This window comes from Notamacropus eugenii, chromosome 2 (genome assembly GCF_028372415.1).
Source record: "Notamacropus eugenii isolate mMacEug1 chromosome 2, mMacEug1.pri_v2, whole genome shotgun sequence".
Classification (NCBI taxonomy): domain Eukaryota; kingdom Metazoa; phylum Chordata; class Mammalia; order Diprotodontia; family Macropodidae; genus Notamacropus; species Notamacropus eugenii.
In genome coordinates this window covers 369,977,834-370,122,012 of record NC_092873.1, presented here as the reverse complement: position 1 = coordinate 370,122,012, position 144,179 = coordinate 369,977,834, and the positions used below count along the sequence as shown (strand labels likewise).

Below are 144,179 nucleotides of genomic sequence, written 5' to 3'. Positions count from 1 at the left end.
AAGAACAAAGAGATGCCAACCCATTTTATTTCTTATTACTTCCCAAAGCAAAATAGCCTGGTCTCACCCAAACTCTAGCCTCTTGACTATCTCACCATCATTCCATGTTCTCTTAGTCAACAGTAACTGACAAGTCCTCCTCAATCTCTTCTGCCTATCCATATCTCCTTCCTCCCTTCAAAGCCTTCTTTCTCCATGAAATTTATAGGAATACTGGGATCCTAGGTTGGTCAGTCTGCGCTGTCCCTGAGTAATCTCTTCTCTGAAGGGACTTGAAAAGTCTGTGATCTCATTGGTGTGGATATTTCCTCTACTGAGAGTTTAAATCCTAGCTTGGACACTTACTAGTCGTGTGACCCTGAGCAAGTCACTTAACTTTCCTGTGCCTCAGTTTCCTCATTTGTATTCGATGCCTGTAAGGTCCTGTGATATAGACCCTAACCTCTGTATACCTTAGGATGCTCTAGTATCATAGATTTAGACCTGGGAGGGGCTTTTAGTGGTCATCTATTTCAACCTTCTCATTTTATGAATGAGAAATTTGACATCCAGAGAGGTTATATAACTTGCTCAAAGTCACACAGCTTGTAAGAAGCAGAGAGATGGTCTTCTGGAATAAAGAAACAAACAAATAAAAGTGAAAACAAACAAACCCATTATCTAATGACCATCTTTCTGGGGATAACTGTGCTTGCACATAGCTAAAGATGCAGAGAGCTGGTCTTTTACAGGGCATAATTCATGCTTAATCAATATGTATTGTGTGTAGTGATATCGTATTGTTTTCTTTCCCAGTGAGTAGGGAAGGGGGTGAGAGGGAAGGAGAGAATTTGGAACTCAAAATTTAAAAAGAAAAGAATGTTAAAAATAAATAAATAACAAATTTAAGAAAAATTTTAAAAGACTATGAGCACATACATGTATATGTGGATTAATTGATTGAATTCTGGCTCAGCTATTATTTCTGGAGCAGTCAAAATTGAACTGGCTTGTAGGAAAGAGACAAAAATCAGAAAACCCCAAGGAAGGCATTTAGTGTGGTCAGATTGTTAAGGCTGAGTGAGCAATGACAGCTATTAATTTGTTTTAGGAAGTCCTTTAATTCAAAAACCTTTTTGTTACTTAGCTTATGTTCTATAGGACTTGTCTAATTATACTGATTATAAGATAATTTTAATTTGACTTTATTGAGTGCTTTGAAATCCTGGAATTAAAGGCACCATTACACTGACACTCACTATACATACAAATGTCATCCAAATCATAATCTTTCCTTTAGGGTGCCTTATACTTTTAGTGTAGGTGTCCCTCCAAACTAATTCCAACACAAGACATCTAAAATCCTGAATCACCCTACTATGGTGCCCCACCTCACTATTGGGTAGGGTGTATTTGTTGATGACCCCCTTAACATGTGGCCTCTGTAATTGGCTATAACACTCCAAGTGTATAAGACTCACGACACCCTCTGTGATCATAAGCCACAGAGATTGGCTCAGCATACACTCTAATTCTGGTTGGAGAGAAACAGAATTAGACCAAAGAGATCCAGTGAAGGGAAGATGGGAAGAGCACACAAATTTGACAGGAAGGAAGTCTAAGAATGGATACTGGGGTAGTGATATTCAGCAACAATCAGTATTTTAGTGCTTCTAGGTGCCAGTCCCTGTCCTAGGTTGTTGTTGTGTTCGTCCTTCGTTTTCAAAGAAGACCATGACATCAGAGAAATGATGACATGACTTGTACTTGACTTTGATTTGAGTGAGGGAGGGCTGTGCAGTCACCAGCCTCACTTTCTCCTTCCGAGCCCACTGTCCTAGATGCTGGAGATACAAAGACAAAACCAAAGTAGCCTATTCCCATCAAGGGACATGCATCCTATTAAGGCAAGCAACATAGAAATAACTATATAGTATATTGTGCATAAAGTAGACAAGAAATAATTCCTGGGGGATAGGGCACTAGCAACTGCAGAGGATCAAGATAGACTTATTGTAGGAGGTGTACTTTGAGCCAAGCTTTGAAAGGAACTAAGGACTCTATGAGGTGAGGTGGGAAAGCATTCCATGCGTGGCGGATGGTCTGTTCAAAGGCATTGAAATGAGAGATGGAATGTTGAGTATGGAGAAGCATAAACAGACCATTAATAAGAGAGAACAGGAGCCAGGAATTATTATTGCTAGGGGACTGAATTTGCATGCCTGGAGTTGTATGACTTAGAGACTGTTCTCTAATCCTGTCCAACATTTACTATAATAGTCCAAACATAGGCTGTCTTTCCCTCTCCCTAGCCCTTGAGCCCCTACTTCCCCACAAATCTCACTTGTATAAAATCTAACTGTGGCTCATAATTGGTGTTATTTTTCTGGGTATGCCTGGATATCATATTTCTTTTCAAAGTGAGCTCTTTTTAGGGATATGGTGTCTATTTCAGGGTAGCCTATATTCAGACCAATATGACATATATCAGTGATTTGGATGCAGCTGTAGAATGAATGTGTGCTAATCTAATTTGTGGATCGTACAAAACTGAGGGGAACTGCTGATATCATGACTGACAACCGAGATTGGAAATAACCTCAATAGGTTGAAACAATGGGCTAAATCCAAGAAAATGGGCATTTAAGAGGCATAGATGTTCAATCCAATTGTACAAGACTAATGATAAGGGTTCCCTGGATTGATAGCAGTTCACATGAAAAATTATTGGTGTTTTTACTCATAAAATCATAATGTAATGAAGAGATTTCCTCCCTTCCCCATCTCAATCCTTTGGCGAACCATTTCAGTTCTACACTATTTCTTATTCTCAAATTCCTTTTCTCCTTATCCTGTTCCCAATTATGCTTTGACATAAAACCTAGATTATCCCTATCAACCACATCCTTTGCTCCCATTCACATGGTACTGAACTAAGCTAGAGGAAGTCATAAAACTGTTCTGATTGAGTTCACTATAAATTTATGTTATTTAATTTCAACTAGGATCTCATAGCAGCAAGGCAATCATTCTATTCTTGTCTTATTCCCTATGACACTCATGACAGAGGTTGTTCCAAACCTTCTCATCTCTCCTCAGGCCTCCCATGACAATCCTTCTTCTCAGCTGAGGAGCTTGTTTTTGCTTCACCAAAAATGTCTATCCACCACAATTTCCCTTTTCTCCTGTTCTCCTCACATCACATCCCTTTGACATCATTCCCTTTTCTCTCTTCCATTTTTCTTCACTTTTTTCTTCTTTCTTCATTTTAATCTCAGATGAAGAGGTAGCCCTTCTTGTTGCCAAGATCAATTTTTATATGTATCCTTAACCCCATCCCTTCCTGATTTCTCCCTCAGATTGACTCCATAGGCATCCCTCTCCCCTCTAGAGAGAGTTTAGAAACTTAAATATCTCCAATTGAGTCCTACTGCCTTACAACATGCTCATACATCATCCTCTCTCCTTAAAAAAACTCTCTCTTGATCCTACCACCCCTGCCAGCTGGCTAAGAAAAATGACAGATTTCTGAGCAGGGATAGAATTGTTGGATCTTATAATCTACTTCCCTTCTCTACCAAACTCCTTGAAAAAGCCATCCATACTCAGTGCCTCCATTTCCTCTCCTTTCCCTCTCATTTAAAACCTCTGAAATCTGGCTCCTGAATCTCATCGTTCCACTAACACTTCTCTCTCCTAACTTACCAGTGATTGCTTAATTGACAAATCCAATGACCTTTTTCCAGACTCATCCTTTTAAACTTCTTATTCTTTTAAACAGTTATCAAATTGATATTTCTAAAACAGAGTTCTGATCTTGTAACCCTCCCCCCACCTTCAACTCCAAAATCTTCAATAACTCCCTATTACCTCTAAGATTAAAAAAATCTTCAGTCTTACATTTAGCATCATCTGCTTCTCACCTGCCTTTTTAGTCTTATTTTATATTACTCTCCACTTTATAGATATTATTTTAAATTACTTCTTTCCAGTCAACTAGCCTGCACACTGTCTCCTGTACATGGTAGTCCTTCTCCCCACCTTGAGGCCTTTGCTTAGATGGGCACTCATATTTGGAATGCCCTCCCTCAATTCTACCTGTTAGAATTTCAACATTGTCAATCACCTTTTGTCCTCATGGATAGATATTCTTTTATCTCTGGGGTTTTTTAGATACTGTTCTCTCCTGGTTTTCCTCTTATCTCTCTTACTTCTCCTTCTCAGTCTCCTTTGCTGGATCTTCATTCTCATCACTATCCTCTACCTCCTTATTATGGGTGTTCCCCAAGGCTCTGCTCAGGGCCTTCTCTTTTCTCTCTATACTTTCTTGCTTTGAGATCACATCAACTCATATAGGTTCAGATATCATCTCTATTCAGATACTTCCCAGATCTATACCTCCAGCCTCTCTTCTGAGCTCTCACACATCTCCAAGTGCCTATTTGAAAATAGGAAATAATGGAGAGCTGAATTGGTTCGCCAAGGGATTGAGATTGGGAAGGGAGGAGACTGCTTCATTACATTATGATTTTATGAGTAAAAACACCAATGATTTTTTCATGTGAACTGTTGTCAGTCCAGGTGACCTTTTTCATTAGTCTTACACAATTGAAGGATTGAACATTTATGCCTCTTAAATGCCCATTTTCTTGGATTTAGCCCATTGTTTCAACTTATTGAAGTTATTTTTAATCTTGCTTGTCAGTCATGATATCAGCAATTCCTTCCAGTTTTGTACCGTCCACAAATTAGATTCATATGCTTTCATTCTACAGCCGCTTCCAAATCACTGATATATATCATATTGGTCTGAATATAGGCTACCCTGAAATAGAGAGACAATTCAAACTAGATGTTCCATAGGTATCTCAAATTCAATATGTCCAAAGCAGGATTCATTATCATTCTCTCCTTTCCTCCCACCAAACTGTCCTCTCTTACAAAATTTCTGATTGTTATTGAGGGTACAATCATCCTCTTAGTCTCCCAGGTTCACAACCTTGCCATCCTCCTTGATTCCTTGGTTTCAATCCTCAGACATATGTAAATCAATTGTCAAATCTACCTTCACAACATCTCTTGTATGTGTCCTCTTCTCTCTGCTCATGCAACCACCAGCCTTCTTTAGCGCTTCATCACCTCTTATTGGAACTATTTCGATAACCTCCTGATTTTTCTCCCTGCCACAAGTCTCTCCCCACTTCTATTTTTTCTTCATTCGGCTGCCAAGGAGATATTCCTAAAGCACAGGTGTGATCATGTCACTTCTCTCCCCCATTTTCTGGCTCAATGAACTTTAGTGGGTCTCTATAACCTCCAGGATAAAATATAAAGTCCTCTGGTTGGCACTTAAGATTCCTAATGACCTGTCTTTTTCCTACCTTTCTAATCTTCTTATGCTACCCCAGTCTTCTTGATTTTTGGTCAAGTAGGACCAAACTTATTTGCTCTTACTTCCAAATGACACTTCTTTCCTTGTCTTTGCATGTGCTATACTGCACACCTGAAAGACTCTGCTTCTTCACTTTCTTCTCTTGATATTCTTGGATTCCCCAACCCCGCAAGATTTAGCTCAAACACATATCCTGCAACAGCCTTTACTCAACCTCTAGTCACTTGACCTTTTCCCTTGAAGTTTTCTTTCCATCTACTCTGGATGTATCTTGTATATACCTATTTATTTAAGAGTGGTCTCTCATTAGAAAGTAAGTTCCCTGAGGGCAGGAGCTGTTCGACATCTCTTTGTATCCTCAGTGTTTATCAGTGCGTGGCCCTTAGGAAGCATTTCATACTTAGGAAACCTGAGTTCAGATTTGGCCTCTGACACTTATTAGCTGTGTGACCCTGGGCAAGTCACTTAACTCTGGTGGCCTCACTTTCCTCATGTGTGAAATCAGTTAGAGAAGGAAATAGCAGACCATTCCAATATTTTTGCCAAGAAAACCACCAAAAGGGGTAATGAAAAGTCAAACACGACTGAAATGACTGAAAAACAACAACACCAACCTTTGTCCCCTCATACAGACTCTACTTCAGCTCAGTCCCATATTACTTCTTATCTGGACTGTTAAGATAGTTCAATAATTAGTCTCCTGCTTTCAGTTTCTCCCTTCTTCAGTCTATCCTTCACACAATTATCAAATTGATTTTTCTAAACTATAGTTCTGATCTTATAACCCTCCCCCCACCCCTAACTCAAAAATCTTCAATAGCTCCCTATTATCTCTAGAATTAAAAAACATTTTCTTCAGCCTTACATTTAGCACCATCTGTTTATCACCTACCTTTTTAGTCTTATATTACTCTCCTATATATATAATTTTATGCTACTTCTTTCCAGTCAACTGGTCTGTTCACTATTTCCTGTACATGATAGTCCTTCTCCCCACCTTGAGGTCTTTGCATAGATGGGCCCTCCTATCTGGAATGCCCTCCAGATTTCCTAGCTTGCTTCAGGATTCAGCTCAGAGACTAGTTCTTATATCAGCCCTTTTCCCCAGATAACTTGGGCTGTTAATGTTCTTTTCCTCTTGAAAATATCTCATATGGGAGAGGGTAGGAGGAGAGGGAAAAAAAATTAAAAAGTGCATAGCAGAAAACAAAAGAAAACTTAAAAGGTAGCAAAGAATAGATGGACAGTTCTCAACACTATGTGTATTATTTGCCATACAGGTTTTCTTGAAATGAAAATTTATTGTTACATGTTTTGAATCCTCTCTTATGTTCTGCTATGCACATGATGTACTTGTTTTTCCTTCTTACTTTGTATTTAAGTTCCAGTATTTAATTTTATGATATTTTTGTTTCTTTTCTCTATTCTGTATTTGTGTTCTGGCTTTTGAGTCTAAAATAAAATTAAAAAAAAGAAAATACCCCATATCAATTTATACCTACTTCCATATTTACTTATCAATATACATACTGTTTTTTTTTCCAGGAGAAGGTAAATCCCTTGAGCGCATAGATCATTTCCTTCTAGGGTTTATGATAGAGCAGAACAACTCTGGTCAGACTCTGACTAACACCTGAGATTTGGGGGAAATCAGATTTAAAGGAGTCCAGAGGCTAGGGTAGGATCCCAAAGTCTAAAATGCTTCAGGAAAAGTCAGCCTACAATCCCAATCGGTAGGAAAAATGGGATTTTCTGAAGTGAACAATGTGACTGCGTAGGGAACCCACTAGTTAAATTAAAAAAAAAAAGAAAAATGTGGAAGATGGAAGCAAAGTTAGGGAACAAAAGATAAGAGTGTGGTCCAGTCCTGTAAAAATCTTGTCAAGAGTGCAAAAGCTCAGAACCAGTTGAAGATGGTGAATAAAGCTAAGAAGTGGAAGGAGAAAGGAATGAACATTTATTAAGCACCTACTATGTACCAGGCACTGTACAACAAGTGCTTTAAAAATATTATCTCATTTGGTCCACACAGCAAACTATTGTTGCTGAAGCTAGGTGGCACAGTGGATAATGCGCTGGACTTGGAATCAGGAAAACCCATGTTCATGAATTCAAATCTGGCCTCAGTAGCTATGTGATCTGGAGCAAGTCACTTAACCCTGTTTGCCTCAGTTTCCTCATCTGTACAATGACCTGGAAAAAGAAATGGCAAACCTACTCCAGTGTCTTTGCCAAGAAAACTCCAAATGGGTCTTATTTGATCCTCAAAACAACCTTATGAAGTAGGGGCCATTATTATGTCATTTTTTTATAGTTGAAGAAACTGAGTCAGATAGAATTTTTTTTTTAGTAACTCAGTGTCACATAGCTAGTAAATATCTGAGGCTGGATTTGAATGCGAGTCTTCTTGACTATCCAGTATGCCCGCTAAGAACAACAATAAAGATTTTTTTAAAAAGCTATATGAGGAGAAAAAAGGGATCAGAGAAGAAACAGAAGCCATGGCAGGGGTAGCTGGCAGAAGTTGGAACTGTTTGATTTCTGTTTTAGTTTAGTTTTATCTTCCAAGGAAACTAGTGACCTTTGTACTGGAAATGTCAGACCAAAAATGACTAACAGGGAGTTGTTACCCAAGATAGGAAGGAGATAAGTTAGAGAGCACCTGGCTGCCCTTGATGAATGCCAGTCACCAGGCTGGGATGAAAGACACTGTTATGTACTTAATGAACTGGCAGACACGATCTGCTGAGCCATTGACAGTGATATTTGAAAGATCATGGAAAATGAGAGAGGTCTCTCAGGTTAAAGAAGGGCAAACATCCCTGTTTTCAATAAAGACAAGACAACAAAGTCTGCAAACCAAAGGCCAGTGAGCTTGATTTCAATTCTGGGAAAATTCTCCAAAGGGTCATTAAAGAGTTCATTGTTGAACTTCTAGAAAGGGAAATGGCAATCACAAAGAGCCAGCATGGCTTCAGCAAGCACAGGTTATGCCAGGCTAACTTCATTTCCTTTCTTGACTGGATTGCTAAAGCAGTAGATGAGGGAAAGGCTATGAACAAAGTTTACCTTGATTTTTGCAAAGCTTATGAAAAAGACCTTCATGCTATTCTTGTGGAAAAGGTGGGGGAAATGTGGACAATTAAAGGGATTCAGCACTGGCTGCATGGCCAGATCCAGAGTAGTTGTTAATGATCCAATGTCAGCAGGTCTCCAGTGGTGTACCTCAGGGATCTGTACTTAGTCCTGAGCTGTTTGTCTATTTTTATTTTTAACATTAGCTGCATAGGAAATTAGGTGGCACAGAAGATAGAGTGCTGGGCCTGAAGTTAGAAAGACTTGAATTCAAATCCAACCTCAGGTACTTATTAGCTATGTGATCCTGGGAAAGTAATTTAACCTCTATTTGCCTCAGTTTCCTCTACTGTAAACTGGAGATAATAATAGCTCTCATTCCACAGGGTTGTTATGAAGATCAAATGTGATAATATTTGTAAAATTCTTAATAAATGCTTGTTTTCCTCTTTCTTTCCCTAACAATGACTTGAATATAGGTAGAGCTGGCATGCTCACCACATCTGCAGATGACACAAAACTGGGAGGGACAGCTAACACACCGGATAACAGAGTAAGGACCCCAAAGATCTTGACAGACCAGAGCATTGGGCTGGATCCAATGAGCTGAAATTTACTATAAATATGCTAAATTATATAGAGAGTAAATATAAATATCTTAACTTGTGTACAAAAAACTTCACGAGATAAAGGCTGTTATGATTGAATGTCAGTTTTTCTGAAAAAGATCTGGGGACTCAGTGGACTGGAAACTCCGTATAAGTCAGTGGTGTGAGGTGGCAGCAGTAAAAGCTTGTGTGATTTTGTGCTACATTAAGAACAATCTAGCTTCCAGAAACAGGAAGCTGATCATTCCACTGCACTCAGACTTCTTTAGGTCTCATCTAAGTATTGGGTCCAGCACTGGGCACCATAGTTTAAGAAGGATATTGACAAGGCAGAGATGTTCAGAAGACGTCAATGAGGATGATCAAGGGTCTTAAGTCCAAGGCATAGGAGAATAAGAAACTGGACATGGTTAGCATGAGAGGGGAAGACTCAGGGGGAACAGGATAGCTATCTCCAAGTATTTGAATGGCTCTCGTGGGGAGAAGAAATTGATTTGTTCTGTCTGGCCCTAGAAGCAAAATTTGGAACAACAAGTGAAAAAGCGACAAATTTAAACTTGACATTAAGATTTCCTAACAGTGAGAGCTGTCTGAGAGTGGAACTGGTTACTTTGAGAGGTGGTGGCTGCCCCTTCCTTTGAAGTCTGAGGCTAGATAATCACTTGTTAGGTGTGTTACTATGAGCACTTTTTTCATGCAAGGGTTGGATGAGATCCAGTCTGTGATTTTGTGACTATCTCACTTTGGTCTTTGTATTTCCAGTACCTGGAACATAGTAGGTGCTTACCAAACCCTTGTCAAATTGATTTGAATTGGTATCAGGAGAAGGAAAGACCATTTCTCTTCCTGTGGGTGAATTAGAATATAGGAGACAGCTCAATTAATAAATGTTTATTGAAATGAATTGAATCGAAACCACTATATTGTTCTCAGAGGGAATTTAAATAGACTAAATTAAGGGGGAAAATTCTGTGGCATTCATCTGGCTGCTCTGTTTCATTATTCCTTTTAAGTCTTTAAAAGACTCTTTTCGTTAAATAAACAATAGCAAAAAAAAAAAAAAAATCCCAGGAGCATCTCAGATTACACTCTGGAATGAAGGCTTCTTGTGGTACATACATAAATCTTCAGCAAATTATTGACTCTCAAGGTTCTTGTTTGATCTCAGTTTTCTCATCTGTCAAATGGAGATAATCATCCTTATCTCATTCAGATGTCTACCTTTATTAATGTTGACCTAGATCTCATTAAATTTTTTGATTGCTATATCACACTCTTGGATCAAATTGGGTTAGCAGTTCACTAAAGCCTTCCAAACTTTTTCATGGAAACAAACCATTGTCTCACTCTGACCTGAATTTATGGAATTGGTTGGTTTTTTTTAATTTAAGGATTTGCACTTTGTATTTTCCTGTTAAATATAAATAAAATATGTTTACATTTTCCTATGAAACTTAATTAGATTCGGCCATCATTTTAGCACATCAGATCTTTTTGGGATCCTTTTCTGCTGTCCACCATGTTAGCTGTCCTTCCCAGTTTTGTGTCCCTGGAAATTTGATAAGCACACCATCTTTGTCTTCTTGAAAGTCATTGATTTAAAAAAAGTGGAATAGAACAGTCATCTGGTATACTCTATGAGACGTGCTTCCAAATTGATTTTGTTCTTTGAGTCTTTCAAACCAGTGCCAAATCTACTTGATTTTATGATCATCTAGTCTACATCTCTCCATAAAAATGACACTGTCAAATACAATGCCAAAATCCTGATATAATTTTGTCAATGGCCTTCCCTTTAGCTTAGCATGACTGTTCTTGATGGACCTTTGTTGGAAATTAGTGATTATTTCTTACCTTAATGATGGTTCAGAAACAATTTCTGTTAAAATATATTTGAGAATTGCGTAAGAAATTGAAGTCAGGTTAACCAGCCTGTAGCTTAAAGAATAGATTTTTTCCTGCCCATCCTCCTCACCACCTTAAGAAAAAATTAAAATGGCATTTTCCCAGCTGTAGTCCTTCAGCACTTCTCCCATTTTCTCCTTCCTCCCTTCCTTTTCTTTCTCTACTTCAGTCTGATACTAATACTCATTGATATAGAAGCTTTAACCTGCTCCGTTTTTCTACCTGGGTCATTTACTCCTCCTTACACCTGGTGTAAGTGACCTGGTGGTCCTTTACTCTTGGGGCTCATATATTAGTGCCAGACTTAGTGAAGACATGCAACAAGTTTTAATCCACTGTCTATCAGAACCCCCAAACTACAACTGATCCACCAGTCTCAGCCTTCCCTAGTAGCAGGAATTTTAAGTGTATTCTAACACATTCAGCAGAGTAAGAGAGACTCAATATTTTCCATGCACCGAGTAAAGATCTGTGTGTGTTCTTGCCATCTCCCCACTAATTTGGTATTTCAAATCCTATTTTAGCCATTTATGTTTTATACTTTCTAGTCTAAATATTGTTCTCCTTGGCAAAGAAGACAGAAATAAAATATGAGTTAAGTCGTTCTACATTTTTCTTCCATCTGTTATCATCATCTCATCCACCCCAGCAGTGGTCTTACTTCTTCTTGAGTCTTCTTCTTGTCTCCAATATGGTTTATTTTTCAAAAGAAAGTGACCACCCCCTTCCTTTTTTTGTTGTCTTTAGGGATTAGAACGAGCTTCAGCTTTTGTTCCTCTTGACCCTATTCTCACAGAACACTCTTGTGCACACTTCACTGTTATTTGTAACTAACAGACACAACACAGTGTCTTTTCTTTGTTGTTGAGTCATTTCAATTATGTCTAACTCTTTGTGACCCTGTTTGGGATTTTCTTGGCAAAGATACTGGATTGGTTTGCCTTTTCCATTTCTAGCTCGTTTTACAGATGAAGATACTGAGTCAAACAGGATTAAGTGCCCAGGATCACACAGCTAAGAAATGTGTGAGGCTGGATTTGAATTTAGGGAGATGAGTCTCCCTAACTCCAAGCTTAGCATCTGTCCACTGTACCACCTAGCTACCACCATTATTCTCTTTAGGTCACTGAAAAAATTCCTTTACCCTCCAGATTTTTTGCAACCAAAATCTTTGATTTTTTTGCTACATCTTATGGCAAACTACTCTGGTAAATTACCTGTTCACTGTGCCTAAGGTTCAGTTGTGTGGGGTCTCCTGAACGAGGTGTGCTTTGTGGTAGTTTTCCTAGAGCTGGAGGAAGGGAAGTCATTATGTATCTGTTCTTGTGATCGGATGCTATTTGTTCAAGTGTGTTGGGTCCATTGTGACCTGGTTCTTGCCAAGGCCCTATTACAGATAAGAGCAGCAAGGTGGTGCAATGGATAGAGTGTTTCTGGGACTGGAGTCAGGAAGACCTGAGTTCAAATTTGGCCTCAGACATTTACCAGTTATGTGACCCTGACCAAGTCACTTAGTTTCCTCCATTGTAAAATAGAGATATTAATAGCATCTAAAGCCCAGTATAGTTGCAAAGATCAAGTGAAATAACATTTGTATGTGCATGGCACACAGTAGGTACTTAATAAATTCTTGTCCCTTCCCCTATGAACATTTTCTCCATCATTTTCTTAAATCTAGATGAGCAACAAAATAAGAAATCAACCCCTGAATGGTGACCAGTGCAGATTTCTGAGGTATAAATGCTCACAGTCAAAATTAACAAGCTGATCTCCAAAGCCAGCCTTTCTTCTTATGTACAGAAGAGGAGATAGGAGAGAAGGGATAGAAGGGCAGCTAGGTGGTGCAGTGGATAGAGCACCAGAGCCAGAGTCAGGAGGATCTGAGTTCAAATCTCCCCTAAGACACTTGACACTCACTAGCTGTGTGACCTTGGGCAAGTCACTTAACCCCAATTGCCTCATCCTGGGGCATCTCCAGTCATCCTGATGAATATCTGGTCACTGGATTCAGACGGCTCTGGAGGTGAAGTGAGGCTGTTGACCTGCACAGCCCTCCCTCACTCAAGACAAAGCCAAGTGCAAGTCATGTCACCATTTCTCTGATGGCATGGTCTTCTTCGGCAATGAAGGACGAACACACAGAAGGGGAGGAAAGTTTAGGATTTAGAAGAGAGATGCTAGGGATACATCTGCTTTCACTCTGAAGAGCTTCCCAAGCAATGGAATGGAAAACAAAAACTTTCTCATGAGATATTAGAGCCGAAGGTCAGTTAGTGGAGAACAGAAAGCCGAGAATTCCTCCTTGACCAATGACAATGACCCAATATGGCGATTTTCAATTAGACCTTTAATGTGAGTCTCTGAGTTTTAAACATTTAAGAGAATTTTTCTTATGACAGCGTCTCTTATTTTATGTCCCTACTCAGATTTAAATTTTAGAAGTCTAGACCTATAAAACAATGGTATTCCCTTTTAACAGTCTTCTGGTTCTCCTTGGAAAATATTATAAAGCAATCTATTCCCTTAGGGTCAGACAACTTGAAAGGTGTCCTGTCCAGGCTCCTCCTTTTACAAATGAGGAAACTGAGGCCCAGAGAGGTTAAATTATTTGCCTATGATCACACATCTAGTAAGTGGCAGTACCAGCATTTGAATCCAGGATTTGACTCCAAATCCACTATTCCGTACTGTAGATCCTTTTGCTTGCTTACTTTTCTCTATCTTTGTTTATTTGATCTAACACAACGTTCATTAAGTAAGCCCAAGGTATGTACTGAATTATGTCTGGGTACAGAGGATAAAGCACTGGACTTAGGAAAACTTGAGTTCAAATCCAGTCTCAGACACTTACCACCTGTGTGACCCTAGGCAAGTCACTTAATCGCTGTTTGCCTCAGTTTTCTCATCTGCAAAATGGGGATAATAATATTGTTTACCTCCCAGGGTTTTTATGAGGATCAAAGGAGATCATATTTGTAAAGTGCTTTGTAAACCTTAAAATGCTATATAAATGCTAACTATTATGATTATTGTTATACTATCATATGGGGCAGCTAGGTGGTGCAGTGGATAGAGCACCAGTGCAGGAATCAGGAGGACCTGAGTTCAAATCTCACCTCAGGCACTTGACACTCACTAGCTGTGTGACCTTGGGCAAGTCACTTAACCCCAATTGCTTCATCCTGGGTCATCTCCAGTCATCCTGATGAATATCTGGTCACTGGATTCAGATGGCTCTAGAGGAGAAGTGAGGCTGGTGACCTGCACAGCCCTCCTTCACTCAAAACAAAGTCAAGTGCAAGTCATGTCATCATTTCTCTGATGGGATGGTCTTCTTTGGCAATGAAGAATGAACACATACTATCATATATAGTATATCAGGAGGATATATATATGCATATATGTATATATATCACATATATACATATATATGTGTGTGTGTGTGTGTATGTATATATATATGATATTGTGCTAGTCAGGGGAATTCCAGAATGAAATAGAATGTGGCTATTGCCCTCAAGGAGTTCATAACCTAGTAGGAGAGGCAAAGCATGTGCACAAAGAGGTATGATACAAGCCAGAGGATGATAGGGGCAAGGGAAAGAACCACATAAAATGCTGTGAGAAAATTTATGAATGGGGAGATTCTTCTGAGCTGGAGGTATCAAGGAAGACTCCACTGAGGAACGGTACCAGAATCAGGTCTTAAAGGAAGAGTGGATTCTTAATGACTAAGTGAGGTATGAGTGTTGAAGGAATCCCTTCTAGGGAGGATGGAAAGCATGATAAAGGTCCAGATATAGAATAGAGATGGGATAGGGCAGGATGATACAGAATGGTTGAGTTTTACTACTATATAGAGCTATAACTTGGGTAAGGCTACTGAGGCTTTGCTTCAGGTATCTGACATCTTTGGGGAGCACATTCCCTCCCTGAGAGTAGCTAGATGGTTCGGTGGATAGAGCACCAAGCCTGAAGTAAGGAAAAATTCATATTCTTGAGTTCAAATCCAGCCTCAGATACTTAGTTGTGTGTCTTTGGGTAAGTCATGTAACCCTGTTTGCCTTAGTTTCCTCATCTGTAAAATGAACTGGAAAAGAAAATGCAAACCACTCCAGTATCTTTGCCAAGAAAACTCCAAATGGGGTCACAAAGGGTCAGACATGACTAAACAATAACAACAACAACAAATTTCCTCCCTGAGAAACATCTCTCCAGGATGGCAGAGGCATTCTTTCTCCCTTAGGTAGGACAGAGCCTAATGGTCCCCCATCATGGTTTGCTATTACCCCACTTAAGGGGCTGCTGGCCTGAGCCGGATCATATCATCCTGTTCTCTGCTCAGGCTTTTCTGTCCACCTGCCCCAGCCCCAGGGTTCCATCACTAGGATGCCCTCCTACTGACCCATTCCTCTCAATACCTGAAAGGGCTGAGGGTCAGAATCTGGGGGATAGACTGTCTTATCTTCAGGAACAACTACCACCAAAGCTGGACCATCCTCCTACTAAGAAGCTACCTCTCAATCTTCCTTTCCTCCCTTCCCAACCATTTTGAATTCTAAGTTCTGGTTCTGCTGAAACATAAATCAGTGAAGTTTAGTAATAGTTTGGAGGATGACCAAAGAGCCTACAATGCCATTTGCATCACTTTCCCTAAGGCCAACATTGGAACCCTCTCATCTCCTTAGAGCTTTATTGCTTCTGAGGGACAACTTCCACAAGTAACCTTCTGAGGAAAGGAGAGAGAACCCAGGACAATGTATGGAAAATGGGACAAGCACTAAGTCTTACCTGTCTTTCATATAACTTATCCTGAGTAGAGCTGGTAGGGAGTAAGGACAGAAAGCCCAGTCTTTCTCCTGTATATCAGGTGGGGCTGGAAGGCATCAGTCCGTGATGTGGTTGATCTTTAGAGACAAGAAGATGAAAGTTTCTGGAAGTATTAGGATTGTGGCTGAAAGGGAATGGGATTGTGGGCACCACACCTGACCTTTGTTACCAGTGAGTTGGCCAACAAGCATTTATTAAGTGCCTACTATGTGCCAGGCATTGTGCCCTGTGATGGAGATGACAAGAAAGGCAAAAAATTGTTCTGTCACTCAAGGAGTTCACAGTCTGCTAGAGCACTTCCTTTCTCCTGTGTGTCTCCTGGCTAAAGATACATGGGAGGCTCTCTTACCTAGAGAAAAGGACAAGATTTTGAGTACAGAAACCCATGGAGCACCACAAGATTGTGATGTACTCAAAGGGCTACAATCTCAGCACCAGGATTAAAACTGACAACATGACAGGAAGGAAAAGGACCCCCCCTCCCCACTCCCATCCCCTACTAGATTCAAGTCATAGCCCTATCAGTCACTAGCTGTGTGACCTTGGACAAGTCACCTCTCTCTGTGTCTCAGTTTCCCCCTTAGTGAAATTAGAGGATTGGACTAGAGGACCTTGAAGGTCACTTCCAGTTCTAACATTCCACATCCTGGCTGTGTGTGACTTTGGGCAAGTCACTTCCCCTTTCTGGGACTCATTTTTCTCCTCTGTAAAATGAAGGGTGTGGGCTAGGGAACCTCTGAGTTTCCTTCCAGCCTGACAGTATGTGAAAGGTATATCACAATCCCATTGTCTTCAAAGGGACCACACAGGACCAAATCTTCAGAGTTTCGTAGCAATAGTAAATCCCCTTTACAAAGGTATTATTTTTGTAGATTTGCTTTTGAATTTTTGAGTCATTCCCTTAAAATATACTGTGATATAAAGTAGACTGTTATATTTGGTGCTAATAGGCTTTGTTTTTCAGGGAGACCTGTGTGTAATGTATTGGGACAGAGCTGGAAGCAAGGAGGAAGAAACTTACTCAGAGCAACAGGTAGCCAGCTGGTGAGAGGGACGGTTGGAAGCCTAGTTCCAAAGGGGGATTTTGTGAAGGGACCCTCACCTCTGACTGAGTCCCAAGGCAACAATCACCCCACTGCTTCAGCAATCCAGAACCTTGGTCCCAAACTAGAAACTGTCCTTTCCCCATTCCAATCTGCAACTTTGATATGTATTGCCTTTATGTGGGATTGTGGTCCCTTTAAATTCTATTGAGAGTTGGAAGGTTAGCACATTTGTGGTCAGGGCCTAATTTGCCATTCAAATCCTGTGTCAGAGTAAGTGTATGACCGTGGGAGTCACATAACGTTTCAGAGTCTCAGTTTCCTCATCTGAAAAATGGGAATAATACTGGAACTAACCTTATAGGTAGGATGGGATCAAATGTCGTAAAATATATGAAGTGCTTTGTAAACTTTAAAGCAACATAAAAGTGCTAGCATTATTATTATTGCCATCTTTTTAAAAAATTTCTGTGAGGCTAAGACTGTTCTCAACTCCAACAGGAAGAAAGGAAAATCCCTTCCAGAAACCTCTTCTTCATTCTTGTGATTTAAGGGAAGAAATAAAGAGATAGATTAAAATAGTTACATGAGTCTGACTGTTTGCCTTCCCATCCTGGAAGACGCATAGTAGTGGAAAGCAGACAAACATCTGAAAGTGTTTAGGGGTGGAAAAGGAACAATTATGTTTCAACTAGAGTCTGTCCAGGCATTGGTGGGATCCAGAACGACCGGGCTTCCGTCCTATTGATACTGCTAGATTCTGCTGCAGCTGCAAAAGGAAGTGAGTGGCGCTTTGGTTCCTTGATGTTGATCCAGCTCTCTTTGATATTGAGTGAAAGGTATGTGGCAAAAGGATAGAGAAAAGCCTTTGGGGAATTCTTGGCCCGTCTTGGACCAGGGTAAATGAACAGTAATTATGCTGTAGATGCGGGAATGGGTAGCCAATGTTTAAGAAGAAACGTGGGCCCAGGGATAAGGTCCTGCAGATGGGAAGAGGAGTGGCGGAGTAGGTGATCTCTCAGGAAAAGAGATCAAGAGCCCAATGATGGTGCTGCTGCTATGACTGAGATGTGAAATCAACTGGGAAAGACAACTTTGAGGTTGATTAAAAAAAAAGGTGAGGAAGAAGCTACCAGGGTAGGATGACTGACTCAGAGAGCAATTGAGTTCTGAACTAGAGGACCAATGACATTGCAGGATGATGTCTTGACTCATGTGTGAACTGGATTTAAGTGAAGCAGAGTTGCACCAAGTCATCAGCCTTATTTTCTCTTCCAGAGTCATTGGATTCCAGTGACAAAACAAAAGTGAAGATGGCAATTAATGGCCTGGGATTCAGTGGATGATGATGACCTTGTCTGATCAAGCTCTAAGTGCTCTACAGCACCGGCTTCAGCCGCCTTCATGGCCATTAGAACAAATTGTTCTCATCTGCCCACTCTGCTGGAGGAAGTCTTCTCATGTTTGGGGTGTCCTCCTAAATCACCAATGGGTTTGAGCCCTGTCAGTTACCTCAACCTGGCTTAGCCTATCTGCTAAGACAGTTTACTGGAGTGTAGTCACAGGACATTCTACAGTTTTTTTGGAGCCACAAGTGAGATCTGGGTGAGAGATGTTCACCAAATGTGGATGAGCAGCCTAGAAAAGGGCTCAGTAAGCCCTCACACCAGAGAGCCTAATCCTCCAAGAACACCCCATGTGCATATACTGCTGGAAGGACCTAGACTTCCCAAATTGCTGCTGTCTTTTTCTGCCTTTTCATTTACTTTTCTGAGCACAGATCAGTGATTAACAATCCCAAGAAATGGTCATTTCTAGCTTTTGGCAGCCCCCTTATTTATAGTTCAAGAATTTCTGAGTTTCAGAGTCAAGCAATTTCTGATGAGTAGGAGAAAATCTCCTTAACAGAACACATGTTGAAAGACAAGAATACCACCAGAAGGCTGACTCTTCTTATACCTGAAGGATAACAGGAAGCCGTGCCCTGGATAAGCAATAAAGCTTGATCTCCTTAACCCTCCTTGATAATTGCTGTGAGCTGATCAGACAGTGTGGATTGAAGGAGAATGAAAACTGTCTGTTGAGCATTCACACAAAGGGTCTTTACCTTCAGCAGCTGGGTAGTATAATGCATGTCATGGGGTATATGAGTATCTTGTGTTTTCTGTATTTGTTCATACTGTTTTTCATACTTTGACTCTTACACATTTTTGGTGGGTTGAAATAAAGGCTGTCCCATATTCCCCCCCAAAAACAAACAAAAGAGTGAATAGAATAACTTGAGACTGAACCTTGTAATCAAAAGACATTCCTGATGAATCTGGAGTCAGAGAACCTGGGTCTGAATGTGGTCTAACTACTTGTGTGACTTTCTGAGCCTCACTCTTAAAACGAAGCTATATGGATCCTAATGGCCACTCTGTTACTAGCCTTGCTGTGCGATATTATGTATGTCATTTCCTTTCTTTGGGCTTCAGTTTCATTCTCTGTCAAATAAGGTGGTTGGACTTTTTGGTTATTTAAGTTCTCATTCAGGTCTTCCTGGGGCGACTAGGTGGTTTGGTGAATAGAATACCATGACTCAGGAAGGCCTGAGCTCAAATCCAGCCTCAGATATTTCCTAGTTGTGTGACCCAGGACAAGTCACTTAACTCTGCTGGCCTCTGTTTCCTTATCTGTAAAATGAGTTGGAGAAGGAAATTGCTAACCACTCCAGTATTTTTGCCAAGAAAACTCCAAATGGGGTCCCAAAAAGTTGGGTGCAACTGAACAACATAAACCAGCTGTAACATTCTATGATTTGAGTTGTCTGCTTTCAAATGGGTATCCGGGATGTGTGAGCATATGAACTGCAGTGGATAGAAATGGGGAGGGGTCATAGAAATGTCAATCCTAGTGGTAGGGTCTTTGGAGAACAATTTCCTATGCCCCTTCCCTGCCCCTCCCCTTACTTTTATTTTCTTGGATTTTTTCGGATAACAGCAGTTCAGGTTAGTCAAAAAAGATTGAGACAGAGACAGCCAGATGGGGAAACTTTTGTTTGGGGAGGGGCTGGTGCCTGGTTTCTCAGAAGGCATAATGGATGGAGGAATGAAATGTGCCAATACCTTATGTCTGGCAAATTGATAAACACTCAGTGAGGGAATATTTTATGGAGAGAAGGATTTCCGAGTCATTCCCTCTTCCGTTCCTAATCATTGGTTTTGTTTATGGGCTTGCTAGCAGTAATTTACAATTCTGCAATTAAACCACTGAAGGAGACTGAGGGTAGCTACTACCCCCAAGCTATGAAACTCATAAAAAAAAACAGAATTCCCCTTAGTTTTCCCTGTATATTTCCATGCATCTTTCAAATATCTTTTAGTAAGTTATTCACATTCCTTGGGCCCTGATTTATCTCTTATTTTGCTTTCATTTTGTTTTATTTACTAAAAAGAGCCCAGGACTCCATCTTGGCCCCAGCTGGTATTAGCCTAAACATTCATTTTTCTAAATTGTTTACTACTCCTTGGTACAAGAACGAGACAGATGACTAGTTATCTTGACGATGGCTTGGAATGGATGGCTTCACAGATTCTTCCCCTCACTCTGGCAATTGGCTAAAGTGAAATGGAGAGAGCCAGTACCTGATCTGCACTCCCAAGTGGAAGAATATATTTCCCTCAAAACTTGGAGTCTTCCATAAGCTCATCACACTTAATATCTACCCGACGTGGGGAAGGGAGTGTGACCAACAGACTCAATGCTTAGGGTTGTTTGTCTTGTTCCTGTAAGTATGTGTCTTTCATATTATAGGATTATCAGATTTAAAGTTAGAAGAAACTTTACAGATCACCTCCTCATATAGAATTGGAGATATGGAGTTGGAAGGGACCTAAGAGATAATTTAATCCAGCCCTCTCTTTTTTATGGATGAATAAACAGAAGTCCAAAGAGGTTTCCAATTTGCCCAAGATCATGGAGTTCATAAACAGCAAAGCAAGATTTGTTCTTGGTTGTTCTTATTCCAAGGCCAGGACTCTTTCCACTGATCCTGTTATCACATCCTCCTTTCTGAGGAAGAAAGGTGGTAGAATTAGGAAGACTTAAGGGGAAATCCTTCCCCAGACACTAATTAGTATGACCTTGGGCAAATCATTTAATTTCTTTCAACCTCAGTTTCTTCAACTGTAAAATGGAGATAATTGTGACATTTGAGAGATATAGTTTCTGGATAATTAATCATTTTATTAATAATGCTAACATTTTATTAACAAAAGGAATGGTTATTTAGCCAACTCTCTTGGAGCAAAGAGGAATTATGGTGGTGAGTTTACAGTTTATATACCCTTAGAAGAGTGTTCACTCCTGAGGGTCTGTCTGTGTTTGTCCTTCCTTTTCAAAGAAGACCCTCACATCAGAGAAATGATGAGATGGCTTGCACTTGACTTTGTTTTGAGTGAAGGACGGTTGTGCAAGGTCACCAGCCTCACTTTCTCCTCCTGAACAACCTAGATCCAGTGACCAGATATTCATCAGGATGCCTGGAGATGGCCCAGGATGCAATGGAAGAGAACCTTGGTCTATTCAGGTGCTAACATAGGGTAGCAATCAACTGACTACTTAACAGTTAATGAGGGGAACGAATGTTACAATGAGAAGTGGAATCATTCTAATGAAGGACTGCAGGATGTGCTTCTAAATTGTCCATCCTTGGGCAAGCTAATCAAAGAATTTATCCCCATCCAAACCTGTGTAGAGCAAAATGGTCTTCCCTATCCTAAATTCCTTGTAAAGTTGGGTGGGGTCTGACTAAGATGGAGGAGAGAATTAATTCAATCTCTTTATTGGTAAAGTTCTTCAGAGACTGAACTTTGAAATGAAGACTTTAGAAAAGGGGGTTAGCGGATCTCCCCAGATTATTGGTTATTAATAATCATTTCACTTGTAATAATAGCACTTACCTCACAGGGTTGTTGTGAGGATCAAAAGATCACGCCTACAGAGTGCCTTGCAACCCTTAAATGTAATAAACTATATAAATCTGCCATGTAAATGTAACAGACCATGCAATCACTGTGACCCCAGCCCCAAAGCCCGTTGGCATTGTACCCTCTCCCCACTGATGGAGATCAGCGCCCTGCTCCTTTGTCAGGGATGGGGCAGCGAGCTGGCCAGAGCAGAAGAGTCTCTTCCAGTCTTTGAACTCGCTTAGAGTCTCTCCGGGCTTTGGAAGCTTCTGGAAGGCAGAAGATTCAGAGATCTAGAGGGGAAGCAACATCTTTCTATCCATCCCAGCAGTCAGACACATCTCCATCCTCTGCCCTCCCAAATGATTTCATTGCAGAAGGCAGATATTCCAAATGCTCTCCATCTCCTTAATTGAATAACTCAGCCCTGGATTTTACAGTGCTTACTTTTCCAGGTGTGTATGGATGCACACAAAACCTTCCCATGTGTGTCAGCAGGGGGTGCTGCATCACCAGATACTAGACTGCAAAGGTAGCTAGAACCGCACCACCTCTGAAATGAAAATAAGGAAAGACTTTATTTCAGCTGGGCCTTCTCTCCCGCACTCCCTTCAATCTACTCCCTCCTCCCCCCGCTACCCCCATCAGATCCTGCTGATGTCGCTACGAGTATCAGCACAGCTGCTTCACAGGCTCAGCCCGAGCCTTTCAGAAAGAGCATCTGTGACCCCGGGAGGGAGGGTGGGGGAGCTTCTCCGCTTGACCTTGGGGCTAAACAGGAGAGGGAGAGCCGGAGAACCAAACTGGTGGGAAGGACAAACAGGTCGCAGGCTTTCTTCTAAGATTAAGGCAAATCACTTTCACCTTGATGAGTTTTTCTTGCATAAAAATGAAATTGCACCAGCCCTGTAAGAGGACCTGCGTTTGAATACCAGCTGCGCTTGCTCGCCACCGCAGATGGCCTTGAGCAAGTCACAAGGTCTGGGCCTCAGTTGCCTTACTGTTGAGTTTCTGCTACCTCAATGGAATGGGGATTGGGGCTCTTCTAGTCTTGTTTGGAGTGAATGAATGAATGGAATGAAAGAAGGAAGGATGGGAGGAGGAGGAGGAAGGGAGAGAAGGAGGGAGAGTGGGAAGAGGAAGAAATAAAAAAAGGAAAGATAGAAAATAAAAAAGGAAAGAAGAGAGGAAGGAGGGAAGAAAGGAAAAAAGAAAAAGAAAAAAGAAGAAAGGAAAGAGAAAAGGAAAGAAGGAAGAAAGAGAGAAAGGAATGAAGAAATAAAGAGAAAGGAAAGAAAGGAAAGGAAGAAAGAAAGGAGAAAAGGAAAAAAGAAAAGAAAAAGAAGAAAGGAGAAAGGAAAGAGAGAAAAGGAAAGAAGGAAGAAAGAGAAAGAAAGGAAAGAAGAAATAAAAGAGACAAATGAAAGAAAGAAAAGGAAAGAAGAAAGAGGAGGGAAGAAAGAAAAAGAGAGAAAGAAAGGAGAAAAGGAAAAAAGAAAAGAAAAAAGGAGAAAGGAAAGAGAGAAAAGGAAAGAAGGAAGAGAGAGAAAGGAAAGAAGAAAGAGAGAAAGGAAAGAAAGAAAAGGAGAGGAAGAGGAGGGACAAAGGAAAAGGAGAGAAAGAAAAGGAAAGAAGGAAAAAAGAAATATTTGTTAATATTTATATTAATATATCCATTATATTATATTAATATATTTATTAATATTTATATTATATTTATTAATATTTATTAAGGGGTACTATAATGATACCAAGAGAAAAAACAAAGCAGTCTCTGATCCCAAGGAGCTTACACTCTAGTTGGGGGAGGCAGGTAGGTGTTGCATTGGTTTGGAAAAACTGAGTTCAAATCCTTTCTCAGCCACTTCTATCTTTGTGATCTGGGGTGAGTCACTTAATATCTCTTAAGTTCAATTTCGTCACCTGTAAAGTGGGGCTAGTAATAGTACTTCACTCATGGGGGTGTTAGACAACACATGTAAAGCCAAGCACAGTATAAATGCCGGCCAGCTGAAGCATAGATAGGACTCCAGGAGGCTGGAGTCAAGGAGACCTGAGTTCAAATATGACCTGCTATGTGACACTGGGCAAGTCACTTCACCTCTGTTTGCCTGATTCACTGGAGAAGGAAATGACAAGCCACTCCAGCATCTTTGCCAAGAAATCCCATACAGGGTCACAGTCGAATATCACTAAACAATTGACCAACAACAGACGAAACAAAGTTTGACCACAAGGCAAATAGAAAGGCTCAGAAACTCTAAGGGTGAAGCAGTAGGAAAGAGGGGAAGGCCTAGACCAGGGATGAGGGAACCCGTGACCTCGATGCCACATGTGGCCCTCTAAGTCCTCAAGTGTGGCCCTCTGACTGAATCCAAACTTCACAGAGCAAATCCTTCTATTAAGAAAATCTAGGCAGTAGATTTTCTTAAATTAAAGAAAGGAGAGGGGTCTGATTAGTCCTCTTGGAGTTCGATCCCCAGTCGTTAGCCTTTCCTTACTCAAGAACATGGAGAGACAGTTTTTATTGTAGGGAGATCATACAGTCTAGAAGGTAGGATTCTCTTTTGCAGTTAGGGGGTGCCAGGGAGGTTAGGATGCCCTGGCATGGTGATGGCCGGGGAACAAAGTCTTTGTGCCAGAATAAAAATAAAGCCATGTGATTGGGATGGTTCCTGGGCAGCTGTCTGCTGCATGTGACTGCCCAGGCAGCTTAGAGGAATACCACGTGCTCCAGGGAGAGCTCGGGAGGCTACCCTTACAGTACGGTACCTTAAGAGAAAGACTGGAGGGGATCTTAGATCTTAGGAGGTCATTGAGTCCAACTCCTAACATGATATGTGAACTTCCACTATGATATCCTCCCTCCCACAACCCAGTGGTTATCTGGCATGTGGTTTGTACCCAAGAAAACCCTTTTCTTTTCCCCACTTCCAGCATCCTCAGGTCCTGACTGAATCCTTAACCTAGGAACTGTTCAGAACTGGGGGAGCAACAGACCACATGGATCCCCAAAATGCTCCTTACATTTTCTGTCTCAACTTCTGAAGGACCCAAGTGTCTGGTCCCATCCCTCCTCATTCTAGGACCTCCTTTGTTGGTTATTCTCTATTTATCCTGTATAGATAGGGCTGGACATAAGTGTTTACATGTTTCTCCTCCTTTAGATTGTGAGCTCTTTCAAGAACAAGGATTATGTTTTGCTTTTGTTTGTATCCCTGGTGCTGAGCACAGTGTTTGGCAAATGGTAGGCATTAAAAGATATGTGTTGACTGACTGGCAAATATTAATTTTTAAGTCACATGTTTTCTTCCATGGCAGCCAAGCCAGTTAGAGATGAGAGAGAGAGAGAGAGAGAGAGAGAGAGAGAGAGAGAGAGAGAGAGAGAGAGAGAGAGAGAGAGATATTATTGTGATTTCAGAGAGGGAAGGCACCTCATAATACATCTAATCTAATGACTTCATTTTATAAGCCTGAAGGCCAGGGAGGCCAGGTGATTGATCCAAGATTATACCGATAGTAAGAAAGATAGTAAGAGTTGGAACACAGATCTGCTCACAGCAGAATCTGTGGTTTTTCCCCACTATGCCTCCATTCAATACTATATCAGCCACAAAATCAAACCCGTACCTGTCTCCCATGACACCCAGCACTGTTCTATGCACTGGGGTGGGGGTGGGGGATGGGAGATGAAGCTTCTTCCTCCTAGGCTGAGAGACAAACATATGAAAAGTTAAATAGGGAAATTTTTAAATAACAGTTCAATAGACAATAGAAGAGATGTCATAAGGTGGCACATGATTAATTGCTAAATGAATCGGGCAGACTGTAATTGTACTCACAAAAGGGAGAGATCACTGTAGGCTGGGGTGGTCAGGGAAGAGTGTGGAGAAAGCAGGATGTGTGCTGGGTCCTGAGGGAAGGAGAGGGTTTGGTGGGGGAAGGGCAGGCTTCTCTGCACTAGAGCTAGGATTTCTTTGGTCTAGAGAATTCTGGACTCCTACCAGTGTCGATCTACAACTATTCCACAACCCACAGCCTTAGAGAGGTTCCTGGTGAGCTGAAAGGGGCCCTGAGGGACAAGTTCCTTACCCAGAATCACTGTGGGAGTGAGTCAGAGCTGCTCTCTGAACCTAGGCCTTCCTGACTCACAGGTCAGTTCTCTAGCCACTATGCCAGGGCTTCCTCTCAGTGCAGGAGCATCCTATAATGTGTGCCAGCCCTCTCCCTGTTTGCATGTGTACACATAAATAATGTGTATTTTATATATATGTGTGTGTGTATGTAAGACCACATATATATGTGTGTATATATGTACATGTACATATACACACTTACACAAACAGATGCACATAGGCCTATACTATATATGTATGTATGTGCACAGGCAGCTAGGTGGTTCCGTGGACAGAGAGCCAAGCATGAAGTCAGAAAGATCTGAGTTCAAATCTGACCTTAGACACTTACTAGCTGTGTGATCCTGGGCAAGTCACTTAATCCTGTTTGCCTCAGTTTTCCCATCTGTAAAATGAGCTAGAGAGGGCAAACCACTCCAGTATCTTTGCCAAGAAAACCTCAAATGGGGTCACGAAGAGTTGGACATGACTGAAAAACAACAATGTATATGCATCTGTATATAGGGTGTTCCCAAAGTTTTAGGCCCATTCACTGAATGGATGTCACCTCACTCTTAAGTAAGTACCTGAATAGACCTTAGGAGAAAAAAGTCAAAGTCTCCCAGTGCATCCTGGGTCGTTTCCAGTCATCCTGATGAATATCTGGTCACTGGATCCTGATGGCTCAGGAGGAGAAAGTGAGGCTGGTGACCTGCACAGCCCTCCGTCACTCAAAACAAAGTCAAGTCCAAGTTGTCATCATTTCTCTGATGGCATGGTCTTCTTCGGCAACAAAGGACAAACACACCAACAACAACAGTGCAGACACCCTATATTGTATATATATATACATGTGTGTATATGTATATATATAATATATCTGTGCATATAATTATATAATGTATATGTTTAAATGATAGATATATATGTAACATATGCGTTTATATAATACATGTGTATATATCATATGTAATGCATCTAAATGTAATAGTATAGTATGTAATTTTTGCATATAGATAATATAATATGTATGGATTACCTTAGAGTTAGCAAAGTACTTTACACACATTATCCTAGTTGATCCTCACAACAACCCTGGGGGAGCATAGATCTTATTATTTTATCCCTCATTGTTATAGGTAAGGAGATTGAGGCTGAGAGGAGTTAAGTGACATGTTCAAGGTCATACAAATTGTAAGTATCTGAAGCAAAATCTGAACCCAGGTCTTATTTCCAAGTGCAGCACTATATTCACTGTACCACCTACCTACTTTCTACACATATTATAATAACGTGCATGCATGCTTACACACTTACATGCATGTGTGGCTGTCCTTTACATGCATTCATGTATTCATGCGTATGGATGTGTTGTGTACATAGATGTATAAGGCTTCAGGACTCCAGATGCTTGTGTGATCTGAGCCCTAGTTTTTGCTTCATCGGGGTGACTGCTGCTTCATCTAATGCCTTGCAGAAGGGGTCCAGTCTATGTATCCTAGAAAAGAAAGCTTTTTATTTTTATTTTTGCCCCAGGAAGAGCTTTTTAGTATATGGGTTTCAATGTGTGTTCCCCACCCCTGCCACCCCCCATCCCCCTCAGCCCAATTTTTAGCAAGACTAAGCCTTTTGGTCCCCTCTGCCCATGCAAAATAACCCACTGTTGTGCTGAACCACAGTTATGAGATTTTTTTTTCAGGGAAAAGGCAAACAAATATTTGTTGCTATTAAGATGGGGAAAAAAACCAACGAGTGGGTCTGAAGGATTGAGGAAAGGGCACAAGGTCTGAGTCAGAGGAAAACATTCAGGCAAAAATTTCTCTGACTCACAATTACTCTCCAGAGGAAGCCATTCCCCCAGAGGACTCTGGCTTTGATAAGGAGGCCAGCCCCCTTCTCCTGTATCCTGTACCCCACCGCCCATCTCCTCCCACTGCTCACATGAACAGTGGTGACTGCAGGCGATCTGTCCCGTGAGCTTCCCAAGGTTAAAGCCTTTGGAGGACAAGACAGGAGAGGTGGCCTTCTTCCCTGCCCCCTCCTTCCCTAAACTCCCCTTGTCAGCTGGAGTGCTGTGCGCAGGGTGAAGGCGGCATCTGGCAGAGGCTGCTGAATATTCCCTCTCTGCATTGCTGGCACATCAGCTCCCTGGGTGGGTTCCTCCTTTCCTTATACCTTTAGCTGCTGAGAGTACAGAAATCAAGTGATGAACCCTGCCCACTCTGGTCTCCTAGCACAATTTCTGATTCACTCCAGCCCCCTCGCTGAACTCTCTAATTGTTGTATGTGTGAATATATTTTTATTCATGACATTACCCATATTGTGTCTCTTGCAGTCAATAGCTCCTTCAGAGATCAGAGATCTGGAAGGGAAATCAAGGTTATTGGGCTCAACCTCCTGATTTTACAGAAGAAGAAACTGAGGCTACAGAGGGGAATTGATGGGCCCAAGATCATATAGTCAGTGGCAGGGGTTGGATTCAAACCTAGATCCTTTAACTCTAAACCTTATGAGATTTTTTTTTTTATTACACTACCCAAATCAAATATATCCTTTGATATTTATCCAAACTATCTACTATTAGGTACTGTATTCCATGGATTCTTACTGAGTTGAGGTTAACTAGATATGTAGTATAAAAGAGAAAGGACTGAGCTGGGAATTGGGAGACCTGGATTCTCCTCTCAGTTCTACCACTAACTTCCACGTGATGTTGGGAGAGTCAGCTTCTCTTTGCCACATGTGCAAATGAAAGGTTGGACTGGATCAGGGCTTCCTAAAAGTTTGGCAACAGTAAAAGGTGTCTGAATGCACAATAATCAGAAATTAACTAAAAATCAAATGTGTAATGAATCTGAGGTGTTTCTGGCAATGCTGGTCCGTGTTGCATCATGCAGCTTCACTGTAAGCTTGGTTCTGAACACACAGCAGGTGCACTTTGCCCTGTGCATACCTTCATGCCACACAACAAACACTGCTGAAACTCAAAAAGGGATCGACAGTGGAAAGTTTAAGAAGCCCCAGAGTAGATGAGCGTTCAGGTCCTTTCCAGCTTTAACATGGTGTAATTTCACTGGATGAGATAAGTCACTGGTACCGTGCTCAGCTCATGAGATGCAAGATCTCAATAACAGGAATGGTTTCTCCAAACTCTTGCTCAAACTATAAGGAAAAATGGGAAGGGGAAAGAAAGATGGAAGAACATTTCCTAATGGTGTGTATCAATCTGAGTTAAAAGAAAAAAGAAGACTGTGAGATTTTGAGGTGAGCTGTCCCATGTGCATCTCTTTTGATCACTGAAACCTTAGTAAAGAGAAAGGTGTATTTCTGGGTTCAAATTTCTCTAAAGACATTTAATTGTTTTTTGATTTATGCACTTAACTTTGGAGACTCAGTTTCCTCATCTGTAAAATGAAATAATATATTCATAGTCTTTAACTCACAAGGTTGTTGTGATGATCCCATGAAATAATATTTCAAAAATGCTTTGTAAGTCTCAAAAGGGTTCTTATAAATATCAGTTATTATTGTTGGCCCTATTACTATTATCCTGTTCCTCTTATATTAGATGAAGTTCAGAAAGAAATAGTTCTGGGGCAGTTGTTATTTTATTATTGTTGTTTTATATATCATATTCTGTAGACTATCAGATAGTTGGACAAAGTGGCTGCTTTTACAATTTTGTAAAATGTGTTGAGATGTAAATTCATCTTCTATAGACTCACTTTGGGATAATGCCAGCAACATTTCTTCCCACTGATCTTACCCTCTAACCAATGGGCATCTGAGCTCTAGACTTTTCATTAATTATACTGATAAAATATTTTAAGATTCTTGGTAGGTATGTATTATAGGCCAAAGATATAGTGAAACCAATGTTTGAAAATTAAATCATGTCTCTGGTGTTTGGTACCCTGTAGGAAATCAAACTGAAATCCCTTTCCCCTTTCTCTTTCTTATTTTTCGCCACTTCCTCCTCTCCTTTTTCTTCATCTTCTTCTTCTTTCCTTTCCCTGTCTCTTTCTTCTTTCTCCTCACTCTCCCTTTTTCTTCCTCTTCCTCCCTCTTCACTTCCTCCCCTTTTCTTTCTCCTTTTCTTCTTTATCCCTTTCTCTTCCTCTTCCTTTCTCTGTTCCTGTATTCCTCTTCCCTCTCAATCTTTTCTTCCCTGCCCCCTTCTCCCTTTCCCTGTCCCTCTACTTTTTCTCTCCTCCTTCTCTTTCTTTTCCTTTCCTTCTCTTTTCCTCTCCTCTTCCTCTGAATTAGTGTTCTCCTGATCTTTTCCTTCATTCTTCTCCTCTCCTTTTCCCTTTTCTCTCCTCCCTCTTTTTACCTCAATTAAAGTTGAACACATCCAAACAAAGCCTAACCAATAAGTCTTCAAAGAGGAACTAACTCACCCTGATGAGGTGAAAGATTTCCATGCATTTTTACATTTAATGGATCATGTTTAGAATAGCATCTGTTATCTAGAGTCAATGGTGGTAGTACTCTTCTCAGGTTACTCAGCAACTGTATTTGCATTTCAATACTTCAATAATCCATCACTAAAGCATTGTGGGGTCTCTTTCATCAATCTAGATCAATCCAGCTTTTACTGCAGCTGAAAAAGAAATACTCACTTGAAGGTCAACCTTCTGGTGAAGCTCTTTGAATTTAGAGAGGCTAGTTCTTGGATGACAGACACATAGACCACTGTTGGTCCTCTGCTTAGAGTCTTTTCAGCTTGCCATAGGACCATGGAAGAACTTTTGCTCCAATAGTATAGCTTTTGAGAATGGATGGTCACCTCTCTATCATGATGAGATAGCCAAGTAGGATTTTAGTGTCATATCACCATGTATGAGGTTATAAGCTAACCAGAAGGTATTTCCTGCCATCTATGTACATCTGAGCCAGAATATCTAGAGGGCAAAATGAGACATGGTGGGTAGAAGTTGTAGGAACAAACTGGGGCTTGATATAAGGAAAAAATTTCTTAACAATGACAGCAGTTTGAGATCTGGTACTGCTAGGTTACCTTTCTTCACAGTTTTTCCATTGATTCGCTTGATATTCTTGACCTTTTGCTCTTTCAGTTAAACTTTATTATTTTTCTAGCTCTATAAAATAATTTTTGGTAGTTTGACTGATATGACACTGAATAAGTAAATTAATTTAGGTAGAATTGTCATTTTTATTATATTGGCTCAGCCTACCCATGAGCAATTACTATTTCTCCATTTGTCTAGACTTGACTTCATTTATGTGACAGGCAGGGTAGGGTGCTATTATTATCCTTATTTTACAGCTGAGGAAAATGAGGCAGACAGAAATCAAGTGATGTGCTCAAGGATACACTGCTGGAAAGTGTCAAAGGCTAGATTTCAACTCCAGGAACTACTCAGCACGCTATCCACTGTGCCATATAGCTTCCAAATAAAACAAATACCCACATGGATCATATCCAGAAATGGATGTCTCTCTTTCAGGAAGTAGGTTGCATGGCTCATGGTTGGTCATTGCATTTATCTGAGTTCTTAAATCTTGCAAAGGTGCTTATGGATGACCTCTTGTTGAATATATTTTAGAGAGGATCCTTATCTGGGATTGAGTTGAACTAGATGAACTCTTCTTCAACTCTGCATTTTTTTGTTGTTGATCAGTCATTTATCAATCATGTCTGACTCTTCATGACCTCATGTGGGGTTTTCTTGGCAAAGACACTGGACGAGTTTGTCCTTTCCTCCTCCAGCTCATTTTACTGAGGCAAGCAGTGTGAAGTGACTTGTCCAGGGTCACACAGCTAATAAGTGCAATTCTATGATCCTAATATCCTAGTAGGCATGATAGGTGATGCTCAAACCATGTTAACTATGTTGTGATCTATGATTGTAGAGTAGAAAGAGATTTCAACTGGAGGTCATAACAGGGCATCAGACATAGAAGATGTGGTTTCATTCTCAAACACTGGTTTTTACTGTGCCTTTGAGATACATATTTACCATCAGTCTACTAATGTTGTATTGGCAGAATCTATTAAAAGTCTGGAGCTCAGCTGTGCTTCGGTTTGGGGAAGAGGCAATTGGATGGGGTGTAGTTAGTGGTCAGCTCAAGGCTCAGTGTATGAGAAATGAGCAGAAAATCTAGCTCCTAACTTGATCATAAGGGAAGAATCCTGGAAAAGCTCATTTGGACTAGGAGTGCACTGTATGTTTTAACCTTGAAGCAAAGTACGAAGTTGGGTTTTAATATCTTGCCCTTGTCCTCTGACAATGCTTCCAAGTTTTCCCTCAGATGTCATCCTATCAAGACAATCTGCAGATTTACCACCAGTTGGCATATTGGCTGCAAAGATAATGTAGGTATTTTCAATCAAGCAGGATAAGGAAAGATAAGGAGAAGAGCTGGGAGAGAGCTTGATTGAATGACCAAGATAAATTTACTGTACTACAGGAAATCGAAGTGTAAAAAATAAAAATCTTGAGCAACTGAAATATTTAAAAAGGCAGAGAAGTTCAGGCAGGCAAGGAACAGGAGAGGCTTTGCCCATTCATAACCCAGAGAGCCTGAATATTACAAAAGATAATAGGTGGAGAAAGGACAGGAATAGAAACTAGCCATTAAGTGAAACAGGATGACAGAGCTTTGCTTCTAAATGGGATTATAATTAAGAGAGAAAGAGAACTAAGTGGCCCTTTTTGGTCTGTCTTCTTGGCCTCTGATCTCTGTTAGGGTTGTGGTTCAGAGAGATTCTTTGGTCATGTGGCTTCCCCTGTGTGTTGGCATCTCCTCCAAGGAACTTTTTTCTTATTCTTTCTTTACAAAGAGAGGCACATGAGGGGATGATGCTAGGACTCCTGGTCACAGTGGCTGGTGAACACTGAGAAAGAAGAGGACTTGTGAACGGTTCAGGAAAAGGGATGTATGTGGTAGCTGGGCAGCAGGCACCAGACAGGGTATTATGCCTGAATTGAGTGCCCTCTCCCTCTTGTCATTAGGCTCCTTTCCTATTGACCATGACATTGGAGCTTACCAGTTGGTGGCATTTAGTCTTCTCTTGTTATATAAGGTTTCTTAACCCAGGGCCCATGGATAGATTTTATGAAGTCTGTGAATTTGTCTGGGAAATAAAAATACATCTTTATTTTCACCAGCCTCTAACTGAGAATGAGTGTTTCCTTCAATTATGAATCTAGGCAACAAAATATTATCCAGAGAAGGAATCAATACATAGACTCTCTAAGGAATCCAAAGCACAAGAAAGGCTTAGAACCCCTCCACTGCAATCATAAGATGAGATAGGAGTCATCTCCAAGGTGCAAGGACCCTTTGCCTCCCCCAGCTCCCTCAAAAGTAACAAGCTGGAGCTTGAAGCAGAAAGCACATCCACCACCCCCAGCCTGGCACCCACACAGGCAAGGTGTGACATGATGATCCTTCTTTCCGCTGACTGTGAGTGAAAAATCCCTCTTGTCGGAAAGCATCTACTTTACCCTCCCAAGCCCAGGCTGGTTAAAAATCAGGGTGGGAGGAGGCCAAATGAATCATTCTTTACATACCAACAGCAATTATTTCTCATGAATTGGATATTAAGGCTCAGGAAAGGGAAAGAGAGTTCTAGACAGCATGGATTAAGCCCTTGTCACTAGGCAGCAGAGAGGTACCTCTGTCACGTGTGGGTAAATTCCATCTCCTAAGCTCTAATCAAGTTGGACAAGGCATGATCTATTCCTCAGGGCCATCTGCTACTGCATAGATCAGTCTGCGTTTCATACTGTGCTAATTGCCAGACGTTTGCAAACTCTTCCTCGCCAGTGGTTTTTGTTAGGGTTTTCCAATACCTTTTTCCTAGTGCCATCCTCTGGATAATCAATACAATGCACAGCACCCGGAGCTGGCCACTGGGCAATCCAGAGTCTTCCTCAACCTCCCCTGGACTCCAAATGTAACCTAATTTTCCCCCTATTCTTGTTGCTTTAAAGAGATATCATCTGTGCATAACATATTTGTTTTTCTTTTTCTTGTATCTATTTAGGTTTTTTCCTTTCTGTCTTTCCCCTCTCTCTGTTTCTGTCTCTTTTATCTGCTCTGTCTTTCTCTGTTCCCATCTCTGTCTCTGTCTGTCTGTTTCTCTCTCTCCCACAAAAATAGGTTTGCCATTTGTTCTTAGATCAAGGGCAAGTGAATTTCTAGGATCAGTCTGGATGGCCAGATTCTGGACAGGTCTGTCCTGGCCTCATGGCTGATTGTAGGAATTATAGTATTATAGAGTAGAAAGGTCCCTCATCCCAAGGAGCAGTTCATTCCTAGGTGTGTCTTAACTGTCCTTTAATTAGTGTCTTGTCCTTACAAGTAAGAGGCTGCATGGTATAGTGATGAAGTGGTACTTGACTTGTAGTTAGGAAGGCATGGGTTCAAAATCTGCCACCACTACCCTTTTTGAGCCTCAAGCAGTCCTCTAAGACATCTACGAAGGTATAGATGGGTATTGGTGAAAGGAGTTCCCACATTAGTGAAATCCCAGATATCTGACATGTTGATGTTTCTTTAAGAGGTTAGGGCTTGGTTATTCCCTCCCACCCCTACACACTCCTCCTAAGAAGAAATAGAATGACCTGGGCAAGTCACTTAACCCCATTGCCTACATTAATAAACAGATGAAATAAATTACAAGGAGCAGGGAAAGGTGATATTTGGAAAGGGTGGGAACTTCTGGGCAAGAGAAGGTGAAAGGTCACCTGTCCAAGCTCAGGATTCCAGGACAGAATCAAAGCTCCAGTCTTGGGGAGGGGAAGCATGGAAGATTAGTTATACAGTCAGAAATTCCTCTCACGTGGTTCAAAGGGAATATTGGCCCTGTCTATTTGTGTTGTGAGAATGGATCTGTTTGTGTTTAGTAGAATGTTTTAGGAGGATTAGCACTATTCCTTGATAGTTCTGGAATCATTGAATATTGGAAATGGAATGGATTTTAGAGATTCTCTAGTCTAATTCCACCATTTTAGAGATGAGGAAATGGAGGACCAGAGAAACTAAGTGGACAGACTCAAGATCACACAGCTAATTAGTGGCAAAGCCAGGACCAGACCCCTATATCATAGCATTACACAACACTGGAGTTGGAAGTGACCTTAGAAACCATATAGTCCAACCTGCTCATTCTACAACAGAGAAAACTGAGGCCCAGAGAGTGGGCCTGCTCAAGTGACATTCTCAAGGTCACACAACTAGTTAGTGTCAGAATTAGGACTAGACCACATATCACAAAATCATAGTATGTCAGAGTCAGAAGGAAGGTTAGCAAATATCCAGTCTAATCCTCTCCATTTACAATGGAGGAAGTAGAACTGAAATGTATTCTTTCTTTTTGCTGAAACCAATGCCTTGCAAGAAGGAGCCTTGTGAGAATAATGATATAGCACTTACTATGTGCCAGGCACTTTACAATTATGATCTCATTGGAACTTCATAACCATCTTGGGAAATAGGTACAATTATTTTCCCTATTTTACAGATAAGGAAACTGAGGCAGAGAGAGGTTAAGTGACTTGCCCACGGTCATACACTTACTCAGTAAGTAAGCTAGTAATCACTACAAAAAACAATCATTGCATATATGTGTACTTGTAGCAAAACCAACTTGAGCCTAACCACCCGGTCTACTTGGGCTCTGAGTCTACTGGTTGTGGAAGGTGAAAATGTCAGTTGGAGCTTTGCATCTAGCCTAGGCAACAGTGTAGGTGCTTTTTTATTTTTTAAATTCCACTTCACTCTCTCCCCTCATCTCTTTTTTTTCTGGCTCTCTGTAAAGGTGCAGGTGGTGAAGGAACAAGTTGTCCTTTTAAATGTAGGAAGAAACTTATTTTGTAATAAAGATGAGCCCAGTCTGCCCAGCCATAGTGACAATACTTTCATTAGTTTGGAATCCTGGGGTGATAGATTAAGAGCTAAAAGTGCATTGAGGAATTGATTCCAGCTTCCCTCATGTCAAAGATGGAGAAGCTGAGGCCCAAAACAATTAAGGGATTTGCTCAAGGTTGCACAAGTAGTTGGAAGTAAAATTGATACTTGAATCCAATAAAACATAGACAATGTTAACTTGTGGTTTTCCAAGTCAATTTGCTGTGGCAGAGTGATTTCCATTTTATACTCCTCAATGGCTGGTCATCTAACATTTACTGGTAGACCCTCCATGAGAGGGAAATCATTCTTTCTTCAGACCACTCTCTTCATTTTTCAGATAATTCTAATAATCTATATCCAGCTGAAAGTTGTTTTCCTGTAACTTTCAACTATTCCTTCTAGTTTGGTCTCAGGGGTCCAAGTAGAACAAATTTAATCTCTGGTCACCTGGTTTTCTCCCTAGGCACTCCTGCACACACGTAGAAATTACTGGCAGCAGAGTCGTCTTCAGGCAGGAAAGCCAGGGAGCTAGGTCATGGTATTAGAAGACCCTTGGGATGCAAAGGAGTGACTTGAATTCTTACTGGTAGTTTAATGACTCTACCTTCTTCCACTAAAGAGGAGGGAAACATTTCTTTTCATGAAACTGTGTTGTAATGGCTCTTCCCCAAGACTGGAATGACAGGGGGATTTTTGGAAGATGGAAAAAAGGAAGGAAAGAAGGAAGGAAACACAGATGAAAGGAAAGATGGAAGAAAGGAAGGATGAAAGGAAAGATGGAAGGAAGAAAGGAAAGACGTAAAGAAAGGAAAAGATCCAGAATTCTTCTACCTGCCCCCATTTTAATTTGCATGTTTTGCTAATAATCCATTGTCCATTTGCTATTAAAAATCACAGAAACCCCTCCAGCGAGTGTTTTCCCCCATATAGATCCTGATACCACTATGGACTCAAGGTCATATGATCTAACTGCACCAAGAAGTAGAATCTGGATTTTATTTTAATACAGTTCATGTGCCCAATTCAGGTTTTCCTCTTTATCATCCAAATTATCCAGAGGCCAAGGTGGGGGAGGAGGGGTTAGGAAAAGGAAGGAGGAGGTATAAATAGAGTGAGACAGTTGATGGATAATGGCCTTTAGAATCCAGAGATTGGGTAAACAGAGTCAACACACTGATTCAACAGATTAATTGTTTGTTAACCTTTGCATAACCTTTAGGAAGCCTCAGCATGTGTGAATTCAAGACCCAGAGTACACTTGAGGTATTCCCAAGATGCAACCCACTTTCAGGTAGATGTTAAAACTCATTCATTTTCCACCAGAGCCCAGGCAGGAAGGGGGAGAACAAAGCATACAAGAGAGGAGAGCTAATCAAGCAGATTAATGTATGCAGGAGACAGTCTTAAGCCTTGAAAAAAAAAGATCCATTTGTTACCTGTATAAACTATAATTGCCTAAAATTCCAGGGACCCTGAGACTCAGTGCAATTGGAGAGTTGAAAGTGCCCAAATAACAAGAGGGGAGAGGTCCTAATAACCATCTTCTCGGCTAATGACGCTGGCCCTTTGTTAACACCTGTATTTGTGGAAGCCTAGGCCTGTCAGCTTCATTAATTAATCTTCCTGGCTATAACTGAAAAGGTTGATCTGTAGCATTATTCTCTCTTACCTCAATTGGAGGGTCCAGTGAGCCAGAGAGGCAAATCAACTTGACTTGGAGATGACCATACAAGTGTCAAGTGAAGATTGGACCATCCAACTCAGAGGTCAAGCAGACCCAGTGTGCTGTGAGCATTGTAGAAGGAAGAATCATTAGTCAACCAGCCAGCTGGCCAATCAATCAACAAGCAAACTATATTTGCCCTCATAAGACCTCATTTGGAGTATTGTGTTCAGCTCTAGGAGACATGGTTTAAGAAGAACACCAATCATTTAAGGACAGTGAGGCAGCCAGTTTGCACAATGGATAGAGTGCTGGGCCTGGAGTCAGGAAGTGCTGAGTTCAAATGTGGCCTCAGATACTTACCAGCTGTATGGTCCTGGGCAAATCGCTTAACCTCTGTTTGTCGCAGTTTCTTCATCTGCAAAATGAGCTGGAGAAGGAAATGGCAAACCACTCCAGTAGCTTTGCCAAGAAAACCCCAAATGGGGTCACTAAGAGGCAGACAAGACTGAAAAAACCTAAACAACAACAAACGTGTTTGGTAAACTGTGTTAGATGCTAGGGATACAAAAATCAATCAACAAGTATTTATTAAACGCCTACAGTGTGCCAGACACTGGACTAAGTTATAATTGGATATTTGTTCTTGGATCAAAAGCAAGAATATACATTTCAAAACCTCAAGCTATAGCATTAGAAGGCACCCTGAGAGGCCATCTGCTTGTTAATTTGTTCATCAGGAGGGATAATATTCATTAGCTTTAGAATTGGAAGGAAAACTTGAAGACCATTTTGTCCAATTCCTTCAAGACATGTCAGGGAAATACTTGCTTTTCCTAGTCTTAAATCTCTGGGAAAAGATTCCATTATTTCCTTTGAACATCTGATCGGACATTCCTCAACCATTCTACAGAGAATTTCCTACAAAGTCTGGGGCAAAGTGATCTCAAGCTTAGAGAGAACATCTAGCAAAGAAGTGTTTCAAAGTTCTTGGTTTCTGAAAGTTTTTTTCTTTCTTTCATGGGCTACACAAGAGGTTCCCCTTAGGAATGGTGTGGTTTCTTGGCTGGGTGCTCAGTAAACCCCTGAATTTATATCTTCTCAGTGAAGACTTTGCCATCAGCTGATATGGAGATGTTGGTTTGACACTAACCAAAATCCTTCCTATTACTCATTTCTTCTTCACTCTAGGTACCAAGAGGGTGTCTAAAGCACCTGGAAAGGAAGGGGCGTGAGTTCAGTGTTATACTTCATGTAACATCAACTTTATGAATAGTTGATTCTATGTACATCTAGGGTCCTGTTGTCAGTAAAGTGCGTACTTTGTAATATTAATAGTAACAATAATAGCTAGAATTCATATGATACTTTAAAGTTTGCAAAATGCTTTGCAGATAGCATCTCAATTTTACTCTCACAACAACCCTGGGAGCTATTAGAGTCTCTATTTTACTATATAGAGTATTATATTATATTATATAGAGTATTTTATAGATGAGGAAACTGGGGCGGAAAGAGGTTTAAGTGACTTGCCCATTGTCACACTACTAGTAAGTGGTATTTAGGGTATTTGAGCTAAGATCTTCCTGATTCTATCCACTGCCTAAATGAATGAATATTATATTAATAATAATGTTGTCAGTAATACGATAGTTATATCATTCTGTTTTTAAGTGATCCAGTTTTTTTTTCTACCTTTTGTAAGTGATCTTCAACACAGCAAATTCTCTTGATAAATCTCTATGTTAGGAAGCAGGTAGCATGCTGGACTTGGAGTCACAAACCCCTGAGCTCAAATCTTGAGTCATATACAAGCTGTGTGACCTTGAGAAAGTCATTGAACCTCTCCTAGCCTCAATTTCCTCATCTATAAAATGAGTTGGTTGGATTTTATGGCCTTCAAAATCCTTTATTTCTATAAATCTATGATCCTAAGACATTCTTCTTCCCCAGAGAGGTCTATTTTATAATTCATAATCAAAAGGTTCTTTCTGAAATTCTGACATGGGGACCTTGATCCTCTGACTCTTGGACTGTGAGTAGGTAGACCTGGGGTCTAGTCCTGACTCTGCTCCTAACTTGATCCATCATGATCTTGGACAACTGGCCTCACTTCTCTGGCCTTCAGTTTCCTTTTCTGTGAAATGAGAGACTTGGATCTTCCTTTCTCTAAGTCCAGAATTCTATCTCCTATGCCACCTGACTAGCTTCCCAAGCTCCTCTCTTTCTATAACTGGGACCTCAACTGGACACCTCTAGGACACTTGAAATAAGACTGAATTGGCAAAAGGAAGGCTAGTTTCTAAGTCTGGGGAAGATGGCAGAATGAGAGAACCCAAGGGAGTATCACCTCAAAAATAGCTATGCAAGTACAAGAAAAGCTTGCAAGAAAATTAAAACCAGCCCAAATTTTAAACAAGCTTAAGAAGAGCCTTGACTCTCCAACTTATAGTTAGTAATCTTTTCTGTGCCTCAAATTCCTCCTTAGACAAGAGGGAGAATGGATACAGAGATGATAAGAGGGATTCAATTTGTTTCCCCAACAGGTAGAACCAGGGCCAGCAGGTGAATTGTAATTTGTAATTGTAATGCCTTTGAGGGCAGGGAATATATTTTTCTCTTTTGTCTTTGCATCCTCAGCACCTAGTAAAGTGCCTTGAACACAGTAGATATATAGTAAATGCTTACTGAAATGAAGCAAAAGGGAATAAATTTATTTTATTTTGTAAGTTTAATGGTATTTAATTTTTTCCCCAGTTACATGTCAAGAAAATTTTTAGCATTCACTTTTACAAGATTTTAAGTTCTAAAGTTTTCTCCTTCCCTTCCTTCCCTCCTATCTTCTGAAAATGGTGGGCAGTTTAATATAGTTTATACATGTGCTATCATGTAAAAAAAATTTCCATATTAGTTACAGTTGTGAAAGAAGAAACAGATCAAAAGGAAAAAAAAGCCTATGAGAAAGAATAAAATAAGTGAAAAAAAATGCTTTGATCTGCATTCAGAGTCTGTCAGTGCTTTATCTGGATATGGATAGCATTTTCTTTTGTGAGTCCTTTGTGCTCCTCTTGGATCATTGTGTAGCTAAGAAGAGATGAGTCACTCATAGTTCATTCTTACACAGTATTGCTGATCCTGTGTACAATGTTTTCCTGGTTCTGCTCTTTTCACTTTGCATCAGTTTGTGCAAGTCTTTCTAAGATTTTCTGAAATCCTCCTGCTCATCATTTCTTTTTACACAATAGTATTTCATTAGCTTCATATATCACAGATTGTTCAGCCACTCCCCAATCGATGGGAATCCCTCAGTTTCCAATATTTGGTCACCACAAAAAAGCTGCCATAAATATTTTTGCACATATAGGTTGTTTTCCCTTTTTTATGATCTCTTTAGGATACAGACCGTGTAGTGGTATTGCTTGATCAAAGAGTACACACAGTTTGGTTGTCCTTTAGACATAGTTCCAAATTGCCCTCCAGATTGGTTGGATCAGTACATAACTCACCAACAGTGCATCAGTGTACTGATTTTCCCCCATCTTCTCCAACATTTATCATTTTCCTTTTTTGTCTTATTAGCCAATCTGATAGGTATGAGGTGGTACCTCAGAGTTGTTTTGTGTTTCTATAACATCAAGAACCCTGACATACATCAAGGATGACCTGATGGCACAGGTTCTTAGATCTGCTTTTCTAAAAGGAAAGCAACTTTTGAGGGGTCAACAATCTTCTTTAATCACATATACCAAGAGAGAAAATACAAGCAGAGAAATGAAGACAAACAGACAGGACTTGTAACTATCTGACCACAAGCAAGACATACATCACAGATCAACAGACAGATCCAACTGCCTGACCATTATATACATGCACAGTTACCAGAGAAAGAAGCACCAGCATCTGGATTTTCAAAGGCGGGGGGCTCTTTAACAGCTACTCGTGACCCTTATGACCTAGTGCCTCATTAGAAACTACAAAAGGTGTGGGCCTTCCTACAAAACAAGCCTCCCCTAAGTAAGCTTCCTTTAATGGGCTCCAATTGAGGCCTATTAATGGGCAGGGAAGATCTTTAATTCTTACAGTTTCTCTAATCAAAACTGATTTAAAGCATTTCTTCACATGTTTATTGATAGCTTTTATTTCATCTGAAAATTGCCTGTTCATATCCTTTGACCATTTATCAACTGAGGAATGGTTTGTATTGTCATAAATTTAACTCAGTTCTCTATGTATCTGAGAAAGAGACCTTTATCAGTGATACTTGCTATAAAAATTGTTTCTCAGCCTTTTGCTTTCCTTCTGATCTTCGTTGCTTTGGTTCTGTTTGTACAAAAGCTTTTAAATTAATATAATCAAAATTATTTATGTATTTATGTATTAAAATTATTTAATGTTTTCTGCCTCTTGTTTGGTCATGAATTCTTCCCCTCTCCATAGATCTGATAGGTAGACTATTCCTTGCTCTTTTAATTTGCTTATGGTGTCATCCTTTAAGTCTAAATCATGTACTCATTTTGACCTTATCTTGGTATACGGTATGAGATGTTGGTCTATATCTAGTTTGTGTCCTGTTGTTTCCCAGTTTCCCCAGCAGTTTCTCTCAAATAGTGTGTTCTTATACCAATAACTATTATCTTTGGGTTTATCAAATACTAGGTTACTATGGTCACTGACTACTGAGTCTTGTTTACCTAATCTATTCCACTGAGCCACCACTCTATTTTTTAGCCAGTACCAAATAGTTTTGATGATAACTGCTTTATAATATAGTTTGAGATTTGGTATTGCCCCTTCCTTTGCAATTTTTTCCCATTAATTCCTTTTATATTCTTGCCTTTTTGTTCTTCCATATGAATTGTTATTTTTTTCTAGCTCTATAAAATACATATATTTTTTGATATTTTGATTGGTATGGCATTGAATAAGTAAATTAGTTTAGGTAGAATTAGCATTTTTATTATATTTGCTCAACCTACCCATGAACAATTGATATTTTCCCAGTTGTTTAGATCTATGTGAAAAATGTTTTGTAATTGTGTTCATATAGTTCCTGGGCTTGTCTTGGCAATATTTTATATTGTTTACAATTATTTTAAATGGAATTTCTCTTTCTGTCTCTTGTTGCTGGACTTTATTGGTCATATAAAAATACGTTGATGATTTATGTGAGTTTGTCTTATATAAACGGGGAATAGATTTAAACTTAATGTAAAGACAAACTTCTTAACTTTTAGAGCTGCCCAAGTATGGGATAATAATAATGTGTTACCTTGGGCAACAGAGAGGGAGTACCCCCTCATTGGAAAGCTTCCAGAACAGACTGGATGACTGCTGATAAGGAATGTTATAGAGGAGATGGCTTTATGTAAATGATGCAGTAATAAAGGGTTGGTAAATCCTGATTTAGACACTTATTGGCTATGACACCCTGGGCAAGTCATTTAACCTGTGCCTGCTTTAGTTTCCTCACTGGCAAAATGGGGGTAAAAATAGCACCAGCTTCACACAGTTAGATTGCCATGAGGATTAAATCAATTAATACATGCTAAGCACTTTGCATACCTTAGAGTACTATATAAAAATGCTAGGTATTGTAGAGGGGTTGAACTCGCCAATGTCTGAGTCCCCTTCTGACTCTAAAATGTTTTGAGTCTATGATCTATGTCCCTTCCTACAAGTAGTATAGCAGTTTGGTCATAGGTAAGGTCACAAGGTAAGGCAAATGCTTTAGACTATTTCTTTCTTCCTTAGGATGTAGGCCAATAGAACATCCACAATGCAAATGGTCCTTTTTTGTCAGATTACACACAATCGTCTTGGAAAAGCAACACCATAATTGTGTTGCTTGTCCAAAATCACGCCCTTTCTGGGGAAGGAGAGCTGCTATTTGAATGTGTACCTCATTGATGGTACTGCTAGGATATACTGTTAGTAGGTAAAAATGCTCTCTAAGGAGCCTCTCCATTAAAGGGTGCTCCAAGGGAAGAGTAGGGCACCTTTCTTCCTTCTTCCCCCCATCTATTTTGTAATTCATAGTTAAAGCAAGGGTGGGGAATCTGTGGCCTCAGGGCCACATGTGGCCCTCTAGGTCTTCAAGTGCAACCCTTTGACTGAATCCAGACTTCACATGTGGCCTGAGGCCGAAGGTTCCCCACCCCTGGTCAAAGGGCTCTTTCTAAAATTTGGAAATGGAGGCCCTGAGCAGATTAAACTGTTTCCTCTGCTCCCCTGGTTCCAAAGACAGGTTGGCAAGTAGGGAAGTAACTCCCTCATTGGCAGCATTTAGAGACAGACTAGAAACTGGGGCTGGTAAATAATACCTTTTTGGTTTTCTGGGACTACAGTTCTACCCAATATTTCAGTATTTCTTCTGCCCTCAGGGCCCTTTGGACTTTCTTAGCATCTTTTTCTAGCCCTTCCTAAAATGATCAGGCTGCCTACACCTCAGCTGCAGCAAGAGACAAGGCCAGAGCAGAATCCAGGCAGTCTGGGCCCAACCCAGACAGTGTACAGCCCCAAATCATAGCAGGAATGTGGGTCACACCAGCACCCAGGCAGATCACAGCAGTAAGAAGGGTCATGGTCACACCTGGGAGAGAGAAGAGTCTGGCAGGAGTGAAGGGACAACATCTGGTTTGGGCCTGTCATACTCACAGCAAGGGATGGAATCACCTCTGGGTTTATGACTTTGCAAGGATAAAGACAGAGACAAGAGACAGAGGAAGGACCCTAGTCAAGAGCTAATTGAAGTCATGAGGAAATTGCAATAAGTCCAGGAAATTCTGGCCTAATTTTAGCCACCACATCTAGGACCAAGCAGGGCCTTTACACATCATCCTCAGCATAGGAGGGAGCAGAATTCTACCCAACCCAGTACAGAAACTGAGGCTGGAGATAAGAACAGAACAGAAGAAAAAGCCAAACATAATGAAATACCATGGACTGAGAGAAGCCCAAGAAAGCAGAAGGTATTAATTCCACAAGTCCAAACAGAGAAAAAAGAGAATGTCCTGGTCCAAGTGCTATGAAAGCTCCTGAAAGAGGTAATGTTATATGAAATAAGAGCTAGGGAGGAAAGACTGGCAAGAAGAAACAATAGCTTAGATGAGAAGTTGGTAAAGTCTATTCAAGAACTGGTCTTCCTGGAAATCAAAAGGGGCCAGATAGAAAGCCATGGCTCTCTGTTATGAAAATATATGAAAATAATGAAATAAGATATGAAAATAAAATCCACTTCATAAGAAGTCTTCAAAAGGTGCTTTTAGCCCATTGGTGGCTCAACAACATACCCTAGAAACCTGTGACCTTCACAGCCTGAGCCTCCTGTTGGCCCTCCAGCTGTGGTGACCATCCCCAGAGCAGGGGTCACCTGGGGGCAAGTTTTCTTCCCTTACAATGAAATATGGAGGCCCTGCTGGCGTCTGATGATGAATATTTACGGACAGCCCGCAGTGTTGGAGGCATACATGGCAACTGGGACCTTTGGAAAGGAAGCATGCAGTGATTTGAAAACTCCAAATTACTTAATAAAAAGCGACAGACCCATCAAATGCCACAGGGGTGCCACTGTTTCCCTGGGTGTCTGTATTTTTCCATCAGAGCGGGTGGGGGTGTCTCCCCCTCTGAGAAGCCAGCATTAATAAGGCAGCTGGAATCCTACAGGATGTCTGTGTGGCATAACTGAGCTCATCATTTTTCGATGTATGAGCAATTAGACTGCACTGGGAGGCCCTGTATCTTTATATCATTCCCTAATGACTGTGAAAGCTTTGGAGGGGGGGTACAAGTGGGGGAAGGATGGGATGCAAAATGTCCACATCTAGAGCTAATTGGCAAAGTTATCACCTCCTATTCTGAGCCCTACCTTATAGCATTCTGGCAAATTTCCAAAACCTATCTCCTCTCCCAGACTGGAAAACAAACGGAGTCACTACCTCTGGAATTAAATGTCATTTGCAAAGCCCATAAATTTCCCTGCCCTTGTAAAAAGAGACAGAGTATGTGTATATATTTGCAGTCACTGATACCTTTGACCCTCCCCATTCCCATTCCCTCCTCCTGCCCCCTGGTCTCTTTATTTTCAAATTCCAGCCTCAGGGCTGTCAGATTACATTTTTTATTGCTTCGAAACAAAAAGCCATCTGGAGATGCCAGTCCCTGCTGTCGCTGTTGGGGGGCAGCCACTCTTGCCTCCTCCAAAGCCCTGTTCCCAAGGTCTTCTGCCAGGCCCTGGATTAAGATCCTGCCCCTCCCTTCCCCATCTCCCCTCTCCACCGCTGCAGGCCGTCCCCATTCCCATTGTTTTGCCCTAGTTCCTTTGCCCTCTCCTTCAGCTCCCAATCCCTTTGTCCCCCTGCCCCATCACCCCATCTCCAGGCAGCAGAGGCCCTAGCTGGGATCTGAACAATACTGGCTGTCAACTTGTATTAAGCATGAGCCAGAGCACTGTATGATTTCAGGTGGCTGTGTGTGTTCAACCCAACACCTCATTTAGCAAATTCTCCATTTGATTCCACGAGTCCTGTGATGTCTCCCCAGGCTGCTAATATTTTTCTTAGACCAAAGCAATGCACTGTTTCCTTTCTTCTTGCCCCAATGCAGCTATCCCCTAACCTTAAGTAATTGTCCAGGTAAGGGTCTTGAGCAATGGTCTCCCAAGTGGAAGCTGGGACTTCTGGGGACTGTGGTCTGGCCCCAAAGGGTATGTTATCAATCAGTTGGAGGGTAGCAGGATGGGCTGTGTCCTAACCTTCCCGAGATGGCCACCGCTTACCTTTATCTCCATAAATTTCAGCACTTTGGCCCCACCTTTTACTGTGGAGTCCTGACTGGCTGCCATTTTGTTTGGAGTAGGTCATTGGCTCCTCAGGGAAGTTCTAGCCTAACAATGATGCCACAGGACACCATTGCAGCAGGTATACAAGTGTCATTTGGAAAATTGCCTCCCTACCCTTCTTCCTTTCCCCACATCACTTGGTGGTTGTGGCAAATACCCCTAGGATGTTGCTCTAGAGAAGTAAGATCCTTGACCAGGGGTGGGAAACCTACAACCTTGAGGCCACATGTGGCTCTCTAGGTCCTCAAGTGTGCTCCTTTGATGGAATTCTGTCAAAGGGCTGCACTTGAGGACCCAGGGGGTCACATGTGACCTGGAGGCTGCAGGTTCCCCACCCATCCTTAAATCTCTTTTCATTTTGAGTCTCACAGGACAGGAAGTCATGGATCAATTATGATCTGTACCTCACATCTCATTACACAATCTTCTCCTCCAAACCTATCCCTCTTCCAGACTTCCCTCTTTCTGCCATCATTCTTCTAGGCTCCTATGTTCATATCTCTACAGTATCACTATAAGTACTACTGCTACTAGTGCTATAACTATTACTGCTGCTGCCGCTACTACTTCTAGCTAGCATTATCTATGTACTGGGGACTGCTACAAATAGAATCTCATTTGATCCTCACAACCACCCTGAGAGGCAAGGACTATTTTGATCCCCATTTAACCACTGAGGAAACTGAGGCAGTTTAGCTGACTACCCTAGGTCGCTCAACTAGTATCAGATCAGATCTGACCTCAGGTCTTCCTGATTCCAGATCCAATGCTATCTCTGCTCTATCATTTGGCTGCTGCTTCTCATTCTCCATTTATCCTCCATGTCCAATCAGATGTCAAATCTTGTCTTTTTTACCTCTACATCTCTCCTATGTGTCCCTTCTCTTTGCTCACACAACCTCCACCCAGGTTCAGGATTCAAGACTATTACTTCATCCCCTCTTACCTAGGCTATTCCAATTACTTTCAAACTGTTCTTCCGGCCTTGAATTTCTCCTCACCCCAGTCCACCCTCAACATGGTTGCCAAGGTGATTTTCCTAAAGTGTGCATTCAATCATGCTACTCCCCTGCCTAATAAACTCCAGTGGCTCCCTATTGATTCTAGAATCAGATATTATCCCATATTTATCTAATCTGTAAAAATTTCTATTAATTTATATTTCTATAATTTTTTGTTTCTATAATTATAATTTTTTCTACATATTTCCGTATTGCCCATAATTGCTAGTGTCGTTATCTATCTAATCTATCTATCTAATTTGTAAATAAGTAAGTATACATGTGTAACAGGGCTTTGGAGCATGCCCAGACTGCCTAACATGGAAGTGCCCTGAATTCTTCTATCATGTAGATGGGAGCCTTTGATTGGATATGTAGTTGAAATAAGCTACATCTTTAAAAACTGCCAGACTGGAACAGTCTCTTTTTTTCTGCTGCCTCCAGAAAGGGAAGATCATAGCTGACCCACAGTACAGGTGATAAGAGCAGAACCAGGAGGGAGAGTAGCTTTCCCTGCCGCGCCCCCTCCTCCCCCCCATTTTACCCAGACTCAAAGAAATGGATCAGGATGTGTCTGTTCTATTTGTCCTTCTCAGCTTCAGGTCCCAGTGATGATCTCCATAAGGATGGGCATTTGCTGCATGGCAACCTTGGAGCCGGATGGAATATTGCAACCACAAAGCCCAGTAAAGAAGCCCAGAGAAGCCAGGGTGCCTGGGACTTGAGCCTGGAACTTGAGGCTGTGCTCTATAGGAATTGAGTTAAACTATAAGCCTAATACACTTCCCCTCCCCAGAGACTTGGTTGTTATGCCACATCCTACTGCTCCTTGATGGGTGCTATATCTCTGTGACTGTTGATGTTCAGCCATTGTTGTGCTGTGTCTGATATTTTATGACCCCATTTGGGATTTTCTTGGAAAAGATATTGGAGTGTTTTGCCATTTTCTTATCCAGCTAATTTTACAGATGAGGAAACTGAGGTCAACAGGCTGAGTTGCCCAGGGTCACACAGCTAGTAAGTGTCTGACGTCACATTTGAACTCAGGAAGATGAGTCTTCCTGACTCCAGGTCTGGCACTGTATCCACTCCACCATCTATCTAGATGTTCTCTGATGTATTCTGCTGGCATCATGGTGGTTGTTTGGTATTGTTCCTTGCTAGTGGCTTCTGATCAGATAAATTAAGTTATGTAAAAGTGCTTTGCAGACCTTAAAGTGTTATATAAATACTAGCTATTACTATTATTATTTTTTTGGCTTCTTCAGGGCCATCAGCCAACAATCTCTGAAATAGTTTTCTAGAATGTAATGATTATAAAGCCTCTCCATGAATAGGGGCAGGCTGATGGAATTTTCTTTGTGGGGGACTCATATCAGACAGGGTGCTTTTAGGCTAAGATAATATCTTTTATTTTACCCACGTATGGGACTGAGTCCCAAATAACTCTTTGACTTAGACTAAGAATTCCCATATCCTTTCTGAATTAATATGCAATCAAATTTAGCCAGTTCAAATGGTAAGTGAAGAAGAAAGTAATGATTTTTTTCTTGACCCATCTGCCTCCATTCTGATCTTTATTATGTATATTATTCAGTAACAAAACCTTCCTAGTTTTTGGTGCTCTATTTTGACCAGGGAAAATCCTCATTGGCCTCCCAATGCTAGAAAGCAATTCTGTGAGCTCCTTGGCTTGGCATTCAGACTACAGAAGGAAATACAGAGGACTGTTAGAGTGCCTTTAACAGTTGATCCAAAGCTGAAGAATGAATGGTGGGTCCTTGTATGAAGTAAACCTTCCCCAAGGTCCATGATCCAAATATATGAATTTGTGGATGATCTGTCATTTCATCACTGCAGGTAATTCCTGTGGCAAGAGCTCCTTCTACCCAAGCCACTAAAGATTTTAAGTCATTCTCTAATTTAGTAATCAAGTTATAAATATTTGTTTGAGTTGAAGACTAAGGGACTTGCTCTAGTCATTAGTAAGTGTTGGGGGTGAGATTTGAATCCTGAGCTTTTCTGACTCCCCAGCTCAGCTCTCTATCCACTGTTCTATGCAACCTCAAGGACCATGGCATTGGAGGAACGAACATTTACTGTGAGATCTAATACCACTGTGATTTGCCAGTTGCAGGAACTTCTGATAATTTTCCTATTACTCAAACTTCTTTTTGTGCATGACCAGTATGCTTGCCAGCTTGGGAACTGGTTTCAAGCTACTGACCTCTCCTGTTCAGATATTTTCCCTAGTTTCTGGCAGCTTAAGGGAAGCAAGATGGTACAATGGAGAGAGCTGTGGGCCTGAAGTCAGGAAGACCTGAATTCAGATGTGACCTCAGATACTTTCCAGCTGTGTGACCTTAGGCAAGTCACTTAACCTCAGTTTCCTTAGCTGTAAAACAAAGAATAATGAAGATATCTTTGTTGCGAGTGTAAAATAAAATATCTGTAAAGTACTTAGCACTGTGCCTGGCACATCATAGGTACTTAAGAATTGTTTGTTTCCTTCCTTCTTTCCTTTTGCACAGAGGTTTTATACACACACACACACACACACACACACACACACACACACACACACACACACACACACACACTATAACTGAGATAGTAATCCAGACACCTTAGTGGAGCAGTGATCTCAGTGATCAGGGTTTTCTCTCTGATGATGCAGCTCAAATTCCACTGAGTCTTCCATTCCATTCTTCTTAAACTGAATTCAATTCAACAAGCATTTAAAAAAGAGCCAGAACTATATTAGGCCTGGGGATGCAAAGACCCCCCCTCAGAAAAACCATCTCCAAACCTCAAAACAATGCAAATAACTTCTACCCTCAAGGAGCCTATACTCTACTTAAGGGGAAGCAATACCACACAGATAAGTAGTCTCATGCTTCAAGTGTCTCCTCTCCAATCTACCCTCCACACAACTGTTGTTATTTTTCATCTTTTCTTGAAGTCCAGTGACATTGCAAGGGTAACATCTTGACTTGCACAAGAATTAGATTTAAGTGAGGCAGAGCTGTACAGTTGTCAGCTTCACTCTCTCCTCTAGAGTCACGGAAATCCAGGGACAAGATGACTGGTGATGGTCCAGGATGCCTAACGGTGACTTTAGCCTCTCTAGATTAAGGTCATTCCCAGGTCTCAGTTTATCTGAGGCAATGCCCTTTCAATGACTAAGGGCTAGATGAGAATTGAGAAAAAAAATGGACTAATTTACCATCATAAAAATATCAGTTTGGGAGGGGAAGAGGTAATACTTCTGAAGCATGGGTCTGAGCATGACTTGACCTTACTTGAAAAGTTCCAATAGCTTGTTCCCAGTAACCTCTAGAATAAAATACTAAGTCCTCTGGCATTAAAAAAAAAATCTTTATAATCTGTCTCCATCTTATCTTTGCAAATTTATTTATTATCCAAGGCTGCATTCCCAAGGGTGTGCTGATAAATGTTTAACAACCGGCTCTTAAAAAAAAAGCACTCTCCATGCACTTTTCAATTTAATTTGCATTATTAACATCTTCTCTGTCACTTTCTTAAGTCTACACAATCAACAAACAAACAAATCAAGCCCTGATTGGTAATATTTGCTGATTTGCAAGGCATAAATGCTTACACTGAAAATTTAACAATCTGCTCAATTGGAGCTGGCTTTATCACACCCCTGATTACTCCCCTCCAAGAACTCTCTGTTCCAGCCAAATTGGCTTCAATCTTATTGCTGGGATAGCACATTCCATCCTCCATCTCTGTGTCTTTGCCAAGCTGTCCCCTAGGTCTAGAAAGTACCCCCTCCTCAACTCCTTAAAACTCCCTCTTTGACCCCCAACTCCTTAGAAATCTTAACTCTCTTCAAAATCCGACTCAAGGGGCACCATCTATACGAATGAGGTCTTTCCTATTCCCTTGGGGCTAGTGTGCCCCTCTATCCTAATTACTTTGTCTTCATTTATATATGCACGTTGTTTTCCATGATAAAATGTAGGCCATTTGTACGTATAGACTTTTTTTTTTGTCTCCGGTATCTCCAGTTTTGTGTCTCCAGTGACTACCTAGTGTAGTATCTGCTACACAGTAGGTACTTACTTAATGTTTGTTGTCCTATTGGTAAGGAACCTAAAAATTTCTCATCCTGTGTAAGATATCAGAGATCTCAAATATATCCTATGTCCTAACTATAAATCCTTCTCTTTGGCATTTAAAGTCCTTCACAGCTTGGCCCCAACTTACCTTTCCATCTTTATCATTATTATCATTATTGTCCTTTTTTTTTGTACTCTAACAGGCCAGTCAAATGGACTTTCTTGCTCTTCCTTACTCCATCTCCTGGGCAGCTAGGTGGTGCAGTGAATAGAGCACTAGTGCAGGAGTCAAGAGGACCTGAGTTCAAATCTCTCCTCAGATACTTGACACTCACCAGTTGTGTGACCTTAGGCAAATCACTTAACCCCAATTGCCTCATTCTGAGTCATCTCCAGTCACCCTGATGAATATTTGTTCACTGGATTCAGATGGCTCTGGAGGAGAAGTGAGGCTGGTGACCTGCACAGCCCACCCTCACTCAAAACAAAGTCAAGTACAAGTCATGCCATCATTTCTCTGATGGCATGGTCTTCTTCAGCAGCAAAGGATGAACACACACTCCATCTCCTATATCCGTATCATCTGTTGCCTGTCTCCCATTCTAGAATATACTCCCTCCTCACCTTTGCCTCTCAGATGCTACCTTCTTCATGAAGCCTTTCCTGATCTCCCATACTCCCCTCCCCTGAGTTAGTGCCCTTTCCCACACAATTATCTGGTATTTTATTTAGCTTATATTTTGTATATACTTATACAGGATATCCCCAAAGTCTCAGTGCTGTTTTACACTTTATTGGTTTAATAGCTATTTAATTAAGTTTCAATAGCTTAAAACTGCGCTAAGACTTTGGGGATATCCTGTATATGCACATGATATCTTCCTTAGTAGAATGTGAATTCACTGAGGGCAGGGACTGATTCATTTTTCTCTTTGAACTCCCACTGCTTGCCACATTTTTTTTAAAGGCAGACCTGTGATTTCTTTGGCACAGGGAATTCTTTTTTTTTTTAATCTATTTTAATTTTTCAATTACATGTAAAAACAATTTTTAACTTTTTAAAAAATTTTGAGTTCAAAAAGAAGAGTGCCTCACTTCTTCCCCCCGCCCCTTTGTTGAGAAGGCAAGCAATTTGATAAAGGTTATATATATTTAGTCACAAAACATATATTTCCATATTAGTCATGTTATGAAGGAAAACACAGACCCCTAAAAACCTCATAAAAATAAAGTAAAAAAATGTTATGCTTCTATCTGCATCCAGACTCCATCAATTCTTTTTTCTGGAGGTGGATAGCATTTTTCAACATGGGTCCTCCAGAATTGCCTTGCATCTTTGTATTGATCAGAATAGCTAAGTTATTTACAGTTGATCATTGTACAACATTGCTGTTACTGTGTACTGTGTAATGTTCTCCTGGTTCTGCTTACTTCCCTTTGCATCAGTTCATCTAAGTCTTTTCAGGTTTTTCTAAAAGCATCATGCTCATCATTTCTTATAGCATAATAGTATTCCATCACAATCACATACCACAATTTATTCAGTCATTCCCTAATTGATGGGCATCCCCTCAATTTCCGATTCTTTGTCATCACAAAAAGAGCTGCCATAACTATGCACACATAGGTCCTTTTCCTTTTTGACTGATCTCTTTGGGATATAGACCTAGTAGTGATATTGCTGGGTAAAAGGGTATGAGCACTTTGACAGCCCTTTAGGCATAGTTCCAAATTACTCTCCAGAATGGTTGGATCACTTCACAACTCTACCAAAGAAATGCATTAGGGTCCCAATTTTTCCACATCCCCTCCAGCATTTGTCATTTTCCTTTTCTGTTATATTAGTCAACCTGATAGGTGTGAGGTGGTATCTCAGAATTGTTTTAATTTACATTTCTCTAATTAATATTTATTTAGAACATTTTTTCATATAACCATAGATAATTTTGATTTCTTTTTCTGAGAACAGCCTAATCATATCCTTTGCCCATTTATCAGCTGAGGAATGGCTCAGGTTCTTATAAATTTGACTCAGTTCTCTATATTGAGAAATGAGGTCTTTATCTGAGAAAGGTGCTGTAAAACACACACACACACACACACACACACACACACACACACACACACACCCATTCCAGTTTTCTTCTTTCCTTTTAATTTTGGCCACATTGGTTTTGTTTGTGCAAACCCTTTTTAATTTAATGTACTCAAAATTATCTTTTACATCTTGTAATATTCTTTAATTTTTGTTTGGTCATAAATTCTTCCCTTATCCATAGATCAGATAGTTAAACTATTCCATGCTTTCCTAATTTGCTCACAATATCATCCTTTCTATCTAAATCATGGACCCATTTTGACCTTATCTAGGCATGGTATGAGATGTTGGTCTATCCCTAGTTTCTCTCAGACTGCTTTCTAGTTTTCCAAGAAGTTTTTGTCCAATAGTGAGTTCTTATCCCAAAAGCTGGGATCTTTGTATTTATCAAACACTAGATTACTATGGTCATTACCTACTAAGTCTTATGTACCTAGTCTATTCCACTGCTCCACCACTCTATTTCTTAGCCAGTACCAGTTTGTTTTGATGATTACTGCTTTGTAGTGCAGTCTGAGAAATGGTATGGCGAGGCTACCCTCCTTTGTACTTTTTTTCATTAATTCTAGCATAGAGAATTCCTGATGAGAAAAATTCTTTTAGGTTGGAAGGAAAAAAAGTATTTATATAGCACATACTATGTTCCAGACACTGTGCTAAGCACTTTATAAATATCTCATTTGACCCTCAAAATAACCCTCTGTGTTATTATAATTCCCATTCTATAGCTAAGGAACTAAGTCAAACAGAGGTTAAGTGACTTGCCCAAAGTCACACAGCTGCTAAGTATCTGGGGCTGGATTTGAACTCATGTCTTCTTGACTTCAGACTCAGCCCTCTATCAACTGTACTACTTCAGAGAATCTATTTGGGGTTCTTGAGGCTTTCTTCTGGGTTACTGTTGTTTTTTCCTTCCTTCCTTCCTTCCTTCCTTCCTTCCTTCCTTCCTTCCTTCCTTCCTTCCTTCCTTCCTTCCTTCCTTCCTTCCTTCCTCCCTTCCTCCCTTCCTCCCTTCCTCCCTTCCTCCCTTCCTCTCTCTCTCTCTCTCTTTCTCTCTTTCTTCATTTTGTGAGTATACGTGCAGTAGTGGGGCTATCCACGCAGTATCCCCTTTGATCTTATTACAGGACCAGCCAACCTCCTTTTCTGGACACTGTTCTTTGGTGCAAGTCACCTTGATAATATGCTGCAGAAGCCTACTTAGGCCCATCACAGACCTCGCCATTGCACTTTGTGACCTTTCCAAATTTGGTTTCTATGTAGATTATGATATTCCATGATTTCCATTTATATAGCATGGGCATATTGATACTAGGAGAGAGTTAGGCTACATACAGTAAGAAACAAATAAATGGGCAAAGGACATTGGCTGGTCCTGGGCCTTTACTTGGGCTGCTTCCTTTGCCTGGAATACTCTCCCTCCTTTGCTCTGACTACTGATCTCCCTGGCTTTTGTTATTGTTGTTCAGTTATTTCAGTTACTTCCAACTCTTTGTGACCCCATTTGAGGTTTTCTTGGCAGAGATACTGGGGTGCTTTGCCATTTCCTTCTCCAGCTCATTTTACAGATGAGGAAACTGAGGCAAACAGGATTAAGCGACTTTTTCAGGTTCACACAGCTTGTGAGTATCTGAGGCTGGGTTTGAACTCAAGATGAGTCTTTCTGATCTCAGGCCTGGCACTCTATCCATGGTGCCACCTAGATGCCCTTTAAGTCCTAACTAAAATCCTCCTACACCTCTTACAGGAAACTTTCCCCAATATCGCTTAATTTCAGTGCCTTCTGTTAATTATTTCCTATGTATCCTGTATGTAGCTTGCTTTCTATATATTTGTTTGCATGTTGTATCTCTGTTAAACTGTAAGCTCCTTGAGGGCAGGAATTGTCTTTTGCATCTTTTTTTAAATCAGCAGCATTTAATTGGAAAAGGAGAATGTATACAATACAGATAGCTAGGTGGCACAGTGGTTAGAGCACTGGGCCCAGAGTCAGGTATACCTTCATTCAAATCCCATCTAAGCCATTTACTAGACTTTGGGCAAGTTGTATAACCTCAGCCTGCCTCAGTTTCCTTATCTGTAAAAAAGGAGGATAATAATAGCACCTACCTCCCAGGGTTGTTGTAAGGAAAAAATGAGATGCTATTGGTAACACTTATACAATTGCTAGTTATGATGATGATGATGATGATGATGATGATGATGATGATGATGATGATGTATTATTATCAGATAAGATAGTAGGGGCAGCTAGGTGACACAGTGAATAGAGTCCAGTCTGGAGTCAGGAAGACTTATCTCCCTGAGTTCAAATCCAGCCTCAGAGACTGACTAGCTATGTGACATTGGGCAGATCACTTAACCCTGTTTGCCTCAGTTTCCTCATCTGTAAAATAAGCTGGAGAAGGAAATGGCAAACCAGTACAATGTCTCTGTCGAGAAACCCTCAAATGGGTCACACCAAAGTCAAACACAAATGAAAACAACTGAACAGCAGAGACAACAGCAAAGATAGTGAAACCTTGCTAGTGCTGTGTAAATGATATTGGATGTGGACTCAGAAGAAATGGGTTCAAGTCTTGTCTCTGATACTCAGGCATTACACAGACAGAATTAATTATATATGCATTTACATGTTTCTGGATATGATTTAACTTGTCTATGCTCCATGGGGAGTAAAAGCTTCTAAATGGTGGCGAATGTGTCACGTCTTCTTCTTTCTCCTTTTTGTCCTCCTCCTCCTCCCCTCCTTTCTTCCCTTTCCTCCCCCTCTTCCTCCTCCTTCTCTTTCCCCCATACAGCAGCACCACCTTCCCAAGTTCAGTCAATGTTCCCTGACTGAGTCTTGGCCCAGTTGTCTCCTAACAGGGTAGCTGGATAAGAGTAAGCAGATCTCTTTCAAGCTTTGTTCCTTTATTTTCCCCTCTGCAAGACAACATTCTTGCTATTTCCTGTTTGGTAGAAAATTCTTGGAAAAAAAGAGCTTTGAAAGAAGTGTTCTACTTGCATGGCAGGCACACTTCCCAACTCTGGAAAAGAAGGCAAAAGAAAAGACCCTGTACCCATTGTGTGTATCTTCAGAAGGCTAGTCACTCCCCCTGGACACATCTCTGCCAGCCCTTCTTCACAAATGCCCGCTTGCCAAAGATTAATTGATGTAAGACACTCGGCGTTTTCTGATTCTTTCAGGTCCCATTTAAAACCTTCTGCTTTATTTATTTATTTATTTATTTTTATAAAGCTGCTGAGGTTTTTCTTTTCTTTTCTTTTTGTGAATTCTTCAACAATTGTCCGGTTTGACAAATTGGATTCTTAAATCTGATTCTTTAAAGAAAAGGAGACAGGGTTGACAAGACAAGAAACAGCTCATCTTTAAGACAGGGGATAAATAAAATAAAGAAAGAAAGAAAAGAAACCCCATTCTCCAGTTTCCCTGGGACTCAATGGGTGTCTGGGTTGTCACTGATAATCTAATCTTTCTATGATAGGTAAGGAACAGGACAATGGAGACCCAACCAAGCTGTAGGTCTGATAGACCCCTGATTAATAGGACTGTCCAATAAGCACCCGGGCTCTGGAAGATGATTAATGACATTTGATGTGAACTCTGACCTCCCCTGGCAAGAAAACAGTGAGAAGAGGGAGGTGCATGGATGGGAGGGTGCATTCTTCTGGATGTGATTGATTCCTGACTTCTTTTGTTGTTAGAGTGTGTGTGTGTGTGTGTGTGTGTGTGTGTGTGTGTGTGTGTGTGTGTGTGTGTGTGTGTGTGTGTGTGTAGCAGGAGCTGGGAAGGGCTACTCGCTAAGCTCCTCTCACATTCTTGTGCCTTTCATATGCCTCTTCCTGCAGGGACTCAAAGGCAATCCCCCACAGAGCCCTGGCTGACCTCCATCCTTCTTTAACCCCAAACACATGAGCTCATCTTGACCCTTCCTCACGCAGAGTGCCATGAATCAAAAAGAGAGATGTTCAAAGATTGGCACCCCTGACCTGGCCAGAAGGGAACTTTACAGGCATTTCTCCTCCTCTCTCATTCTTGCGGGTCCTGCCCACTTTCTTCCCTCTTCCTCTTTCTCCAGAGCTTTTGATGGTGAATGGGACAGGGATGTGGTTGGAGTTTCTAGACTTGCAATCTTAAGAGCATCTCTCTTGTCGAGTCAAGATGACCACAATGCACCCATTGGATGGAATCCTCTTAACTAACCTTGGGGGATTTATCGGCAGAAGAGGGATCCTGGCCAAATTGCACAATGTAAGCATTTACACTAATGAAGCCTGGCTGGCTACTTAACATCCAGGGATGGAGAATTACAGTGTTGATCATCTCAAAGTATTCCTCAGCAAGAAGTTAAGTACATCCTGTAGATCTTTCCATTTCTGAGGCCAACCCAAACAAAGGCATCTTTTGACAGCTGGTCAGGCTGATTCAATTCAGTTCAATAATTATGTATTAGGGACCTAGTGTGTGCCAAGTGCTGGGTTCCATGCTGGGAATCCTAAGATAGCCCAACTTCATAATGACAACCTCCTCTCCTACCTTTCAAATTTCCTGATTACCATGGAGTGAACCACCATCTTCTGTCACCCAAGCCCACAACCTCAGGGTCATCCTTGCTTCTTTACTCTCCTTTACCCCATATATCCAATCCTCTACCAAATCTTCTTGTATCCAGCTTCATAATATCTCTCACATATCTTTTCTCGACTTATATGGCCAAGATCCTGATTTGGGGTCTTGTCACCGGTTGCTTGGATAACTGTGATAACCTTCTAACTTGTCTCCTTATACCCCTGCTTCTCCTTTCTTTAATCTGTCCTCCATTCAGCTGCCAAGGTGATTTTTCCAAAACTCCCTTTCTCAGTGAAATCCAGTGGTTCTCGATTCCTCCAGGATCAGATAGAAACCCCGGTCTGCCCTTAAAAACTCTTCATAACCTGTCCTCTTCCTAGCTTTCCAGACCCCTTGTACCATTCTCCCCACCACTCAATGTTCCAGATACATCCTCCCATTTGCGTTTATTCAAACAGGAAGCAAGCTCTTTCATCTCCATGCCTTGCACTGGCTGTCTCCATGCCCGTGATTCTTTACCTTCTCACTTCTACCTCTTAGTCTTCCTTCTTGGCTCAGCTCCAAACTCACCTTCTGCAGGAAGCCTTTCCTAGTCCTCGAGCTGCTAATGCCTCCCCCTTTCAGATAACCCTCTAGTCATTCTGTATATATTTTGCATATACTTAGTAACTTACTCATTGTCTCCCCCATCAGAATGAATGTTCCTTGAAGGCAGAGGCAGTGTTTTTTGTGTTTTTGGGGGGTTATCCCTAGTGCTTAACCTAGTGACTGGAAAACCCCTGGTGCTTACTAAATGATTGTTGACTGACTTACTGACAAATATCTGCCAGCATCTTCCATTCTGATTATTTGCCTCCTGTAACACAACTGCGTCCTCCAGTTTTAAGGGCTTCAAGCAGCAGTCAGTTGTTCCATCCATAAGGACCATTCCTAGAGGCTTACCAGTTGAGGTCATCTCTGTCATGAAACTCAGTCTTTACTCTGCGGTGTGCCTCAGTTTTCTCAACTGCAAAATGGAGATCATAATAACGTTTGCCTCCTGGGGCTGTGAAAATCAAATGGAATGATATTTATAAAGCACTTACTTATAACCGTGCCTGGTACACAGTAGGTTCTTGTTTCCTTCCTTCCTACAAGGTGCTTTCATATATTTTTTGTTTAGTTGAATAGTGTCCTACTCTTTGTAACCCCATTCGGGGTTTTCTTGGCAGAGATACATACTAGAGTGATTCACCATTTCCTTCTCCAGCTCATTTTACAAATGAGAAACTAAGGCAAGCAGGGTTAGGTGGCCAGCCCAGGGTCACACAGTTAGTAAATGTCTCCATTTGAATGACTGCCATCTCCTGCCTCCACTCTCAACTTCAAAGGCCCTCTCCTGACTCATTTTCCTGCATACCTTGCAGTGGTCAGGCTAATCAATCTTTCACTCTTTTCTGTTTCTCTATCCCTATCCTCCTCCCCCATGGGAGATTCAGCAGCCCCAGGCTTTTGTCAAGCTGTGTCTGCCTGAACTCAGTCACTGCTATTTCTTGGTGCCATTTGAACGGCAGACCTTGAGAAATGTGATTAGAGTGGCCATTCCCTTGCCCAGTAGAATGTCCAGTTCTTGAGGGCAGGGGCTGACATGAGAATTTTGAGATTAAAAGTTGAGAAACAGGATACCAGCAATTGTTACCCTGAAGAAGTGTCGTTTCTCTATGAGCCTGTTTTTTGCACAATTATCTTTGATTTCTATCCCTTTCAATCAATAAACCTGTCCAGTCTGAAAGGGGTACCACCTTATGTCTATCTTTGGATCAGTGTAGGGCCTAGCTCTAGCAGACCCTTAATAAATCTTTCTTGAGTCGAGGAGACCGGGATCCTTCAAACAAAGGTACCAATTCCTGGGACCAAAGTGAATTGTTTACAGGAGACTGACTGAGGGCCTTCTGTGTTCTCTCATTTATACCCATGTGGTACAGATGAGAAAACTGAGGTCCAGAGAGTTTAAGGAAGGGTGTCATACAGCTAGTTACTGGGATAGGATTCAAACACAGGTCTTCTTAGCTGCAAGTCCAATACCATAACCACAACAACACATTGCCTGTCAATGCCCTTTTCATCCTCAAATCTAGGGGTGAGGGGTTCATGTGTTCGTGTCCCTCACTCATATCCCTTACCCATCTCCTCTAGCTCATGCCCTGCCCTTCTGTGAAAACACTGGTGTGTGTTCCCACATCACTCCAGCTGGGTAACTTTCCAGTGGTTTTAGCTCATTACTCATCATTAGGAGCCCTGGTGTCTGGAGTTTTCCAGGTGATCAAAGCATTTCTGTCTGGAGCATCCTGGCAGCTCCCAGTGTCTGTCACCAGTAATCCGATGGGCCAGCCAGGCAGACAGTTAAGTAACCCAGGAAGGAGGTGATTTGGATTTTAAGCCCATATAATTCAGCTTGACATTCTCACAAGCCTCTGGTGGTTCTCACTGCCATTAGAGGAAGTTTGCTTTGGTGACTGGGGTGCTGAATTATTGCGGAGCTGTTGCAGGGGCACATACTTATTTTGTTTAGACATCTTTGGGTAGCTCTTCACCTCCCAGTCTTTACCTCCACTCCCCACCTCCCACTTCCCATCGCCCACTCTTCACCACCCCCACCTCTACCTCCTATCTGCTCATGCACACACACACACACGCACGCACACACACAGAGGCACATATACATATGCACCCCTTCCTCTTTCCCAAAGGCAGTAATCTGGCTCTAAAATCTTCTGACTGTGTAGCAATAAACAAGAAACAAAGTGGGTTCCCATTGCTCAGAGGTAGTGGGGCACGATGCAGATAGTGCTGAATTTAAAATCAGAGGTTCTGGGTTCAAATCCTGCCTCTGCCACTAACCACCTGCTCTCACATTGGGTTACACCTCTCTGGGCCTCAGCTCCTTATCTCTAAAATAAAATGGTTTGGACTAGATGATCTCCAGTCTTTTCCGAATCAAAATCTGTGTATTAGGGAATAATTGACAAATTTTGTTTTAGAAATATAGTAGTATACTATCAGGAAAAGATGAATATGAGAAATTCAAAGAGGCATGAGAAGATTGTATGAATATAAACAGGGTAAAGTAACCAGAACTAGGAGAATAAGCTATTATAGCTGAAACCTGCACTAAGACTTTTGGGACACCCTGGATGTATACAATGAACATAATAAAAAAAAAGGCTCAGAGATTGACCTCAGACCCTTACCAGCTATGTGACCTGGGTAAGTCACTTAACCTTTCTTTGCCTCAATTTTCTCATCTGTAAAATGGGGATCATAATAACATAATCCCAGGGTTGCTGTGAAGATCAAATGAGATACTAACTATAAAGCGCTTAGCACAGTGCCAGGCACAATAGGTGCTATATAAATATTAGCTATTGTTATTGTTGGTTTTTTTTGTTATTATTAATCATGCTAGTGTCAAGGTGGAAAAGGCTTTAGGGTCATTTTTATCTGTTTGGATCTATAACCCCTTTTAATTCCAGCACCTTCATTTGGTTGTTTCCTATTTACCCTGTATATAGCTTGCTTTGTATAAATTTGCTTGCTTTGTTGTCTCTCCCACTAGAGTGTGAGCTCCTTGAGGACAAGGACTGTCTTTTGCCTGTTTTGTATTCTCAGTGCTAGCACAGTGCCTGGCACCATGGTAAGCGGTTAAAAAAATGTTTGTTGAAAAGTCAGGTATTTCAAGGTAGAAGAGATTAAACTTGTTCCGGTTGACTTTCAAGGGCAGAATTAGAAGCATCCAAGAAGAATCAATGACAAGTTACAGAAAGGCTGAGTTAGACTTGATATCAGGAAAGGCTTTTTAACATTTAGAATTGTCCCAATGTAAAAAAAAAAAAAAAAAGGTGTTTCAGGAGTTAGGTGTCCCTTTTACTGGGGTACAAATATATGTTTATCTCTTTTCATAATGTAAATATTTTAATGGGCAAGAATCTGGTATTTTCATGTGGAGTTTATACCACCTAAGTTGTAGTATATGTATAGTGCAAAAAACACTGGAGTAGCTTCAGAAGACCTGTGTTCAAGCCCCAAATCCACCACCCCAATAACCTAGTGATTTTTAAGTAAGATTCTCTGAGCTTTAGGATCCTAATCTGTCTAATCTAGGCTGAGACCATAGTAAACTGGTAATTTACACCCAGGGGTGTGCTTGTAAATGTTTAACAACTAGGTCTTTAGAATGTATGCATGACACAAATCCTGAGGTTTAAAGGCTCGCACTGAAACTTTAACAATCAGAAATCCTCTTTGGAGAGCCATCAATCTCTGTCCTTTACCTCCCCCTGAAGTCTGGCCTTGCTTCATTTCTCTAGGATCACTTGTCTTTTCAAGAGGGAGCATTAGGCTCCTCAAAGTCACACCCATTTCAGATTCTTGAAGAACAATTCTATTTGTAGCTCTAGTCTAAGGAGTCCTCCCCAGAAATAATGAGGGAGAGGTTAAAAAAAAAAAAAGATGTGCAAACATAAATCAAATATTCCCACACAGAAAAGGGAATTTGGCAATCTCAATAAAGAATTATTACAATCAGTTGAGACCTTAATTTTGTAATGCAATAAAACCTGGGATGATTTATATGAACTGATGCAAAGTGAAGTGACCAGAACTAAGAGAACACTGTACATAGTAACAGCAACATTGAAACCATAATCAACTGTGAATGACTTGTTTCCACCCATGTTTGAATGACTAAGCCATTCTAATTAATAGAAAGATCCAAGACAATTCTAAAAAGAACTTAAGATGAAAAATGCTATTCACCTATGGAAAGAGAGAACTGATGGAGTCCGAATATAGATTGAAGCATAATTTTTTTCACTTTATTTTTCTTGCTTTCTTTGCAGCATGGCTAATATGGAAATTGTTTTGCATAATTTCACATGTATAATTGATATCACACTTCTTGCCTTCTCAGTGGGTGGGGTGGGAGAAAATTTGGAACTGAAAATTTTTTAAAGAAACCTAAAAATAAATAAATGGTAGATTTATTTATGAAATGAAGGAAAAGTGGCCATTTAATTAATATTTATTAAGTGCCTACTATGTGCCAGGCACTCTGCTAAGCACTGGGGATACAAAGATAGGCAAAAGATAGTCCCTGCCCTTGAGAAACTCAAGAGTCTGCTGGAGAAGACAACACACAAGCAACTATGTGCAAACAAGCTATGTGCAGGATAAATCAGAGCGAATCAAGAAAGGGAAGGCATGAGCATTCATGAGAGTTGAGAGAGACTTCTTATAGGACATGGAACTTTATGGGACCCTTGAATGAAGCCAGGGAAGATTCAAGCCTCTTGGGGACATTTGCCAACGTTCTTTGCGAGGACTGGTAATCAGCCACCTAACATTTCACCTTCACCCAGCTCAGCCTGACTAACACTGAGTGTTCTCTTTCTTTCTGATGGTATCTCTCTGTTTTGGGGGGGTGACTTTTTCCTTTTAGGCTGGTCTACCTCTACTTCTGTTGCCACTGCAACTGCTCTGCTACTACTCAGGTGCCCAGAAAGGGAAAGATGCCAGCCATCTTTCTAGATCTTATAAGGTCCTGTATCACAGGAAAGGAGACACAAATGAGAGGTGGCTCCATGCCAGCCACAGGCTTGCCCAAGAAGCCATGAGCAAAGATAGATGGGAAGTACATCCTCCCCCTTGAATGACCCTCCAGAGCTCAAAAAGTCATCCCTATACTTAAGGATTAAGCATTAAGCCAGCAAGAAGAGTCCTGAGAGGTAGGGATCTTGCCTTTAGTATATCTACCAAGTTTTGAATGAGTAGTCAATTAAAAGACTCATCATCACCACACTGTACTAATCCCTTAGTCATCATGGCCAACAGGAAGTGTTAAGAGGGTATTTTTATCTGCTCTGAAGTATAGGAGGTAGGGTTGAGGGAGATGGGAGGAAGGGCTCTTTCATTACACTTCTGGAAGCAGATACACTGAATTTTTCCTAAGTGATCATTTTCCTAGGGGGAGGGGGAGACCCAGAGGGCATGACATCTGCCCTCTTGGGGACTACTCTTTCCATCTTGCCCACCTCAGGAGGTTTCTTTGAGGGTTAAATGAGAAACAGTCTGTGGAAGTGGCCTATTGTGATACAAATATAAATAATAACTCACATTTCCAAGTATTGAAAAGTTTACCAAGCATTTTCTTCCTCACACCCTGAGGTAGGCAAATATGCTCTTCATTCTACACCTGAGTAAACTGAAGGCCAGAGGAACCCTTGCCCGTGGTCACCCAGTCAGCGAGGGTCAGAGGTAAAAAATCAAAGAGTGGGGTGGTGCCACTTGGGCCTGATAAAAGGAAGGATTCCTTCACATAATTGGGAATAAATTTTGGAAACTCATTGACTCAAGGAGTAGCCAAGTTGGAAATACAAGGAACTTTTACAGATTCATAACTGAGGATTAGAGGGAAACCTGGATTTTTTGGGGGTGGGGGAATTATTTCTTGCTTTCTAGGTTGCCATCAAGGAGGTGGAATCCCTTTCACAGCCCCACCACTTTTTGTAAACATTACATTTCATTCTAATTCCATTAAACAAGCATTAATTAAATGCCTACTGTATGTCAATACATCATACCAGGTTGCTGAGATTTTTGACCCTTGCTGGTTTGGAGTCCCTGGGGAAGGCATCTGCCTCAATTTATTTACGTGTATAGTGAAAAGAATATTTGTCCCAAATACCTGGTAAACTTTTCAGTGCTATGGAGACGTGAATTAGTATTTACAGTTGCATGGCAAAGAAACTGTCTCTTTCCTCAAGAAGCTTAAATTCTATTTAAGAATAGACGTAGATATGTTCACTGATAATGAAATGCAAAAAAAAAATACAAAGTAATTGGGGGAAGGGGAAGTGGAACTCTAACAACTAGGAAATCAAGAAAGGCCAACTGTATGAGGAGGCGCTGGAGCTAAGCCTTGAAGGGAAGAGAGAGATTCTAAAGGGGCAGAAATGAGGAAGGAGAGTATTCCAGATGTGGGGAACAGCCTGGCCAAGACTACAGAGATGTGACCTGGAATGTTGAACGTGGTGCAAGCAGTCCAGGTTTATCTATGAACATAGTATGTCAGGGGCAGGTAATCAGCCTGGAAAGATAGGTTGGAGCCGTACTGTGAAGGGCTTTATAGTCAAGAGGAATTTGTATTTTATCCTAGAGTTAACAGGAAGACAAAGCTTAGACAATATCAGAAGTATAATGCTGTTTTGAACCATGGATCTGACCCAGTTTGAGAATTCTGTGGATGGAGATGTTCTGGACTTCTGACACTGGGAAGTTCTCTTTTAGAATCAGGCAAAATCTCAGTCCTGGATAGGTGGCCTGTAAATCATAAGCTATCAAAGATATAGATGGGTTACTGAGACCCTTGGAGGGCAATCTCATTTTTTCCCTGGATTGGAGAAAGCACTCTTCTGGGGGACAGGGAGGTAGGAGCAAGCTGCCTTGCCTTTTCTCAAAGGGATATATAGCCCATTTTACACTGAGACTTCTTGAGGATGCTTTACATATTTTAATTCAATTGCCTTCCAGGGCTGCCTTAGCATTTGATAGATTGTTTTAACCAGAATTGCAAAGTTGCCCTGGTGGGAAACATGCACTCTGGTGAGAGATACCACTGCTCCTATGAATCCTTGAGCATCCTCAATCTCTAGAGGAAATAGAAACCAGGTACCCACGTGGTAGGGAGGGCAGAAAAGGTGGGGAAGAGGGATCTAGAACAACCACATGTTAGAGCTCTGAAGGGAAACTAGGCCAAGGAAAGGCAGCAGATTGCTACTAACTGGGATGGTGCTGGAGGCTTTGATGTGGATATATAAGGTGCCTTGCAAGAACACAGCCCTGTGGAAGCTCTTTATCAGTGTCAAATTATGACAAATGACATTGGTGGAAAGTCACAGGGCTGCACACTGTCACAGCTACAGTACCTCCAAAGCAATGCAGGTATTTTTAGTGCCAGTGCCTTGGGGGGTCTATCTCTGTACTAATTAATCATGGGGAAAAGCATCATTGGCTGGGTCTTCTATATCACCTTCTCTCCACTCATCACTCCATTTTGAAGGACTGACTTGGAAGGAAGAGTTAACAATGCCAAGGATGACCATGGTGGTCATCACTGGGGACTCAACTTACTTGGAGATCTATCTACCCAAGAACCTGGAGAGGAGCACCACTGCCAAATCAATGTTCACATTAAGACTGTCATTATAGGAAGAAGAGCTCACTGGGGAAGGAGAAAGCTGAAGCAGCGATAGCTGTAGTCTTACAAGGGCCAGTGTAGCCCTGGAGGGCTCCTGGGAGAGGAGGCTATGACCTGCATCCTTTCCTTGATGACTGTCGAGGTCATGTTTATACCTCATTACCACCAGATGTGGCATCAGAGGACTTAGGTTTGGATCCTGGCCCTGTGACTCTGGGCAGAATTTGTCCAACTCAATTTTGTCCTTTGTAAAATAGTTGGAATAAATGATCTCTAAGGTTCCTAGAGATTGCTTATTTCAGGCCTTGGCCAGTGGAGGAGTAGATAGTCTTCTTCATGATATGACTTTGTAGACTCAATAAATGTTAGAACTGGGAGGAACCTTAGAAATAATTTAATTCAGTCCCTTCATTTTACAAAAAAGGAAAGTGAGATCCAGAGGAGGAAAAGAACTTGTTTAGGTTATACAGCAGAACTAGGGCTGGAGTCTAGGCTGGATTTCTAGGATTGTATTTTGATAGCCTCTAGACTAAACACCTTCCCCTTGACCCTTCAGTCCTTAGTTGTTAATGTGCTCTCCCCCTCCCTCTCTCCCTCTCTCTCTCTCTCTCTCTCCTTGTCTCTCCTTGTCCCTCCCTCTCTCCTTTTCTCCCTGCCTCTCGCTACTTATTGTTGTATCTCCTTGAGAACAGGGGTTGTTTTTGGCTTCGTTTCTGTAGCCCTACCACCTAATACAGTGTCTGACACATAGTAGGTCCTTAATAAATATTGATAGAATTGTTCTATCAATTCCCCCTATATACATGAAATTCCATGATTATTAGTACTACCATCTCCTTGGCCCCTCATTTAAAATGCAGATGGTAAGTAATTCTATAAGGGATAATGCATTAAGTCCCTAACATCTAAGCTGAGTTTTTCAGAAGCATTCTTCCCCACACAGTAAACCTGGGCAGGGTGAGGGAGCTGGCAGTGAAAAGAGACAAAGTGGTCCACAGTGAAAGTGCTGGGGAACACTAAGAACAAACTTGCTTGTTTTATTCTGTTGAATAAAACTTGGTAGAATATAGTGAGATTTTATCCTGCCTCATTCTGTACAATCTGCTTTTATCGATTCTTTTCTAAGACTAAATTAGACTCTTTGACTTCATATTATAGCTCATAGCCTGAGATGTGCTAGTAAATGTTTAACACCTGGCTTTTCACCTCCCTCAATTCTCCTCAAAATTGTTGTCATACCTTCCCCCATTCTTTACTTGTACAGTTGAATTTTTGACTCTATGAACAGAATTTCACATTTATCTCTGTTAACTTCATCTTCTTAGGTTAAGTGCACCATTCTCTCCTTCTTATGATCTTTTGGATCCTGATTTAGTTATCCAATATCCTTCCCAGTTTCATGCCATTTGCAAATTGCATAGGAATATCATCTATGGAATCATCTATAGCACTGATGAAAATGTTGACTGGAACAGGACCAAGGATAGATCCATGGAAAACAACAGGAGGGTTCTCCTATCTGGAAGAGCTGTGAATCACTGATGTTTCTTTTGGGGAGATTGTAAGACCACTTTCTCTGGAGATTTTAAAGAAAAATGTAGGTAGCCATTTTATTCACCTGGGATTAGATAGGTGAGATTCTATTTGATGGTAGAAGGTTGGGCTAGTATTGAACTTTCAAAATATATGATTTAAAAATAGCTTCAGATGGAGAGACTTTTAAGAATAGTGGACAGAGAATCAGCTAAGCAGGACAGTAGATAGAACACCAGCCCTAGAGTCAGGAGGATCTGAGTTCAAATTTGACCTCAGACACTTCCTAGCTGTGTGACCCTGTGCAAGTCATGTAACCCCCATTGCTTCAAGAAAAAAAATAGTGCACAGAGCCTTCAAATACTGAGATTCAAGTACCAGTTCTGCCACTGAAGAAATCACTGACTTCACTGTGATGTTTCCCTATTTGTGAAATAGGAATGACTATTGGGAGAAGTATGATAAATCATAACTGGGCTCGATTTGGAGACAGAGGACATGGTTTTGAATTCTGTTTTACTCCTTATGACCTGTGTGACTTTGAACAAGCTGTTTAAACTCTCTTGGACTCAGTTTCCTCCTCTGTAAAGTGAGAATTTTGGACTAGAGTAGTTCTCAAAGTGTGGTCAATGGACTCCAGAAGGTCTCTGAGATCCTTTCACGTGGTCCATTGGGTCAATTGTTATAATAATACTAAGATGTTTTAGCTTCTAATATGGTAAATATTGATAGATATAACTCATAAACAAAAGCTCTTTGGAGCTGGGGACCTTCAATAGCAATGAAGAATTTAAAGGAAGACCAGAAAGTTTGAGAACAGACTAGAGGATAGCCATGATACCTTTTAGTTCTAAATTCATATTCCTGTTGGTTTCTTAGCTCTTTTCGAAGATGCAAGGAGTAATATCTGTTGACTCCTAAAAAGAAAAAAAAAGTTCTTCCTCTGAGCCCCATCTTTGAGTGTTTTTCTCTTCCATTGTTAATGGCACTTAGTACATCTTACCATGTTGTTGTGTTCGTAATGTCCATGCCGGATTTTTCTTCCTAGACTAGAAACTCCTGGAGGGCAGGGAGTGTGTATCTCACTTCTGTTATTCCCAGCACTGCCTATTGTAGGTATTTTGTAAATGGTTATTAAATGAATGAAAGAACCATGTGTAACAGGGCATTAAAATTCATTTGCGAATTCTGCAATGAGAGAGATAAAGAATGCACATTAATTGAGGACACTATCAGCCCATATGCTCTATAATATGTTGTTCGACATAATGAGGTAGCTGGACAAACCTCCCAGGCTACAAGACTGAGTTATTTCTTCTTTTGTCAGGAGGTGGCGCTGCAGTCAGCGAGAAAGCAAAGGGATGCAGGTAGAGTTGATAGGGATTTTCAGTGAGCTGGATTGAACAAGAAGTTGAGATTAAAATTTTAGAGAGCTAGAAAGGACCTCAGAGGTCATTTAGTCTAACCTTTTCATTTTGCTGATGAGGAAATTGAAACCCAGATAGCCTGAGAGAGTCCAATGACTTGCCCAAGGTCACACAACTAGTTTGTGGCAGAGATAGGTCCTAGAACCCAAATTTGCCTCTTATGTTAGCATGCCTTTTGTTAAATTGGACCCTGAGTTCCAGTTCTGCTCTCTGATGCTTACTAGTTATATGAGGATAGGCAAGTTATTTCACTTACAGGAGCACCGAGTTCCTCATCCATGAAATGGGAATATACTGATGTGGGATCCTGAGTATACTTGTAGCACCTACCTAACACATTACAGCAAGGATCAAATGAGATAAGTGTAAAGGGCTTTGCAAACCTTAAAACCTATAAATGTCAGCAATTATAATTCTTAAACAACTTGCCCAGAGTCATATGGCTAGGCCAGCATACCTCCTGCCCCATCTCTCTGCGCAAAGGACTATATTTCATAACTCAGAGTCCTAACATCCCACTTTTCCCCTACTCTACACTTCAAATAACCTCACCATCATCCACCATACTGTGCTCCTTTGCTTCAGTCTTAAGTAGATAAAAGGAACAGGTAGCCAGATAGCACAGTAGATAGAGTACCAACCATAGAGTTGGGAGGACCTAAGTTCAAATCTCATCTCAGGCACTTACTAACTGTGTGACCCTGGGAAAGTCACTTAACCCTGTTTGCCTCAGTGAGCTAGAGAAGAAAATGGCAAAGTACTCCAACATCTCTGCCAAGAGAACTCCAAATGGGGTCCAAAGAGTCTGACACAACTAATTGACTAAACAACAAGAAATGGCCCTGCTTACCAAGTCTAATCCTTTTGCTTTGACCCTTGATCCAATCCTTTCTTTTACTCCTTTGATAAGCCCTCCTCTCTCTTTAATTTTCAAAATCTCTTCAATGTCTCCTTTCCTAATACTTAAAAACATATCCAGATAAAACTTACAATTGATAATATCATCCCATCAAGTCCTGTCCTTTCTTTTTTCACAGCCAAATACCTAGAAATGCTCATCACTGTCCACTCCCTCCTCAGCTCCTTGTACCTGCCTTCCCACTTCATCATTCAACTGAAACCCCTTCCAAAGTTATCTCTTAATGACCCGATGGTCTCTTCTCAATCCTCATCTTTTTTTTAACCTCTCTACAGCATTTATCCCCATTGACCACACTCTCTTCCTAGATCTGGACAATCTCTCCTACTGAGTTTTCCTGACCCTGCTCTCTTGTGTTTTTCCTACTTACCTGGTTTCTCCTTTTCAGTCTCCTTTATGGAGTAATCATCCACATCCTGCCCTTTATAAATGGGTTCTGTCTGAGGTTCTCTTTCCTCTCTATACTCTTTCACCTGGTGATCTTGTTAGTTTCCATGGTTCAATTACTGATCTCTATGAAGATGTTTCTTAGATTTGTAGAGTCAGGTTTAGACTCTCAACTGAGCTCCATCACCTAGATGTTTCCAACTATATATTCCATAGGCAACTCAAACTCAACATGTCTAAAATAAAGCCCATTGTATTTTCCTTGCTTCCTAACTTCCTTATTTCTGTGTAAAGTGCCATCATCCTTCGGGTCACCCAGGTTGCAACCTTAACTTGTCACTCTCACTCCCCTACCCCTTGTGTCCAAACATTTGCCAAGACTTATGAATTCTACTTCCAAGGTATCTCTTATCATTTATATATTTCCACAATACCCCTCACTTCTGACCCCCTTTTCCCATATACATGCTCACTGCTTTAGTTCAGGACCTTATAACCTCTTCCCTGGACTATTGCAATAGTCTCTTAATTGATTTCCCTGTCTCCAGTCTCTCACATCCATCTTTCCAGAGAGCTGCTGAAGTAATTTTCCTAATGCACAGGTTTGACCACATAAGTCCCCTGTTCAAGAGACTCAGGAGGTCCCTGTAGCTGCTATAAAATACAATTTCCTCTGTTTGACTTCTAAAGGCTTTCATAATTTGATTCCAGCCATCTTTTCAGGTTGACTGCATACTCTTCACACATTCTATACTCCTGCCACTCTGCTCTACTTGCTGTCCCAGGTACAAGATATTCCAGCTTGTAACTCCATGTATTTGCGCAGGCTGCCCCCACCCACCCACCCATGCCTTGGATGCACACCCTGCTCACTGCAGCCTCTCAGAATGCTGGACCTCCCTCAAGGCTTAGCTCCAGGGCTCCCTCTTACACAAGGCTCATCCTGGTCCCTGCATCATAGCTCCAGCTACTAGAGACTTCAAAAGCCAGGTTCTTGCCACTGAAGCCCTTGGCACTGTCAAATGGTTCAACATTAGAAACGAAGAAGATTTTCTCAGTGGAGATGATATTAAAGAAGAGGCATCACCATCTGCTTTGCTGAGGCACCCTAAGGATCATTGGACCTTTCCATTTGACTTGCAGTGGAAAACTTCCATATGTGTTATCTGCCCCTTTTAGAATATAGGCTCCTTCAGATCAGGGACTGTCTTATTTTACTATTTGTATCCTCAGTGTTGAGCACAGTGCTTAGCTTTGTACAAGTACTTTATGAATTCTTCTTTCTTTCCTTCTTTCTTTCTTTCCTGCTTGCCTTCCTTCCTTTTTCTTTCTTTCTTCCATCCTCTTTTCTTTCCTTCCTCCCTCTTTCTTTCCTTCTTTCTTTCTTCCTTCTTCTTTCCCCCTTCCTTCCTTCCTTCCTTCCTTCCTTCCTTCCTTCCTTCCTTCCTTCCTTCCTTTCTTTCTTTCTTTCTTTCTTTCTTTCTTTCTTTCTTTCTTTCTTTCTTTCTTTCTTTCTTTCTTTCTTTCTTTCTTTTTTCTTTCTTTCTTTCCTCTCCTTCTTTCATCCACATGACCATGAATGCACAGAGTCCTTGGTTAGCTGTCTCTGCTTTATTTATTCTTTCCTGATCTTGGCTGAATGAATATTGGAGATAGACTAGATCAAGTTATAACCCTGTGTGCATCAAAGTCTGAAGAGGTAAACTTGATTCCTTAGCAAAGTCTGTCCATTGCCATGGCAGTCAGTTTTGCTGAGGAGTTAGCCTTAAGGAGTGATCAACTTGACCTAGCCCAGCAATGAATCAGCTAGGCACCTGAGACACTATGTCCTGCAAGCTAGAAAGTGACTCATTCATCTGTTATGCCATACACAGAAGTGGGCAAATTCTTTATAGTAACCATTTTAGTTTCTGGACCCACTCTCCCAAGAACCAAGAGGATGTTTAAGGGAAACAGTGTGCCCTGGTGGATGGGACAGGTTTGCTTATATTTTTGTCCTTGTTATATTTATTCAGTAACTATCCCTTTACAAAAGTTAATTTATGTAAATTGGTTTAGTCAAAAATGATATTGGGATGGTCAATATTGAGGGAAAAAAAGTCAGTGCTTGCAAGCAACAGTAGTAGGAAGATACCCACAATCTCTTAGGGTCATCTTTAGAACCTCAAGGGAGTATTATAGTAGCTGAGCTCTGGAGATTGACTTGCCAGTGGAAGTTGGGATTAGGAGACTGAGCCCGGAGATAATGTACTATATATGAAAAATAGCTCATCTTCACACTGCTAGTGAGCAAAGTCAGCTTTCTCATTCTGGGCCTCAGTTTCCTTATCTCAATAAGGGGAATAGAGCTTCTGTCTGCTTGGGAGGAGTAGCAAAATGACGTATCTCAAAGCCTCTGGAGATGTGGTTTTGGCCCCAAGGCACAGTGGGGGCTTTTTGTTTCTCCAGGACTTTGACTGGGGTATGCAAACAACTTCAAAGTGTAGACCACATCAAGTTTAGTAGGAGTACCCCTTGTCACAATTGGCAAGCTTCTCTCATTCCTCCTGTGCTTCCCTTCATTGTAGAGGGTAAAGGGACTGGACTGAGAAAAGGGTTCATTCTAACAACCGCTCTCAATTTCCTGTCTCTCTAGCTTGTTGCTTTGGTTGTCCCTAGTCTTGGACCAGTTGGTGAAGAAAATAACATGGACTCCTTATACCAGTCAGGTCTCTTACAACCCCACATCTTCCAGGTTGTGCACCAGTTAGTCATGAAAACAGAGACTCCATGTCCGTGACGGTTAATACTCTGCAAGAAAATAAAATCATCCAGATCAGTTTATAGTCTCAAGACTTCACCATACTAGACCCTTTTTCCTTTGCCTTTCCTATCATCTGACCTGAAGAACCTGTTTAGTTTCAGAGACTGGAAGATTTCCCAATTCTAGATCGTCTCAATTTTGCCATTCCATGCTGTCTGCCAATGAACACTTTATATGCCTAACCCGCAGGCAGCTAGCGATCACGGACTCTACTAAAATAGCCAAGTCATTTCGCCGTTGGAGCCTCAGTTCATCTCTGCAAAGGAGAGAACAGAGCTAGCTGCATAGGAAGAAGTTTAGTAAAATGACCCATGCAAAAGCTTCTGGAGATGTCTTGGCATCCAGGGAATATCAGAAGCTTTCCCCCCAGGTTTTGACCAATGAGGTTGGGGTACGCAAATAGAATGAATGTCTAGACCTCATCAAGATTGGCTGGCTTGATCGTGACGTCACAATCGGTAGGTTTTTTTTTTTTTTTTTTTTTTTCAGTCGTTCTCTAGAGTAGAGTAAAGGGAATGGATTTGCGGCAGGGATTCCTTCTGGCTTGCCTAAATTTCTCTTCTTTCCTAAGTTTCTTTCTTGGCCAGTGTTTAACCGTGGACCGATTGATGAAGAAAACATCATGGATCCCTTCTACCAGACAGGACCCATTTATGTGAAGGTCAATACCCTTCAAGGGAAGAAAATGGTTGAGAGCGGTCTACAGTCGGGAGACTTTTCCCTGCCTGAGTCGCTGTCCCCATGTGTTGTTCCCCCGCAACCTGAAATGGAGAACCTGCTGCAAAAAGTGACCGGCGTCCAGAGGGACCTGGAGGATTTCAAACAGGAGACGTTGAAGGCCATTCACCGACTGGAGGATGCCTACTGTGAGATGAGCAGGACTCTGGCCCAGCAGGAAGAGCAATCAGCGAGGGTAAAACAGCGACTGCGGGAGGAGGAGGACCGAGGCATCGTGCGGAATAAGGTCCTCACCTTCCTGCTCCCCAGGGAGAAGCAGCTGCGGCAGCACTGCCGGTGGCTGGAGCATATGGTGCTAAAGAGTGGGAGCCACGAGGGACAGGCATCTGCAAAGAAGGTTTCAGGGAATTGACCCATCAGGACTGAGCCATCCTGATGAGATCCGGAGTGGCAGAGCCATAATTACTAAGAGTTAAGAGCTGTGCTGGGAAAAAACAAACAGAACCCCAAAACAACAGTTTTAAACTCCAATCCAATTTCTTCCCTCTCCCATCTTCCTGGCACAGCAATAGTACCTAGTTCTGTTGAACTTGGAGGGGAAGATAAAGAATAATATTACCACTTAACTGTGATGTCTCAGTTACCTCATTATTACCAGGGAAGGGTGTGTCCATAGTCACAAACTTTCTAAATAGTGGATTCCCCATCCCTGTTTAAAAACACTAACACTTTTTTTTTTAAGTATTTAGGAAATTCTTTCTTCTCGATGGTGTCACACACCTCTCTTAGATTGACTCTTGTTTCAGTTTTTTAGGAGGACCTTTGGGTCCTTCACTATTGCAGGTAGCCACCCTCTGATACCTTGGGAGCCAGTCATTGAAAAGCTGCCACAGCTGAAAAATTCATCTCCCTTCCATCAACTTGGTAATGAACCTCTGTAAAGTGTCTCTGATCCATTCCTTCAAAGACCTTTGGGTCCTCCACTATGGCAGGTAGCAACCCTCTCATACCTTGGTAGACAGTCACTGGAGAGCTGCTGTGGTTGAAAAATTGATCCACATCTTGTCCAACTTGGTGAAAGATGTCTCCAAACTGATACTTATTCTTGGACAGCAAGCATCCAGTTAGTTGCTAACTCCATATTGAAAACCTTTCTAGTTTGGAAAAATCTGCCAAGTATTGGCAGAGCCTTCAGAACCCAGAATCTCCTCTATAACACAATGAGACTTACTTAGGAAGAGACTGTAATTTAACCTTTTCCTGACAACCCAAGAAGTCATGTAAGGCTGCTAGGGCCCACTGAAATATGTGTATCTATGTTTATAGATACATACTATATATATATATATATATACACACACACACACACACACACATATACACACATACATGTATGTAAATATATATATAAATATACATATATCCATATATATAAGTATATCCATATATGTCTATATACCTATATATAAATACATATGCATACATGTATGTGTCTATATCTACATATCTTAATGCTTTGTCCCTACACTAAATGGTCCTAGACTGCTACATTTTTTGAGTTCCTAAGAGTTCCTAGGTCTACTTTTATAATTTTTTTTGTCTCTTTCCTGACTGTCAATTGTTATTACACACTCTGTCTCCTCTCCCCATGCCCCACCTTTATAGTCTTTGTGCTCTGAAATGGGAATCAGATAATCAGCTTATTGTGTGTTCGTCCTTCGTTGCTGAAGACCAGGCCATCAGAGACATGACTTGCACTTGACTTCGTTTTGAGTGAGGGAGGGCTGTGCAGGTCACCGTCCTCACTTCTCCTCCAGAGCCATCTGAATCCAGTGACTACATATTCATCAGAGTGACTAAAGATGACCCAGGATGAGGCAATTGGGGTTAAGTGACTTGCCCAAGATCACACAGCTAGTGAGTGTCAAGTGTCTGAGGTGAGACTTGAACTCAGGTCCTCCTGACCCCTGCACTGTTGCTCTATCCACTGCACCACCTAGCTGCCCCAATCGGCTTATTAGAACTATGTGGAAAGTAAGGGTATTTAGGTTCAAAGTGAGGGCCTGAGGAGCATGCCCAGGAGCATACTGTAGGCTGAGTTCCAGTGAGAGGATTAAAGCCATGTAGGTAGCTGAAACAGAGGGAAAAGAAGTAGGGAAGGGAAGAAACATTAAGAGTTTACTATGTGCTAGGCACTGTGCTAGGCACTTTTTACAAATATCTCATTTGATCTTTACAATATCCTTGCGAGGGAGGTGGTGTTATTATCCTCATTGAACAGTTGAGGAAATTGAGACAGAGAAGTTGATTTGACCAGGGTTATACAGCTAAGGAAGTATCTCAGGCCACATTTGAACTCAGGTCTTCCTGACTTCAGGATTATCCACCAGCTGCCTCTGAACTGAAGCCAGTGGATTTCAATTTCAAATCTTGGCTCTGCCACTTATGACCTTGTGTGGTAATTCACTTAACTTCCCTGGGCCTTGGCTTCTGCTTCTGTCAAATGATGAGGTTCAACTAGATGAACTCAAAGGATCCTTCTAGAATGAGGTCCTGTGATCCCCTTTGTCCCCTCTTTGGGGTAGAGGATAATTAAATTTGCTCATTCCTGCTTTGCAGAAACCATTGTATGACTTTACACTAATAGCCTGTGTTTTGGTGAATCAGTATCCTCTTTGACCTCAGGGGTAGTGGTGGGTTGGGTGGCTTGGGTGGGTAATTTTGGCTATGTGGATGGTAGCACTTTGAATTTCCAGTTTGTTTATGTGAAAGAAATGGTGTGTATCTAAAGCAGTTTTATATTTCTTTGAGTTCACAAACTTGCTGGAAAGAAGGGATTTTTCTCATATCACAAAGGAGGAGCCAATGGTCTAAACACTAGGAGTGGCATGTTCACAATCACTGAACGTTGAGGTCAGAAAGAAGGGTTTGGTCATAGGTTTACTTGACTCCCTGGCTCATTGTAACAGACATTACTTATTAAAATTTCACCCCTTCTTGATATCGCAGGGAATCATCATTATGTACCTGGTTGGACTGCTTCCAGTGTGCATTAAAACACATACACATACACACATATTTGCAAACATAATATGTACATACAGATATGTATGAGCATACTTACATACATATCCAAAATCTTCGCAAAACCTTAAAATCTTGTATTAATGCAAACTACTATAATTATTGTTGTTTTAGTCATTTCCAATTCTTTGTGACCCAGTTTTGGGGTTTTCTTAGCAAAAAATATTGGAGTGGTTTGCCATTTCGTTCTTCAACTCATTGAGGAAACTGAAGCCAACAGGGTTAAGTGACTTGTCCAGGGTCACATAGCTAGTAAACATCTGAGGCCAGATTTGAACTCAGTAAGATTAATCTTTCTGACTGCAGGTCTATTATCACCCTATCCGCTGAGTCACCTAACTGCCCTACTCTTATTGATAGCTATAGTGCAATTCGTAGGAACTGGGTAGAGACTTGGTCAATTAGGACTTTCAGTCTTTGTATCCTAAAAAATTATAGGGTCTGCTTGGGCAGTAGCCATATCTGTATTTCATGTATGTGTGAGGAGCACATCTGAGAGGGTGAAACCAATAAGATGAAATTTAACAGGGTTTTATATAAAGTCCTACAGATAATCCCAACAAATTAACTGCAGGAGGTGTGGGGTGAAGAGAGACGGAGGAGTTCTATGTGGTCACAAACACCTCAATGTGAGCTAACCTGACTTCCAAAAATGCTAAATTTTCAAAAACTCAGTCTTAATAGAAGTATAGTGTACAAATCAAAGTTGAACTTAATCTTATTGTACCCTATTGATATGGATAGCTAGGTGGCACAGTGGACAGAGAGACGGGCCTTGGGTCATGAAGACCTGAGTTCAAATCCAGCCTCAGACATTTACTAACTGTATGACCCAGGGCTAGTTGCTTGTTTACCTCAGTTTCCACATCTGTAAAATTAATAGGAGAAGGAAAAGAAAAACCACTCCAATATCTTTGCCAAGAAAACTGCAAATGGGGTCATGAAGAGTCAGACATGACTGAACAATAACAACACCCTATTGAGAACACTTTGAGAGTGCCGTGTTCAGTTCTAGGCATAACATTTTAAGAAGAATATTAATGAACCAGAGTGCAATGCAATGCAAAAATGGAAGGAGTGGTTTGAAAGAAGAAGAACAATTCCACACTGGGATGGCAGTTAAGAAAACTTTATTGATACTTACAAAGAGAGGATGAGAACAGATGGCCATGAGGGACATTCTCAGTGTACAGCCTCCATCGCCCTTAATCCAAGGACAGGATACAGTGGGGGTTGCTTCAGACCAGGAACGATGTAAGTGTTCACACTATGTGAAGGCCTAAAGCCCTTCAGGGCTCAGACTTATATAGAGGTTTAGAGAAAGAGACAGAATGGAACTAATAGAAGAGCGCTCCATCATCCAGAGGGGAAGGTAATGGGATAATGTGGGCCATTGAGATGAGAGCAGATTCTGAATTGACTAATAAGAAATGAAGAACGATGGGGCCAGACTCAGAAAACTTAACTGTAACAGGGCCATGCAAGAAAAGAGGGTGATGCCCACTCTCTGGGTTTATTAGTCTTAATATACATGCATCCTTGGAGGCTGGGGCCTTGCAAGTCCAATTGTTTTTGTTTTTTGTTTTTTCTAGCTCATAGATCATTACCAGAATGAGGAAATGGTCTATTTAGAAACTGTATCTTATGAACAACAACCAAAAGAACTGGATATTTAGCTTACAGAAGATGAGTAGGGAGGGAAGTAGCAGGGTTTATGGTGTTCAGTCATTTTCAGTTGAATCCAACTCTTTGTGACCACATTTGGGGTTTTCTTTTCTTTTTTTAAATAATATTTTATTTTCCCCCTTAATTACATGTAAAAACATTTTAAACATTAAAAAAAAGCTTTGAGTTCCAAATGCTATCCTTCCTCTCCTTTTCATTCCATCACAGACAATAAATTATCTGATATGTTATATTTGTACAATCAGGTAAAACATATTTCCATATCAGTCATTATGTGGAAGAAAATTTGAACCAAAAAAAATTAAAGAAGGAAAGAAAGGGAAAAATAGGAATCTTTGGTTTATTTCAGACACCATCAGTTCTTTCTCTAAAAGCAGATAGTATTTTTCATCATGGGTCATTTGGCATCATTCTGAATCTTCGTATTACTGTTATTGATCAACATTCACTGTTGATCATCATACAATGTTGCTGTTACTGTCTTCAGTGTTCTCCCGGTTCTACTCATTTCCAATTGCATCAGTTCATGTAAGTTTTTCCAGGTTTTTCTGAAATCATCCTGCTTGTCATTTCTTATAGCATAATAATATTCCATTAAAATCATATGCCACAGCTTGTTCAGCTATTCCCCAATAGATGGGCATTCCATTTGGGATTTTCTTGGCAAAGATTCTGGAGTGGTTTGCCATTTCCTTCTCCAACTCATTTTACAGATGAGGAAACTGAGGCAAGCAGGATTAAGTGACTTTTCCAGGGTCACACAGTAAATCTCTGAGGTTGGATTTGAGTTCATGAATATGAGTCTTCCTGACTCCAGACCCAACATTCTATCCACTGTGCAGCTGTCCTTAATTATTTGGAGGGCTGACAAATTGAAGACAGAGTGGACCATCAATGAATGGAAATTCTAAAAAGGTAGATTTTACTCTTAGGATTACTGACGTAGAGATTGAAGGGGTCTCGGAGGTCATCAAGCCCAACTCTCTCATTTCACAGAGAAGTTAAATGAATTGCCCAAGGTCACACAGGTAGCAAGTGATAGAGCAATGATTTATGCTCCATTCTTCCACCTTAGGGCAGTAGGTGGCACAGGGGACAGAACACTGAACTTGGAATCAGAAGAACTCATCTTCCTGAGTTCAAATCTGGCCTTGGACACTTAGCAGCTGTGTGACCCTGGGCAAGTCACTTACCCCTGTTTGCTTCAGTTTCCTCATATGTAAAATGACCTGGAAGAGGAATGGACAAACCATTTCAGTATCTTTGCCAAGAAAAACTCAAATGGCACCACAGAATCAGACTGTAACTACTCAGCAACAAATTTCCAACCTCAAATCCACTGCTCTTTCTTCCTTTTTAAAAATTGATTAATTTTTTAGTTTTCAGCATTCACTTTTACAAGATTTTGAGTTCTAAATATTCCTCCCTCCTTTTCCTCCCTTCTCCCCAAGATGGTATGTAATCTGATATAGGCTATATACATGTAAAATGATATTAAACGTATTTCCACATTAGTCATATTGTCAAAGATAAATCAGTATAAAAAGGAAAAACCACAAGAAAGAAAAAAAAAAGAGAAAATAGTCTGCTTTGATCTGCATTTAGCCATAGTTCTTTCTCTGGATGTGGACAGCATTTTTCAGCATGAGTCTTGGAATTGTCTTAGATCCTTGCATTGCTGAGAAGGGCTAAGTCCATCAAAGTTGTTCATTGAGCAATGTTGCTGTTACTGTGTGTAATATTCTGGTTGTACTCACTTCATTCAGCTCCTTTTTCCTTTATAACATTTTCCTTTTTTATTATGAACTTATCATCAAGAAACATGAACATTTCCCTAACAAGAACAAAGCAGAAGATTGTACATGAAACAGGAATTTTGTTAAGTACAGTTGTTTAAAACTGCATATTAAACTTAATTTGGTAGTAACAAACTTGCCCCATCTGTCTGTACCTCTTGTGGACTGGCTGGCTGCCTGGTGCTTAAGGCACAAAATTAGAATGAAATAAGCTACTAGATCATCTAATGGTTAACAGAAGGAGGTTTATTTAGCTATAGTATAAAAAGGATTCTTAATAAAGATACAGCTAGGTCAAGGGACATCATCCAAGTCTGAAGGGTTCAGAGTCCATATGGGCTAACCTCTGTTAGGCCTTTGGGTGGCCAGGAAGTCAGGCTTACTCCCTTGAGCTAACTAAATCTTGTTAATAGCCTTTTAAGGAAAAACTTACAACCTTTGTGGGGCAGAGTCTTGGGAAAAGCTAGTCTTGGTCCCAGTGTGGGGTCTCTATCACAACCTACTTCTGAACTTCCCCACCCCCGTGGAATTAAAAAAAATTGTATTGATACTCCTTTTAAAAAAACCCAACTCTATCACTACTTCTTGCCCCCCTCCTCCATTCCCCCTTCAAATAGAAGTGCTCCTTTGTAATAAGTCTAGTAAAGCAAAACAATTTGGCACATTGACTCCTCCCTCCCTCCTTTCCTTTTCCTTCCCTCTCCCTCTCTTTCTTTCCTTTCTTTCTTTTTGAGTTCCTAGGTCCACTTTTACTTTTTTTCTCTCTTTCCTAGATATCAGTTGTTACTACACACTCTATCCCTTCCCCCATTCCCTTTCTTCCTTTCTATTCCTTTTATTCCATTCTTCCCTTTTCATTTTTCCAATTTGCAAGTCTATTTTCTTACCCTCCTATCTTTTTCCCAATTGAAAAAGAAAGAAACGCCTTTGTTTAGCTCTTTGCTAAATCTCAGGTCCACTACTTTTGCGTCAAGAAAGCTCCCAATGGCTACAGAGAAGACCTAAGTGAATTCATTCACTTTTTGAACCAGCTCTCCTATCCCTCTCTCTTCAACATAATGGTGCTGAAACCCAGGAGTCCAAATATTAATTGAACTCCGATGATCTTCTTCTAGCCACTGGGATAAGAGTCTGCTAAGCTGCAAAGGTAAAAGAGACAACCAACTACAGCTCCTTGCCAGCCAAATCTGGAAGGCTCTAGGTCCAGTGGTTGGAGGCCATGGACCTGGGCACACCTTCGAAAGCCCTATCTGGAAGGATGTGTGTCTCCCAGACTATCCTGTCCACCTAAAGATGGTCATGCAACAAGGATATCTGTTCCACACTCTCCTCATCCCCTGGATGCTGCTTCAGCTTCATTTTACTCTTCTCCCCAACCCTACTCAGACAGGGACAGTGCCTTTGTCCCTCTCCCAGAAGCATTTGGGTTGGATGGTGAAGCAGACAGAGAAGCAAGCAGGAGGCAGGATGTGAGATAAGATGCAGGGCATGACTATTCAGAAAAGTGATCAAAGAAGATTATGCCTTGAAGCCCCTCACCTTGGGGACTTGCCTGTGTGCTTTCTAGCTATGCTGTATTCTGGACCCCACCTTGAGCCACTTCTGTTTCTAGCTCACTGATTCCTGATGCCCACCCTGTGCCAAAGGTTAGGCCTGCTTCCTTGGGACTGGAAGTCTAATGCCTTAATTCAAAAAGGGGATCCTATGGGGTAGGCAGAGTACATGATTGTTGGGGATACCAACTTACTCCTCATGGCTCTCCCCCTATATTTCCTGAAGGTCCTACATGGAAATTTTCCTTTGAGCACTCAAAACATATTACAGGCAATTTCTTGGATGTAAGACAACCACTCCAACCTGATATCTCCCCCTCCCTCCTCCTGGGGGTCATGGTTTCTCTCCCTTCTTTCTCCTCATTGTGACTCCATTATTTGTCATTTTACTAGCTCTTATACTTGGTTTGTGCTTGTTTAACCTCCTGGTTGGCTTTGTGTCTTCTCACCCACAGCAACCAGTGTACTTCTCATCCCCTCCCTTCCCGTTCTTCTTTTTCCAAAAGATATCAATACATAGCAGAATCACTAACCTCCCCCCAAAAAAAGAAAAAAAGAAAAAAAAGAAAAAAATGTTGTAATCAATAATCTTAATCAAGCAAAAGAAGTTCTACCATTGGCTATACTTTTTTAAAAAGTCTCAATCTGCACCCCAAATACCTCTGTCAGGTGGCAGTATGTTTTATCATGAGTGTCTGCAATCAAGGCTGGTCATTATGTTGACTGGAGTTCTCAAGTCTCTCAAAGTTGCTATCCTGCACATTGTTGTGAGCATGTACATTTTTCTTCTGTGTCTGTTCCTTTCATTCTTCATCAATTCTTATAAGTTTTCCCAGACATGAGGATAATGTGGGTGAGAAAGTACCATGAGGGAGCATAAGTCCTCAAAAGACTGTGAATCAGGCATTTTATTACTTCCAAGCATGCAAGCATGCGTGCAAGATACTCAGGCATACAATAGGATTGGTACCCTCATGGAGAGCCTAGATCTCTGGATTTCTGCCCCTATATCTGACTGTTGTGGCTAGACACATTCATAGCAATTTAGTGGGAGGGGGATCTTGGGGAGAGTCAAACAGCTGGGGGCCTAGACTTCAACTCCTCCTTCCTCCCTTATTGATACTGTGATTAGGGTATTGTGATTAGTAAAATTTGCTAATCTTGCATAAATGAACTATATGGAATTTGCTAAGCTGAAAACTGTACTTTCCATGCCTAAATGAAGTTAATATATAATAAGTTAATAAGTTAAACCAATATTGTGTTCATAGGAACTTCCAAGTACGTAGGTGGGTCAGTTAGTGGTCAAACATGGAGTCACATTTGTCAGAGCCTAGCAATAGGTCAATTCTCACACCAGATTTCTCTGAGTCTGTCATATTTGCCATTTCCTACTAAATGATTTTTCATTACATTCATATAGCTCAATTTGTTCAGCCATTCTCCAACTGATAGACCTCCATTTTGTTTCCAGTTCTTTGCTACCAAAAAAATGTTGCTATAACTATTTTCAAACTGATTGATCCTTTCCTTATGCATTTGACCTCCTTAGTGGCTATACCTAGTGGCACTCTTTACTTGTGTAAGTTAAGACATCACCCCAAGGTGACATTGGTCCTGTTCAAAAATGAAAGACATAACACTAAGCTAAAGGGTATGTATGCTCCAGATCGTGCCTTTTGGGATATAGTTCCAAATTGCTTTTCAGAAGGTTTGGACCAATCCATAACTCCACCAATGGTACATTACTTGCTGCTGCAACTGCTGTTTTTATCTTTTGTCTTTTTTTTTTCCAGATCTGATGGCTTTTTCCACTACATCACAACTGCTAGAGTGATACCGTGGAGGACCTTGAATTGTAAGGTATTTGTATTTTACACAGTAGGTAGTGAGGAACCATCTAAGGTTCTGGAGAAAGGAAATAGTGTTATCAGACCTGTGCATTAGGAGGATTTCTTTGGCAACTGTGCAAAGCAAGGATTAGAGAGGAAAAGGGCTACAGTCATAGGAGACCAATCAGGAGGCTATTCCAGGAGGGGATGAGAATATCTGAATTAGGAGAGAATTGGTGGGAATGGAAAGGAGGGCCTAGATGTGAGAGTTTTGGTGAGAGAATCAACAAGACTTAGCGGTATATGGGAGGGGGAGGGGGTAGAAGAGAGGAAAGACTCAAAGATATAGCCAAATTAGGAGAGGTGGAAATATCCAGCAGGCAATTGGAAATATAGGACTGAAAAACAGGTCCAAGAGAACATAGGAACCTCACGTCTAGAAAGATAGAATTAACCTTCCAGCCACCATTGAATTTTCTAAGATTGATGACTTTTAAAACACTGGAGGATGATTGAAGAAGTTGCTGGAGAGTCTCTCATATAGGAGGACTTTTAAAATAGAATAGATACCTTTCTGTCTAGGTTAGGTTAAATATAGTTTTGCTCTGAGATAGGGGAAAAGAAAGATTGACCTCTCAAGCTACTATCCTACTACCTAATCTATCCTAGAGTCCAAATTCCAACCTCCCTTTATTATTGTGATTTTAGATGCCTGGGAAATGCAATAGAAAAATATACCACTGTCTCAGAGAATGTTAGAAGTGGAGACACCCAAGATATCATTTAGCCAAACCCTTCATTTTATAGAGAAAGAAAATAAGCTCATAGAGGGAAGTAACATTCCTAACATCACTCAACTATTTAGTAGGAGGGCCAGGACTAGAACCTAGCAGAATATTCTTTCCATTTGACGACACTGACTCTCATAGGACCAATGGTTGATTCAACAAATGCTTATTGAGTATCTATTTGCATGGTACCATGCTAGCAGATGGAGGGGATGCAAGGATAAATGAGATTGTGCCCTCAAGGATCTAGAAGGGGAGATAATACATACACAAATAGCTAATACAAGGCAGAATATGGTAAATGCACTGTAAGGCATAAAAAAATACCATGTGGGTTCAAAGGAGTGATTCCATTTGATCTGATGAATCAGGGAAGGGCTCATGCATTATTTGAGTTCATTCTTGAGCATGGGTAGGATTTCAAAAATGGAGAGACAGAAAGAAAGGCAAAGAGGAGGGAGAGCTGTTATTACTTGTCCTTTGCTCTCAAAGAGGACCGGTGACATTATGCGGTGATGTCTTGACTTGAGCATGAATTAGATTTAAGTGAGGCCTGTTACCTTCACTCACTTCCAGAGTTATTCAAGTCCAGCAGCAGGACAAAAGTGAAAGCCACTGGCAATGGCTTGGGATGCAGTGGATGACCTTGGAGTCTTCGATGTCTGACCAAGCTTCAGCTTTCATATCCATTGAAACAAATTGTTCTCCTTTGCCCATTCCACTGTGGGACGTGTTCATATGTTTGGGGTAGACATCTCCCCAATTCATCAATGGGTTTAAGGCCTGGCACCTATCCTCAATCTGGTGTAGCTTGTCTGCTGAGACAATTTTACTGGAGTATGGCTGCTGCACGTACTACAACTTCTTGGAGCCACAGGGGAGAATTAGGTGAAAGATGGGAAAACACAGACATATTCAGGGAGCAGTGAACAGTCCTCCTTGGCTAGAGCACAGAGAAGTGGGAGAGGACTAGAGAGGTAATATTAGACTCTGTTGTGGAGATCCTTAAGTGCCAAGCCTAGAGGTTTGAAATTTATTCTCCATTCAACTTCCTGTAGTCTCTCCCCTAGCTCTGATCAATGAAATTTTTTGCCTTATCTTGCCAAGGCAACTTATCAGGGTCTTCCCTCCATCCTCCTGCAGGGTATTCTAGGACCCACTTTCCAGTACCCACTTCTGTGTTATCTTCCCCCATTAGAGTCTAAGTTCCTTGAATAGTGGCTATCTCATTTGTTTGCATGTGTATCCCTGGCAGTTAGCACAGTATCTGATGCATGGTAAGTACTTATTATATGCTATCTATCTATCTATCTATCTATCTATCTATCTATCTATCTATCTATCTATCTATCTATCTCTAGCTAGCTAGCTATCTACCTATCACACTAGGTAATGGGGAACCATTGAAGGCAAGAGTTGCAATCAAACTCATGCTTTGGGAAGATTAACATGGCAGTGCTAAGTAAGACAAATTAGATGGGCAGGGGACATCATTTAGAACAGTGGTATCAAACTCAAATAGGAAAGGAGCAGAAAATCCTCATTTAAAGATCCTTGTGGGCTACATATTGACTTAGCTTTAATATTATCTATGTTTCATTGTATTTTTATTTTGTCAGATATTTCCCAATTACATTTTAATCTGGTTTTGCCACACTTGGGAGTGTTGTGGACAATTGTGCCCATAGGACATTTGACACCTCTGATTTAGAAGGCTTCTGTAGGTGAAGAGGTCATGAGAGTTTCCTTGAGAGTGGAAACAAAGGGATGGATGCTAGAGACATCATGAAGACAGAATTTACTAGACTTAGAATCTGATTGGATATAGGGTAGAGGGCGAGTTAAGAGTGAAAATATTTGGAGTCAGAGGATCTTGGTTGGAATTCTGGCTCTTCCCTTATTCCCTATTAAGCTTTCAGAGAACAATGATTTCTTTGGGCCTCAATTTCTTCATCAAATTAAAGTGAAGGGATTGGACTAGGAAATCTTTAACATCTCTTATAGATGCTCAGATGAGTCAAAGTTGACTCCCAAGATTCTGAGTGTGGGGTGGCTGTGAAAACAGTGGAAGTATCACCCAACCAACGTAGAAAAGTCAGAAGGATAACAAACAAGGTAGGCCCAAAAGAAGAGATAGGTGAAGATACCTTCCCCCCCTTTTCAGAAGTGGGGGCTCCACGAATGTTCAACATTGCATAGAATATCATATTTTTTCAATGTGTTGATAGGTCTAAATGATTTTTTTCTCTCTTTTTCTTTAAAAAAACTCTTTATTATAAGGACGGCTCTCGAGGAAGGGTAGGAGAAGAGATATTAAGGGATGTAAAATAAAAAAAATCCATAATAATCTATTTTTAAAAGTGAAAAGAGAAAAATCAGGAGAAAAAGTTGGTTGGGGGTGAGAAAGATGGAATCTGTTTTGGTACTGTTGAATTTGAATGGGGTATGAATGGGATATTCAGACGTAGTTGTCCAGGAGGCAACTTGAAATGCAGAATTGGGACTCTAGGAAAGCATAGAGGCTGAAAATGTAGAAAAAAAGACACTGTAAATGAGGATCAATCTTAGCCTACTAAGATGGCCAAACTAAATTAATTTGGACTTCAGTTCTTCACAAAAGTCAAGTATTGCCTTAAGTACTATATTTGGAATCTCCACAGGTGCAACTACTACAATCTTCTCAAGTCAAAACAGTCTGAAACCTAACTCTGCAACGTAGGAGTTATGTTATCTTACCAAGTCACTTCCCTTTTCTGGGCCTCAGTTTCTTCCTCTGTAAAATGACATGGTTGGGTAAATGTTCTCTAAAGTCCCTTTCCAGTTCTGACCCATGAACCTGTGACCTACCAGCTGAACTATTGAAGGACGTGGATGACTGTTCTGTAGGAACTGTAGGTACCTAACTTAATGCCAGGTGACAAGTGCTCGAAGGGAGAATTTCACAGGAATCTGGGCTGATCTGGAGAGCCTGCAAAAAGGTTCAGAATCTTCCACACTATTGAAAGGAAAATTCTTTGTCCTGACTTTTGCTCTGATTAAGATGGCAAAACTCAGAGCAAAGAGAATTAAAAGAGTTTATTAAAGTATGGTAGTAACACACTGACATGCTGATCACCATAGCTTCAAGATGGAGCCAGCTTTTATTGATAAATTTTGTAATGAGATAAAAACAATTCAGATGGGTCCATGTCAGCAAAGGGAAGGGACCATTATATCTCAGTTCCTCCTCAAATATGTGACAATTTCCAGGTAGAAACAGATAGGGGGATGACATATTACATAACAAATAACAGGTAATACAGAGCTGCTGACTGGGTGATGCCTCTCCCCAACACTGATTGACAAGCAGGTCTGGGAACAATGAGTCACTGAGTCAGCTGAACTTTCAATAATAAATGTCTCTTTTGGCAGGTAAGAAGTTCTGATCCACAGGATTGGAAAGCTGGAGGTGGAATGGAATTTGGAAGCCACTTAGTCATTTTACAGGTGAGGAAACTGAGGCCTAGAAAGGCTTATGTGATTTGCCTTGCGTCACACAAGTAGTAAGCATTAGAGGCACCATCTGAACCTGTACCCTGGGAGTCCAGAATCAGAATCTCTGCTATGCCAAGCTACTTTCCTTCCTCCTTGTGGGAGGAAGAGTTCTCTCTCCCACTCCATCTTCCTTCCTGCAAAAACAAATAAAACCAAATAGCACACCCCCCTCAATTGTTCTCCAAGACAAATAGAAGAAATAATAATAATATTCCAAAAGAAGGAGAGAGAGGGAACATATGGCATCCCTCCCTCCCCAATAACCTCCGTCCTCTGAGGTTTCCTGCTTGTCTTCTCTCCCCTCCTGTGCTCTCTTGGCAGTGAGCAGGCAGGCTGGCGATCTTATGGATATTGATTCCATCTCACAAAAATGTGTCACAGCAAAGGGAGCTCCCCCGCTGACCTAAAGTTCTTTCTCTGCTGTGTGTCTCTGACACACGAGTGAGCAGCCAGACGTCAGGAACACAGGAAAGCCAAATGTTCACTGCTTTCATTTCACAGGCAAAAATGTCGCCTCTTGATCTAAATTGATCAGTGTATCAAATCTCAGATTTCTAAGAGGATCATTGGAAAGCTTTCCTGATGTTAACAAAGTGCTGATTGAGATTATTGCTGTATTATTTGTTCTTCGTTTTCAAAGAGGACCATGACATCAGTGAAAAGATGGCACAACTTGCACTTGACTTTTTCTTGAGTGAGGGAGGGCTGTGCAGGTCACCAGCCTCACTTCTCCTCCAGAGCCATCCGGATCCAGTGACCAGATATTCATCAGGATGACTGGAGATGGCCCAGGATGCAATAATATCTGCTCTTGATAGAGGTGGTGGGTTCATGGGTGTGCAGTATTGACATCATAGCATCATATTTTTTCCCTTTCTTTTTTTGTCTTTTTTCAGCTGTGTCTGACTCTTCATGATCCCATTTGGAGTTTTATTTTGGCAAAGATACTGGAATGGTTTGCCATTTCCTTCTCCAGTTCATTTTACAGATAAGAAAACTGAGGTCAACAGGGTTAAGTGAGTTGCCGAGGATCATGCAGCTAGTAAGTATCTGAGGCTGGTTTTGAACTCATAAAGATGAGTCTTTCTGGTTCTAAGTCCAGTGCTCTACTCACTTGTGTCACCTAGTTGCCTCTCTAGTCTGTGGTAGACACCTAGAGGATTTTCTCTATTCTGAAATTAAATACAAGAGAAGATTGTAACAAGGGAAGAAAAGGCAAAAACATTGTAGAGGGATCCCCCACCTCCCGCACTTCCTTCCCTTTGATTTGAAAATAGCAGTGCAATGTATGACCTATATCAAGTTGCTTACTGTCTCAGGTAGGGAAAAGAGAGAATACGGAACAGAAAATGTTGAAAAATGAATGTTAAAAATTGTTTGATGCGTAATTGGGGAGAATAAAATATTATTCATAAACTTAAACAAATATAGTAGTGTATCTCATATGTGATAGTATCTCATACATGATCTGAATGTAGCCCATATACACTTTGGAGTTCCTTTTGCCAGCTTCTAATCTCACAGGGTCCTGAAGCAAGTCTACATCTTCCCCTCAGAGTTCTAGGAGAAGTCAAATGTGTTTCTCTGATACCATTACCTCAAGCCCTTATGGGTATGTTGTGCCCAATAATATCAGCTGGCAATTGATTTGGTCAGCCAACCTTAAATGGCTTTTAGAGATGGGTATATACTAAGGTAGTATAATAAGAGCAGTTGGTACGACGCCCCTCCCCCCAATTCTGTGATACATTCTCCCACAAGTATATAGAGGTTCCAAAGAAAAGTGGGGTGAAGATTTGAGAACAAACATAGAAAAGGTGTAACCCACACCTCCTGGCTTCTGGAAGTCCTTTTCTTCCATTCCCTGGGGCCTCAAGATGTTGCCCTTTGGTATGAGAGGTTTCTCTGCTGGTCTCCTTGGGGCCTTGAACCTAGGCCCAGTCTGAACTTGGTTCCTGTTGCAGACCTTGCTGCCAGCTGATCAGGGGTACCATTAGGACATTGGTGGGAGGATGGGAAGTCTTACATCCTGTGGATTTTTCAAAGCTCACAAAGTACTTCTCTAGCTGAAAAGGGAGAAGGAAAAACTAGATCAAGACCAGAGCTGAGATCTCTTCCTCCTGCTTCTCTCCCAAATGGTCTCTTTGAGAGAATTTAGCTTGAATGTCTCACTTGAGAATGCTCTCAACTGCTTCAATTTCTAGAAGAAGTCTACTTCTGGTGAACTTGCTAACAGAGACAGTCCTTGGGTGGGGGGAGGAGGAGAAGCAGGATAAAATCACTGCATGAAGGATTTTGTGCATTTAGTTTAAAATCTATTCTTGGATGGTTGATCGAGTTATGAGCTCAACAGATGAAGACTCAAATGGGATTGGGTGATTTCGACCTTTGCATATATGTTATACTATATGTACGGTATCCTGCTGGGAGGCCTTTCATGACAGCAGTCTTATAAGTTGGTCTCATCTCTGTGACTTGAAAGGGCAACATAACTCTGAGACATGACAGAAATCTCAGCAGAACATCAGCACCTTGAGATCAGGGACTGTTTTGTGGCTGCAGATATAAATAGACATATAGATATACATAGGAGCATGGACAGCTAGGTAGTGAAGTGGATGGAGTAACCAAGCCTGGAGTCAGGAAGACTCATCTTTCTGAGTTCAAATCTGGCCTCAGACAGTAGCTGCGTGAGCGACCCTACCTGCACAAGTCACTTAACCTGTTTACCTCAGTTTCCTCATCTGTAAAATGAGCTGGAGAAGGAAAGGACAAACCACTCCAGTGTCTTTGCCAAGAAAACCCCCAAGGGGGTCATGAAGAATTAGACATGACTGAAGTAATTGAACAACAAAAATAGATAAGAGCACATAGGTGGCACCATAGTGCACAGGGGTCTGGAGTCAGGAAGACTTCTTCTTGAGTTCAAATCTAACCTCAGACATTTACTAACTATGATCCTGGCCAAGTCACTTACCCCTATGTGCCTCAGTTTCCTCTTCTGTAAAATGGGCAAGAGAAGGAAATGGCAAACCACTACAGTATCTCTGCCAAGAAAACCCCAAATGGAGTCACAGAGAGTTGGACTCTACTGAAATGACTGAATAACAACAGATATAGATAGAAATATAGATGGGCAGAGAGATATCTGTCTCATCTCTATCTATCTATAATGTATGTTTTTGTACATATATACGTATGTACATATACAATATATGTATACACACGTATGTATATATCATATACATATATATGTATGCACACATTCTCCTTGTATATATACATATATATGAAAGACAGGGGAATGAAGAGGAAAAGAAAGAGGGAAACTTAGGGACTTTAGAGGTCATTATTTTTTAATAGGGTTTTTTATAAAAAAGTGATATCTTTTTATTTTACTTTAACATCACATTCTTTTCCAAATATATCCCTCCTCCTCTTCCTCCCCTATCCAGTTATATTCCCCTTGCTAAAAAAGATTGAAAAACAGAAAGAAAAAATAGTTCAGCCAAACCTGCTACCTCCACAACAGTGTCTGACAGTATATGTAACATTTCATATCCACGATATCCTGCCTCATCAGTAAAAGGAAGGACCCAAAGGAAGCTTTCTCACCTCTTTCCTAAGGCCAAACTTAGTCATTATAATTACACAATATACAGTTTCATTTTATTTATTGTGTTTTTTCTGTTTACATTGTTGTAGTTCTATGTATTATTTTATTGGTTTTCCTTCAATCTGTATCACTTTATATAAAGTTTCCTTTGTTTCTCTGAATTCTTCATGTTTGTTGTTTCTTATGGTACAATAGTATGGTGCAATAATAACTAGGTGATGCACTGGATAGAGTTCTGGACCTGGAATCAGGAAGACTTGAGTTTAAATCCAGCCTTATTCATTAGCTGTGTGATTCTGGGCAAGTCATTTAACTCTATTTGCCTCAGTTTCCCCATATGGAGAAGAAAATGGCAAACCACTCCAGTATCTTTTATAAGAAAAATCCAAAAGGGGTCACAAAGAGTCAGATATGGCTAAAAATGACTATTTTATTATATGTATGATCTTCATTTCTGTCTTGAATCTCACAGCTCATTTTACAGACGGGAAAACTGAGGCAAACAGGGTTAAGTGACTTGTGCAGGGCTCCACAGCTAGGGAGCGTCTGAGGCCAGCAAGAAAGCAGGCTCCTGAGTATGACCCTGAGAATTCCCAAGGGCAAGGGGGCCAGCTCAAAAGTCAGTCTTGTCCATCATCATCTCCAGTGGGAACTCCTTCAATGGGACATGGCCTGGTTTATAGGCTCAATGATTCTGGTGCGAATTGAATGTATCTATACTAAATGTATTTGGTCTCTCTGGGGCTGATCAATATTTAATGTATAGTTTAAGAAGATTGACTTGAGAAATGAGTTTAAAACTAGAGACTTTGCCGTAGGTAGCAATTTCTGAGCTACAGCAGAAGCAGAGGAAAAGAAAATCCTTGAATGAGGCCTTGAGTAAATTAAATGCAATGACAGAAACTTGCTGGAAGTCAAATAAGTATTAACTGGCAGAACAGAAGTAACTGGGTTCTGATTCTTGAATCCAGAGCCTTGTACTTTAAATTGAGTGCTTTCCCCACTGTATGATTTCCACCTTGGTTTTGGGGGAGTCACTAATATTGGCAGCTAGGTGCCACAGTAGAGTGCCAGACCTGGAGTCAGGAAGACTTAAGTTCAAATCCAGCCTCAGACACGTACTAGCTGTGTGACTTTGGGCAAGTCACTTAACCCTATTTGCCTCAATTTCCTCATCTACAAAATGAGCTGGGGAAGGAAATGGCAAACCACTCCAGCATCCCTCAAAAGGGGTCAGGAAATACTATTGTGCTATAAGAAATGATGAACAGGAAGACTTCAGAGAGACCTGGAAGGACCTATATGAATTGATGCCAAGTGAAAGAAGCAGAACCAGGAGAACTTTGTACACAGCAACAACCACAGTGTGTGAGGAATTTTTCTGGTAGACTTAGTCCTTCACAGCAATGAAAGGACCTAAAAAAATTCCCAATGGACTTTTGAGGCAAAATGCCTTCCATATTCAAAGAAAGAACAATGAAATTGGATCACAGAATGAAGCAGACCATTTTCTCTTGTGTTATGTTTTGTTTTGTTGTATGGTTTTCCCCATTCATTTTAATTCTTCTGTGCAATATATGACTAAGGGGAAAATATATTCAATAAGAATGTATGTGTAGAACCTATATAAGATTGCACGTTGTCTCGGGGAGGGAGGGGAGAAGGAAGGGGAAAAGTGGGGGAAAGAGGAAGAAAACTATAAGATATGGAAATGACTGTAGAACACTGAAAACAAATAAATTACTTAATTTTTAAAAAGGGGGTCAGGAAGAGTTGGTGATGACTGAACATCAATAACAACAACAAAAACCATTGGAAAGCTTTAGACTTTTAAGGCTCAGACAGTATTCTCCGGCTGGTTAGGAAGCATAAAACCCATTGTTGTCGTTTTCTTTAACATAATTAGTGATTGTTTCTATGATTTCTTCTTTGACCCACTTATTTTTTAGGATTAGATTTAGTTTCCAATTAATTTTTAATCTATCTTTCCATTGCCCATTACTGAATGTCATTTTTATGGCGTTATGATCTGAAAAGGATGGACTTGTTATTTCTGCCTTTCTGCATTTGATTGTGAAATTTTATGTCCTAATACATGGTCAATTTTTGTGTAGATGCGACAACATACAAAATTTATGGGATGCAGCTAAAGTGGAAAATATACGTCTTACATGAAAATATATATCTCTAAATGCTTAAGTCAACAAAACAGAGAAAAAGCAGATCAATGAATTGGGCATGCAACTAAAAAACTAGAAAAAAGGCAGGCGGAGAGGGAGCATAGGACCCAGTATCTAGAGTAGTGGATCTAGAGTGACTTGGTTAATTCTTATTTTAACATTACTGTGCATTCTAATTGTAGGGTGGCATGATGGAGCCATGGATAAATCACACTGACTCTATGTCACCAATCATAGGATTTTAGAGCTGCCTGGGATCTGATTCCAATCTCCTCATTTCAAACATTTGTCTCTGCCCAAGACTAAGGCTAATCTCCTAAAAAGCTGGTGGGACAATATGACATAGTGGATAGAATGTCAATCCTGGAAGCAGGGCTACCAAAGTCCAAAGCTGACCTCTGTCATAGGCAAGTGACTGTACCCAATAGACTATAAGCTCCTTGGAGGAAGGGCTATTTTATCTCCATATCCACAGCACCTGACACATAATAAAGCACTTAATAATAACTAGCATTTATAAAGTGTTTGAAGGTTTGCAAGGTTCTTTAAATATGTGAAATCATTTGATCCTTACAACAACCCTGTATGGTAGGTGCTATTATTATCCCCATTTTGTAGAAATGGAAACTGAGACATAGAGAGGTTCAATGACTTTTCTGGGGTCACAGAGCTAAGTAAGAATTTGAGTCAGGAATGAACTCAGGTCTTCCTGACTCTGGGACCAGATCTCTAGCTAGTACACCTCCTAATAGCCTGCACTTGCTAAATATCCATTAGACTGAGAAGAAAGGATTGCTATCTCTCTTTATATACAATTCTTATTGATTTGTGCTAATGCATGATCAGAAAGTTCTCAGTGTTAGGCTTTGGAATATATATTTTTTCCAGTAGATTTACTTTCTTAATTAGATTTTTGCTTAGGCTAATACAAAAATTGGTCTGAATTCTCTGACTACAAATTCCCTGACTTCTCTTACGGACGCCATGGAAAAATATCTTAAGTGGCAGAAGGATATCATTCTTTTTTGTTTGAGAATTTTTTTATTCATTTTAAACTTAAACACAAAATGAGAAAAGAAAAAAGAACATTTTCACGTACACAGTAGAACATAAGAAAGAATTCAATATAAAACAATAAATTTCTACTTCAAGAAGACCTATGAATATAAGTAATGTGTAATAATAAGAATAATGATATAGAATATAATGATACAAAAATTACATATGGTTTTCAAAGCTATCCAACTTTTCTTTACTTCCTTTTAGGTTTTATTTTGTTCTCTATAGTGTAATTTTAACTTTATTTTTTTCTCTCCTTTCCCCCTAAAGAAAGCTACAGTTAAATGCATGTTATAAAGATATATACATATGTACCTGTAAACATACACATATACACTCATTTACACCTATGTACAACCATACTATGCATATTTCCACTTGTCATCTCTTTTTCTGGAGGTGGAAAGCATCTTCCTTCATAGGTTCAAGTCTTTCTATGTTTTTCTAGATCAACAGTCTCATCATCTCCTATGCCACAGTAGTATTCCAAGACAAACACATCCTATCTGAGAGATTGTCCATGAAAGGTTTCTCTCCTCAATTTTCTGCATTCCTTCTATTCTTGGCTACATTGATTTTGTTTATGTAAGAAAATCTTAATTTAAAATAATTGAAATTATCTATTTTACACTTCAACAATGCTCTCACCTTATAATATAATTTAAGGTCTGATACTCCAAAAATATCCTTCCTTTACATCTTTTATCCTGGTTTCTTTGAAATTCCTGACCTTATGTTCTTCCAAATGAACTTTGCAATTATTTTTTCTAATTCAGGAAAAATTTTTTTTTAGTAATTTAATTGGGATGGCATTGAATAAATACATTAGTTAGGGAAAATTGTCATTTTAAAAATTATATTGACTTTACCTACTCATGAATAATAAATATTACTTCAATTATTTAAATCTGACTTTATTTGTAAAAAAAAAAAGTGTTTTATAATTATGTCCCTGCAGTTCCTGTATCTGTTTTGGTAGGTATACTCACAAACATTTAATAGAGTCTAGTTATTTTAAATATTCGAAAACAATATTGAATAACGTTAGTGATATCGAATAGAGTTTCCTTATTTTTTCTTTTGATTAAATCTATTTTAACTTTGTCTGAGATCGTGATTACTGTCCCTATTTTTTTTTACACAATAAATTCTACTCTAGCCCTTTCTTCTATCTTTGTATGTATCTATCATTTTTATTGTGTTTCCTGAAAGCAACATGTTGTTGAATTCAGATTTTTAATCTGTTAACTGTTTCTGTTTTATGGGTAAATTCATTCCCTTCACATTCTTAGCTATAATTATTTGTTGTGCATTTCCTTCCTATTTCTCCTCACTATCCTTCTCACCCTATTTACTGTATTCCTCCTCATTCCTCTAATTCACTTCTACTCACTACCTTGCCCTCCTTTCCTCAACCTACCCAGTCCCTCCCTTATCCTCTCCCACCACCTTACCCTCTTACCCTCTTATTTCTTTCTGAATTTAGAAGACTTTTATACTCATCGAAATATAAATGTTCTTTTTTAAAACAATTCCCAATGAAAATTTCCAGCACTACTGCCTTCCCTGCCCCAACTCACTTGCTTCTTCTGTGTCAGTTGTTCCTTTCATGTCTCATTTATATGAGATAATCATTGCTTTATCTCTCCCTACACAGTTTTATTTTTTTTGAATCACCCCATCCTACACAGCCTAGCCCAAGTGTTTCTTTCAAACTGCCCAAATAATGACAGTCATAAGCATACTGATGACATTTCTACTTCTAAGAAGTAAACAATTTGACCTTATTGAATCCCTTATAATTGGTCTTTGATATTTACCTTGTGATTGTTGGTTGTGTTTATCCTTCGTTCTCAAAGAGAACCATGACATCAAGATGATGACATGATTTGCAGTTGACTCTGATTTGAGTGAGGGCGGGCTGTGCAAGGTCACCAGCCTCACTTTCTTCTCCTGAGCCATCTGGGTCCAATGGCCTGATATTCATCAGGACAAATGGAGATGGCCCAGGATGCAAATGATATTTACCTTATATTTCTCCTGGATCTTACTATATGGTGAATTTTCCGTTAAGTTCTATTGTTTTTGTCACAAATATCTGAAAGTCTTTCTGTTTGTTAAATGTCCATTTTTTTCCCATTCAGGATTATACTTAACTTTGCTGGGTAAAGTTACCCTTGGTCATAACCCCTGCTCTTTTGCTCTACAAAATTTAGTATTCCAAGACCTGTGGTCCTTCAATGTAGTAGCTTCTAGATCTTGCATACTCCTTATTGTAACTCTATGATATTTTAATTGTTTTTTTCTTGTTGCTGCAATATTTTATCCTGAACGTGGGAGCTTTGAAACTTGGCTATGGGATAAGAACTCACTGTCTGACAAAAACTGCTGGGAAAACTGGATAACAGTGTGGCAGAAACTGGGAATAGATCAATGCCTGACACCATACAAAAGAATAAAATACAAATGGATACATGATCTAGGTATAAAAACTGATATTATAAACAAATTAGGGGTGCAAGGAATAGTGTATTTTAAATAGTCAGATTTATGGAGAATGGAGAAACATATGACCAAACAAGAGATAGAGAACATTATGAAGTGCAAAATGGATAATTTTGATTACATTAAATTGAAAAGTTTTGCACAAACAAACCCAATGCAACCAAGATTAGAGGAAAACAGAAAACTGAGAAAGAATTTTTGCAACTGGTATCTGTGATAAAGGCCTCATTTCTAAAATGTATAGAGAACTGAGTCAAATGTACAAGAATATAAGTCATTCCCCAATTGATAAATGGACAAAGGATATGACAGGCAGTTTTCAGAGGAAAAAATTAAAGCTATCTATAGTCATACAAAAAATGCTCTAAATCACTATTGATAGAGAAATGCAAATCGAAACAGCTCTGAGGTACCATATCACACCTATCAGATTGTCTAACATGACAAAACAGGAAGATGATAAATGTTGGAGAAGATGTGGGAGAGTTGGAACACATTCATTGTTGGTGGAGCTGTGAGCTAATCCAGCCATCCTGGAGGGCAATTTGGAACTATGCCCAAAGGGTTACAAAAATGTGCATACCCTTTGACCCAGCAATATTGCTTCTAGGACTATATCCCAAAGAAATCATAAAAATGGGAAAGGGTCCCATGTGTACAAAAATATTTATAGCGGCTCTCTTTGTAGTGGTCAAGAACTGGAAATCGAGGGGATGCCCATCAATTGAGGAATGGCTGAACAAGTTGTGGTATATGAATGTAATGAATGGAATACTATTGTGTTATAAGAAATGATGAACAGGAAGACTTCAGAGAGGCCTGGAAGGACTTATATGAACTGATGCTGAGTGAAAGTTGCAGAACCAGGAGATCACTATACACAGCAACAACCTCAATGTGTGAGGAATTTTTCTGGTGGACTTAGCCCTTCACAGCAATGCAAAGACCTAAAACATTCCCAAAGGATTCTTGAGGTAAAATGCCATCCACATCTAGAGAAAGAACTATGGAAGAATTCAGAATGAAGCAGAATATTTTCTCTTATATTATGTTTTATTTTGTTTGGATTTTTTCATGGTTTCTCCCATTCATTTTAATTCTTCCATGCAATATGACTAATGTGAAAATGTATTTAATAAGAATATATATGTAGAACCCATATAAGATTGCATGCCGTCTCAGGGAGGGAGGAGGGAAAGGGATTTAATCTAAGATTTATGGAAGTGATTGTACAAAACTGGAAACAAATAAATTTTTTTAAAAAAGAGAAAAAAAAGAAACTTGGCTATGATATTCCTGTAAGTTTTCCTCCTGGGAACTCTTTCAGGTGGTGATTCATGGATTTTTTCTATTTCTGTTTTGCCTTCTTGTCCTAGAACTTCAGGACAATTTTCTTTGATGATTTCTTGGAATATTGTCTCAAGTTTTTTATTTTCTAACTGTAATTTTCAGGTAGTCTAACTATTCTTATATTATTTCTTCTCGTTCTCTTCTCCAGATGAATTGATTTTCTGATAAAATGTTTTATATTCTCTTCTATTTTTTCATTCTTTTGATTTTGTTTTGTTACTTCTTGATGTCTTATAATGTCATTGGCTTCCCTTTGCCCAATCTTAGCTTTCAAGGAATTATTTTCTTAACTTTTTGATTCTCTATTTCCAGTTGGTTGGCTTTCTTTTCATAATTTTCTTGATTTTATTGGATTGCTTTTATTTTTTCTAATTTTTCTTTAATCTTTCTTATTTAATTTTTAAAGTCATTTCTAAGTTCTTCCAATAACTCTTTTTGTGCTTGCGACCATTCGACATTTCTCATTGGAAAAGGAGTGTTGTTTTTTTTTTTCAGCTTCACTATCTTCCTCTGAATATCTCCTCTATTCCCACAATATCTATCTACGGTTGGATTCTTTCTCTTTTGCATAGTTATTTTTATTTTTAAGCAGCTATTAATATAATCAGGTTCCAGTCCTCAAGCCTCAAGTCCTTCTGTTATTTTCTGAGGTCTCTCTGGAGGGCCAACCTTGCTAGGGCTTCAAACCATGCTGTCTCACAAACCCTCTTTCTTCCTGTCCTCCCCCCAGTGGCTGCAAACCATAGGTGTCCTCTCTGCCCAGGAAATGAAACCAGGAACTCTGCTCTCCTGCAAGTGCCCTTAGCCAGCAGGGTCCCTGACCCTCTGCTACTGCACTCACCGGGCATCTGCTAACTCCTCCCCAAAAGCCACAGCTGAGGTCCAGGATGCCTCTGGTCAGCACAGCTGTGCTTGAGGCTTCTTGAGCATGGGAGGTCTTTCAATCTTCACCTTCTTACACCCACACTCCAAGAGGTGACAGTTCCTAAGACTGAGGCTGCCTCCCAACCCAGCTGCTTCCAGGGCTTATTGTTTGTTGATTCCAAAGAGTCAGCCTGGAGGTGTTTGCACTTCACTCCAGCCCTTTCTCCACCCCGGGAGGTTGGGTCTTCCCTGGGGTAGTTCCCAAATTGTCTTTTGGAGGACAACTGCTTTACTTGGACTCCTGTTTTATTTCTGCAGCCCTACATTCTCTCTGTCTTTTCTATTTTCTTTTTTTTGGTGGAGGAAATTTGGAGAGCTGAAAGCTTTCTGACCTGTTCCACCATGTTCCCAGAATTCTCTCCTACATATTTTTTTAAAATTAAAAAAAATTGACTCTGAGTTAGTGAGGGATTGTAGAAAGAGTATTGGATTTAGTAGGAGAGAGGAACCACATTCAAATTCCAGATCTCTGCTTTACTACCTGTCTAATGTTGGGTTGTCCCCTCCCAGGTTGATTTTTTTTTTTTTGACTAGGTAAAGAGGCCATTTTCTGCCTTATTTCTTACCTATTCTTAATCACTGAATGGTCATTGCCTCAATCAAACTGCAACCTGTTAAAGACCTTAGTTTAAAAAGACCAAAGTCTCCCACAACATCGGAGCCATCTCTAGTCATCCTGATCTATGTCTTGCCACTGGACCCAGATGGCTCCAGAGGAGAAGATGAGGCTGGTGACCTTGCACAGCCCTGCCTCACTTAAATCCAGTCCACTTGCAAGTCATGGCATCATCTTCCTGGTATCATGGTCCTCTTCAAGAACAAAAGACAAACAACTGTGGGTAAATCTGAGTTACTTTATCTCTCTGGGTCTCAATTTTCTTATTTGTAAAATGAAGGGAGTACTAGATGGTCTTCTCACTCTGTTGTTTGTTGGAAATGACAGTTTTCTATGGAAGTCCCTGGGCTTCCAGTACTTTGGTTTATGACCTCAGGCAAGTTTCTTTGGGCTTTTGTTTATTAATTTCCAAAATGAGAACAAGAGTAAGGTTAACTAACCTCCCATAAAGACAAGGTTGCAGAGTGGATTGAGAGTCAGCCTTGGAGTCAGATCTAGGTTCACATCCTACCTCTGACACACTGGTTTTGTAATGCCAGTGAAGTCACTTAACCCTTCAGTACCTTCGGGTAGCTTTCTAAGAAAATGGAAGAAATATTACTGGTCTTTGTTTGCAAAAGAAATTTCTTCACCTGAGAGCTGTTTCTCTTTAGTATGATTTCCTCACCACCCTCATGCCCCAAATTCTCCCCTCCCTATCTCAAAGGCTTGATTTGAGGATTAAATAAAATAAAAATGGATTTGAAAGTGCTCCAAGTTTTTTTTTTTTGGTGGCCATTGAGGCTTCCTGAGGGTCACACTGCTAGTGTCTGAGGTCAAATTTGAACTCAGGTCCTCCCTACTCCAGGGCCAGTACTCTACCCACCGTGCCATCTAGCTGCCCCTCCAAGTATTTAAAAACACTATTTAGAGGCAAGTATAATTCCTACAAGTAAGAGTGATGGGAATCTGTTCATTTTGGGAGGACTTGGCTTTACTAGCACAGAGTACAATTCCCCACCTAGCTCAATGCCAGGATAACAATTAAGGGTCCCCGTGGTACATGCTAAGTTTTCCAGAGCTAAGGAATGGAGCAAGGCTAGGACCAGATGCATCAGGTGAATCGTATAGAGTCAGGAGTCAGTTACTAAGAAGTAGAGCTGGACGCAGAAGATGATATCTTGATCAGAAGTATGAGTCAATACCAGACAACCACAGTATTTGAAGGACAGGCAAAAAAATGTGAGCTAGGTCAGACAGGAGTTTCAGATGTTAGAAGAATGAAGAAGCTTTGGTCTTCCCAAAGAGTCTGGGAATTTACAGCACTCAGAGGCTTGTGAGTTGTAGGCATGTTTCCACTCCTGAGAGCAAGAGGTCAGTCTAGCTTTCCAGCATCCCCTAAATTAGCTTCAGTTGGACAGCTCCACACTCCTCTGGAGAGAGGAACAGTTTCTAAGTGGTGGTGGACATGGGGCTGTCTTAGTTTTGGAATGCTATGGGAAAAAAATGTCATTATTCTTGGAACACTTGGGTTTCTCCACCTCTCTTGAACTGTCAGATTTAGAACAACCCCAGTTTCTGAGATTTGGGACTGGAAACTTAGGGAGCAATAGTCCTCAAGTACTTTTACCTTTAACATGTCTCCTTACCTGGATTCCGTTTGTGGGCATAGTATTTATGCCACTACAATCCTGTCTATATTGTTATCTGACTTTATAATATTCATCACATTTATATAGCCTCCCCTAAGCATATATTTTTATTTTATAGCTTACTCTGCGGGTGACATTTGGTTATTGAATATCTAGAGAATTGCACCTGTTTTTTTTTTTTATAAGTACTTGTACTGATGTATTATCTTTACAAAGAGAATGAGACAGGGATGCATAAGTATTCACACACACATCACACTGGTATTTTATCTCACTTTGCTCCTGTGTGGCTACATTTATAAGAGCTGACAGATCTGAAATAGCCAGTCTGAACTGATTCAGATGGGGAACACCACAGTCAGCAACATCCTCAGGGCTCCAGGTTAAGAGGGGAGAACCTTTTGTCTTCAGCTGATAAAGGATATTACCTGAGCCAGGCAAAGTACCTGGATCTGGAGAAGGTGGGGAGGGGAGGGCATCGGCGCAAAAAAGGCAAAAAAATGAGAGGGAGCAGCAGCATCAGAGAAAGCCCCTAGAGACGGAGAGCCTTCATAACCTCTGTCTTTGTCATCAAAGCCAGTAAACTAGCCCACGTTTCCCCAAACAAAAATCTTGCTTTGGCACCGACCAACCCTGATAAGGGTTGTGATGGTAGCTCTCGTCTTCAATTTGTTTTTCAAGTCTGATTTCTGGAGCTTTCAATCTGTTCATCACAAGGTCACAAAATCGGGCAGCAGGACGGCTGCAATTTAGCTCACTATATAAAAATCAGAATAATTTGTGCCGACATGGGTTCCTCTCTTCCAACAAGTTTCCTAGGCATTTTTGTCGGTTCTCACAACATTTGGGGGAAGTAGAGAGAAGCATTGGTGATGGTGGGTTAGAATCGGTAAGTGTGATGGAGTATAGGTCTGGTGATGGTGAGCTAGACTCAGTAAGCATAATGTTGTATAGGAGAAATAAAACTAGATTTGGAGGAGAAAAGTAACTACAACTGGGGTTAGAATCCTGGTTATTCTATTTATTCCATGTATAACCTTAGGTAAGGCAGCTAGGTGGTGCAGTGGTTAGAGCATTGGGCCTGGAGTCAGAAAGAACTGAGTTCAAATCCAGCCTCAGACACTAGCTGTGTGACCCTGGCCAAGCCACTTAACTCCTATTTGCCTCAGTGTCCTCATTTGTAAAATGAGTTGGAGAAGGAAATGGCAAACCACTCCAGTATCTTTGCCAAGTAAACCAAAAATAGGGTCACAAAGAGTAGGACATAACTGAAACAACTCAACAACAACTAATACTTGGGTTGGGCTACTATTTGATTCTGGAAGCAGTAGGAAGCCAACAGAGTTGAGAGAGAGAGAGAGAGAATGAATGAATGTTTTGTGTGTGTGTGTGTGTGTTTGTGTGTGTATGTGTGTGTTAGGGGTAACATGGTCAGACCTTCAATTTAGAAAATCATTTTGGTGGCTGAATGGAGGATGGATTAACACAGGGAGGGACTTGAAGCAGGCAGACCCACTAGCAGGCTATTGCAATAATTCAGGTATGAGGTGATGAGGGCCTGCCCTAAAGTGGTAGCAGTGTCAGAAGACAGAAGGGGATGTATTTGAGAGATGTTGCAAAGGTGATATCAACAGGCTTTGGCAACAGCCTGGATATGAGGGGTGAGAGACAGTGAGGAATCCAGGACAACTCTTAGGTTGTGAGCCTAAGGAACTGGAAGGATGGTATTGCCCTCTACAATAATAGATAAGGGAGAAAGGGAAGAGGATTTAGGACAAGGGTGGAGAACCTGCAATCTCCAGGCCATATGTGGTCCTCAAGTGCAGCCCTTTGACTGAATCCAAACTTCACAGAACAAATCCTCTTAATAAAAGGATTTGTTCAGGAAAACTGAGACTCAGTCAAAAGGTCGTACTTGAGGACCTGGAGGGCCACATGTGACCTCAAGGCAGAAGGTTCCCCACCTCTGGTATAGGGGGAAAGACAATGAGTTCATTTTATCCATTGTGCCACATTGCCTCCCATGAAATTCTATTTTGTCCTTATTCAACTCCCCCATGCTCACCCCCACTTTCTTTTAAAGTGATTTAACAGAAACTGTTTCTAAGTTTCAGACCAGAATGAAGGCAATTGCACCAGTGGTATGTGGATTTGGTGGTGAAGGATAGGGCTTCATTTCACCACATAGGAGCATTTGATTTGTGGGGCCCCATTGCAATCACCCTGATGTCTGCTGGTCCAGACCATGCTTCTTGTAGTCAGAGTACAATAGCTCTGTTCGGACCCTTGAGCCCCAGGACCCTTTGGGATATATGGAGAAATGAGCCATGGCATCACAATGAGTCTATTTTCACAGCCCAGATGCTAAATACAGAAATAGATTCTGGGTACATTGTATATAAACAAACGTGCTTTTCCATTGTAATTACCCCATCAGCCCCCAAGGTTCTGGGGGCTGCTTGCTCCCTCCCCTTCATCAGCAAATGTAATTGGAGCTAGCCACTGGGTGGTGGATTTGAGCATTGAAACCACACCTTCCTGAGAGGTGGCCAAGGGAAATTAAGCCTTGACAATCATAAATCACCAGGGTTGATTTGGCGGATAATAGTGATAATGGCAATAGTAATTCATTTATATGGGTGTAAGCACACATTCTGAGGTTAATCTCCCAATTCCTACTCACACTAGTATGGCAGAGTAGTCTGTGAAGTTTGGGTTTTTTTAAGTTGGGTAGGGGGATTGATTGCCTCATTCAGCTCCCTCCCACTCTCACACAAGACTTTCAGGTTGATGCATAACTGGAGACACTGGAGATAATATCTGTGGGTGGAAAAAGAAACTCCCAAGGTCCTGTTATAGAAGGTGTTTTTTTTTCCTTTTCATAACCCAGTGAGGAAGGTAACATAAATTTTATCACCCCATTTTGCTGGTGAGGAAAACTGAGTTGATTTGGCTGGTAAAGATAGATATTCCTCTCCTCCCTCAGTGTTCCCCTTCATCTTTCCTACAGTTAAAGAAGATCCCCTTTCCTACTACACTGAGGAGAGAAAATGTGCCATCCCTTCACTGCTCACAGCCCACGATTTTCCCTCTTGGCATCTTCCCATGCCTTTCCTTGGCATCAAGTGGAGAATGTTTTCCTATTAGATTCCACCTTTTCCCCTTGATCACAGCTAGAATAACACAAACAGTAATGATTATGAGGCTTCATATTTGTATAGGAACTAGTTTATGAAACACTTCTGTTTTGGTTATTTCATTTGGGTTACTAACAAACCACACTGTTTGAAGGCACTGTTGCCTTCATGGATAGGGTGCTGAACTTGTTGTTAGGAAGACCTGGGTTCAAATTCTGCCTCAGACACTTACTAGCTATTGGACCACAGAGAAATCACTGGACCTCTTTGAACCTCAGTTTTCTCATTGGTAGAATAAGGGGTTTGGAATAGATGATATTCAGGTTTCTTTCAGCTTGATCCTATGATCCTATAAACAATCCTAGTTCTCACCTATAAAATGGGGATAAGTGTACTTGTGAGGCACAGTTCTCTCCTTCATTGCTGGAAATGAGGTAGTCTCTAAGGACCAAGAACCACTGCATCTTCGTCCCTTCTTCCTTTTCTGGTCTGCCTGCTTTTAGCCCACACCGACAGATTCCTAAAGAAGATCACCCTTCCCTCCCAGGGAATCCTTGATTACCCATGCAAATGAGTGGTAAGAGGTAGGGCAAGAGAAGGGACACAGACCATAATAGCAAAAAATGCAAAAGCTATTGCATTTTAGGGTTTGGGAAGCCTTTGTGGGTTAGGTGGAGTCTTCATAGCAAGTCACCCCACAGGCCTCTGAGGACCCACTTCACTGACCTCTGGAGTAGTCTCACCTTCAAGTTCTCCAGATCCTTTAAAAACTATGTAGTTATCCAACCACCACCCACCCCCTGCAAAAGAAAAACAAGATAGCCCATTGGGAACTCACCTGTTGGGAAAGAAAATCTTCAGGTGAGGAAAGCAGCTTGGGTCATTGGCTGGGCACTGATGAGCTGCTGTCCCCCACCACCTCAGGCCCACTAGCAATGCCCCTCAGGACAGCCTCTAACGGGTAGATCTGCCTTGAAGACCTTCCTCCTCTGCCTCCTTGGCTAATGGACTCCTCCAACAACTCAGCTTTGACCCAACCACGATGAATGAGTCAGAAGTGATTTGTCTTTGGAGCACACTAGCCTCCACTGTGGGGTGTTGAAGTCAGCTGGAATAGAGCATCAAAAGCTGAATGTTACATTTCAGTGGAAACATTTACAATTCAGAAAATTGATAAATGCTACAAAACAAGGCTTGGTTTATTGTTTTGTTGATTGTTGAGACTCAAGTGAAGTGCTTCTTGTATTCATTCCCTCTGCTCCCTGAAATGAGCTGGTTGCTAAATTTTTATTAGTCCATCCCCTCTGGCTTCTACTAGTAATGAACTGAGGAGACTCCCAACTCTCAAGCCCGCAAAAGATCTTTTTGAGTTCTCTACAGTGCAGGTAGTTAGCAAAACTATGAGAAGAAAGGATAATATTGTCTGACTTTATCCATAGAAAATAAGGCATATGAATCTAGAGTCAGGAGACCAGGGTGCAAACCTTGCCTCTGCTACTTGGAGAGGTGGAAAGAGTAGATTCGAAAGATTTGGGTTCAACTCCTCACCCAGATGCTCATTACCTGTGTGGCTCTGAGCCTCAGTTTCCTCAATTGTAAAATGGTGTTAGATTAGGACTAGGTGATCCCTAAAGTTCTTCTCACTTAAAAGTCAAAATATTCTATTTGCACAGACTTCTCAGCTACCTGAAAAGGAGAAGAAAGGAGTAGCCTTACTCCTCCTTCTAATGAAGCTGCAAAGTGGAAAGGCCCCCTTTTAACCACTTCAATTCCAGGTATTAGAGCGAAAGCTGAGAGGGACCTAAGATGGCATCTTGTCCAGTTCCTTCATTTTACAGATGAGAAAACTAAGGCCCACCAAGGGGAAAAGCCTCACTCAAAGCCATACAGGTGGTGAGGGGCAGAGCCAGTTTTTGAATCTCAGGCAAAATCCTATGAAAGACTACAGTTGTCTCAGTGAGTGGCTCCTTCCCCAGGGTCAGCTCTCCAGATGGTTAGGGGAAGTATGGAAAATGCAGCAACTGCCTGGATTATCACAGCTTTGCTGCTGCATCTGGCAACACTGCTTGCTGCTCGACCTTGAGCCAATTGTCCTATTCCTTGTCCGCCTCTCCATCCCTCCTCCATCCTTCCCCCAGCCCCTCTGGGTTTTTCCTTCTCCAAACTGCAGCAGAGGACTTGACTGTCTGCCATGCCTGGTCCACTCCCCTGCCTGGTGACCAGAGAGACCTGGAAGAGAAGCTGGGAGGTGGGGGCTTCAAGCCCTCAGGATGACTGTCCAGCAGGGATTCAAGATATTGTTACTGGAGGGCTTGAAATTTCCTGACAGCAGAATGAGTCTGGTGAAGGAAGAGTTTCATTTCCTTTGCTAACCTTCCACTGCAGTCTCCAGGGAAGATGCTTGAGTGACAAGCTCTAATTAAAGCCTCGGTGTAAGTCGTTGTACCAAGAGGATGCTGTAGTGCTAAATACATTGGCCATAAACCTTCCCCCTGTGATGGCTATAGAAACTCCTCCACAGGTCCACCACCCCTCTGATGAAAGGGGACTCTGGTCTTCCGGGGCCTTTGATCTGGATCATGTTTTCTCACTCTGGGATTCAACCCCACTCTCCTACCCCCGCCCCCTCCAGCTTGTCAATTTACTATTCCTGGTCTTTGTTACTCAATCAATCAACAAGCATTATTAAATGATTGATTGACTATTAAGGCTTCCTATGAGCCAGGCACAGAGCTAAGTACTGGTAGTATTAATAAAAGCAAAAACAAAAACAAAAACAAAAAAAACCTTGCTTTCAAGGACCTTACATTCTAAGAGAAGGCAATGTAAAAGGAAAATAAGAGGAGGCAATGTAAAAGGGGAGGGGGGAAAAAAGGAAGTACTTGGTTCTAGGGGATAGTTGGTGAATCCAGATGAATGAAGCCTATGGGAAATGAGATGGCTGGCCTGGGCACCCTCTTTAAATGGTGGTCCTACCTAAGAGAAACTCTCTACCCTCCAGTCAGAGGGAGAGGTGCCAGGGGCAGAGGGTACTTCCAAGGTCTGAGTTCCAGGGTTGAAGTGATCTTTCACATTGAAGAGGTTTTGGGGGTATGATGGAAAAATCCAGGGGCACGCAACCTGTGACACCCTGTTCCTACCTTTTTTAAAGCATGTTCCCAGCAAACACAATGGCAGCTAGGTGGTACAGTGGTTAGAGAACTGGGCTTGGAATCAGGAAGACTTTTTTAAACTTTTTAAACTTCATGAGTTTAAATCTGGCTTCAGACACTTCAAATGTGATCCTGGATAAGTCACTTAACCCCGTTTGCCTCAGTTTCCTCATCTGTAAAATGAGCTAGAAAAGGAAATGGCAACCCACTCCAGTATTTTTACCAAGAAAACCCCAAAATGGGGTCATGGAGAGTCGGACATGACTGAACAACAATAGATGTTATTCATAGATGTACATATTAAGTAAATCAAGGTTGGAAAGTGGATGGTGACTTCCCAGATTAGCTCCACCTGGTTCTCAGCAGGCTGCATGGTTCTTTAGTATAGAGGTGACTACAGGTTTGTTAATTTACCAGTCACACCAAGAAAGTTTCCATTTATTTTATTTTATTTTTCTTATGTTTCATCTACCCTTGAAATGGTAAACTCTCCAAGGACAGTGACGTTCCTTTCTCTGGTGTCCTCTCTATATGCTCAGTAGAGGGTGCTGCTCATCTGGTTCTTGTGTGTTTCTGTCCAGATTATTTCATCTCTATTAGTTCTCAAGATATTAAGATCATAGGACTGGAATTAGGATATAGGGCTGGAAGAGACTTTTGAAGTCAGCTAGTCCAACCTCCTCATTTTATAGTTGAGGAAAACTGATACCCAGAAGTATTGAGAGACTTATCCAAGGTCATACAAGTAGTGTCTGAGTTAGGATTTGAACTCAGGTCCCCTAACTCTTAACTTCGTATTTCTCCTGAATCATGCTGCAGAGGACTGAGAAGGCATGGTGTAGTGGAAATAGCACTGAACCTGAGTATCTGGAAACCTGACTTTTACCTCTTAGCATTTCTACCTATTTATTACCTGCATGACTCTGGGTAAATCACTTGGTTTCTTCAACTGTAAAATGATGGTGGTAATATTTCCCCAGTTTCCCCCCTCTGCATTATTATTTGGTAAGCACTGTACAAGCATATTTTTTTAATATTCTGTTCTTTGATGAGGCACTTGACTCCATGCTATTAGGCTTCATTATAGATAAGAAAGAGCTGGGTGGTAAGAGCCCTGGGTTCTATGTCTGGCACCCACAAATAGTAAGGAGAGTTAGGATTTGAACCCAGGTTCCTTGATACTAACTGGAGTATTCATTGTCACTATGTCATCCATGCATTGATTTGTAAAATAAAGGGGAGCCAGGTATCCCCGAACAATGAGGTTCTTTGTCCTAGAATTCTCCATGCTAAATCTGTGGGGTTTTGGAGGCAGTGGGGATGGTGATGATGATGATGAAGGCAACTGTAACAGTAGTGATGACCTTCTCAAACCCAACAGCTGTGTTGGGTTCCATGAGACACAATATATTCGGGGTGAGTTTCTCAGGGCTTTTTTTCTTCCACCTTCTGGAGACCCCGGGGAGCAGGGCTGCTCTATCATAAATCCTCAGAGAAGCCAGCATCCCCTAGAGCGGAGCCCTTACCTTTAGCGTGACAACAATTTTATCCGAGCCCCTGGGAAACAGAGAGATTTTTAAGATGAGTATGTCAGCCGGGGTCAGTTTCCACTCGGCTATCACTCCAAGCTGTCAGAAGGAGAGAAGTTTCCTCTGTCCAGCGGGAGCCCATCAATCACTCCCGACAGCCCCTAATCAGACAGAGAGAGCCCATGCCGGGGTGCTGCTGAGAGAGATGAAGTGGTGGGGATTATATTATTGTGCAAGCTGGACAAATAATTTCAGATGGGAGTTCTAAATCCACAAACAAAGTCTTATGTGACTCGCTCTTAAGGTCTTGCCTGAAGCATCTCATCTCCCAGCCTCTCCTATTTCTGCGTCCATCCTTCCTTCAGCATTTTCAGAGGATTTTTCTGAGATCCCTGGCAGAGGGGGTAAATACTGATGGGTCCTTAATTGGTTCCACTAAGAGCCATAACTAGGTCAAGGCCAACAGGTCTTTGCCTCAGGGTGGAAAATTTAGAGGACAGCAACAGCAGTACCTAGGGCAAGTGATCTTCCTTATCTGTCAGTTCCTGACGTGGGTTTCTGCTCCTGGACTGTGACTGAATCAGATGGCAAAGTGGATCCAGTGTGACACTTGGAGTCAGAAAGACTTGAGTTCAAATCTGGCCTTAGATACTTTACTAGTTCTGTGATTCAGCCTCTCCTGCTCTCAGATTCTTGATCTGTAAAATGGAAATAGTAATAATACCTACCTCACAGGGTCACTGGGAGGATCAAATGAGATGACTGATGTAAAATGCTTTGCATACCTTAAAGCATTATATAAAGGCTACCTAGCATTGCTATTATTAATTTCTCCCCCACAGTAGCTTAGAAACTGTGGTATATTGGGCTTGGCTTCCTTTCTGCCCTTCTTCCCTACCCTCCTCCCCTCCCAACATGCCAGGTAAATTTATCTGTTCTCTCACTTTCCAAACTCTGCTTTCCCAGAATCAAAAAATCCCTAGTTGTGACTTTGGTCCCATGACCCACAAAAAGGTAGGAGATACATGGAAAGAAGGTTTCATCCCAGAGCTCTCCCATGATTGAATTTATTTACATAGGGTCTCATCTGGACTGTTTCCCCAAATTGCTTTTGGGTCACTTTTGGGTTGGGTTGCTTCTGCTTCAGATTTTAAAGCAGGCCTATACAGCAGACAGCCCACAGGCTGCTTTATGCAAGTCCCTCAGCAAAACTGACTATGGGAAGTTCCCTTAGGGTAGGCCTGCACAAAATATCGCCTGAAGGCTGCTTGCAACCTGCCAAAGGATTTTGGGTGGCCCACAAAAAATGTAGAGGATGTAAAACAGGCCTACACAACATACAGCCCATGAACCAATGTTGTGCAAGTCTGTTCTAGAGGTATCAGTGTGGGTCCACACTTCTAGCACTATAACTTTCGAGCCCGCACCCGTATGTCCCATTAACAGTTAGCCAATAGAAACAGTTAGCTATTAGCAAAGTTATTTACTAAGATCTCATAGTAAAACAATAGCCATAAAACATTTTCTCTGGGAACCCAGGATGCACTCATCAATACACACAACATTCATGGGAAAAGTGAGAACAAACTTAGAATATGATAACGAGACTCTACGTTAAAGATACTTATTTGTCAAAGACAATGCATAACTCTTATTACTGCTAGACCCAGAAGTCCTTTTTCTCTTTCAGAGTCCTCATGAAATTTCCTTTGGGCACTGTATCTCTTTGGGGCCAGCTACTCAGCTGAGTTCCCAGGTCTGTTCCTTTGTAGAATCTAATGTTCTCCTCCACTGCCAGGGGTCATACCCCTAAGTGCTCAGTGGTTAAACTCTTGGATACAACACTGTTTTGGTCTGTACTTCTTCCCTTCCCCTTCTAGGGAGGAGGGGAAGGAGAAACTATCTTGGCCAGACTCAGGTAAGAAATTAAAATATAGCATATGCCCTATAGCAGGATATAGCACCCTTACAGTTTCTCTGGTGCTCCTCCTTCTTGAGTTACAAGTTCAGAGACTCATTGGACCATAGATGTAGAGCTAAAGGAGACCTCAGAGGCCATAGATCCTTTCATTTTACAGAAGAGGAAACTGAGGCTCAGGGACGGTAAGTGACTTGCCCAAAGTCACAGAAGTAATAAATGTAAGTGGTAAGGTTTCAGTCCCAGATCTTTGACACTAGGCTAAGTGATCTTCCTGCTTTGCTAAGCTATGATCCCTCAGTCCTTTTAGAAATGACAAACTGCCTTCCCTAGGTACTTGTTAATCATTGGAAGGGCGGATGAGGTTGAGGAAGGTGTAAACTTGGTCACTCAGGAACTCTGTCTAAAGCTGCTTTTAAGCCTACCTGCCCATTTTCCTCTTTATAGCCGCTGCTAAATGTTAATAATTAACACTGATTTATACCACCTAGGTGTCAAATTCAGCCGATTTCAGCAAATACAGTAAATTATTATATCTGTTATAGTAATGGGGCAGCTAAGTGGCACAGTGGATAGAGTTCAGGCTTAGAGTCAGGAAGACTCCTCTTCCTGAGTTCAAATTTAGCCTCAGATATTCCTAGCTGAGTGACCCTGGGCAAATCACTTAACCCTGTTTACCTCACTTTCCTCATCTGTAAAATGAGCTAGAGAAGGAAATGGCAAACTACTCCAGTGTCTTTGCCAAGAAAATCTCAAGTGAGCTTGTGGAGTCAGATATAACTGAAAATGACTGAATGACAGCAAATTGTAGTAGTGCTTATACATATGTGTGCATATATATATATATACACTCACATATACACATATGTATATATGTGTGTGTACACACACACACACACACACACACACACACACATTCTCATGGTTGACATGAGCAGGCTTATCACGTTACCAAAAAAAAGAAAAGGAATTTCATAAGAGAAATGATATAGAGGATGTCATCAGAGGGATGGATGAATGGAGAAAAACAGTGGACCAATTAGAACCTAATGAGAAGAAGGAATAATTGCTAGAGGGCCTAGGTGTTCCACTGGCATCTACGTAATATCATGACAATAGAGAAAAAAACCCTCTCCCATTACACACACACACACATTCACACGCATTGAGTGGCTCCATTGTGGTACACCTATGGCTTGGCATTGATGAATGGGAATCTCTTCAGATGGGGAGAAACGCAGAGGTTGCAATTTGCATCACAGGAGGGAATGTTCACCTCGATAAGAGGACAGATCCACTGGGGCACCAGCTTACTGGAGTCCAGAACTCATCTTTACCTAATGCTTTCAGGTTAACAAAGCACTCTTTCTACAACAAAGCAAGTCAAGTCAAGAAGCATTTATTAATCACCTACTACATGTCAGGCACTATGCTAAGTACTGAGGGTGAAAAGAATGATTAAAACTGTCCCTCCCTTTAGGGAGCACACTATCTAATGGGAGACACAGCATGGAAATAACGAGGTACAAACCAGATATCCAAACCAGAATCTGGTCAGGGAGATATTACAAATACTTTAACAGAATTAAGAGTTGCAAGAGATCTCAGTGACTATCTAGTCCAACTGATCCCCTCCTCTCCCTTTTGCATTTGGATTCTGAGGACCAAGCTCTGCCACTTTACTGTGTGGTCTTTGATAAATCATTTCCTATGTCTGAGGTCACTCAATCTTTCCTTGAAGATTTCCAAGGAAGAGAAACTCACAATCTCCTTAGATAGCCCATTCCTCTCTGGGACAGCTCTAATTAGTAAGAAGATCTCTTTTATAAAAGGCTCTTTACAACATCTATCTATTGTTCCTGATCATATCCTCTGGAAACAAACAGAAACAGGTTTCCTCCACATGACATCCTTCCAATGTGTGAAGACAACTTGCATGTCCTTCCTAAGCCTTCTCTCTGGTAAACATCCCAGGTTACTTTGAGTACTCCACAAATGACATAGACTCAAGGATCTTCACTACCTTCATTATCCTCCCCTGAATATTCTCCAGTCTGTTAATGTCTCTTAAATTACAATTCCCAGAAGTGAACACAACACTCCAGATGTGGTCTGACCAGGCTAGAGGACAGAGGAACAATCATTTACTTATTCATAAAATAAGAAATTTCCTTATTGGGCTGCATTAAGGGAATATGAGGTCATGAATTTTCTTTGCCACCATATCATACTCTTCACAGTGAACTTGTGGGCTATTAAATAACTTTTAAAAATTGTTTGTGTTTGCCTTCCAAACCTTTTCCAAATAAACTTGATTTTTTTGAACCCATGTGGGACTTTACATTTATCCTTATTGAGTTTCATCTTATTTGGTTCAGACCAATGCTTGAACCTGTCAAGATCTTTTGGCTTTTCCCCCTCATTTAACAGTATTTTTTCCAATTGCATGTAAAGATAGTTTTCAACACTCATTTTTTATAAGATTTTGAATTCCAAAATTTTTTCTTCCTCCCTTCCTTCCCCCCTCCCCAAAATGGCATGCAATCTGATACAGGCTATATACGTACAATCCTATTAGAAGTATTTTCACATTAGTCATGTTGTGAAAGAGGAATCAAAACAAAATGGAAAAACAAGGAGAAAGAAAAGAAAGACAAAATAGTATGCTTTGATCTGCATTCATACTCCATAGCTCTTTCTCTGTATGTGGATAGCACTTTCCATCATGCGTCTTTTGAAATTGTCTTAGATCCTTGTATTGCTGAGAGCTAAGTCGATCAAAGCTGGACATTGCACAATGTTTCTGTTACTATGTATGATGTTTTCCTGGCTCTGCTGACTTCACTCAGCGTCAGTTCATGTAAGTCTTTCCAGGTTTTTCTGAAATCCACTTGCTCATCATTTCTTATAGTATGATAGTATTACATTATATTCATATACCACAACTTGTTCAGCCATTCCCCAGTTGATGGGCATCCTCTCAATTTCCATTTCTTGGCCACCACAAAAAGAGCTGTTATAAATATTTTTGTACATGTGGGTCTTTTCCTTTTTTCATGATCTCTTTGGAATTCAAACCTAGTAGTGGTGTTGCTGGATCCAAGGGTATGCAGAGTTTTATAGTCCTTTGGGTCTAGGATCAAATTGTTCTCCAGAATGATTGGATCAGTTCACAACTCTACCAACAGTTCATCAACGTTCCAATTTTCCCACATTGTTTCCAACATTTATCATTTTTCTTTTTTTTTTTGGTCATATTAGCCAATCTGATAAGTGTGAGGTGATACCTCTGAGTTGTTTTAATTTGCATTTTTCCAATCAGTAGTGATTTAGAGCATTTTCATATGATGATAGCTTTAATTTCTTCATCTGAAAGCTTCCTGTTCATATCCTTGGACCATTTCTCAATTAGGGAATGACCTGTATTTTTATAAATTTAATTCAATCCTCTATATATTTTAGAAATTAGGCCGTTCTCAGAGACATTGGCTCTAAAAATTGTTTGCAAGCTTTTTGCTTCCCTTTTAACTTTGGTTGCACCAAGATCTTTTTGGAAGGAAGGAAGGACAGAAAGAAAGTAGCATTTACTAGGCACCCATTATGTGCTCCTTTCTTTGGAGTGCAGTATTTCACTATCATGTTTCCAAGTGGCTTCTTATTTACTACTATTTATATAGCTCTTTAAGGTTTGCAAAATGCTTTACAAATACTGCTTGATCCCCATAATAACCCTCGGAGGTAGGTGCTGTTATCCCCATTTTTGTACTTAAGGAAACTGAAGCAAAGCTTAAGTGACTTGCTTAAGGTCATGCTGCTAGTAAATCTCCAAGACCACATTTGATCTCAGATCTTTCCTGACTCTAGGTTCAATGTTCTATCCAGTCTGCAGCCTAGCTGCCTTTTGGGATCCTGACTTCATCATCCAGCATGTTAGCTACATCTTCCAGCTTTGTGTCATCTGCAAGCTTGATAGACATGACATTTATTCCTTTATTGATAAAAATGTTAAACAATCCAAGATAGAGCACAGTCCCTGTGACCCCCCACTGGACATCTCCCATCAGGTTGGTATTGAACCATTCGTTACAACAGCTATTTTTTTTGAGCACAAGCTTTCAGTCACTTCTGTCAACCAAAGCACATCCTGAATACATCTAAACGTACTCTTGTGTAGCCCAAATCACTTCATATTTCATTTTCTTTTTAGATTTTCTTTTTTTTTAACTTAACTCAGAAAAAAAGCATTTCTGTGCCCACAGCGAAACCCAAATCTCCATATTTTCCATAATAGTAGTAGGAACAACTTTATCAAATGCTCTGCTAAAATTTAGGTAAACTATTCTACAGCATTCTCCTTATTTATTTAACCTAATTTAACAGTATAGCAACCCTTTCAGAAGAGGACATAGGGTTCATCTGGCATGATCTCATCTCAGGGAACACATGTTGGTTCTTTGCAAATATGCTTACTCTTCTAGATGTCAACTATCTCTTTCTTATTCCAGATGGGCAAACTGAGTCTTAGTGACTTGGGAAGTGACTTGCTCTCAGTATTACCAAGTTAGTAAGCTTCAGAGTGGAATTCAAAACTAGATTTCCTGACTAATGCCTCTTTGTCAGGAAGACATACCCCAAGAGCTCTTGGCAGCAATATTGTGAAATATTTTACTCTTTCATTCAAAAAGCTTTAATTAAATGCTTACTATGTTCTAGACAAAGGGTATGACACAAAGATGACAATGAGATAGACCCCACCCTCTGAGGCATTCTGTTGGTAGAGGTAGAAGGTGGGACAATTTATACCCAGAAAAGTAAATACAAGGTATATACTAAATAACCTGGAGCCTGGGAGATAGGTTAGCAGCTAGGGGGCTAGCATTTATATAACTTTTTAAGGTTTAAGGCACTTTACAAATATTATCTCCCTCACTCAAAATAAAGTCAAGTGCAAGTCATGCCATCATTTCTCTGATGGCATGGTCTTCTTCAGCAACGAAGGACGAACACGCATCTCAGTTGATCTTCACAACCACCTTCAGGGGTATTATTATTTGTCACAGCTAGGGGGTACGGGGCCTTAAGTCAGGAAGACTTTGAGTACAAATGTGACCACAGACCCTTTTTAGTTGTCTGACCCTGGATAAGTCACTTAACCCTGTTTGCCTCAGTTTCCTCATCTGGAAAATGAGTTGGAGAAGGAAATGGCAAATCACTCTAGTATCTCTGCCAAGAAAACTTCAAATGGGGTCATTAAGAGTCAGATACAACTGAACAACAATTATTATCATCCCCAATTTACAGATAAAGAAACTGAAACAGATAGAAATTACATGATTTGATCAATTAGCATCTGAAGTTGGATTTGAAATTAGGTCTTTCCTGTGAGCAGAATCTGGAAAACACAGTGACAACACCATGGTGTGATGACTGACTTTAAGGATAGACTTAGCTCTTCTCATAAATGCAAGGATCTAAGACAATTCCAAAAGACCCAGGAGGGAAAAGGTTATCTACACCCAGAAAAAGAACTATGGGGTCTGAATGTAGATGAAAGCATACTGTTTTTCCTTTTTTGGGGAGGGAGGTTGATTTTTTTCTTTCCGCTTTTGGTTTTCCCCTTTTGTTCCAGTTCTTTACAACATGACTAATGTGGAAATGTGTTTAATATTTTTGTATCTATATGGCCTATATCAGATTGTACACTGTCTTGGGAAGGAGGGAGAGGAAGGAGGGGGAGGAAATTTAAAACTCAAAATCTTATAAAAGTGAATGTTGAAAAGAAAAATAAATAAATATTTTTTTTAAAAAAGAAATTACATCTTTCCTGATTCCAAGTTCAATGCTCTATCCATTACACCCCCTCACCAATGTGAGTTTTGTAGAAGACTAAGTATTCTAGGAGGCAGAGAAGAGGAGTGAGTGCCTTCTAGGAAAGGGGGAGAGCCTATGTAAAGGAATGAAAATGGGAGAGAGACTCTTCTGTACAGTAAACAGCAAATAGGCCAGTTTGGAGCATAGAATGATAGAGATGAAAGAGAATGAAGGAAAATGATATGTAGGCAAGAGTCAGATTGCAGAGGGATTTCCATGCCAAAAAGAGGAAGTAATAATTGATCATAGAGGCATGGGGGAGTCACTGGGACCTCTGGTATCAGAGGAATGACAATAAAACCTGTTCTTTAGGAATATCACTATGGCAGCTGTGCAGAGATTGTATTGGAGTAAGGAAAGACTGGAGGAAGAGAGATCAAATATGAGAATATGGCAATAGTCTAGGTGATGAGGGCCTGAATGAGGGTGATGGCATGAAGAGGAGACAGGTGGAAGAGTTATTAGTGAAGTACACCATTGATAAGACTTAGCAACTGAACAGATAGGAAGGTGAGTAAGAGTGATGTTCTGAGAATGAGTCTAAAGTTGTAAACTGGGAAGAAGGGAATGATGGTGGTACTCTCAACCAAAAAAGGGAGATTGGGAAGGAGGTAGAAGGACAATGCATTCTATTTTGGCCAAGTTGAGTTTGAGGTACCTATAGAACATCTAAGTAGAGATGTCTAGTAGGTAGTTGGGGTTGTATGATGGGAGCTCAGGAGAGAGGTTAGCACTGGATATATAGATCTGGCACTCATCTGCATAGAAATGATAGTTGAATCCATAAGAATTGATGAGAATACCAAGAGTATAAAGAAAGAAGAGGGCCCAGGGTGGAATCCTGGGAATACCCCTGAATAAATGGTGGGACATAGATGATGGTTCAGCAAAGGAGACTGAAAACCAACAGCCAGACAAGAAAGAGAAGACTCAAAAAAGAGAAGTGTTATGAAAAGTCAGGGAGGAGGAGGCTTTTGAAGGGTGGGACTCTCAACAGTGTCAAATACTGTGCAGAGTTCAAGAAGGATGAGGATTGAGAAAAAACAGTGGATTTGACAATCATTAGATCATTGGAAATCCTGAAGAAGAAAGCAGTTTCAGTTGAATGATGAAATGGGAAACCAGATGTAAGACACAGGATGAAAAAGTAGAGTTAATATCCAAAACACAACTTTTGATTTTCTCTCTCAATCCTTCCCCTCTCCTGGACCTCCCTAACTAATAAAAACAATCCCACAATAACCAAAGATTTTGGACAGATTCATAAAGGTGGAGCTACATAGTCTTGCTCACCTACATTTTATTGTGAAAGAAGACACATCCAACATTAGTGAGATTAGGGCTTTGGTCAGGATCATTTATGTGGAAGGACAACATATTATGATGGAAAGAGTTCTGGACTTGGAGTCTGGACCTGGGCTCAAATCTCTGCTTGGACGCTAGTACATGAATCACTTTCCTTTTCTGAGTCTTATTTTCCTTACTTGTGAAATGGGTATAATAAGGTAGGTACTACTTATCTCCCAGGTAAAGTGTTCTGTAGACCTTAAAGTGCTATCAATTTGGACTTTAGAATGTAGCTAAACTGTAAAAAAGCCTTTTGAGCTATATCAATCTAGCAATGAACATTTTTTAAAGCATTGTTCTAGACCCTCTTTTAGGCACTCTGGATTCAAAGGTAAAAGTTTCTGCCCCCAAGGAGTCCTTATTCTATAAGAGGAAACAACACATATATATGGAGGCATATACAAAATATGTGAATGCTCCAGGCAAGTTGCATTTAGACATATATATCTTACATGGACACACACACACTTTACATATACAACATAAATATAAGGTGATGGGCGTGGGGTAGGGTCCCAGCATCTGGACTGGCCAGTGAAAAAAAGTATCTTGGATAGATGGCGTTTGAACTGAGTCTTGAGAAAGATGTCAGATTCCAGGAGGTAGAGGTGAAGAGGGGAGCGCATTCAAGTATGGGGCACGGCGTATACAAAGGCACCGGGACTGGGGATGGAGTATCATGCATGAGGTCAAGAAAGAAGACCAGTTGGGTGGAACCCTAGGGAGCATGAAGGGAAGTACCAAGGCACATTCTTTACCACTTTTCTTCATTTCCCCAATATCTCTGCCAAAACAAGCTAAAATTCTCAGTTGAGTTTTCAAAGAAGTCTGTAGTTACTGAACCCTAATGGTTTTCCTATTTGAATTCTGAGGGTTTTTTTTAATCATTAATTTTATTGCCTTTGATTTGATTTGATGTCTTCGTTGTACTCCTTGATATTTTACTATAGACACCTCCTTAATGCCTTGTCTAACACCTTAGACACTTTTAAGAAGACCTCAGTCCTTTTCCTATTAGAGCTCAGAGTTCTCTAGAAAAGATCCAAATTATTTACTCTTCAACTCCTGTGAATAACAAGGCCTGAGGAGGAAGTGCATGAAAACCTTTACTCCTCAAGTGAGCCCTCCCTGCCAAATCGCCATTTGAGTCAGCCTTCTGTTGCTGGGTTCTGTGTGTGTGTGTGTGTGTGTGTGTGTGTGTGTGTGTGTGTGTGTGTGTGTGTGTGTGTGTGTGTATGGAGTGATGCCAATGCTTTGAACTTTTTTGTTGTTGAGTCATTTCAGTTGTGTCTGACTTTTTGTGATCCCATCTTGGGTTTTCTAGGCAAAGATACTGGAGTGGTTTGTCATTGATCCTAGATGGTTTTGATATTTCTCTGAATGGGAGCAGGAATGACCAGAGACACACTGGACTCTTTGCCCACTGACTTAAGGGGTAGATGGAATGTGTATATCAGTGTATGTGTGTAGGGAGAGCCCAACAAGGCAGGCTGGGAGTCTCCTTTGATCATTGTACTTCAAATTCTTGGCTATTTGCCTTCAAAAAGTCATTTGCCTTCTCTGTAAAGTTAAAGGTATTAGACTGGAGGACCTCTGGAATTTGGAGGACTTAACCCTGTCTAGTCAGGAATTCTTGACTCCAGAGGGTGATTCCTGAGGTCATGCTTGGTAAATCTTTCAGTGTTGGCACACACTGTATCAGGTTGGCTGTTCTAGCCATACTTCACCTTATTCCCCCAATATCTTTTCATCAGAAGGGGCCTTGCTCCCCTCTACAATTCATAATTAAATTAACCCTGTCATTGTTTTCTTTTTACTATTCACTTAAAATTTTTTTTTGATTTCTGAATGTTCTTCCTCTCTTCTTTCCCTTTCCTCTCCCTGGATAGTAAGGAATTTGACATAGGTTCTATACATGCTATCACTGCTTTTTGGAAGGGTGTATCTATCTACACCCTCCCCACCATGACATCACTCACTATCCCTGTAACTTTCCAAACCAAAATATCCTTCCTTTCCCCTACTTCAATCCATCCTCTGTTCAGCTGTCAAAGTGACCTTACCAAAGCACAGGTCTGATCTTGTTACTTTCTCACTCAAAAATACTCCATTGGCTCCTATCACCTCAAGGATCAAGTAATAAAATCTTGTTTGGTGGTCAAAGCCTTTCCTAACCCGGCTTCCTCATTTCCACCTTTCCAGTTTTCTCATACCTTACACCCCATCTCCCTTCATCTCATTCACAATACAAGACAGTCCATCTCCTGACTCTGAGCATTTCCCTGGGCTGTCTCCCGTGCCTGAATGTTCTCCCTACACATGTCCACCTTTGGATGAAAATCCCACCTTCCACAAGAAGCTTTTCCTGATCCCTTTAATTCTAGAAAATTATAGTTTCTAATTAGAAATGTTGATTATTTATCCTGTACATGGATTGTTTGTACAGTTATTTGCTTATTGTCTCCCATTAGATGATGAACTCCTTGAGAGGAGACATTGTCTTTTGTCTCTCTTTGCTTCTCCAGCTCTTAGTACCACAAATTGTTCAGCCATCCCCCAACTGATTCCCCTTGCTGTCTAGGTCTTTGCCATTACAAAGAAAGATGCTATAAGTATTTGGTACCCATGGGCCCTCTTCCTCTTTACTTGCTCTTTGGAGTATAGACCCATAGTTGTAATGCTGGGTCAAGGTGTGCACCATCTGACTTTTGGGAGATAGTTCCAAATTGCATTCATGATTTCTTCCTGACTTTTCTGCAAAGGCTGGGAAAAGCTATAAAGGCTTTAGGCTAAGAAAGCATATCACATTTTGCTCTTCATTAAGGAGAGCTAGCCAAGGAATTCACCTGAACCAGAAAGTAGAGGTGGCAGAGACTGAAGCCAAGCAGTATCCATTGAAGGATGTGGTGAAATAGTATCTAGCTCGCCAAAAAAAACTTAGTGGACATAGGGCTGTGCCATCACTAGAAATCTTAAGTGCAACTCTGCAGTGTTGGAGGTGTGGGTCACCGCTCCACAAGAGTAGCCAGGCTACATACATGTGCCCCGGCTACATTTGTCCCCATCTATCCATATACCCTTTGTCATGTGTTAACAAGCATATGCACCGTGATCATGCCTTGAACATACATGTTCCTTATGAATGTGCCTCTCCATATTTGTTCTTTACATGTGTTTACTCTTCTTAGTATAGGAATATGTGCAGAATATTGTGGGTTTGTGACAGCAAAATTTTGCTAGTAATTTTCTTACTATGTCATATTATTCAATGCTTTTACTTTTAACTAATTGTGTCCTCTAGCTAAATATCAGAGGGTTGGTTTTAGGCCAAGAATTCTTAACGTTATTGTATTGTAAAACTTTTTGGCAGTCTTGGTGAAGCCTATGGACCCCTTCTCATTTTATTTTTAAAAATTTATTTAGTATTTATTTTTTCCAGTTCCATGCAAAAACAATTTTAACATTTCTTTTTAAAACTTTCAGTTTCAAATTCTCTCCCTTCCTCCTTCCCCATGGAGAAGATAAGCAATTTAATATATGCTATACATGTGTAGTCATGTAAAACATTTCCATATTAGTCATGTTGTAAAAGAAAATATAGACCAAATTTTTTTTTAAAACCTCAAGAAAAAAATATAGTAAAAAAAAAGGTATGCTTTGATCTGTATTCAGACACCATCAGTTCTTTCTCTGGGAATGGATAGCATTTTTCATCATAAGTCCTTCAGAATTATCTTGGATCATTGTACTGCTGAGAATAGCTAAGTCTTCACAGCTGATCATCCTACAATGTTGTTGTTACTTTGCACACAGTAGATTTCACTTTGCTTCAGCTCATGCAAGTCTTTCCAGGTTTTTCTGAGAGCATCATGCTCATCATTTCTTATTACACAATAATATTCCATCATAATCATATGCCACGACTTTTATTTTATGCTGATAGCAACAATCCAAAGTGCCTTTATGATTCCCTGATAGCTATTTATGGACCAAAAAGTTATGGTGCATCACAACTATCCAGTGCTGATGGAGCCACATTGATTAGTGATAAGGACATGATCCTAGAGAGATGGGCTGAACACTTCCATAGGGTTCTCAACAGATCATCATCAATCAATGCTGAGGCCATTGACCGTTTACCTCAGGTTGAAGTCAATCCCTCCTTAGCTGAACTTCCAACTGAAGAAGAAGTTTTGAGGGCCATTAGGCTCCTTTCATGTGGCACAGCACCTGGTGCTGATTCTATTCCAGCTGAGATTTACAATGTAGGGGAACCATTGCTCCTACAAAAGCTGATTGAAATTTTCCAGGTTATATGGCAAGAGGAAGTTATCTCCCAGGAGTTCAAGGATGTCTCCATTGTCCATCTCCAAAAAAGTAAAGGGAATAGGTTGTCCTGTGACAATCACAGGGGGGCCTCTCTGTTAATCATTGCTGGCAAAATCCTTGCTAGAGTCCTCCTTAATGGGCTGATCCTTCACCTGGAAGATGGTCATATACCTGAGAGCCAATGTGGTTTCAAAAAGGCTGAGGAATAGTAGATATAGTGTTTGCTGCCCAACAACTGCAGGAGAAATGCCAGGAGCAGAACAGAGGTCTGTACACAATGTTTGTAGATCTGATCAAGGCCTTGGACACTGTTAGTCATGAGGGCTTATGGAAACTTGTCAAAATTTGGCTGCCCAGAGAAGTTTATCAGTATTGTACATCAATTTCATGATGGCATGTTTGCCTGGGTTTTAGATAGTGGACAATGCTCTTGTGCCTTCTCAGTCACCAATGGAGTGGAACAGGGCGGTGTGCTTGTACCCACGCTTTTTAGCATGATATTTTCAGCCATGTTGACAAATGCTTTCAATGAATATGAACATGAACATGAGAATGAGCATCAAGGTCAACTACTGTACTGATAGTAAGTTCTTCAATTTGAAAAGGCTACAAGCCATGACTAAAGTGGAGGGAGTGCTGGTGCATGATTTTGTTTGCAGATGATTGTACACTCAATGCAGCCTCTGAAGCTGAGATGCAACAAAGTATCGATCAATGCTCTGCTGCCTATACTAATTTTGGCCTAATAATTAACACCAAGAAAACACAGGTACTCCATCAGGCAGCATCATACCATCCATACATGGAACCATGTATTACAACAAATGGAGAAGTTTTGAATGCTGTGGGATAAGTTCACTTACCTTGGTAGTGTACTTTCCAGGGATGTACACATTGACAATGAGGTTGATGCACACATTGCCAGAGCTAGCTCAGTGTTTGAGAGGCTCCAAAGAAAAGTTTGGGAGAGAAGAGGTATTAGACTGACTACCAGACTGCAGGTCTACAGAGCCATTGTGTGTTGACCTCATTGTTGTATGCTTGTGAAACATGGACAGTCTACCAGAGCCATGCCAGGAAACTGAATTGCTTCCATTTGAACTGTCTTAGGAAGATTCTGAGGATCACCTGGCAGGATAAGGTACCAGACACTGAAGTCCTTGATTGAGCTGAACTGCCAAGCATTCAAACCACACTTCAGAGAGTGCAACTCTGATGGGCTGGCCACGTTGTTCGAATACAAAATTTGCTTGCCAGAAAGACTATTTTATGGAGAACTCTCATGGGGCAGGTGATCACACGGTGGTCAGAAAAAGCAATAAAAGGACACTCTGAAGGTCTCTCTCAAGAACTCTGGATTTGACTGTGCAATATGGAAGACATTGGCACAGAACTGCTCAGCATGGCATGCCCACATCAGAAAGGGTGCTGTGCTCTATGAGAAAAGCAGAATTGAGACAGAACAAAGTAAACACAGAATGCGCAAATTTGGATTATCCACCCCAAAACTTCATACAGACTATCTGTGCCCAACCTGTGGTAGAGCATTCCCAACTCCTATTGGTCTGATCAGCCACAGTTGGACACACTGAAATTTCACTTTATCATGGTGATGTCATTTTGGTCCTCTTTGAAAACAAAGGACAACAACCATGCCACCACTTATTCAGCCGTTCCTCAACTAATGGGCATCCCTTCAATTTCCAGTTCTTTGCCACCAGAAAAGTGCTGCTATATTTTTGTATGTAGTAGTGCTTTTCTTTTTGTTTTTTATCTCTTTTGAGATACAGACCTAGTAGTGGTATTGCTGGGTGGAAGGGTATGTATGGTGTTATATCCCTTTGGGCATAGTTTGAAATTGTTCTACAGAATGGTTGAATCAGTTCACAACTCCACCAACAGTACATTAATGTCTCATTTTTTCTACATTCCCTTCAACATTTGTCATTTTCCTTTTCTGTCCTATTAACTAATCTAATAGGTATGAGGTAGTACCTCAGAAATTATTTTGATTTGCATTTTCCAATCAATAGTGAGCTAGATAGCGTGTATGGTTATATGGTTATATGATAGCTTTGTCATATGGTTATAGATAGTTTTGATTGCTTCGTCTAAAAATTGTTTATATCTTTTGGTCATTTATCAATTGGGGAATGGTTCTTAATTTTATCAGTTTAACTCAGTTCTCTATATGTTTGAAAAATGAGGCCTTTATCAGAGAAACTTGCTTCAAAGTTTTTTTTTAGTTACTATTGCTAACTGTATTTTCCTCCATCCTATCCCCTCTGTTTATCCTATTGTCTCTCTCCTTTCACCCTGTCCCTCTTCAAACCAGTTGTGATGAGAGTAAGGTTCACTCACTCCTTGTCACATCTCCTGTCTTCCCCTCCATGGCAAAATGGGTTTCTTACTTCTTTAATGTGAGATAATTTATCCCATTCTACCTCTCCCTTTCCCTTTCTCCCAATATATTCCTCTTTCACTCCTTAATTTGATTTTTTAGATCATCCCTTCATATTCAACTCACACCTATGCCCTTTGTCTATGTATGTTCCTTCTAACTATACTAATACTGAGAAAGATCTTATGAGTTACAAATATCATCTTCCCATGTAGGAATGTAAACAGTTGAAACTTATTAAGTCCCATATGATTTCCTTTTACTATTTAACGTTTTGTGCTTCTCTTGAGTCTTGTATTTGAAAGTCAAATTTTCTATTCAGTTCTGATATTTTCTTCAAGAATGCTTGTAAGTCCTCTATCTCATTGAATATCCATTTTTTTCCCTGAAGGATTATGCTTAGTTTTGCTGGGTATTTCTTGGTTATAATTCTAGCTCCTTTGCCTTCCTAAATGTCATATTCCAAGCCCTCTGATCCTTTAATATAGAAGATACTAAATCTTGTATTGGTCTGACTGTTGCTCCACAATATTTGAAGTGTTTCTTTCTGGATGCTTGCAATGTTTTCTCCTTGACCTGGCAGCTCTGTATTTTGACTATAATATTCCTGGCAGTTTTCATTTTGGGATCTCTTTCAAGAGGTGATTGGTAGAATCTTTCAATTTCTATTTTACCCTCTGGTTCTAGATTATCAGAGCAGTTTTCCTTGATAATTTCTTGAAAGATAATACCTAGGCTCTTTTTTTCAAAATCATAGCTTTCAGGTAGTCCAATAAGTCTTAAATTATCTCTCCTAGATCTATTTTCTAAGTCTGCTGTTTTTTTCAATGAGATATATCATATTGTCTTCCATTTTTTCATTCTTTTGATTTTGTTTTATTGTATATTGATTTCTCATTAAGTTGTTAACTTCCATTTACTCAACTCTAATTTTTAAGGAATTATTTTCTTCAGCAAACTTTTGGATCTCCTTTTCCATTTGGTCAATTTTACTTTTTAAAGAGATTTTTCCTTCAGTGAATTTTTGTGCCTCTTTTTCCATTTGGCCAATTCTGCTTTTCAAGGCATTCTTCACTTTGTTGGGTTTTTTGTACCTCTTTTATCATTTGTCTTAGTATGTTTTTTAAAATATTGTTTTCTTTGGCATTTTTGATGTCTCCTTTACCAAGCTGTTCATTTGTTTTTCATGATTTTCTTGCATCTCTCTCATTTCTCTTCCCAATTTTTGCTCTACTTTTCTTATTTGATTTTCAAATTCCTTTTTGAGCTCTTCCATGGCCTGAGACTAATTCATATTTTTCTCGGAGGCTTTGGATGTGGGAACTTTGACTTTGTTCTCTTCTTTTGAGTGTGTGTTTTGATCTTCCTTGTCACTGTAGTAACTTTCTATGGTCAGATTTTTTTTTTCTGTTGTTTGCTCATTTTCTTGGGTTATTTCTTGACTTTTAATGCCTTCTTAAAGTAGGGCTCTGCTTCCAGGGTGGAGGGCATACTATCCCAAGCTTCAGCAGTTTTGTGCAGCCATTTTCAGAGATTCTTCTAGGGACCTTTCAGTTTTCACTTCTCCCAAGATGGTATGATCTAAGGAGAGGTGTGTTTACTACACTGCTCTCGTCTGTGAGTGAGCAACAAGAACTCTTTTCTTCCCTGGAATTGTGATGAGGGTCCCTGTTCCACTGTGGTCACAAACTCTTGTGTGCTATTACACTTCCTCACCCTGGGACTGCCACCCAGGACTATGACCTGCATCCAACTATGGGCAAAAAAACAGAATCCTACATCAGTGCTAGCAAAGAGGCCCCTGTAATCTCCTCTGACCAATTGTTTGATTCCCTTACCATGGGTGGGCTAAGAGCTCTAGAGGTAGCTGCTCCCACTGCAGATTCAGTCACTCCCAAGACCTGCTCCTGCTCTTCTGGGGCTGAGTCTGTGCTGGTGAGGCCTGCACAGGACTATGCTCCACTCTCACCCAGATGCATCAGACATTTCCTACTGACCTTATGTGTTGTCTTTGGCTGGAAAATTATTTCATCCCATCCTTTTCTGGGTTCTGCTGCTTCAGGAATAGTTTTATGGCATTATTTATAGGTTTTTAGAGAAGTTTTGGGGAGAGCTCAAGAAAGTCACCGACTTTTCTCTGCCATCTTGGTTCCATCCTCCAGAATAATGTTTTTAAATACATAAAATAAAATATACAGGCTTGCAAAAGAAATCTATTATACTAAAAATTGTCATCAAAATATAAGAAGAAAATTTAGTGAATCCTAGGTTAAGAACCCATTTTACGGGATTTGGACCCACAAAGCACCTAGAACTTGGGGTATTTGTCCCTAGGGGACCCACTCTTTGAATTGGGGTAAGGGGAATGGAGTTGTGGGATTACATGAGAAAGGACAGAAAGGAGGCAAGTAGAATTGAAAAGGAAGATCAGTGAGAAATCCTAATAAGAAAACCTCCTTGTCTAAAGTGTACTGAAAGCATGGAGGCCTTAATTCTCCTCCATACTCCATAGAGCTGTCTATGCACAATTCAAGCCAGCTTCTGGTGACCATAAAGTGTTTAGGCCCAACCAGCTTTCCAGGGGGTGTGATGGACAACCACACACTATTGCTCCATTTCCTGGATGGAACCACCCACGGCACTGGAGGCCCTCTCTCCAAAGCAGGGGTGCTGGCGGCTTTATTATAAGTTTATTACATGCTAATTCAAGCAAATAAATTTGCCCCAGCTGTGAAGCAGAGGAGATTAATAAGCTCGAAGATTACTTTGCTGCTTTGATGAGTTTCTTGCACTGAGAAGAGTATATTTAGGGAGAGCAACTAGATTAGTCAAAACCCCCTTTAATTATTAGTGACACTGTGCAAACGGCTCTGTATGAGTGGAATACCAACTACTTAACTCCCTGACCTTCCCATTCAAATAAACACATCTTATTACAGCAACATGCCTTGCCCGTCAACGTACCACATCATCAGCCAGCCCAGGGGGCCTTCAGTGGCTCAAGGCTGGTCATAGAGGGCTGGTTGGTGGGCTTTATGAAGAGGCAGAATGACAGTCTTAAAGGGACAGGCCTCTCTTTCTCTACCTAAACTCTTTGCATCCTTCCACCTTCCCCTCCCACCCCTGCCTCTTGGATTTAGAGCTGCTAGCCTCTAGTGATGCCATCTGCTGCTTTCTGAATTTTCAAATTAGGTTTGCACTAAGAGGTAAGGAGAGATGATTGAATCTCAAAGTAGGAAGGAACCTCAGAGGCCCCAAGGGCAAGGCATGTTGGAGGAATGGATATACCCACTGTGTTCAAGGCCTCTTTTGGTACTGTGAGGAGATGCCAAGGGTGTTACTCTGGCAGCTTTTATTCTGGTTAAGTAGAATAAGGTCATGATCCCCTAGCCTTGCTTAGTCCTATCCTTGGTACCTAGGACACTCTTAAAGGCTTCCAATGAACTTGCCCAGGGCATCCTGTTGTATCACTTCCCCCTCTTCTGCCCACCTTCTCTTGCCCCAAGTGTCATCAAGACCAGGGTTGGGGAACCTGAGACCTCAAGGCCACATGTGACCCTCTAGGTCCTCAAATGTGACCCATTGACTACTTGGATTCAGTCAAAGGGCTGCACTTGAGGATCTAGAAGACCACATGTAGCCTTAAAGCCTCAGGTTCCCCATCCCTGATCTAGGCTCTTCATGCTTCTTCCCTTCACCCAGTCTAAGTCAAGCCCAGCCAGGTTTGTGACCTGATAAGCTAATCAGCACTCATTTGTCCCAAAGACTGGTGACTTCCTGTTCTGTTCTATCAGGTAAACAACATGACACCTTTTAACTGGGGCCTTCTGGAGACAATGACTCAACTTGCAGGAGAGAGTAAATAGTGGGAGAAATTTAAATTTCACAGGATGACTGGTGGAGGACAGGGTAGATGTGTAGATAGGTGGGAGATACATTGGTAGCACATAAATCTTTTGTTATCCTTTAAATCACAATCTAAGCTGTGGGGACCCTGGATGAATCACTTACCTTCTCAGTGTCCAGGCAACTCTCTAAACTTTATTTTTGTGTTATGGACCCCCTCTGACAGTCTGGGGAAGCCTGTGGATTCCTTTTGAGAATAACCTCAAAGACAATTTTTAACCTTAATTTAAAAAAATTTTGAGTTCCAAATTTTCTCTCTTCCTCCCTTTCCTAAGACAGTAAGTAATTTGATATAGGTTATATATATTTAATCCTGCAAAACATATTACCATATAAGTCATGTTGTGAAAGAAGAGACCAAGCCAAAGGAAAAAACAGAAAAAAATACAGAAAGTGAAGACCACTGTGCTTATATGTGCATTCAAACTCCAACAGTTCTTTCTCTGGAGGTGAATAGGAATGAGTCCTCCAGAAATGTCTTGGATCATTGTATTGCTGAGAAGAGCTAAGTCATTCACAGTTAATCTTCATATAGTATTGCTGTTACTGTGTACAATGTTCTCCTGGTTCTGCTTACTTTACTTTGCATCAGTTCATATAAGTCTTTCCAAGTTTTTCTGAAATCAGCCTGCCTATCATTTCTTGTAGCACAAAGAGTGCTACTTTAAATAAATAAGTTACATTGAAACACAGTTATCAAAAAATGTATTTTTAAAAAACCAACAAGTTCATGGATACCATGTTAAGAGCTCCTGCAAGTCTAGGACTAAGTTACAATTACTGGTAAGAGTAACCAGCATTTGTACAAAACAGAAAGGTTTCAAAATGCTGTACCTCTATTATTTAAGTTGCTCCTCATCCCCCAAGATAGATGCTGTTATTATCCCTGTATGTGTCATCTGACTAGTATCTAAAGAAAGATTGGAACCCAGGTCTTTCTGACTTAATGTCTATCACTCTATTATATCATGCAGTGATCTGTATTGGTGGGTAGAGTTTCTGTACCAGGAGTTCCTTCCATACACTGATGAAATTACAGATCTAGACCCCTGTCAAAAACAAAAGAACTCATACCACATGACTACCTACTCCACTCAGACCTAGAGTCAGTCTACTTGATAAGCTAGGTGACCCTTTAAAAATAGTCATCATTCATTGATTTATTCATTGATTAATTGATTCATTCATTCATTCAGACACTAATTGAGATACAAAGATTTCCCAGTGGCAGCAGAAGGAAATGCCACCAGGTTCTAGGCTGATAATGGGATAGGGGGTTCTCAAGGGAGAAGCTGATGGGCAGGGAAACATGTCACCTTCTGAACCTTCTATCCCATGACAAAGTGCTGGCTTTCCTTCCCTTGGTTACAGCTGTTACTCACCACATACCCTTTATTTCATTAGAGCTTCATAGACTTGTGAACTTGATGTTATAAGTGATGGAACTGAGGTTTAGTGGGGTTAGAAGATCCTCCCAAGATTATATAACTTCTAAGAGGGCAGAGACAGAAGCTGAATCCAGGTCTTCCAAGTCCCACCAACTTGAGGTGGTCTGGGGCACCCATTTTTTGTAGTTGTATATGGTAACAGAGCTCCAGCAGTGAATTTATTTTAAGTCGCATAGTCAGATGTTTGTGATCCCTGGGCCATAGAGTGCCTGTCGTAGCACCCATTACTGTTAACTATTTTGTTCTCTCTCCGTCACCTCTGGTGGGAGGCTCTGTGGCTGATGGTGACGCACAGGCCATCTGGCCCATATTGATGTCCCCACCCCCTGCCATCTGTCCCTGTGTGCTCTGGGAATGCCAGCTGCTTTTACCATTAACCTCAGCAGAAAATCACTGGGCAGGATGGTGATGGTGGTGAACAAAATAAAAAAATACTTCAGTGTCCTGCCTGTGGCTCCCTCCTCCACCAGCAAAGCTCATCCCCTCCTTTCCCAATCCCTCATCTCACCAGACTGTCTTCATGAGTTTCTATGAACCAGTTAATGGTTATTAATGGAAGCTTACCTTCTGGAGATGAGTCTCTACTAACTTAGCAAAGCTAGGTCTCAGACATAGTCCATTGCCAGCTCTTCAAATCACAGATTTGAAGCTGGAAAGGACTTGGAGGTCACTGAGTACACCCTCCCCCATTTTACAGATGAAGAAACTGAGGACTTAGAGGTTAACTGACTTGCCCAGGGTTACACAAAAAGTAAATATCTGAGGCAGGATTTGAACACAGATATTACTGAGTTTGAATCCAGTGTTCTATTCACTGTATCATTCTCCCTCTGGGAGCAGCTAGGTGGTGCAGTGAATAGAACACCAGGTTTGGAGTCAGGAAGACTCATCCTCCTGAGTTCAAATTTGACTTCAGACACTTACTAGCTGTGTGACCTTGGATAAATCACTTAATCCTGTTTGACTCAGTTTCCTTATCTATAAAATGAGCAGGAGAAGGAAATGGCAAACCACTCTAGTGTCTTTGCCAACAAAACCCCAAATGGAGTTACAAAGAGTCAGACATGAAAGGAAAAACAACTAAACAACAATATTGCCTCTAGAATAAAACCCCAAATCCTCAGTTCCTAGCTGCCTTTTCAGACTTTTTTCATATTATATGGAAATATAGAAAAAGGTGTAGAAAGTGTCTTGCAGACTTTAAAGGGTGATGCCCATTCCACCATTACCATCACTATCTCTATTACTTTACTTCCCTTTACATATTCTCCATTCCTTTCAAATTGGCCTCTTGACTCTCCTCCCTCCCCTTGTGTCTTTGCAAAGATGGTACCCCTTGTCTGGACTCTCCTTTCTTCTCTCTCTGCCTCTGGTTTTCTTCAGAACAGCAATTACTATCACATCCTACAAAAAGCCTTTCCTTAACCTCCCTTCTTCTCAACCTTCCCCTTCTCCCTTCCTCCTACCCCAGCTAGTACTTTTGCCTTGAAACTACTTAGTATACACACAAGGAGGAATCTGGTCCCCCAGTTCACTTGACGTAAATCACAGATGACAAGGTGTTAACACCAGTAGCTCCTTTACTATGTGTGAACATATTTGTCCAAATGAATAGAAGAGGCAACTCTATTGGCCACTGGAATATGGCCATGACCCCTGGAGGATCTTTAAAAGACTATTTTTAAGTTATTTCAAAATCATTCTAGGCCAGGAGCCAGAAGTAGAGGAAGAACCTGGCTCCTGAGAGGGAATGTATTTACTTCTCAATGTACATCATGAATCCTCCAAATAGAATGTGAGCTCCTGGAAGTCAGGGGCTACTTTATTTATGCCTTTGTCTTCATTTTCCCAGTGCTGGTACAGTTCCTTGTTACATCATAAATGCTTAATAAATATTTGTCAAATTGAATTTGTGCCTCCCTACTGCACTCCTCCCCCTCCCCGTGTCCAAAAAAGAGTAGTTAATGGATAGATGGATGGATAAATGGATACCCTTTGGGAGACATGACCTAGTACCAGGGGACAATGAGAGGATTATTAAGCAAGAAGGCCACAGATTCCATGCTCATTAGTTCCTCCATGCTACTTCTCATACTGATGAGATAATGTATGTAAAATGCTTTATAAAGCACTATATTAATATGACCTATAATAATTGTTGCTGTGGCCCTGGCCTGACATGCTCTCTCTCCACTGACATAAATTCTTCCAAAGCCTAATTCATGTCTCACCTTCTCAATGCAGCTATTTCAGACCTCCCCCCTGCCCACGCAGTGTCTCCCTTCTCTGAATTCTTGCTGTACTCACTGTCATTCCCACACAGCTGAATTCCTAATTAATCTCTAATTGTTTCATGTCACCCCAACTAGACCAGAAATTTACTGCTTCAAGTAGAGATCGGGTGCAATATTTTTTCTGGGTCTGCCATGGTAGCTTAGCTGAGTCCATGATAAATACTCAGTTCATACAGAGTTCTTGCTTTATATAAGTGGACCATTCTGCAGACCTTTATGTAAATTGAATTTGCCCACAGAAGTAGAGGAGGGAAGCAGGAAGGGAGCTGTGCCCCATGGAGGAAGGGAGCTCCTCACATTGAAAGACATGTGGGAGCCCAAGATGGAGAAGGGAGAGCAGAAGGAAGAAAACTTGGGACGGGGGCCAGCCATGTGGGAGCTTGGCCGGAACCAAGAGGAAGAACCTATCTTGAGCAGACACATTGAGGCCAGAAAGGGACACAGACAGGAGAGAATGGGCATCATACAGGGCAGAGAAAGAAGGATGGCATCCAATCCATGGGTAGGTAGATGGGGTGAAGGTCTCCTTTCTCTATGCCAGAAGTCTCAAGCCAAGTGTCTAATCCAGCAGAGTCATGACTATTGGTTAACATTGTAAAGGGGTATTTTTTAGGTTTTGGGTATTTTTTTATTTATTTTGGTGAGTGTGTTGGGGTAGAAGGAGGGCCAAGCCTAGGGGCAGGAGGAGAGAGAGAGAGAGTGAGAGCGCACAGTACTGTACAGTAAAGTTAGCTTGGAACGTGGATTTCTTTCAGAATTCTTTATGCAAAATTGAATTTGCATAGGGTCAGAATTGTCTACATGGGACCTGGAGAGAATAATAAGAATTCATGTTCCAGGCACTATGCTAAGCATTTACAAATATTATCTAATTTGATCTTCACAAAAACCCTGGATGGTAGGTGTCATTACAATCTCCATTTTGCAGGTGGTGGAAATTGAGGCAATCTAAGGTTAAGTGACTTGCCCAGGGTCATACAGCTAGTAAATATTTGAGGCCCAATTTGAGCTCAGGTCTTCCTGATTCTTGGCTTAGCTGCTCCATCCACTGTATTGCCTAGCTTCCTAGCCGATTGGAAGAGATTTTGATCCGTGCCATTAGGGAATTTATAATCTAATGGGAACAGGCTAAAGGTTTGAAGCAGGGCTTGTAGCCTCCGAACAGGACTAACAGAGCAGGGAAATGGGGATATATTGGGGGAATTGAACTCATTTTTTTGTCACAGTTGTGACAGATTACCTGAGCTGATCTGAGAAAAGGAATTGACCATTCTTAAGCAGAATAATAAAGGGGATGGGGAGGCATTAAAGCACATTCAGCATTATGTTTTAATACAGACCACTTTACCAATCAGAATGATTAGCCAGATTCTGGTTCTGGGAGGCCCCTCCCAGACTCTAAATGAAGCTGAGACTTGACTCTCATCTTTCTGTGCTCTCTATAGTGACATACTTCCTTTTCCTCACCCAGATCCCCTTGCCCCATTTCTTATGCCCACTGTTCAGAGAGGAACGGGGAAGAGGAAAAGGGGAATGGAAAATGGGTGTCAGATCCAGTCACCACCGAAGTCAGAAATCAGACCCATTCTTTCATGATTTCCTGAGCTTTTGAATGTTTCGCTCTGCTGGAGAACAGATAATGGAAGAATCGAGCTGGAAGACTGGGGCTGCGATTGATTCTGTGCTTCTTCCCCTGGATTTCCTGGCATCTGGGGCCCCTTGGTGATTGTTAAGGGGAGAGCATTGTTAGCCACCAGTCCAAAGGCCCTGGAGTGAAAAGCCTGCCTTTCTTTCTTTATTAGAGCTGGAGCCTCAGGGACATGCTGCTGCCTGAGCTTGTCACAGACATCCCAGGATGACTCATTCCCTGTCTACCTTGATACCCTGGGCACCTTACAGCTGGCCTCAGAGGCTCCTTCACGTCTACACCTCTGTGCTCCCAGGACCTTGGTGACTTGCCATGCTTAGCTGCATCTGCCTGGCCCAGAAGCCATCCCCCCTCTGTCTATGGATGGAGACAGGTAGATTCAGTGCCTCTGGTCCCTGTGGTCAAAGCTGCCTCTGCCACTGTGGTTTGTTCCAATCAAAGCCATTGTCAGGGAGACCAACAATATAAAATGAAGGAGTTAGGTCTCTTCCATAGTTTCCCTAAGGATGGTCTTGGGATCCTAAAATCTCTGGGAAGAGACAACACTTGATGGCCTTGACCTGGGAACTGGTTAGACTAGAGATATATCATGGAATTATAGATTTAGAGCTGGAAAGGACCATAGCAGCTCTCAAATCCAAATCCTGTGCCCCCATTTTACAGATGAGGAAAATGAGACAAAGAAAGGGAAAGTTGATCCCCTTGAGGATGGTAGAGCCAGGATTATGGAGTCTTCTGACTCTAAAGACTTCTTCCACTTCCTTTAGTTAGTGGATTCCTCCACTATTCAACTTGTCTCCAGAAAGGCCTGCTCCTGTGCCATCTCAATCATTTTTGTAGGTTGGTTGGTCAATCAAGCAATAAATATTTTTAATAATACAATCTTAGAAAGCACTAATCTCATTTGATCCTCATAACAACTGTGTGAAGTAGGTGCTAGTATCATCCCCATCTTACAGATAGGGAGCCAAGGCAAACAGGATTATGTGATTTGCCCAGTATCACACAGCTAGTCAATTTCTGAGTCCAGGTTTGAACTCAGTTCTTCCTGACTCTAAGGTCAGCATTCTATCCACTGTCCCAGCTAACTGCCTAGCTGCCTCTCATTTATCAAGGGTTTACTTTGTACCAAGCACAGTGCTAAGCGCTCAGGATACAAAGAAAGGCAAATCATCATCCCACCTCTCAAGGAGCTGGTATATAAGATTGGTGATTGTGATATAATGGAAAGAGAACTGGCATTGGAATCAGAGGACCTGAGTTCAAATCCTGACTCTGCCATTTATTACCTTTATGGTCTTTGGCAAATCACCTTGCCTTTCTAGGTCTCAGTTTCTTCAACAGTGTTTCTTCATCAGTACTGTGTCCATTTTTTTTGAGGCAAACAGGGTTAAATGACTAGCCCAAGGTCACACAGCTAGTAAATGTCTAAGACTAAATTTGAACTCAGGTTCTCCTGACTCCTGAGTCAGAGCTCTAGCCACTGAGCCACCTAGTTGCCCCTATTGTGTCCTTTTTACAGAGAGGGAAACTGAGGCCCATGGTAGGTTAAGTTACTTGCCCAAGGTCACACAGCTGATGGAGCTCCCCTATCTCTACTCAAGAAGATGCCCTTGTGGGACCACCAGAGTCAAGGTGAAGACCTTTCTATTATGTCCACTGGGATATAGCCACTCCTATAGCTGCATTTTTCAAAAGAGAAACATGGTTTGAGCAAGGTAGTCCCATTTGACTAACACTTGAAACATCTTTAGCAAACAGCTGTTGAGAGGAGTGAGAAATGAATCGATGCAGAGGGATGTCTTCAGTTGTAATATCCGTTTTCCAAACCATATAGTACAAGGAAAGAGTAAGAGATAGCAGGGGTCCACCATGAACGTCTCCTCTTCTTTGCCGTCATCCTGGGCTCTGTCCCACCATGATTTACCCCTACCCAGCTCCAACCAACCTTAGAGGATTGCTTTCAGCCTAGAAAGGCAGATTTTTGTCTTTTCTTTCATTCTGAGGCTGGAATGGTTTCCATCTACTAGATGAATTCACAACATGTACATGGGGTAAGGGAGGTCTTTGGGTAGTGCAAATGCTTCCTGGATATGACTATGATGAGCAGGTACAGGAAACAACCTGACCAGAATTAGATCCAGAGGTACTTGTTGAGATTGTAGCCATGTAAAAAGATATGTTGTTGTTGGTCAGTGGTTGACCCTATTTGGGGTTTCCTTGGCAGAGATACTGAAGTGGTTTGCCATTTTCCTTCCCTAGCTCATTTTACAGAGGAAGAAACTGAGACCAACAAGGTTAAGTACTTGTCCAGGGTCACACAGATAGTAAGTGTCTGAGGCCAAATTTGAACGCAGGTCTTCCTGACTCCAGGCATGAGGTGCTGTGAGTTTCAGGGCAGTGTCAATCTGCACTGATAGTTTCCTAGTAAATTTCCTCATTAGGTTTTCTCTATGTCAATGAAAGAAGCAGACTCACAACTTCAGGTATGTTCACACCTTCACATATGCAGACTTCCTCTGTGTAAAAGGGTGTTCCAAAAGTCTTGATGCAGTCTCAAGAACTTTTAAGCCTTAACAGATTAAATGGCACGAAGTTTTTTGGAATACTTCAAACATTCCACATTGAGAGCCAAAGGGGTATCATGGAATGGGGATTGGACTGAGACCTAGAAAAGCTGGGTTCTAGTCTTAGCTTTACCATGTATAAGGTATGTACCTTTATACAAATCACTCTGCCTCTGTGGACATCAGCATTGTCATCTATAAAATGGGGATAATCTCTCTCCTGCTTCCAAACTGAGTGGGGTTGCCATTGTAAGAGCTGAATCAAAGAATGGATATATAAGCCCTCCTTACCATGCAAATATGGCTGGCCTTTATTCCATGCCAAACCTTGTGTTTCAGCCTTCTGTTCTTCAGACATTTCTATGAGATGGGGCATCTGTCAAGTGTTACAGTACAGAGAACATTTACATTCATACAAAGACCTTGGTCCCCTGCAAGATCCTTGAACTATCTCGTGAATCATTAAAAAAAGATTAAAGGATGTTCAGTCTAGTTCCAGGGCTTCTTCTGTTCCAACTCTCTGAAAATTGCCGATCCATTTATGGTTTATGTGGTAGATGGGGTGGCTCTCTATGAACTGAGTATTGGATTACCCAATTCCCCAGCCATGGGAGTAATGTAGAATCTAATTATATAGATACAGAGAGAGCTATTATAGCACATTCAAGCTGTATGGGACCCTTAGAGATGTGGAATGAAAAAAGATACTGGATTTAGAACCAGAAACCTGGGTTTAAATTCTAATCTGAACCAGAGATGTCAAACTCCCAAGTGTACCCCCAACCAGATAAAAATGTAATTGAGAAATATTTAACAAAATAAAGAAGAAAAACAAAACAATGTAGATAATGTTCATTTGTGTTTTTCTAAGTCAATACATGACTGTAGGGATCATTTCTATTTGAGTTTGACACTATTGGTCTTGTTTAGTCATTTCAGTCACGTTTGATTCTTGACAACCCCATTGAGGGTTGGGTTGGGTTTTTTTGGCAAAGATACTGGAGTAGTTTGCAAATTTCTTCTCCAGCTCATTTTACAGATGAGGAAACTGAAGCAAACAGGGTTAAGTGACTCGCCCAAGGTCACACAGCTAGTACATGTGTGAGGCTGGATTTGAACTCAGGAAAAGGAGTCTTCCTAACTTCAGGCCTGGTATTCCGTGCATTAGGGTGCCACCTAGCTACTCTGCCCTTAACAAGTGAGCACTTCATAAATACTTTTTTCATTAATTCATCCTATGACCTATATGACTTTAAGAAAGTTACTTCCTCTTTTGCAGTCTCTGTTTCTTCATGTGTAAAATGAGGGGGTTGGATCAGACAACCTCTAAGGTCCCTTCCAGCTCTGTATCTATAATTCTGTTACCTATGTGACTTTAGGAATCCCTTCACTTTTTGGAGCCTCAGTTTCCTCTTCTATAAAATATGAGAGTTGGATTAGATGAGAAGTTCTTAACCTGGGCAGCTAGGTGGTAGAGTGGGCCTGGAGTCAGGAAGACCTGAATTCAAATTAAGCCTCAAACATTTACTAGCTTTGTGATCCTAGGTAAGTCACTTAATTCTGTTTCCCTCAGTTTCCTCATCTGTCAATTGAGCTGGAGAAAGAAATGGCAAACTATCCCAGTATCTCTGGGATGGGGTCATGAAGAGTTGGACATGACTGGAATGACTGAGCAATAACAAATAACACATTTGAAACAGAGGACAGTGTTAGCGGCAGCTAGATGGTTCAATGGATAGAGTGATGGATCTAGACTTAGGAAGACCTGAGTTTAAATGTGAGCTCAGACACTTACTAGCTGTGTCACCTTGGGCAAGTTACCTAACCTCTGTTTTCCTAGGAGGAAGGTAGGTGTCCCAGTGGATAGAGCACTGGGCCTGGAGTCAGGAAAATCTGAGTTCAAATTTGACCTAGACACTCACTAGCTGTGTGACCATGGGCAAATCACTTAACCTGTGTTTGCCTCAGTTTTCTCATCTGTAAAGTGAGCTGGAAAAGGAAATGGTCAACCACCCCAATATCTTTGCCAAGAAAATCCCATGGACATTATGGTCCACAAGATCATGAAGAGTCAAATGCAACTGAACAGTTGAACACCAGCAACTTCTTAACCTGGGGTCCACAGAGCCCTAAGGCTCTACAAACCATGGGCAGGGATTAATGCTATCCATGGACAGATCTTGGGGATGGAGGAGGTCTGTGAAGTTGGATAGAAAAAATTGCATCTGTAGATTCACTAATCTCTGACTGAATAGATCAGTTTCCTATAATTATCTTAAAATCTTATTCTGTGAGGGTGAGGCAGGAAGTCAAACCATCTTAACTAACACCTCCCTCAGATTCTGATGGAGACAACCCAGGACCCTGAGCTTGAGAAGCCTGGGATTGAGGTGCCCCCTCCCCACCCCTGGACCACCAACCCTGATTTTAGCCTGGCCCCTGAAGCGGTGGAGCAGAAGGGGAAGGTGTCCATTGGTTTGAACAAACTGCCAAAGGGTCTGTAACACAAAGGTGCCAAGCCTTTCATGGTTGTCTTCCAAGTAAGTCCCTTCCACTTTCAAATCCCATGATCTGATTAGCTCAAGCTCTTCCTCCACAGAAATTCATGGATACAGATAGAGGAGAAGGGAATCAGTGGAGAGGCAAACCTGGCTTCGCTATAAATCTTGTGGAAATTCCAACAATCGTTAATGTTTGTGGACATTTTAAGTGATGCCTTCATAATCGCTTCCATCTATCTGTGGTCAGACATAGACAAGGTCGTTTGGCTAATGTAGGTTTCCGCCTTCATTGCTGCTTAACTTGTTTTTAATCAGTGGTGATTACTGAGCTGGAATGGTGGGTGCTGGCTTGCCTGCCTTCCCTAGGAGCATGCTTGTCGATATGTCACATCAATTAACCAGGGACCCGAGGGCCAAGGCGTAGCAGCTGTAGCAGGCTGGTCAGCTTGGGGGATTAGTGCTAATATCTGCACATGGCTCACAGCAAACTGGGGGCCTCAGATGAAGTATCCTCTTGGAACACTGGTCAGTTTGGGGTATATAGTGTTGTGGCTGCTTTGGAGGGCACTGGAATCAGTCCTGGAGTCTGGGGAGGCCCTCTGGCCTTCTAGGAAGGAAGGAGAGAACCTATCCCATTCACCCTTTTGTAGTCAGGGTTAGAACAGCCAGGAGCTGTGTTTCCAAATATTCTCCTTCGAGCTTCTTGTCCTGCTGAAAGGAACTCCATGTGCTGCCTTCCTTCTTCCATAATCATTATTTGCTGTCAAAGCTATGGATGCAAAATGGCAAGAACAAGCCAGACTGTGAGGATATGTTGCTAGGCATAAAGGGGCTTCACAGAGGAATGGGATAGGACCCAGGAGTGGGGATATGTGGCCCTCTAGGTCCTCAAGTGCAGCCCTTTGACTGAATCCAAACTTCACAGAGGCTGTAGGTTTCCCACCCCTGAAATAGCTAAAAACTAAGGAACAAGATTAGATCCTTGATTTCACTGGTACAAAGAATTCTCAGGTGAGGAAGCTCCCTCTACCAATGCAGGTCAGCTTCTACTCTGCCATTTATAGCTTTGCAGAGTAGCCTAGTCTAGAGCGTGGAGAAGTTAAGGAACTTGCCCAGGGTCACACAACTGGTATGTATCAGATAGGACTTGAAATTGAGTCTTCTTGGCTCTGAGGACCGCTCTCCCTCTATTCATTCCATACTGAAAGTAACAGGCTCATTTATTTGGAATGTTTAAAGGAAGGCTGTTTGCCTTAAGCACAGATGCACAAGGCAGAGGGAGGGGGGAGGCACAGATAATAGAAGAGTCAGACTTAGGGCAGCTAGGTGGCACAATGGATAGAGTACCAGCCCTGGAGTCAGGAGGATCCCAGTTCAAATCTGGACTCAGATACTTATTAGCTACATGACCTTGGGAAAATCACTTAGCCCTGATTGCCTCCTCAAAAAATGGAAGAAAAGAAATGAGACTAGTCCAATCCGTTTAACTGTTTCCTCTCCACTTGCCCTCACAAACATTGGGCCAGGACAGACACTTCCAATCTGGCAGAGTCCACTGATTCCCTTCACAATGAGACTGGGACTGACACTTTCAAATCAGGCTGGAAAGGGGTGATGTAACCAAGGATGTGGCCAGGGATCCTCAGGTAAAATGGTCCTAAGCCTTGATTGCAATTAGTTAATCAACATTTAAGAAGTGCCAGTCAGGGGATAAAAAAGACACTCTCTGTCCTCAAGGAGCTTATAATCTAACAGGAGAGACAACATGCAAACAAATACATACAAAGTAAGCTCTATGCAGAATAAATAGGTGGTAAGTAATGGAGGGAAGGCAATAGAATTAAGAAGAGTCGGGGGAAGGTGGAGTTGTAGCTGGGACTTAAAGGAAGCCACTGAGGTCAGTGGTTGGAGCAGAAGAGCCAGAGAAAATGCCAGGAGTTCACAGATGGAGTGTTTTGTTTGTGTAACAACATCCTGGAAGTCAGTGTCACTGGATCGAAAAGTATGTGTTGGAGAACAAGGTTACGAAAGGCTTTGAATGCCAAACAGTATTTGTATTTGCTTCTGGAGGTTTTAGATCCTACTGAATAAGAGGGGGAGATGACATGATCTGATCTATGCTTTAGGAAATCACTTCAGTGGCTGAATGGAAGATGGATTGGAGTGGGGGGGCTACTGGGGAGGTGATGAGGGTCTACCCTAGAGCGGTGGTAAGGTCAGAGAGAAGGGGGCATATTTGAGAGCTGTTGCACAGGCACAGCTACAGGCTAAAGGAGGGAAACCATAAGAGTCCTAGATTTCTGGGGGTATCTTCACTCTGATTCAAAACAAGCAGGAGTAGTTCCAGGTTCAGGGTTGGCTTGGAAAAGAAGATTCTGAATATTGGTGGTGCCAAAGAGAAGAGACAAGAGTAACAAGGATCTTAGGCAGGAGGGGGAAGCAAGGCATTTAAAAATTTTTTGAATTTTGTTATGTCAGTTCCCACGTATTGAGCTCAAAGCCTGTGGATGGGAGGTCATTCAGAGGGCACAATTTTGAAACTTTTCTCTAGTTTCAGTGATTGAACTCATTTTGGGGGGTGTTAATTTGTTGTAATTTTATTTGTATACTTTTCTGATGGTTATTTAGCTTGATAATTTTAAAATTATCACCATAACTCTGTTCTGATTCACCCATTATTCTTATTTCTGGTGCCAAGCCTACTTTGACAAACCCATAACCTTCCTGTTTGGTGCATTGGCCAGGAGAGGCAGTGTGGTATGATGGAAAGAGCTCAGGAGTCTGAGATCCTGGGTTTGAATGCAGGCTCTAATCCCTAGTATCTGTAGGGGCTTTGGGCAAGTTCCTTTCCCTTTCTGGACTTCAGTGTTGTTCCTGCAAAATTGGGGCCTTAAAATAGAGTAGTCCCTCCAGTCTCCAGCCCTAAATTCTATGATCCTGAGAGGTCTCCCTAAGATGGAGAGTTTCCTTTCCTTTGTTGCGAATCACTCAGGCCATTTCTTTAGTTTGATATCAGGTGAGAAAAAAAGGGTGAGTATAGTATGACCTAAGAAGAAATATTTGCGTATTTCTACAATGGGGAATGTTGGGCTCTAAGACAGAGAGCAGCCTCCATCTCCTGATCTGGGGCCATTTTGGAAAAGGGAGCAGGTTAGGGTGGAGGTTCTCCTGGAAAGAAGAGGATTGGTATTGTGATGCCCTGCTCCAAGCCCTGGTTTCCCATGGATGGAAATGGTGGACACCAAGAGCAAATGAAGCACCTCAGATGAGTAGGGAGGGAAGCCCTTGGGGTACAGAAGGATGCTGTCACCTGGCATGAAGTTCAGGTAAAAATCTTGAGATCAGGACAAAGGACTGGATCTGTCTTCCTCCATAGCCAGTGGGGCAGGTTATGGAAAGGAAGGATGTGGTGAAATGTGCTTCCTCTAATTTATCTCCTCCTACTTCCCTCCCCACTTGATGCACCCTTGAGTGTCTCCTTTCCTCCTTTGCTGTTTTCTCCTCAGCTGCCATGCCACTTAGACTGGAAACCAAACCCTAAAGGACTTAACTCTTTCATATTTGGAAATCCCACCCTGAGGTCGCCTCAGTTGCTCAATACATCAAGGCTTGGCTCCAGACATTCTTCACTTCACACTTTAGGATCACACTTTCCTATCACCCTCCCTTTTCTGGTTCTGGAACAATAATCAAATGACCTTTGTCATTGTTTCTGAATAGAGTGTGTCAACCCACTCCCCAGTGGCTCCACTCCCCAGGCTTTTAACTTTTCAAATCAAACTATCCCTCCCCGGCCACTACTTCCATTTGTTATTTTCCCCATTAGAATATAATGTGATGTATAAACTCATTGAGGCAATAGTCTATTTTCATTTTTGCATTTGTGTCCCCAATACTGAGCGTAGTTCTTACCAGATGGTCAGTCCTAATAAATACCCTTTCCTTTTTCCTTCCTT

At 41.0% G+C, this 144,179-nt stretch overlaps 1 protein-coding gene and 2 long non-coding RNA genes across 5 annotated transcripts; 2 read left to right on the top strand and 1 right to left on the bottom strand.

Annotated features, from left to right (window-relative positions):
• The first annotated feature begins 28,886 nt into the window (after positions 1 to 28,886).
• On the top strand, positions 28,887 to 98,888 carry LOC140524045 (uncharacterized). The gene is made up of 5 exons (XR_011973549.1): positions 28,887 to 29,161; positions 83,937 to 84,003; positions 88,172 to 88,246; positions 89,191 to 89,336; positions 98,343 to 98,888. It is a non-coding gene; the product is annotated as an uncharacterized lncRNA (long non-coding RNA).
• Positions 56,363 to 73,741, bottom strand: LOC140528714 (uncharacterized). 3 transcript variants are annotated; one of them, XR_011975275.1, is made up of 7 exons: positions 73,422 to 73,741; positions 73,242 to 73,330; positions 69,095 to 69,201; positions 68,811 to 68,995; positions 68,649 to 68,724; positions 58,855 to 59,047; positions 56,363 to 56,792 (listed from the first exon to the last, which is right to left on the bottom strand). It is a non-coding gene; the product is annotated as an uncharacterized lncRNA (long non-coding RNA). The 3 variants fall into 3 exon arrangements; XR_011975276.1 differs by having other exon boundaries at positions 58,984 to 59,047; positions 73,422 to 73,739; XR_011975277.1 differs by lacking the exons at positions 56,363 to 56,792; positions 58,855 to 59,047 and adding an exon at positions 65,295 to 65,411 and having other exon boundaries at positions 73,422 to 73,737.
• Positions 73,834 to 74,647, top strand: CCDC182 (coiled-coil domain containing 182). Its single transcript, XM_072646797.1, has one exon. It carries the CDS (start codon positions 73,966 to 73,968, stop codon positions 74,431 to 74,433), a length of 468 nt encoding a protein of 155 aa, XP_072502898.1. The 5' UTR covers positions 73,834 to 73,965; the 3' UTR covers positions 74,434 to 74,647.
• Positions 98,889 to 144,179: the final 45,291 nt, after the last annotated feature.

Bases quoted from the DNA above. Each gene is read 5' to 3' on its own strand.
- CCDC182 (XM_072646797.1), top strand. From the start codon at position 73,966: ATGGATCCCTTCTACCAGACAGGACCCATTTATGTGAAGGTCAATACC.